The sequence below is a fragment of the Patiria miniata genome, unplaced genomic scaffold (assembly GCF_015706575.1).
Source record: "Patiria miniata isolate m_02_andy unplaced genomic scaffold, ASM1570657v1 HiC_scaffold_3, whole genome shotgun sequence".
Classification (NCBI taxonomy): domain Eukaryota; kingdom Metazoa; phylum Echinodermata; class Asteroidea; order Valvatida; family Asterinidae; genus Patiria; species Patiria miniata.
The window spans coordinates 38,911,493-39,033,364 of NW_024037069.1; the positions used below are offsets into that span (position 1 = coordinate 38,911,493).

Sequence of the window (121,872 nt, forward strand, 5' to 3'; positions counted from 1 at the left end):
CTAACGTTTATGGATTGTGTTTTGCAGAATTCCAGATCCAGATTCGTCCGATTTTATTTGTGTGTGGCTCGGCACGCGCGGCGTGACTGTATTTTTGTGCGAGGGCCAGCAGGAGGCGGTGATCAGATCATGTTCACATACATTTAACTGTATGTATAGTCTGGCCGCGTCCACTCGCATCACACGCACGGGACATGACTGAAAATAGAAATTACGTGTAGCCATAAAATATACGGAAGCCAATTTAAGACAACGGGATGTAATCAAATCTTTTATTCACTTCGTATGCCGCTCATTGACGTTGCAAGGGGGACAAAAGGGGGCGCGCTTGCCCCCAACCCCCGGAAAAGCCAAGAAAAAAAGTAGGGAAAAAAGAGAAAAAGGAAGAAAAAGAGGCTTAAAGTTATATTAAAAATGGGGGGGGGGGGCGTTGTCCCTGCCCACCCTCGAAAAATTATAATCGAGAATATGCTGGAAAAGTACAGGGGTTTCGGGGGGATATGTGCTTTGCCCCCCCCCCCCCTAGAAAAAAAAATCCTGGCGACACCCGTGATGCCGCTTTTTCATGTCCCAAGGGTGACTGCAATAAACATATAAACATAAGGTCGCTACTGCTCCTTTCGGCGGATCACATCAATGCCATTTTTCTATGATATATTTAAAGGATATGTTCAATGAATACTTCTTAAACTTAGGAACACACTTTGTGCAACTTTCTATTCCTCTTAATGTATAAAAAAAACTATCATAGACATGCTGTTTTTGGTTGATTTTATTGAAAAGTGCTCTTCTTTGAACATTTAAAATGTTCCATTCTTTTCCGGACAACTGAGGGCGCTGTTGCTGTGGTGTCATTTCAGGAAGAGCTGTTCGTATCAGTTTAGGGGGGTTTTGGTTCAAATTGTGCCGCGAACCCAAAATTTGCTCAAATCATTTTTGACAAAGGGTTGCTCATTGGCTTACACGACACAGACCCTTTAAATATATCATAGAAAAAATGTATTTATACAACAACGAATCACCAAAGAAAATTCCAAAATTCTTGCAACTTTTGGTGCCGAATAATAGCCAGTAGCGCCAGCTTTGGATGTCGGGGGGGGGGGGGGCAACTGCACATCCGCGCCGAAATGTAGACATATTTTTTTTCCCGAACACTTGGCCTCCGTACCCACCTTCCAAATGGGGGCGCTCTTCACAACTGACCATTATGTATACTGCAAATTATTTTCACGGCGCCCCAGGCTTGTAATGCATGTTTTTTGAGCATTTGTGTTTTTCGGGATTGATGTCACAATAACAACTCAACCATTTATTGAAATCAAATATGATGTGAAAAAATTTCCGCTGGCGGGGGGAGAGTGCCCCCCCCCCCTCCCCGGAGAGGCCACTGACAACTCGGGCTCGCATTCGATGATGTTATCATTTTGGTGAGACTGGATGACATTCCGTTCCGTCTGATTGTATCAGTTGAGCTTTAAAAAAAACACTTTGCAGGGGCGGATCAAGGAATTTTCGTGGGGGGGGGGGGGTTCATCAGCAAATAAATCTGGAAATGTACACAGGTTTTTTTCTCCGGACACTTGGCCTCCGTAAAATAAAAAACTGGGGGTGGGGGGGGGGGGGTGGGGCGCTGTTCAAATTCGACGATTATTAACACTAGATTACAGAATGGTGTACCGTATTTTGAACAGGCGGACATTATACCAGACAGTATAACTTTTCGGGGGGTGTCACGGGGGGGGGGGTTCGATTTGTTTTTTAGGAATTTGTTTTTTAGGAATTTTCTCTTTTTTTGACAGAGCTGGGGTGTTGGGTTTTTTTGGACTCCAACCCCCCCCCCCCCCCCCCCCCCCCCCCACGATCCGCGCCTGATATAACCTAACGTCCTGTATCGAAGGATTTTCGTCCGGGGACCTTCAAAATTAGACACATCATTAGAAGTAAAAGGGTGAAGGTATATCCCATAGCCATTAGTGGCCGTAAGGTCAGTGGGATGTTAGAGGTCCACTGTTTCAATGGGCGCGGCATTATGTGTGGCTGTGCCAATCTCCTCTCCTCTCGCCGTCTTACCTCTTCTCTAATGAAAAATGAGGGCGCCCTGTGACATGTTGTTTGAATAAGCGCGTCCCGTAAAACACCTAAAAAGTGCCCGAATTTCCGTCTGTAGCAGCCAAAACGGCTTTGTTTTCCACATTGGACTGTGTATGTTAAAACCTGGAACTCTACTAACCATTCCAGAATGAGTGAATCTCGCTCAAACACCAAGAAACTCAGGGGCCGTATCATAAGTCCAAAGCCTCATAGGTCCGACGCCTCATAACTGTCCGAAATTTCGGACTTGTGAGGCGTCGGACTTATGAGACATAACATTTATTTATTCCGCATCATAGGTCCGACGCCTAGTCCGACGCCTCATAAGTCCGACACTGGAAAAACGAAGCGTACGAGGCGTCGTACCGCTATGAGGCGTCGGACCTATGAGGCGTCGGAGCTATGAGGCGTCGGACTTATGAGGCGTCGGAGCTATGAGGCGTCGGACTTATGTGCCTTTGTTCGGTTGGGGATGCGATTTTGTCGGACTTATGAGGCGTCGGACTTATGAGGCGTCGGACTTACGGAGCGGACCCCGAAACTCCGATCTCGTTCCAAACCCTGTACTACTTTTTGAAGAATCACAATATCCTTTCTAATTCCAAATTTGGTTTTCGTGACAAACACTCTACCACCCACGCTATTCTAGATTTAATCGATAAAATTTCATCCGCTGTTGATAATTGTACCCACACTGTTGGGATTTTTTTGGACCTCTCCAAGGTATTTGACACCATTAACCATGATATTCTCTTTTTTAAACTTAGCTCGTTATGGTGTCCGCAGTGGAGTTGCCTTGGAGTGGTTCAGAAGTTATCTCTCTAATAGAAAATAGTATGTGTCAATAATATTAACAACAATGATTCTCCTTTAAAGCCGTTAATTAGTGCGCCATTATTGTTTATTATTTACATTAATGATTTTACCAATTGCTCCAATGTGTTGTCCTTTATCCTGTATGCTGATGATTCCAACTTGTTTTATACTCATCACAATTTGAACACTCTTATCGCAACTTTCAACTCTGAGTTGGTTCACATTGCGGACTGGATGAAGGCCAACAAATTGTCTATTAACCTTAATAAAACCAATTGTATGCTTTTTAGTATATCACAGAATGTTTTGCTCAGTAATATTATCATGGATAACAATATTATTTCCCGTTTTTTTTGGCACTAAATTTCTTGGCTTAGTCATAGATCAAAATTTATCTTGGAAACAACACATTGACCATTATTTTATGTTCTATTATTGCAAGAAACGTGGGTGTCATTAATCGACTAAAATTCGATCTCCCCCAGTCAGTGCTATTCACTCTCTATTCCACTCTTGTTGAGTGGTCGGGCACAACCCGACCACTCTTTGGATCTGTTACGATTAATCTTTCTTTCTTTGAGTGGTCGGGCACAACCCGACCACTCTTTGGATCTGTTACGATTAATCTTTCTTTCTTTCTTTCTTTCTTTCTTTCTTTTTTTTCCGGACAATACTTCTCCGCGGGTTTTCTCTTAAACGGTATATGGTATGAACTTGTAACTTTCAATATATATCGACCCTCATCCGAAGTGGTGCATATTACTCTGACGTCATGATTACGTCATCGGGTGTCAAATTACAAGTGATTTTATCTGAAAAAGTGACCAATTACTTTCACCTATAACTCTTGAACTAAACAATCAATGATGTTTGTATTCTGTAATCAGATAGACCATTAATCGCTTAACAGTTTTTGTAGTGTACGTGAACTCGCTTGACCTTTACTTCCGGGTCTACCGGAAGGTCAAAGTTAGGTGAATTCAAAATGAAGACGTTAGCCTGACATCAAAACAAAGCAGCATTTCTTCCGAACGGTTCACGGTATGATCACAAAACCTTGTGTGAACTTGTACCATGTTACGAAGATGTTGTACATTTTGTTACGTCATCATGACGTCATGACGTAATCAGGTATCAAATTACAAGCGATTTAAGGGCAAACTTTGACAAAATAGTTTGCGTTATATCTTTTGAACTAAATAGAGTATCGTGTTCGTTTTTTCGTGAGGTTGTAGACTATGCCGTGAGAAACATTTCATGTTCCCGAACGCAAAATCGCTTGACCTTTACTTCCGGTGTTACCGGAAGTGCAATAAAAACTGAATATTACTCAAAAGCGGAAGCATTTCACTACAGACAGATATATATTATGAAAGTGTATAGTGAGGAATGCAAGACGCAAAAAACAGTGTGATGACGTCATCATCCGAAAGGGCGCCCCCTATCGGCACATAAAATATAGTTTCCCTTCTGTAATTGTAAAACTATCTGTCCAAATTTTACCAAATCGCCCCTTGACATTCTCTGATTAATCACAGATAAGGTGGCAAGGTTTCAAATTCATGACGTCACCAGACCGGAAGTTACTTTAAGGAGAATTCGAAAATGATCAAAGTTTAAATTTATTTCTATCATTTGATCCCTGTCATATCTTCGAAGTCCAAATAATGATATCCATTACAATGTTCACCTTTGGATCTCTAATGCTGTGACGTCATCAAACCGGAAGTTAGGTGTTATAAATACGTCGTCAAACCGGAAGTTATGTGATATTAATACAAACAATTATATTTCCCATATTTTCATACGTTATTTAATTTTAAATGACAAATTATCCTCTCCGAACTTTATCAGTATTCACTAACCATTTTTGACTGATGACGTCATCAAACTAGAAATAACTTTTTGTGCACATAGATTGTTTACTGAAGTTTATCACACCGTTAAAGATACCGTTTTGAAACATTGATTGTACTTAAAGGGATTTAATTTCGTGATCCTTTTTTCTACATATATTCCTAACTTAGCTGGGCAGTGTATAATGAGAAGGCTGTCCGCCCGACCACTCTGCGTTTGTAACTCAACAAACGCGAAACTCTAGTTCTTTCTTTCTTTTTTTTCCGTACAGCACGTTTCCGCGGGTTTTCTCCTAAACGGTATATGATATGAACTTGTAACTATTAGCATATATTGACCCTCATTCCGAGTAGTGCATATTACACTGACGTCATGATGACGTCATCGGATGTCAAATTACAAGCGATTTTCGTTGAAAAATGACGATCTTCTTTCATCTATAACTCTTCAACAAAATGATCAATTATGCTCCAACCTTGTAATGAGATAGACCATGAATTGATCAACATTTTTTGTCGTGTACGTAAACTCGCTTGACCTTTACTTCCGGGTCTACCGGAAAGTCAAATTTAGGTGAATTCAAAATGAAGACATTAGCCTGAAATCGAAACAAAGCACAATTTCTTCCGAACGGTTTACCGTTTAGATCATAAAACCTATTGTGAACTTGAATCATGTTACGAAGATGTTATAAGTGTTGTTACGTCATCATGACGTCATCAGGTATCGAATTACAAGCAATTTGATTGCACGATTTGACAAAATAATTTTACCTATATCTCTTGAACTAAATAGAGTATCGTGTTCGTTTTTTCGTGAGGTTGTAGACGGTACCTAGAGCAACATTTCTTAATTCCAGGCACAAAACTGCTCGAGCTTTACTTCCGGTGTTACCGGAAGTGCAATAAAAACTAAATCTTACTCTAAAACGGAAGCATTTTACTACAGACAGATATATAATGGAAGTGTTAAGTGAGGAATGCCAATCACAAAAACGTAATTTTGACGTCATCCCACTAAAAGGCGCCCTCTAGCGGCTCATCGAAAACCGTTTAATCTTTTAAAATGTTACAGCCCTTGATCAAATTTTTATGATAATTGCCCCTATATATCCCCTTATGCAACCACAAATGAATTTGCAAGGTTTCATAATCATGACATCATCAGACCGTAGGGAGAATTCAACAATGATCATTTTATTTTGAATTTAAATCCATCATTTGATCCCTGTCTCATGACTTTGTTCCCCCCCCCCCGAAAAAAAATGACATCTGTTACACTTAATATTGACCTTTTGCTTCCAAATACTGTGACTTCATCAAACTGGAAGTTATCTGTTAGTATTACATGCACTAAATTTCCATATTTCCATGCGTTATTTTACTAAATAATAAACAAGTGTCCTCCCTTCCTTTTTTTGACTGATGACGCCATCAAACCGGAAATAACTTGTACGTGTACCTAACTGTTTACTGAAATGTATCATCTATACTACAATTCAAGGAATCTCTGTCTGTCTGTCCGTCTGTCTGTCTGTCTGTCTGTCCGTCGATTATCTCCAGAACTGGGCACCGTATGAAGTTGAAAATCGGCGGGTGCATTGCTCGGGACAACCGAATGTGCAGTGTCAAGTTTGAAGTGGTTTGGATGAGCGGTTTTCGAAAAAGCAGCATTTTCTGAGGCCTTGCGCGCCAGAATATAGCCTAGAACACCACGCACTGCCGTTCTTTTCAATTGTTTACGTCATGTTTGAGCAAGAGCGCGCGTGCTTAATATGACGCAACAATGGACAAAAGGACGGGCACATCATGGGGTTCTTTTTCAATTGTTTACGTCATGTTCGAGCTAAAGCGCGCGTGCTCAATATGACGCAAGCAGTGCAAAAAGGACGGGCACATTGTAGGGCGATAGCATTGCACACCATGTCTTCGTACGTGACATATACGTGAGTGGCATGCACGGGCACATGCATTTTGTAGTCAACTGAGCAACCATCACTGCACTGTATGTAGGCGGTCGACTGAGCGACTCTAATACAATATGGTATCGCCCTACAACTACGCCCTACAGTTGTTGGGCGATACCATATTGTCCAGTAGGGTTAAATATCAGTGCCGGGGGGTGACGACATTTTGTGCGTTTAACTTGCGAGTGTGCGTTCACACCATTGAATAATGTGCGTTGTTACACGAGCTGCAGTTCTCAACTGCCCCTTCCGAACACGCACATTTTCGACTGGCCCTGCACTAGTCTTACTATAATTCCAGGAATCTCTGTCTGTCTGTCTGTCCGTCGATTATCTCCAGAACCGGGCACCGTATGAATCTGAAAATCGGCGGATATATTTTTCAGGACAACAGAATGTGCAGTGCAAAGTTTGAAGTTCTTTGGACCAGCGGTTCTCGAAAAAGCTGCAAAAAAGCAGTATTTTCTGAGGCAAACGTGGCAATATACAGCTTAGAACATAACACCCGCACGCGCTGAAGTTCTTTTCAATTGTTTACGTCATGTAAAGCTCAAGCGCGCGTGCTCAATATAACGCAACACCACGCGTGCGTATGGCGCCACTGAGTTGTGGACTGTGATGTCACAATTAACACTGCACGCGTGTACGTGCAAAGAGCTAGCTGACCTTCACTGGGGGATATTCCACTATCAACAATGGGTACTTCACTGGGGGTGGGGGCTGGGATACACAATAACACAATTTAAAAAAATGTGCGTTTAACCTGTGAGTGTACGTGTGCGTTGCAACCTGTGAAAACAACACCATTGAATCACGTGCGTTGTTTGCACGAGAAGTTCTCAAAAACGCTGCAAGCAACCAATACCAGCGGCCAAGCAATTTGCGCTTCCCCAACATGAACATTTTAGACGGGCACTGCACTAGTCTTACTACAATTCAAGGAATCTCTGTCTGTCTGTCTGTCCGTCGATTATCTCGAGAACCGGGCACCGTATGAAGTTGAAAATCGGCGGGTGTATTGCTCGGGGCCACAGAATGTGCAGTGCAAAGTTTAAAGTGGTTTGGATGAGCGGTTCTCGAAAAAGCTGCAAAAAAGCAGTATTATAGGAGGCAAACGTGACAGCTTAGAACATAACACCACGCACTGCCGTTCTTTTCAATTGTTTACGTCATGCGCGCGTGCTCAATATGACGCAACCAATGCAAAAGTACGGGCACGCGCACGTGCCCTGTAGGGCGATACATTTTCCAGTATGGGTGAATAGCACTGCATACCATGATTTCATATGTACACGGGCACATTATTTTTGCAGTCGACTGAGCGACCATTGTAGGTGGTCGAACTTCAAACTTGGAACAAACTTTGACGCAAGTGTGCGTTCAACCTGTGAAAACAACACAATTGAACCGCGTGCGTTGTTTGCACGAGCAGTTCTCCAAAACTCTGCAAGTATGCAACCTATACCAGCGGCAAAGCAATTTGCGTTTCCCGAACATGCACATTTTAGACGGGCACTGCACTAGTCTTACTATAATTCCAGGAATCTCTGTCTGTCTGTCTGTCCGTCGATTATCTTCAGAACCGGGCACCGTATGAAGTTGAAAATCGGCGGGTGTATTGCTCGGGGCCACAGAATGTGCAGTGCCAAGTTTGAAGCGGTTCTCGAAAAAGCTGCAAAAAGCAGTATTTTCGGAGGCAAACGTGGCAGCTTAGAACATAACACCACGCACTGCCGTTCTATTCAATTGTTTACGTCATGTTTAAGCTAAAGCGCGCGTGCTCAATATGACGCAAACAATGCAAAAAGGACGGGCACGCACACTGGCATTGTAGGGCGATACATTGTCCAGTATGGGTGAATGGGCACCGTATGAAGTTGAAAATTGGCGGGTATATTTTTCGGGACAACAGAATGTGCAGTGCAAAGTTTGAAGTTGTTTGGACCAGCGGTTCTTGAAAAAGCTGAAAAAGCAGTATTTTCTGAGGCAAACGTGGCAGTATATAGCTTAGAACATAACACCAGCACGCACTGCCGTTCTTTTCAATTGTTTACGTCATGTTTAAGCTAAAGCGCGCGTGCTCAATATGACACAAACAATGCAAAAAGGACGGGCACGCGCACGTGCATTGCAGGGCGATACATTGTCCAGTATGGGTGAATACTAATGGATCAATGGGTGAATAGCACTGCGTACCATGTTTTCGTATGTACACGGGCACATTATTTTTGCCGTCGACTGAGCGACCATTGTGGGTGGTCGAACTTCAAACTTGGCAAAAATGTTGACGCAAGTGTGCGTTCAACCTGTGAAACCAACACCATTGAATCGCGTGCGTTGTTTGCACGAGCAGTTCTCCAAAACTCTGCAATGATGCAACCTATACCAGCGGCAAAGCAATTTGCGTTTCCCGAACATGCACATTTTAGACGGGCACTGCACTAGTACCTTAAAAGATGCAATCTTTTTGTACAAAATAATTGGTACTGGAAATGTTGAAGTTCTCGGTCCATTTTTTCTGACATAAACATATTCATAACTTAATTGGACAATCTCTAATAAAATGGTTGTCTACCCGACCACTCTGCGTTTGTAACAACAAACGCGAACCTCTAGTTTTATCTTATGTTAATTAAGGGATATTGGCTTGGGGTAATGCATCAGCCACGTTCATCAACAGATTGTTGATTTTACAGAAAAAAAGTCCTTAGAATTTTTATTTTGCTGATTTTCGCACTCATTCCGACCCTCTTTTCTTGCAACACAATCTCCAAACCTGCTCTTTCATGTTTCAATTCATTAATAAGGACCTCCCCAGTGCCTTTGATTCTTTTTTTTTTCCAAAAAATCTAGAAGTCCACACCCATCAAACTAGACAAGCCTCTCATTTTAATATCGCGATACTCGCACATATTTTGCCCAAAAATTCAGATACTGTGGCCCTAAATACTGGAACTCCTTAGCTCTTAATCTTAAATATTCCAAAACTGCGTTCGCTTTCAAGAAAAAGCTCAAAATTCCCTTTGTTCTACGTATTCTTAGCCTAGTTATTATCGAATTAAAATTATGTGTCTACCTCCCCTTTGTATTTAATTCCATGTTGAATTTGTTTTTTCCGTCTTTGTGTTCAGTCTCTCTGTGTTTCACATTGTAAACGTTCTTGTAGTTTGTGTTATGTAACTTTATTATGTAACAATAGGGGACCCATACCTCAAAAGCCCTGCTTCTAAATGTGGTCCCCTCCGCTATGTCACCACTTTTCTTTTAAAAGAGAGTCTTTCTTTAGTCTAAAGTATCCTTATATTATTACTGCTCTCGCTCAGTGTATTTATTTACTTATTGTTGTGTCAAAGTGGAAATAAACCAAACTTGAACTTGAACGAATCAGGTAGGCCTACCCATTTTACTGTTGGGTCGTCAGGCAGAGTTTTATAGTTTTTGGTCCGAATGGAATTTGAACCTCAAACCTTCCACTCCTTAGTCCCTGGCTCTAACCGCTCGGGTAAAAGTATTTTTGTCAAAATACCTTCGTAAAAATATTTTAAAGTAAAAACAAAACACTTCAGAAAAAAGAAATGGGTACCGATGGCTTCAGTAGCAGCCAATAGAACATCTTATACTTTCGTCATTGCACAGCTAGGTTCCAACTTGCTAGCCGTCATCGTACTTCTGTTCACCTTAAGTTCGGTTTGATTCTCTGACAGCATGGCCACACCATTCGGAGCCATTGCCAGGTACATTCCTGTAATGGGAAAAATAAACCAATATTAAACTGAATGGTTCTTTCTTGGAGCTAGCCAAGCACGTGCATCTGCTCAGCAAATACGCTGAGCGTAAATTTAATTTGGTTTTGTATGACTACAACTTGTGGTTGAATTTCACATAAATTATAACCCAACAATTGGTTATAAGACAACCCAAGTTTGGGTAGTTCCAGTTTTCACCCTTTCTTTGGTGAAATTAACCCAGGCAATGAAAATACGAATATACCAGATAAAATATTAGTATATATGCATATTACATCCTATTGGGAAAGAATCCAAAGCTTTACCGATTTACGAGTATTTGAAGTGCTATGATGGGCACTTGATTAATCTTAGCTATGTGTCTTTTTGAAACATTTAAGTCGCGGTTACTTTACCTTTTGCCACAGTGCTCTCAAAAGAAAACCCATTTTTGTAATGCTTCTGGTACCATAAGCGGGGGTCCTCTGTGATCTCATCGCCAAGCATGAACTCAGGAAAATCCTTCACAAACATAACAAAATGAAAATAATGTTCTTATTTCACTCTGTCATAACACATTCACAAGCACAGTACAGCCAGTACAGTGCAGTTTGACAGTCATTTTTGGAGCGTTCTCTTATTCATCTCATTTTCATCAAAGAAACTGTTCAGACTTCATTATAATCATGTCTAAGAAAAAAATATCTCAATCAATTTCCAAAGTTTGGATCATGCTTGCATTTTCGACTGTTTAAATAAGACAATTGCCAATGATTTTTTTTTTACTTCGTGGGAACAAGAAAACGTGTACGTTTTTGTTACTTGATGAGAATATTATGCGATTGGAGGTTGCGCAGCCACGACTGGTCAAAACATCGTACATCGGGCGGGGCCAAAATAATCGGTTATTAATGCTTACAAACATAATCACATCGTTGAAAATACAAAATTACCAACAAATGCTACCAAAGACTTTACTGCAGATGAAGGTACATGTATAATGTGCACAGCGGCGGCGGAACGGTTTTCAAACGGGGGGGGGGGGGCATCACCAAAAAGGGGCTCTTTCTGATGAGCGTTATTTTATTTTGCACATCCGTGCTGAAAGGTCGCCACGTTTTCCTTCACCAGACACTTGGCCTCCATCAAATCAAATAGTTGGGGAGCTGGTTCCACCTTACAAAATAGGGGGCGCTCTTCAAAACCGACCATTATGCAAGCTACGCATTATGTGCCAATAATTTTCAGGGCGCATTGTAAGGGTTTTGGGGCTTGATTTTCATATTCCTCGTTCATATCAGAACTCTCCATGCCATTTTAGGAAATGGTTACTGAAAACACATTATCCGACACTTTTAGGGGCAGTTTTGTTTTCATCTGGAGGCGGCACATTTATGTTTGAGGGCCGGGGCACATTAAATTTTATGTCCGCAACTGAAGGGGCACTCTTTCCGCCGCCCCGGCCTGTGTGCATGTTTGAGCAAAATCGGTTGCCAACCACTCTTTAAATGTATGCCCTTTGTGGCAGATCATACCAAATGGCGCTCAATATTTACAAATGAACGAAAGGTCTATTAAGTATATTCTATACCCTATAAACGTTTCACTTACTGTGCTCAACAAAGTGAACTTACCGTAACGGATACAGTGTTGTCTGCGGTACCTGCCAACGTGGTACCCGGCCGCGGCGTTTTATTGACAGGCTGGAGTGACTGTAAAGAGTACGCCAACACATTGCCGTTTTTAGGTTGGCCGCCGAAGTACGAGTACCCACGGAACATGCCTTAAAAACAATAGCAAAGAAATCCCATGAAGTAATATTTATTTGTATTCTGAATAAATTTGAAAGCTTTGAAAGCGGGCAAGTTAAGCCACGATGGCCTTGGTGAAAGGCTAAACTGGACCCAAAAGTGTCACTCATTCAGTGAATTATTCAGTCAGACTTAGAGTACAATTATACTGACAGGCAGTATAAATCAAGATCAGTGTGTATTTTTCCTTCCAGCCTCGCTTTAGTTACGTTGTTTGACGGGAACAAAACCAAGATGGCTGCAACATGATAATGGTCTATTGAACAGACCGTGCATAAAAGTTCGTTTTTAGTGTGTTGATTTGCATAATGGGTCCTGGATCATGTCACTTACTTTTCGGGTTGTAGGTATCAAACACAATGTTGTCTCCTTTAATGCTGAGATACAGCTGTGTCGTCCCGTCGATGTAAATGTCATATGCATTTACCGGAGGTCCTGCCCAGGAGTACGTGAGTAAGTCAAAGTATGGCATCTCTTCGCTGTCGGTTTTATGCGTTTGAATAACCTCGATCTTTGGGATGTCATCTGCGGGAAAAATTCATCCAGCTATATATTCTGGACCAAACTCCAATTATCCAAAATAACGTGGGAACTGCTTAACACCGACGAGCAGTGGTGGGGTGCAAGGGGGTGGGGTGCCAATTGCTCCATATGGCGAAATTTCTACCTTTTATTTGAAATGAAAGTGCCAGCATGCCCCTCATATAGAAATGTGCGCCACGAATAGCGCCACTTATTTTCCGATAGTTCCCAAAATTGTCTGCATTGAACAGCGTCCCTAATACTGTTGCCCAGCCCCCTCCCCACTCCCCACCTCTCGAAAGAAGAATTATGTGACATGCGTTGGTAGAGACATTCATGGTGTCGCTATGGTACATTAAGGGTCACCTAGCTGTAGCAATTCATCAATCAAATCAATACAGTTCCACAATCCCCAAATCCGTAGGCAGGGCCTATACTGCATTTTTTTCTGGGGGGGGGGGGTGCAAAGTAAACGAGAAGGAGCACTATTTTTGTTTGGAATATTCAAGGTGAATGTCACGCTCTTGCACTCATGCACTCACCTTGCCAAATCACCTTGAAGATGACCCAAAGAAACACGGACGGTTCGGCGACAATCTCAGGTTTTCTCTCAACAGCCTGTATAATAACATTACATTTTTGTTAGTTATAGGAACCTTTATATGTTTAGTACTCCTTGTTTTCTCTAGCAGCCAAAACTCATGTCATTTTCATGCTAAGCAGACAACAGCAGAATACTAATCACGAGCAATATACATCACATGGAGTTTTGGCTGGTAACCTGCTTTTATAAGCCAGACTGGGTGTACTTGTGTGTGTGTGCTTATCAGCGCCGTGAAATAATTCTTGGCCCCTGAACGGCCCATTCTAGTATAGCTCACCAGCAGCAGTTGAGGCACTTGATATCCGTGAAATGTGCGCAGAAGGTCCAAGATGAATTCAATGCCAAAACCCTCGATGTTCGTGCCGTTTATCTGAAACAGCCTATCGCCGGTCCTGCCGAATCAGTGAAAGAAAAAAAGAAAGGAAAATCATGCAAATGTTCCAGCGCAGCACCAGCACCTCTGAGAGATTTGGAAGTTTTCGGTGTGAAACTCGCTAGAGCGGATCCAGGTAAGGGGCCAACGGGGGCCATACCCGCCCCCCCCCCTAAAAAATAGAACCCATTTTTTTCCCCGTGACGTCGCATTAAAGGCAGGCACTGCGTATGCCACCATCTTTTCCTCAAACAAAATGTGTTAAAGTGGTCAGAAACTGCCTCAGATCGCACCACGGAGCATCTGGAATCCAAACAGTTTTCGGGGCCATAAGCGGTCCCCAAATCCCACGCCTGTTCTGGATCCGCCCTTATTGGAAACTCGAGAAAAACAATTAAATTTTGAACTTGTAACAGAGAAGCCTGGCGATTCAGTTATTAATTTCTTACCGGAAACCCGCGGAATAAGCCAAGCCGTCTTCGGCGACGTTTTGAAAGACGTACTGGCCATCTTTGTCGTTCAAGTCCGCATGAAAGTCCACCACTGCTCCGTCAACAACTTTAAAGTTGTTAAGAAATACGTGGTCGCTAAATTCCTAGATCGATATTGAAATGATATATAATCTCATAAAACTCACACACATTAATTAAAACAAAAAGGTGGCTTTTTTTTAATCATTACAGTAACTGTATCTAAAAATTGGGAACGATACCTGTAGGACTCTTCTTGCTTTGCGTTGTGAAATATTCGATACGTTGTGGTTTTGTTCCTCCTCCTGTGCATGGACGCCCGCCCCCTAAAAATTGCACCCCAAAGCCAAATGTAAAGTCTAAACTCTCATTATAAATGCACGTGAATGTATACATTATTGTATCTGAGTACTCACGGAAGCATCAGCCTGAGAGGTGCCCTGAGCTGATCTTGGCTCACGTGCAGCCTCATCGGGCGATTGGGTTTTCTCCTGGCTTGTACCTTAATGGACCAATTACCAACTTAATTCACTATTGTCATAGATGGATAAATGGACATATGGATAGACAAACAGGTGGTTGTGTATAATAGGATCACCAAAATATAAGCAATTAGTTTCAGGCTTGATTGTGTTAAAAAGGCTAGTTGGCGGTACCTGTATTCCAACGTAAGACTTGAGGATTTTCATAACCGCCCACCGCCTATCGTTGATTTCCCAGCTGTTCTTTTCAGAACCTCGCAAACTCACCAAAAAAAAAAGCCTTTTGTTGTCATAACTTATACAACTACACTCAACCAAAAAAGAAAGTCTCCCTTAATACTTTTTTGTCTAACTTCAAAAACTACTGGGTACATCTTGCTCAAATTATGATTGATCAGTACAGAAATTTCTTAGCAATAATACTCTCTGTTTGGCCCAAAATAGTGGAAATGTGTACACGATTGTGCAATTTATGGCAAATGGTGCAAAAAGGAATTTCTGTACTGATTAGTCGTTATTTGAGCGAGAGGTGCTCAATACTTTTTGAGTTACACAAAAAAGCATTGGGGGAACTTTCTTTTTTGGTTGAGTGTATCATGATTGCAAACCTAGGCTGATTTTCATTTCTGGATCAGTAAAGCAGATAAGGGACAATTAAAAGGAAAGTTCAAAATCGGAGTTTGACCGACACCCGCGCCAAAGCCTTCTTCGAGTAATACCATGGGCCCCTTGCACGGTACTTGATGTAGAGGAAAATCTGGAACTTTAAATAAAAACTGAGGCTATGCTTTACAGTCGTGTGGTTGCTAAGGCAAAGTGTCTGGTGTTGTTAGGCAAAGCTAATGCGATTACGTACTTAGACGCTATAATAGAGCAGTGACATCCATGCACCACAAAAATGGCCTTTTGAACGTTGTGTTTCTCAGAAACTATGCTCAGTATGACTGAAATGTTAAATTATAACGGAAGACGACATTCTAAACTTCACGTCTGTGAAAAATTTCTCGGTCATCGATGCCGAAACGTCAATACTGGTTACTGGTAAAGCTGACCTTCAAGTCTGGAAGAAATCGTTCGAAAACTTCCCCAAATGCATGTATTAAACTCAATTTCTAGGAATCTCTCCAAGTTGTTATTTCACGAGTAGTTCAACACTTATCATCTAAGAATAGCCCGCATTTCAGCTTAATCTGTTGTTGCAAATTTCGACGAGGATTTTCCGTTGACACAACCGACGTGCATTGTTCAGCAAAGCGCCGTATAGGCGCTATACGGTTGACCGATTCCGGCCAAGCGACATAATAACGTATGGTAGATTAGCATATTCATTAGCGTCACTCGTCGACCAATGGAAGCCGGCATAAAGGGTGATATTTATTAATTAATAACTCGTGAAGGAGGCTTTTCTCCAAATTTTTATTGCACACCATAATGGAAAGAAACCTTATCAACATTCGCGAGGCTTGAAAAGCTTGACAGATATTGCAAACGCCAGTGTTACAACTTTCAAAAATGCACGTAGCCAGGCCTATTTTTTCAATTTCAGCGAAAAGTAATGAACATATCACAACGAATACTTGGATCATTATAAGGGAAATAAATCCTGAATGTTGCATGAAGATACGGTCTTCCAAACTGGAGAAATTAATTTTCAAAGATTTCACCCGCCTGCATGAACATGTCTGTGTACATGTAGTTTCATTCAAAATAAAGTGTTACGTAACCTTTAGAAATCGCCCTTCGTAACCACATGACTGTTTATATTTGGAGGAAACTGCTTTCCAAGTTTAACTTGACACCAAAGTTTATAGAAAGGTGTGAAACCTGAACGTGTATTTTACAGAGGCTACGATTAGTACGAACTGAACGTGAATCTGGCATGGTATGAAATAAAATAGTGATCTTTTCATCATTTAATCATAATGTAGGCTATTTGTATAAAAATGTGAATTTGAAACAGTAAATATTTGGATGTGAAGTAGGACTTTGGGTCAAATTAACTTCCATGCTGACCACAGAAACCAATGCGCATATGCCCCCCCCCCAAAAAAAAATGTCCGTCCGACTATTTTTGTCCTTGATCAAGACAAGGAACTTGGTCACGGTGTCCAAAAATGTTGTTGCGCTCAACTGACAATTTGCAGTGAGTGTGTGACTGAAATTAAATGAAACTTATTGGAGTTGAGACCACTGCTATAGTACATGACTTTTGTATCTGCACAACCAAAACCTTTCAAAATTGACCTCGTGTTTTGAGGGGGTTTTAGGGTTTTGTTTGTAGTTAGGCCTATTTCAAAAACAGTTTTTTATGGGGGAAATGTATGTAACGGCACTGTGTGTTTCTGGTTTTGTTTTGTTAATTTGTTTGAAATTGAATGATTTTTTACGTACCTTGGCGTTTTCTCACAACGTTTTCCATGCTCCTGTTTAAGAATTAGAAAAGGTATTTCTCCTCGCTGAGCGGCTTGTTTCCTGCAAATGGAAAAAAAGGTCGGTCAATTGTTTTCCGTGGCCGTCAAATTCAGGAAATTATACGAGTGGCTTTGCTACTGAAATGTTAGCACGGCAATTTGCTGTTCCGACCCTGATAACTCAACAACATTATTATTTTGTTATTAACATAAAGAAGCTGGCCTTATAGTCTATTCACATTAATGCATTGCAATATTGATCTCGTTAAGAAACATCCAAAAAACAAGTCGTATGTGCCACAAAATGTAGTCATCACGGAGTCGAGGATATTTTAACCAACATACATGTATTACAGCAGGATCCGAGTCTAATAGGTACATGGATTCTTACTTCTTATAGGCTAGTGTCTAAAACCTTCCAAACACCTTCTTGCCTTGTTAACCGTCCACTCACAGGTAAAATCCTCAACTAAACTGTGGATGGATTCCATTTTTAATAAACCTCGACCATGAAATTTCGTCGGCTATCCCTCATTTGATGCTCAGTGGCAATTCCATAAAACTGACATGTTGTAATAAAAGAAAAGCATTGCGATACCTTAAAACAGACTTTGGGTGATTGTGAAGAAAAGAAAAAAAAAACAAATTGGAGTGTCTTCCCTGTTCTTGGAGTCAATGATATGGGGGTACTGGGTGGGAATCGGTGTTAAAGGGACTGCATGCACAGGAAAAATCTCCGTAGTAAGTCTGAGGTAACCCTAATAAGGATAACCCCGTTAAAGAAACCAGTGAATTGTTTTCGTATTGCTACAAACATATATGGTCTATAGCTGTCCCTAGTTTTCGTATTGCTACAAACATAAGGTCTATAGCTGTCCCTAGGCGTACCTCACGATACGTCAGACGATCAGACGATCCTCGTGGAGAAAGGGGGTTTAAACCGCTCGGAAAGTGCCTTTAAATGAGCTTGACGACCAGTTATAAAGATCCAATCATTGCCAAGCTCGGCACGAGGGGATACAAATGTTTACAGACACAAAGATGGCAACAAGTAAAACGACAGAACGAACGAAAATCTTTTTTGCCTGGAATTGAATTATTTATTTTAGTTGAAGGTATTATATGATTATCAGAGCTATAAGTATAACTTCCATTAGATTTTTTTTATTGATTTATTGATTTATTGATTTATTTATTGATTGATTGATTGATTTATTTATTTATTTCATTTTATTTATTTTTTAATTATATTTTTTATTTTTTATTTTTTATTATTATTTTGTTTTAATTTTTTAAAGGAAATTGGGGAAGACTTATCAGCATGGCTAGGAGGATATTTTTTTATAAGGAACATTGGGGAAAACTAACCAGCATGGCTAAGAGGATATTTTTTAAAAGGAAAAATGGGGAAGACTAACCAGCATGGCTAGGAGGATATTATTTAGAAGGAAAATTGGGGAAGACTAACCAGCATGGCTAGGAGGATATTTTTTAGAAGGAAAATTGGGGAAGACTAACCAGCATGGCTAGGAGGATATTTTTTAGAAGGAAAAATGGGGAAGACTAACCAGCATGGCTAGGAGGATATTTTTTAGAAGGAAACATGGGGAAGACTAGCCGGCATGGCTAGGAGGATATTTTTAAAAAAGCAAAGTTGGGAAGACTAACCAGCATGGCTCGGAGGGTACTTTTTAGAAAGAAAATTGGCACAGCTAGTAGCCTAGCATGAATAGTGAACGAAGTTTACGTGAGGCCGTACAAACGCAGCGTGGAAAATTTCAAGGATTGTAAGGAACGGATCATTAAAACATACACCGGAAAGTGAAGTGGTTTATAGGTTAGTATAAGTAGTAAGGAATGCCGCCATGTAAAAGCTCTTACCAGTCTGTTTTGGTAAATTTGACAAGAAACCAGAAATTTGTCTAAAAAGCGAGACTCATCAGGTACAGTTCGCTAGACCTTGGGTAGGTTTCGTCTCGAGACTGTACGACCTACCCCGTAAGAACTTTTACGTGTTGATGTTATATCATAATTTATATTTCAAAGAAACGGGGTATTTAATTGGGTTGTAAGAGTATAATTTTCATTAGAGATCAACTCACCTAAAACGATAAGACGTCCGCGCATTAAAGTCGAGGATATGGTGTTAAGAGGTCACGTTCAAAGGTACAAGTACATGTAGTAAAGGAATTGCGTTTCAACGTCAGAAGAATACGTGTTGTTCTTATGGTAGCTGGGAGCAAAGTGTGACGTGACGCCGGCGCGACGCACGGTTTTTGAAAACGTCTAAGATACGCGCGTATCATACGCGCGCGTAATAATGAATCGTTGTGCGTATCAAAAGCAATGAGTGGCACAATATCAGTGCGGGGTCGACGTAAGTAAAAAAAACGCAGCTCAGAGATTTTTAAGGGAATAAATGTGTGCTCCGGAGGTTTTTATCACTCTGTTTAATACCACTTAGAGTCTGGGTGCTGATAATTACCCGAGCCGGAGGCGAGGGTAATTATCAGCACCCAGACTCTAAGTGGTATTAAACAGAGTGATAAATACCGACGGAGTACATATTTATTCCCATTCATAAATACCTTTTCGGTAAAAAAAAATCATATAATTCGTTCAAAACATCCCGATTTTGTTCAACAAATTCACTTTATGCTTTTTGAAACATCCCTCTTGCAAAATAATGGAGTGTTCAGCTGGCGAGTAAGATGAAAACAACCCTTTTATGGAGATTGACGCGCGCGTATCATGTTCTACGCGATGTCGCGCAGAACGCACCTGGCGCGTTGCGTTTTGAATTTAGAACTATAAAATTCTAACTCCCTGGTAGTGTTGCGCATGCCTACGTGAGGATTGTGAACGTTCAACCAATGAAACGATAAGAGGCACTGGATTTTTAGGAGTCCATATTTTATTGACACTGGAAAAGTGTTTAAGACCAGCTAGCCATGTCTTTATCATCCGTTTAATACCGGCCACATGACGGGCTCTCGACCAATAGGAATGGCTAAACTGTCTGAGGTATTTATGAATATAGGTTAAATACAAATTTTTTTTTTTTTTTAGTTAAGCATCTCGTTCATAAAATTTATTACGCGCGTATCTTAGACGTTTTCAAAAAACCGTGCGTCGCGCCGGCGTCACGTCACACTTTGCTCCCAGCTACCATAAGAACAACACGTATTCTTCTGACGTTGAAACGCAATTCCTTTACTACATGTACTTGTACCTTTGAACGTGACCTCTTAACACCATATCCTCGGCTTTAATGAGCGGACGTCTTATCGTTTTAGGTGAGTTGATCTCTAATGAAAATTATACTCTTACAACCCAATTAAATACCCCCTTCCTTGAAATTTAAATTATGATATAACATCAACACGTAAAAGTTCTTACGGGGTAGGTCGTACAGTCTCGAGACGAAACCTACCCAAGGTCTAGCGAACTGTACCTGATGAGTCTCGCTTTTTAGACAAATTTCTGGTTTCTTGTCAAATTTACCAAAACAGACTGGTAAGAGCTTTTACATGCCGGCATTCCTTACTACTTATACTAATCTATAAACTACTTCACTTTCCGGTGTATGTTTTAATGATCCGTTCCTTACAATCCTTGAAATTTCCACGCTGCGTTTGTACGGCCTAACGTAAACTTCCTTTAGTATTCATGCTAGGCTACTAGCTGTGCCAATTTTCTTTCTAAAAAGTACCCTCCGAGCCATGCTGGTTAGTCTTCCCAACTTTGTTTTTTAACAATATCCTCCTAGCCATACTGGTTAGTTTTCCCCAATTTTCCTTCTAAAAAAATATCCTCCTAGCCATGCTGGTTAGTCTTCCCCAATTTTCCTTCTAAAGAATATCCTCCTAGCCATGCTGGTTAGTCTTCCCCAATTTTCCTTCTAAAAAATATCCTCCTAGCCATGCTGGTTAGTCTTCCCCAATTTTCCTTCTTAAAAATATCCTCCTAGCCATGCTGGTTAGTCTTCCCCATTTTTCCTTCTAAAAAATATCCTCCTAACCATGCTGGTTAGTCTTCCCCATTTTTCCTTCTAAAAAATATCCTCCTAACCATGCTGGTTAGTCTTCCCCAATTTTCCTTCTAAAAAATATCCTCCTAGCCATGCTGGTTAGTCTTCCCCAATTTTCTTTTTAAAAAATATCCTCCTAGCCATGCTGGTTAGTTTTCCCCAATGTTCCTTATAAAAAATATCCTCCTAGCCATGCTGATTAGTCTTCCCCAATTTCCTTTTAAAAAATTTAAAAAAAAATAAAAAAAAATAAAAAAATAAAAAACCTTCTAATGGAAGTTATACTTATAGCTCTGATAATCATATAATACCTTCAACTAAAATAAAGAATTCAATTCCAGGCAAAAAAGATTTTCGTTCGTTCTGTCGTTTTACTTGTTGCCATCTTTGTGTCTGTAAACATTTGTATCCCCTCGTGCCGAGCTTGGCAATGATTGGATCTTTATAACTGGTCGTCAAGCTCATTTAAAGGCACTTTCCGAACGGTTTAAACCCCCTTTCTCCACGAGGATCGTCTGATCGTCAGACGTATCGTGAGGTACGCCTAGGGACAGCTATAGACCTTATGTTTGTAGCAATACGAAAAAAAAAAAAAAAAAAAAATTCTCCGTAGTAAGTCTGAGGTAACCCTAATAAGGATAACCCCGTTAAAGAAACCAGTGAATTGTCCGTATGTCTGTCTGATTTGGCTTTACTGTGATCTTTATGACTCGTGAAGATCACAGTAAAATCAAATCTGTGTTGGTGTATACTGGGGTAATAATGAAGCCACATGCTGCCTGCAAATGAATAATTCATTTGCAAAAGCAGATAAAGGCCAGTTTTACAAAAATTGGAGAAACTCCATCCATCTAATAATATTTTTTCCTGAACACTTCAAATCTTTTTCAAATTGTAATTGCCAAGAGTTCTCAAGATATGATGTAATAGGCACTGCAGGGCAGTCCACATTTGTGCACATGTAATTATGGGTTCATTACGTGTTGTGTTAAAGCAGATTTTCTCAAAAGGTGAAAAATTGAAACAACTGTTTGTGCCAAAAAATCTTTAAATTGCAGTTCAATTTGAGCACACCCCGTTGACTGCACAATATTTATTATATCCTCAATGTTCAGTCACTTTGTTCTTAGTGCACGTATCTCACATATACATGTAACTACCAATGCCACCAAATAAAGTTAGGCCAAATAAAAAAAACAAAAAAAACATGTTTAGCGTCCTGCCTTTCTGAAGAAAAAAAAAGGATGGAGGCCCTTTTTCTTTTCTTTTTTCTCCAAAATGGCCGCCCGACCCATTTTCCAAAACGACCGGCCGGGCTATTTCTCAAGATGGCCGCCAGCTTAATTTTTTGAATGGCCGCCATTTGGACTTCAGGAATGACCAGCTTTACATGGGCTAGATGCAACAGACAAAGAGGCCAAAATTATGTTAGTGTTTAAAATGTATCAATTTTTTCGGGGTTTTTTTTTTTTCAATTAAAAAAAAGAAAAAAGGAGGCGGCCTCCAAAAAGGAAGCGGGCGGGGACGCTAAACATTTTTTTGTTATTATTTGGCCTTAGGCTAACCTCGAAAGTGAATCGTCTCAAATTCCCAATTTTTTTAATTTATTTATTTATTTATTATCCACATCCAACAGTAGAATAAAAACCGCCAATTACACCAAGGCTTGTAGTCCGTGGGACGATTATTAAAAACTGCGTAATTACATAATTCACTAGTCACAAGTGTTCGAAGTCGTCTTTCAGTAACTACCAGGGCGTACATGGTGAAGTTCTGCTACGGAATTGAAAATATCAATGGACAAGTTTGGCGACTCCACGCGTGGTTTGTAAATGCAACTACACAATAACAATGATCAAAAGAGGGCGCCAAAAATGTGTGAAAATCGCTATACCGAACGATCGCTATTACGAACAATTTCTGTGGATCTCACAATGTTCGTTATAGCGACGTTCCACTATATGTAATGAAGGGGAACTTGAGATGTAATTTTTGAGTGGTTTTGTAATAAGACGCTTCAACTTATATCTGATATATATGTAATGCCTTTTTTGTCACTGCTATTGAAAAGGGCGAAAGTCTGTTTAAACAAAAATGAATTAACGGCTTTTCGACAAATATCCCGTCCCCCCAAAAAAAAATCATAGAGAAAGGGGACATGGTACAAACATCGCAGACAAAATAGTGAACAAAGTGCCAAGTTTCATATCATTATACTCGCTACAGAATGCACCATTATTGACAGTGGGGTCAAAACGTCAACAGCAAAATATTCAGATTTTTAAAGATAAACTGTACCCTTTTCAACAAATTCATTTTTTTCCATACCGATATTTTCATTTAGTGGGCCCAATTTTTTCCATACCAATATTTTAGGCCCATATGTTTTATTTTAGTATTCCCCTATTTTAGCGTCTGCAAACCTCTATAAAACGGTTTTTGTTTTGGGTTGCCTAGGCCGGGGTCTCCAAATGTACAAAAGCTAAGCCTGAATTATTGTCGGGCCGTAAAAAAATGAAATTTGTAAAAGTACGTTTAAATTACATGTATGATAACTAAACATGGGCAAATACTTGTTTCCGCTCGATGTCTCATTAAAAATTTAATGAATTATATAGCAAATAACCCTTATTTATTTATTTATTTATTTCATTTTCCGGGATATTACAAACAGTGAATTACAGTTAAACAATTACATGTACAAATAACACTAAGTAGTAAACATAACAGAAAACATAACAGAAAACAACACCCAAAAAGCTTCCGCAGGATTACCCAAAAGAAACAAGTTTCTGTCGAGGGGCTCTCCAAACTAATTGGATAACAGTAATTAATACATTTAGGATAAAAATTCATTAAATAAAATATTTATAAAATTAAGCAGTTATTCAAAATATAATTAATATGTGACCGGCTCCACAAAAAAAGGGTATTAAGTTGCGCTGAGCATTATTGTGTAATGGTCCACTCAATGTTGAGAGGGTGAAAATTTTGTCAAAATGTGATTTTCATTTTTTGTCATGACTGACATCTTTGATACCTACAGTTTCAGGTTTCATTCACAGAAATGTTGATTTTGATGAACAAACTGGAAAAAAACAACCATTTTGTGTGCATTGTTCGAATGTTCTACAACAAAGCCAGCTATTTCAACACCTGTTTTCTCAGTTGTGTAATTTCAACTTAAAGGAAATAATTAATATGCAAATACGTCATATCTCCAGAACGGGAGGGGCTATGGAATCCTATTATATACCAAGTGAAAGCTTAAATTGTGGGCTTTCCAACCATGTATATTACTCAATTTCACTTTTTGCGACATAATACCCTTTTTTGTTGAGCCGGTCACATATAATATGATTTTTCGAGGTGAAACTCGAAAATAAAACGCCAGTAGATCATGAAAGTAAAGTTCAACATAACTTGTCTTCTTTTGAACCAGGATATTGGTAGGAGAAATCCTAACGTGAGATCATTAGTCTCACACCTGCGCTGTCGTAATAGGAGGCTTGACCGAAAATTCCAGAAAGATTTTTCCCCGTCCTATTCAAAGCGAAAGTGGTAAGTTCCCCCATCCTACCCCATACATTAGAGTCACAATGTATAGCTCAAAGTCTGGTATTTCTTCATGGCTGGGTCCGCTTCTAATTCTATACGCCAGAAAAGGGGTTCTTTTGTCGTGCTTATACAATGAGTTCGTCGTCATCCCGCATTCCGTAGCCGCCATGGTACGCTTTTCCTTCCCAGAAACTGCATGTACAATATTATTCAACTAAACAGTAGAACGCGGTTATAACGAACAACATGGGATCCATAAAAAAAAAATGTTCATTATAAGTGGTCGTTCGTTATATTGACTGTGCGTTATAATAGAATTTACTGTTTCGGGGGGGCTTAAAGGAGATGTTCGTTTTAGCCAAAATTAGTGTTCGTAATAGCGTAATAGGTACGTTACTATGAACATCTTCATCCCTTAAAAATTCGTTAAAGATCCATTTTCCCTTGAAATTACAGTTAACTAAATTTCCACGGATTTTTCAACATATTAAGCCAGATTAGGAGTCCGTGAAAACACCCTTAAGGAAGTCATTTGTTTACCCATGGAGATAGACCCAGTGTACCGTTACGTATAACCAATGATAATCCTCAGTGGCCAGGGTCATTAAAAAACCGTGAAAATACCCTTACAGGATTAGTCCTATATAAGCCCCATGTGAACGTCCGTGAAACATCTCTTAAAGATTCTTTTCACAGAGAAATGAACTTTTAATGAGGAAAATTTAATTTAAGGAATGAAGATGTGGTCTTCTTGTTTTTCACGGTTAAAATTATGTGTGGAGTGTTGCCTTGAACAGTTAATTCCGGGAAATTTAACTTGAAATGAGCTTTCATTGTGACTAGTCCGATTTCACACAGATTGATCAAATAGGTGACGTAATGCCGAGGGAAATTTTATGGGGATTTCCCTAGCCAGTTTAAATCCGGCAAAAAAAACAAACAATTTGATCTGAACTTGCCTCCAATCCCTATCTTTTGGCCACAACTACCACAAACCGTCCACCCATGAGCAAAAGAATGCCGTGCACGCTCCAGTCCTACACATGGCCCTGTTCCCATTGGATTGTTTTTGGTTAACGTTAATAACGTATCGCGACTTCATTTCCTACGAATGACAAAATCCGATGGGGACAGACGGTAAACTAACGTCCCTGTCTAGTTTACCGCGACCGTCATGTCAAACTACCAGGCCGAAAGTGGTCGCGCAGTGAAATGCCACACGCATTACCCATAATTATGTTGGGTCGTTAAAGACAACTTTACGTCACGCTCGACTAAAAAGGCTAATATAATTAATATAAAGAAAGTAGATAATCACTAAATAAAAACCGCCATTTTAATTGGTGGAATTCACCTTTATTTGACAATGGGAACAAACACTGTTACTATTTTGAGCCTGTCGTTAATAGCCTACATAAACACACGGCATAGGCGACTTTTTTTCACAGCATATTACTTGAATTTAAAGAATGCATATTACTGCAGATACACTATGTACTTTGTACTTCCGTCTTCATTTATTTAACAATTTTGTCTGGAATCCACTTTTTGAACTACCGCGCCACCAAGCAATGTACAATACAATATACAGTTTCCCACAAGTGAGTGTTGTTTCCAGTTGTCTTTTTTTTTCAGGTTCCCTGAAAACACAACTAAAAACGAAACTTTTTTTCCTAATTCAAGCCATGCAATGCGCTTTATTATAATCAAAAGCAATGCAACGTGATTAATAAACTGGACGCCACAATGCATGCATGTTTGTGTTGACAAAACCAATAATGCATGTAGGACAATTTAATATGGCATTGCACCTATGACTTAGTTGCATAAAAGCCTGCAACAACGCCCTCAGTATATCGGAGAATAGCAAGAATTTTTGTTTAAAAAATGGAAAGTGGTTTGGGTTTTTTTCCCACAAAACTGACTGCACAAAATGCAATGCAAAATGAAACTTATTCATTGTAGGCCGATGATAAACTTAATAAGATGGCACGCCCTTAATTACGGGCCTACAATCTACCGTCTATAAATTTGCCGACTTTTCGCAACTAATAATTATTGCAAAAAAAAACTAGGAACCGATTACAAAAAAAATACATGTTCATGAAATATTTATACATGTATTTAACAATTTATTCACGGTTGACTGCTGTGATGTGGGATATGACGTTTTGAACACCCGAGGGCCGCATGGCACCCAAGGCGAATCTTGGAAAAAAAATTTTATTTTGATGCAAAAATCACGAAAACAAACAGCAGTAAACACAGCAATCATGACACTCGAACGTCAACTCACATGCCTGCCGCGTGCTCGAAACAGCTGATCGTCTGCTAGTTCGCTGCTCCCACTCATGTGTAAAAACATGGTGAAAATAGCGTGGGTACCAACGATACAAACGTTTTACACCGTATACGTACCGTACGCACAAAGTCATAGCACACTCCACAGGTAGCGTGTGCCATGACTTTTTACAAACTCAACACGTGATCGTTCTAAGCCAATGAAAATACAGTATTCAAGACAGGTATAACAATGCAATTTCTACATCTACAATCATTGTTTGAAATATCATTTGGATGAGGCTAGACTACATTTTGTGCGCAAATTCACGGGAAGAAATTGTAGAATACACGATATTTCTGATTATGACTAGATCGAACTATAATAATAAGTGGAGCTCTTAAAACATAACTTTTGGCAAGAGCGTGGTGTTTCTTTTCCCTCACCGATCCTAGACCATAACTTGGCCTCCAAGTTAAAGGTTCATTTTCGTCCAAGTACCACCAAAATGCATTGTTTTAGATTTAAGAATCATATATCCAGTTTGTCGCCGTTAACCATCAGGGTAAACGTAAAGAGACATAGCAATAGGTTATTTTTGGTAAAGAAAATATGTTTGTAAAATAAACAATTAAATAAAAATATTTTAGTAAAAAGAAAACACTTCAGTCAAAAAAAATGGCGCCTGTGGTTTCACTATAGCAGGCAATAAAATATCTTATTTCGTCATTGCAGGTGAGCTAGGTTCCCACTTGCTAGCCGTCGTCATACTTTTGTTCACCTTAAGTTCGGTTTGTTTCGTGGACAGCATGGCCTCACCATTAGGAGCCATTGCCAGATACATTCCTGTAATGGGAAAAATAAACCAATAATTTGATGGGGTTTTTCTTGGAGCAGGTAATCGTAAGCACTGACAATGCGCTTTGCAAAATACAATGTCCGGTGAAAACATGAGGAATGCCAGATGAAATGTTATTACATCTTACTTGGAAATACACTTGAAAGCTTAACACTAACAAATAGGCCAATTTACGACGGGGGTGCTGTGGTCCAATGGTTACGGTATTCGACTCGTGTGCCGTGGTACAATCCTGGCCGTGGGAACATGGTGCTTGTGCTCTTGAACAAGGCACTTTACCACTATTGCTTCGTCCTTCGGATGGGACGTAAAGCCGTAGGTCCTGTGGGTTAATTGTGTAGGCCTAATGCACGTTAAAGAACCCAGTAACACTTGTCGCTAAGAGAAGGGGTTCGCCCCGGTGTTTCTGGCAGTGGCTGCCGCACCTTGTAAAACCCTAGATGGAATATTTCGGAGGACCAAGGACCAAGTACCAAGTACGAGTAGGCCTACAACTGTATTTGAAATCCTCGAATGGGCACCTGCATAACCTTGGGTGTTTATTACGGGCGTACTGAAAACCCCGTTTGCAAGTGACCCGCGAACCATGTTCTCATGTATTACGAACACCCAAGTGCATGTGGAGTGCAGCAGCTGGGCAAAGATTCAAGATGGAAGCGGCCATGTTAAATTGCCGAATGAAAAGAAGGGAAACCAATAATCTTGCGAAAATAATTGAAATCCAGGACAGCTGTAAATTGCCAAAGACAAGCCCACTCTATTATCACTTAAAATTTCAATTTTGTATCATTTAACTCTAAAAGGGCCGGGTTATTTTGACCATCTCTCAGCCGGGGGGGGGGGGGGATTCCGCAAGATATCGGCCATCGAGTGACGAAGATTTTTGAAACTCGGTACATGCATACAGCAACTCTTCATGAACATAGGCTACCCAAGAAATTTCATGACTATAGGTCAAAGGGTTTGAAATTATGGCTAATTAATTATTCATATGTACGACTGGTAATTCTGGGCTATGTACACGACGTATATGGGGAAATTCAGTTGTCACGGCGCGTAGCGCCGTAAAATTTTTCGCTGCGCGACAACCCCTGGTCCGATATTTATATTTTGGGTGTCAAAAGATGCGTAAGGCTCGAGGCTAAAATGTCATAACAGCTCGGGTCGCGAAAAACGTTTTTTTAAGGCTATCGCGGAAAAAGTCGAGGGGGACGGATTCCGCCCCCCCCCCCCGGTCCCTTTTAAGATTAATAGTATGTACTGGTCCTGTATTGAATGATGGCTTTCAGTTTTATGCACAAAACTTAACGCAAGTTGAGTTAGGAGCCTCATGCAGTCCGCCCGGTATCTGTGTTCTTGACGTTCTTCATCTACTCCCAATTAAAGTGGGGAGTGAAAATCCCGTCCGCGAAGACGCGAACACCCTACTTGAGTTGGTTCTCGTGTTAACAGGAGAACGGGTTTCGAATGTGCCCTATGTGCGTCTATTATTGAGACTTCTTTAAAGTCGTCACGTTACCTTTTGCCACAACGCTCTCTAAAGAAAACCCATTCTGGTAATGCTTCTGGTACCAGAAGCGGGGATCCGTTGGTATATCCTTCTTGTTAAGCATGTACTTGGGAAAATCCTACACAAACAAACAAAATAAAATGACAATTATCATTTTGTTTGATACATTTCGTTATATTTTAGACATAGACTGGATTTAAACGATGACCCATTACCATTTTCGTTTCCAATAGTTAATTTACCATTGACGACCAAAATAAGAATGTTCAAAACCTGTTTTCAGTGGATATTACACTTTTCGATAAAACAGTGAACAACCATGGACGAAACAGCGCTTTGTCATTTTTCACACGCGAGCAGCGTAGTTTTTGTGAAGGCTTCGTGAGAACAATAATATTATTACATTGCGCATAATAATTCACGAATGTGATTGGTCGAAGCATCGTAGTTTTTCAATGGGATGGGTATATTATTCGTCCGTTTGACTGTCCCGTGCTCAACAAAACCAACTTACCATAGCTGATACAGTATTGCCAGCGGTACCCACTGGTGTGGTACTCTCTGGCTGTTTCTTGTTGGGCTTGAGGGGCTGTAAGGAGTAGGCCAACACGTTGCCGCTTCGAGGTTGGCCACCGTAGTACGAGTACCCATGGAAGATGCCTTGAAAACAATTGCAAAGAAGTTCCGTGAAGTTGATTTGTATACTTAATTAGTTTGAGCTTCAAGTTGTCAGTCACCATACAATGGCATATTCCCCGGACATTAGGACTTTTAGCTCTCAAACACGAATAGTCTCGCCTATAGTCGAACAGGACCCGAAAGTGTCGGGGATTCAGTCTGTCAGTCGGGGAGTCAGTCGGGGAGTCAGTCAGTCAGTCAGTTGTCCGGGTTTCCAGTGCCCATCTTCAGAAGGGGCACAATTTTAATGTTGCCAGCGGGGTAGGCCTACTTGTGCTTTCGAGGGACAGTTTTCCAACTCGAGAATTATCGCGCCGAGGAGCACTATTGTTTCTGATGGCCGATTTTCCATCTCGAGAGGGGCACAATTTTGTTATTACGAGAGGGGTATTTGTGCTTTCGAGGGATAGTTTTCCATCTCGAGAGGGTGCGCAATCTTGTGAATGTGAGAGGGGTACTTGTGTTTTTGAGGGTCAGTTTGAATTACAAGAGAGGAGACAATTATATTTGTAGCGCTATCATATCGCTTTCTACGTGTGCGTTTGAGGGGTAGTTCAGTTTCTCGAAGGGTCAAATTCAATTTTGTTGACACTTTGTTTTGACACTTTTGTTGACCTTGGAAAATCTGGGAGTGAAACAAAAGTGACCCCCTGCCAACCCACCCCAGGAATAATTTATTGTGGATCTGCCCTTGGTGCCCCCCCCCCTTAAAAATGTTGGTGCTTCCTGGGCAGCAGTGGCGTCACCAGACTTTTCAGTCTGGGGGGGGGGGGCACAGCGGGGGCACCAGCATTTGATGGGGGGGCACTTAGGTGGATACGGATCGCCGTCCTGGGGGAGGGGTCTAAGCCCCCCTCCCCTTTGGAAAATTTTCGCATACGGAGGATGGGCTAGATGCAAAATGGTGCCACATTTGATGCTAAATTCGATCTGAAGATATCTCCAGAAATTGCTATTTTCGAGGTAATGATTTTAACAACGCGCAGAATTTTTTTTTTACCAACCCAAATCTCAGATGGGGGGGCACTCGGGGGGGCACTAGGTTTTCCAGGGGGGGCACGTGCCCCCCTGGCCCCCCCTTGGCGACGCCACTGCTGGGCAGCGCCACCTAAAAAAAAACCTGCCTACGCCACATGCTTCATTGTCGTTGCTGATGTCGTCAACATCATCCATTGTCGCCGATGTCATCAGTCATACCGTAGTCGTCACTACAGTCACCGTCATTGTCGATGTGTTTTGTCGTCATCGTTGTCTGTGGATCAAACCATGGCACCTACTCTGCTTGCTGTAAGTCGTAAACACAACCTTGTCTTTCTGAATGCTGAGATACAACTGTTGCTTCCCGTCGATGTAAATATCATATGCAACGACCGGTGGTCCTCGCCAGGCAAATGACGGGCCAAGGACAATGAATGGCATCTCGTCGGTGTCGTTTTCAAGCGTTTGGATGACCTCGATCTTTGGGATGCCATCTGGGGGGGGGGGGGGAGAACGGAATAGCTATCCAGTTAATCTGGACCAAACTCCGGTTAGTTCGCAGATTCCAAAATAAGGTGGGATTTCTTTGATAGAGTTACATTTTGTTAGTGGACATCGTGAATATTCAAAGTTACAATTCGGGTCTAGTCCATGTTCATTGAAGTACTGATCATTGTCTTGTATATAAAATTCTTGATTTCATTCACATATACATTTTGTGTCTATGATAAATTATTTTGCTTTCTTTACTTGGGTTGATCAGCAAGCCCAACTAAATTTCTAGACTTGTTCTGGTCTAGCCGTGACAAACACCTTTACGAGCAGTGGCGGGATGGGGGGGAGGCAACTTGCGACATTTGCCCTTTATATTTGAAACGAAGGTGCCGGTATGAAAGCACCTCACACAGAAATATGCCGCCACGAACTGAGCACCACGTGTTGTTCGATATATAGTTCCCAACACGCATTGAACAGGGTTCCTAATCGGCTAGACGGTGTCCATCCCCCCTCCCCCTTTAAAGAATAATGGAGTGATATACGCTGGTAGAGAAATTCATGGTGTCGCTGTAAATTAACACTCTGGTAAATAATTGTACTGACATAAAGCCTGTCGTTAATCAATTTTAATACAGTTTGAAAATCACCAAATCCGTATAGGTAGATTATTATCTGGGGGAAAATGTAACTTAAAAGGCGAATGTCACCTTCGTGCCAAACTTACCTTGCCAAACCACCTTGAAGATGACCCAAATAAACAAGGACGGTTCGCCAGCAATCTCAGGTTTTCTCTCAACAGCCTGTATAATACATTAAGGAATAAGAAGCGTGACAACTCGTTTTCGACGCTGACTACCGTGCCAGTTACCGTCATCCCGAGTCCATTTGACGATTTGGTGAAACAATAAATGAGCTATAAGTTGTCTGAATTCAACAAAATGACGCGATAAATTATATTAGTATCTTAATAAGTGGTGTAATATCAGTGGAGCATGGAATATTATGTTGATTTGAAGAACCGTAAACTGAAGTTCTAGAATCAACATCTGGTAAATCATCTTAAACATTTCAATGTGCCACCTTTTGACTTCCCAATGGCAACGAACCTCTTACTTTTGCAAGACAAGGCAAGTCTAGTGAAACTGGTCTCAGACAAGTCTATAATAGTCACAGTGCACATAATTAGGTATAAAAGCATGATGAAGGCTAACAAGTTGTAACCTAGCTAGCTCGCACATGTAACAACGAAATAAGATGGCTGCTACACGTGTAAAGCCATCGGTGCCATATTTTTTTTTCTAAAGGATTTTGTTTTTAATAAACTGTTCTATGTACAAAGAAGACACTGGGACCAGCAAAACATTAGCCAGCCTCGATGGACCCTTCCCAGTGTCGTTCGCACTTAACCAACTAGATCACGACTTTGGGTCAGGTGATGACTGCGACAGCTCAGTCAAACCTAGTCCCAAGCACTACGAGAAACGTCCCCCAACCCAGGATGGGCGGGGCTTATACATGGCCAAATCCTGAACGGCCCATTCTAGCTCACCAGCATCAGTTGAGGCACTTGATATCCGTGAAATGTGCGCAGAAGGTCCAGAATGAATTCAATGCCAAAACCCTCGATGTTCGTGCCGTTTATCTGAAACAGCTTATCGCCGGTCCTGGAAGAACACATCGAACACAAATTATCCAAATAGTGATGCATTTTAAAATGTCCAGATTTTGTCTCGATTTGTTTGGGGTGAAACTTGAAAGCTAGCACCGACAGTAAATTTTAACCTTTGATCAGAAAATCCTGGCGATTCAGTTCTTACCGGAAACCCGCGGAATAAGCTAAGCCGTCTTTGGCGACGTTTTGAAGGACGTACTGGCCATCTATGTCGTTCAAGTCCGCATCAAAGTCCACCAATTTCCCGCCGACAGCTTTAAAGTTGGGGAGAAACATGGGGCCCCCAAATTCCTAAATCGATATTGAAATAATAGAATCTGCAGTTGGGTAGCACGGTCATTTTTATTGGGTAGGGGAATTTTTTGAAAAGGGCTCTTGCACATCCGTGGTGAAATGTAGACAGGTTTTTTTCTCCGGACACTTGGCCTCCATAAGATCAAAAAGCGGGGTGGGGGGGGGGGTACCATCTGGCGATGGGGGCGCTGTTCAAAACCGATGATTATGCACACAAACGGCCAATATAATTATGGTGCTTTCCAGGACGATACATGTGCGAAATTCACTAAAAGGCACCCAAAACGGCAGATGCCACAAAAAAGGGCACCACTTCTTTTTCAAAAAGGGCACTTGCTCCGAAAAAAATGCACTTCTTAAAAAAGGGGCACTCTTTATTGGGGGGGGGGGGGGATAAGCCCGTTGAAAAAAGGGCATTTGAATGGAAAAAGGCAGTCTTTATAAAATATTGGGGGGGGTATTGGGGGGGGGGTAAATACCCCCCCCCCCCCCTCCTCTCCCCCGCTGGCTACGCCTATGATCTGATTAAAACTTAAAAGACATTAATTTAAAAATAAACATAATTACCTAGATACGTGCGGATAAGACTCCGGTATTATTATTATTACTATTAATTAAAGGGAGGAAGCGGGGTTTTTTTTAGGGGGGGGGGGGGGGTCCGCAAAGTTACGAAAAAGCCTTTGTTGTTTGGTTGGTTGTTTAAACATGGGCAGGCAGCTCCTTGCTACATTTTGTATATAACATTCAAAATTTACTTATATGTGGTTTTGTTCCTCCTTCCATTGACGCCCCGCCCCGAAAGTGGTACCGAAGCACAAATTATGCAAAGTCTGTACTCGCATTATGCAAGTGAGTATACTTACGGGAGCGTTAGCCTGGTGGGTTTCTTGAGCTGATCTTTGTTCACATGCAGCCTCATCGGGCGATTGGGTTACCTTCTCCGGGCTTGTTCCTTAATGGGCCAATGACCAATTCATTAATTAATTGACCATTGTCATCGATGGATAAATGGACAGGTGGATAGACGAACAGGTGCATGTTTGGTAGGAAAATAAAAGCAAAGAGTTTCAGGTTCGATTGAGGTAAAAAGGCTAGTTCGGTGCATGTATTTCAACGTAAAGATTTGAGGATTTCCATAACCGCCCACCGCCTATCGAAATCCTCTTTATCTACTGAAGACAGGCTGGGATTACCGAAACGTCGTTTCCAGCTGTTTCTTTCAAAACCTCGCAAACTCACCCCCAAAAAAGAAGCTATTCGTTGTCACATGGTAAACAACTATCCTTATTGCCAACCTACTCGTGCTGATTTTACTTTTTGGATTAGCAAAGCAGATAAGGACAAATGGAAAGTTGGGGACCGAGTCTGCAATCCGAGTGAGGACGGATAAGTCCGGACGAAAGTTGAAGTGTGCTATACGAATAATATCTTCAGTAAAGGAGCTGTCAAAAATGTCTCATAACCCTCATACGTCGGCTTTGCGCGCATACGATTGACTTAGAGGACTTGTGAGGACATTAAAACTTTTCCCTTTATTTTGACCTAAAATATTTCAGTCAAACCCTTCTTCCGGCAATAACATGAGCACTTTGCAAGGTAAGGTTGATATAGAGGCTGAAATGGAAAGCTTTGCCCACTGCTATTTCGCTTTTCATCACGAAAATGATGCAGGAGTCCGGGACACTGTGTTTTTGCTTTTGTTTGTTGATTTGTTTATTTTTGAGTGATGATACGTACCTTTTTGGCGTTTTCTCGCAACGTTTCCCATGTTCATACAAAAGATGTGTTCTCCTCGAGCAGCTAGTTTCCTGCAAATGGGATAAAAGGTCGGTACGTTGTTATCGGTGTCTGTCAAAATCGAGGAAGTACATGTGGCTTTGTGATTGAAATTATAGAGGACTCTCACCGATCCACGTGACCCGACCAATATCCGGTGTCACGGTCTCACTTCTCCGGCGTGCTAGCTTCTCCGGGTTGATTCGGCGGATAATTGAGCACGTTACAGTGCACGTTACATGATCACGATTCATGCTCATGTGTCCGCTGTGCTTACTTTTCCTCGGGCTGTTTTCTGAAGTCTACCAAGCCCAATAACACAGTGAGGGACACCCAAGAATGTGTTATGTAACACTTCCTGTGGGTCAAGTCATTCCATGGTCTTGCAAGCATTCTGATTTGTGTTCCCAGCGTCATGCATGTGTGTGTTCATGGAGGAATAATTAAGAACGAACTCCTTGGTCCGTGTTCCTTGCTCGTTCGTGGTCCATTTTGTCCTTATTTTTGCAACCACGGCTTAAAATAAATGTGCATTTCAATTCAAGTCTTTAATATTGGGAGTTAATAGTGCGCGCCACGAAAATTCTATGCAAACAAATATCTTACGTACACAAGTACAGCCCCGAAAAACTCAGCACACTAATACAGTGACGAAAATGTACACTACTGCGCAATTTTGTGCATGCGTGTTGAAGCGATATTTCCCTTTTGGAGAAGCTAGCACGCCGGAGAAGTGAGACCGTGACACCGGGTAGCGGAAAGTTTGTACCGGAAAGATCGTATAGCGCCGCGCGCAGTAGGTAGTCGGGCAAGCCTTCAAATCTGTGATGGACGGATGGCAAAAACCACGATGAGTCAATAAAAAGTGCTGGGTGGACACGATTATGATAAACGGACCCACGGCACCATAGTGACCATTATGCCATTTGATAACGATTTTGCGTTTATTTTACGTGAAAATATAACGCTACGGTCTGAATCATTGAAGCCCGGTTCATACTTCATGCGAATGCGAATTAAGCGAATTTGACGTCATATAACATTTGCTGCAAAATTCGCCCGAGTTGAAATATATTTAACTTTTACGAATTTGCAGCGCAAATACTTGCCATGAACTGCCATAAATTTGCGTTCACTTTGCGGCTTTCGCGCCGAGTATGAACCGGGCTTAAAAGCCCGATTCAACTGAGTTGAACATATTTCACCTCGGACGAATTTCGCAGCGAACGTTTCATGACGTCAAATTCGCTTCGCATTTGCGTGAAGTATATGAACCGGGCTTGGTAACGGTTTACAACGCACGACGTGGTTGCTAACCAAACGTTCGTGATACTTTGACACGTACCTGCAACTTAATACAATTATATTTTGAAACAAATCAATATGGCCCTGATCCCCTGAAACATTTCAGCTCAGTTGGTACGATACCTTTACGTGAACTGTGTATCATTGAGTCGATTAACATATGAGGTAAACTAAGAGTGAATCCTTGATCTCGTTAGCCAGCATAACAAGGACAAACCAAAGCAAGACATGCTACAAAGTAGTCCGCAAATGGATACACTATCTGAACACACAGTCATACTGTTACCATGCAGCTATAAACACAGACTGACAAAGTGCATTGTAAGTGTAACCTGGACAGTGAATCGTCTCAAATTACCCATGCACCAAAGCTGGGCACGTGCTGCAGAGCTTATAATACAAACTGGTCGACTCACAAAAGGCGTGACGATCAAAACGACCTTACCTGGTGCGTACACGGTACGGTCGGAACAGCAAAACGTGCATGCGTGATGTAAAGTAGGGTAGCTTCACTTGCAGATTCGGCAGCGCAAATTGAAGTTGCAATGGGCACTAGACAAAATGGAGGATCTTCCTCCATGAGTGAACACAGTGCCAAGTTTCATATCATTAGCCACTACGGAATCCACACTCGAAGGTCATCGGCGGTGCTAGTGGGGTCAAAATATCAACGGGAAAGTATTCGTAGTCTAGTCATGGGCGCCGCCCCCCCCCCTGGAAAAGCAAAAAAAAGGAGGGGAAAAAAGAGGAGTGAAGTCATATTATTTGCTATTAATTTAATACACATTTAATGTGCTAGAGAACATACAAGGAATTGGGGGGGGGGGGCATTGCTTTGCCCGCCCCCCTAGAAAAAAATCCTAGCTGGCGACGCCCGTGTTCGTAGTTTTAAGATAAAGTGTACCCTTTTTAACAAATTCGATTTATTATTCAATGGCTGACTCGTGGATTCTTCCAAGAAACTAGACAATAGTTATTATTTAACTATATACCTGTAATTGTTAATGGTCTCCTTAGTTTTCATCGTTAAATTATGTGCAGTGTAACCTTGAACGGTATAGTTCCGGGAGTCAATTTGAAAATGAGCTTTCATTGTGACTGGTCCGATTTCACACAGATTGATCCAAATAGGTGACGTAATGCAAAGGGAAACTTAATGGGGATTTCCCTACCCAGTGTAAGTCCGGCAAAACAACTTAATCTAGACTTGCCTCCAGTCAAGCTTTTGACCTCAACTTAACAAGAAACATCCATCCACATGACATGTAAACCAAAAAAATACGTGCACGTTGGCTAAAGAACAAACAACATTGACTGTTTGTGTAAAGCTTGAACAGATCAAAACTTAATAATACACTTAATAAAATACCACATAAAAACATAATTCCGTAACAAAACTCACCAATGACTTTTTACCAGTGCAAATGCACACAGCTAGCGCAGGGCACCCAAGAATATCAAGGAAAAGAGAAGATCGAAGCACATGAATAATGTACAACTCACTTCTATGCCGCTGGTCTGCTAACTGAGTGGTATGTGGCCTTACATTGGAGAGCTCATATAGGGACTATTGTTCCTGTGGGTTCGTGTTACTGGGAAACAGGAAAACCACTACTATGAAAGGATAGGGGACATCTAATAAAACAGACTAGATTTATTCAGGGGGGGGCTACTCCTATACTAAAAACACTAATGAAAAATGCATTGAAAAAATTAATTCAAGTCTTAGCCAAGTAATTCGGACGCGGCTTCTCTCTAGCCCACGGCTCGATAGTTGCAGACCAGTAAATATAAAGTTGCCATAGATCCCAGTAATAAATACCCCATTTCCAAAATACAGGAATAAATCTCCGTGTTTATCATCTGTCATTTTCTTTCACTTTTTTTTGTTGGGGGGGTTTAAATCCGATGACTTTTTCCCTCCGAGAAATTTCGATCCAGAGATGATAACCCCTAAAAGTAGTCCTGTGCCCATCGCCATTTTGAAAGATGATGCCTGCGCTCCATTGTTTAATAGAACAATTTTAGGGCCCAATGTCGTCCAAATTGCACAGAAATACGAGCTCGCAGTCCTGTTAACGGCTTCCAACCTTCCTTTTTTACAAACCCTCAAGTTCATGGTCCACAAAATGCTCCAATAAAATGCAAATCGTGATTTGGCTGACGCGCGTACAGGCACTGGGCCTATTTTATACTGGCCTGCAACCTGATGCAAGCCACGCCCAATGCTGTTTTGACCAATCACAGCGGTGTCTTTTATCCGACATGCGTGCACGCCATAGAGCTGTGCACGACGCGCGCGCACGGCCCTGCTGGACAGCAGTATCCGGTTCGTTAGTAAAAACGTCATATACACGCGCGCGCACCCCTGGTGACTATTCACGAGTCGGCCATATTGAATGGAAAATGAGGTAACATCTTAATTTTCGGAACTTGCGAAGAGAAATGAAAGCCAGTTAAATCCTAATTAATTCCAGTCTGCTTCAATGAATAATTTTAACTTTGTTAGTTTAAAATTCCCTAATGTTTAAAGCCACTTAAAAAAGACAGTAAAATAAGGCTGCACTGTGCCTGCATAGTCTGGCGCCATCCCATTGAACAGTTAACACTTAATGAAATACGTTCAGGGAACTCGAGAAAAAAATGGCCAACTCGTGAATAAGGCCCATTGGATGCTACCGAGTTGCGTTAGTTTGGCCAGTGGACGTGGTTTAAACTGAAGTGACGTCACATGCACACTAACGAGCCAGCATGCGCACGTGTTGGTTGCCACGTGAGCAGTGGGCGGGGCTTAATGGCTCGGTCGATTGTGCAACCGAGAGCCGCACGAACAAGGAAATATCACCCGCATTATTACCACATAATTTGTACATGAGTCGTTAAAGGCAACTTTAGGTTACCCTTAACTTAAAAGGCTAATGTTTTCCTGGCTATTTTAACAGATTTTCCATTCAAATTCACCCACTGTATCATTTGATTTCGTCCACGAAATATTTCTAACGCTTTTAACAAAAACAATTTAGTCATCTACCATTCAAGTACATGTATCAAGTTTGGTCACCCTCTTTAGTCACCATGTCGAGAATAATCGTCATTACAGATCAAACTCGTCTAGACTGTTGCCGAATGGCAGCATTCAGTGAACGAATTCGTCTGATATAAAACAACTGGACGAATCTGATTTCTGAATAACATGAATTTGTTTGGACTAAATTTGAAAATGTCTGCCAAAAGACGAGATAACATTGCAAGTGCAGTAAATCGATGTTGCCGGATGAATGTGAGTACATGTATAAGAATCGGTGAATTCGAACAAAAATATTTTAAAGTAGCCGGGAAAACCTATATTAGGGAAGCAGTAATCACCCAAAAAGAGTCATTTGTATTGGTGGAATTAACCTTTATTTGACAATGGGACAAACACTGTTATTTTCAGTCCAACACAATCTTGGTCTTGGATGATTCAGAAATTTTTTAAAATAAAACTTGTCGATAGACAATATTTAAATGACAAACAATAAATAATCTGTACTATGAGCCTGCCATTAATACATAAAAAGTTCAAAAACGGGATAAGCGACTTTTTTCACAGCATATTACTTGAAGTATTAAAAATCAACTACTGTGTAGCATTGCTAACGGCGGATTCTTTATAGGCTTATGATCAGTCGTGTTGCCCTTCAAAACTACATAACGATATCTCGTTCTGAATTCGCATTCACGCTCGATGCATACGCGCACAAACGACGCGAGGAGAGTTAATAATAGTCGTGGTTCCAAGCCGTCGTCAGCGGTGCGATGTTTCAGCACGGCACGGGCGATTCATCGCCGCAATGGGAGCCCTTGATCACATGCTAATTGCGTGCGGTTTGCCAACCGAGTCAGGTTCTCGAGTGGGGACATGCAAGGCTGTAGCGTCTAACGTGAACTACCCAACTAAGAACGTCTCGGGCCAAGACTAGAAGAGAGTTTGACTGGCTCCATTGGCATTGTTTGAACTGCTTAAGACGCCAATAGAGGGCGCTAGATGGAGGGGTTAACGATCGCTCAAAACCTTCAAGCATCGGTCAACATTCTCGATCTCACCAGATTCCCGTATTTCAAAATTAATAAACTACGAAATTAATCAAGCTTGATATTTTATCAAGGAATCTCAAGGCCACAAGAAAAGTCTTCTTTGTAAACTGATGTTTTCTTTTACTATGAGACAATGAAATTGAAAAAAAAAATTCTTCACAGAAAAATCTATTTTCCGGACAGTTGTTGATAAGAAACCATTCTACACACCAGTCCACTGAAAATACACTGAATGCAGAGCAGAAACATACGGTGAACACGATTTTGACCCAAATATCTTCTTTGTTTTAGTCGAGAAAGAATGTTTTCCTGTGGTCTACAGACATTTATTGTCACACTTTACACGGTTCTATCTTTCATAAACATCTTTATCCAAAAACTAGTTTCACCCAGACAATGTTTTTAGATACCAACGTTAAATTAAAACCAAACAAAAAATAGTCAATTTCTATCATTTCCAGATATATTTGGTCTTAGCTTTCTAAAAGCAGCTATTACTACCCATACATATGCATGTCGCACTTCCGTCTCCATTTATTTAACAATTTTGAACATGTATAGAATCCACTTTTTAATTTTTTTTTTTGAACTACCGTGCACACCAATCAATGTACAATATATAACTTTTAATAACTATGAATACTGACTTTAGTAACAAGGTAAACATGTAATTTATTTTTTTTAAATAGTCTCCGAGTAAGTGTCGTTTCCCAGTGGTATTTCTTTCAGGGTCAATGTCCTTTGCACCTACTGCCATGGAGACACGATGACTAACTTTAAAAAAAAAAAAAAACAATCGGCCAATTAGCCCCAACCTTATGGAAGTGATGCTGAAAATAGCCAATCGGTGGCTAAATTGAGTCGGTCGTCTGATTAGTATTAAAATATATCACAATGTTAGTAACATACTTGGCTGATCTATCAGTGACAGAGTCATAGTAAATTTAAGACGAGGAAACCCAACAAAAAGGTAACAATATATGACTTGAAGCTTTGCATGGTGGATGAGATAAAAGTAGAAAGATTGCAGGTAAACACCATGTGGAAAGTAATCTCTTCTTGGAAGAAGTGTGGTTCTCCAACCGGTTGCAGAGTTCTACACTCAAACAACCGGTTCTTTTCAGAACCACCCTTCTTCCAAAAAGAGATTACTTTCCACATGGTGTTACCTACAATCTTTATACTTTAACAAGAGAAAACTTATAAAATACTGTTGAATCTATTCCCGAACCGTGTTTAAGGCATCTACAAATTACACTACTTATCTCTTTTGTTGTGTCTTTTATATTCCACGCTATCGTCGTGTGTCACATTGAATGGTACTCCAACAGACAAACAAAAATCTTTTAAAAAAAAATGAACATTTATACACGCAGAAACGACTGTTAAACATCTTTACTTCATGGTGACATACATGTATTATAAACATTTAAAAGTGATCCATAAAGCCTTATAGTAAAATTTCCTTCTCTCTGGCCAGGCATTAAAAATAAACCGGGCCCAAATTCTTGCCTCTCCCCTTTGTAACACAAAAACAGTAACAGACAGATATCAAAGAAACAAAACGCCGGAGGGCAGACCTGTACAAGCACTATTACACACCGTAACAGCCACTTCAATAATGATAAGAGTTAAAACACGTTTGTTATTTTAAATTTTCAAATCGAATTTTCACCTCTAAATATTCACTTTATTTAGAATTCAATGCGCTTTCCTTTGTAGTTTTGCAAAGGCAAAATGAGGCAGCTTGGTTGTACAGGTAGTTTTTATATTCCTAGTAATTGACACAAATTCAGCGGTTAACCTCCATGCCTACTTGTGTTTGACTATGCTCTCTTTGACCACACCTTACACTGGACGAGATGCACTTGTAAAATAACTTCACGAAGGTGAAAACAAAAAGGAGACCATTTGCCATTCAAGGAGCGTTGTGTCTTAAGGACGCCGTATTTTGCGCCTTTGATGGTTGAGGCTTTCGAGGATGTGGGTTCGAATCCCGCTACAGACAAAGTGCCAGCAACTTTTGGCAAAGGACTTCACTGTGTCAACCTTTGTAGGCAAATTGATAATAACAATACAAAACTGTGGTCGTGGATAACAGCCACATTTAACATACAGACACCTGTCCTTTTTACAGCTGTTGCTTAATTAAGCTAATTCTAAACCGTAAGCTTATAGCGACACAACGAACACACAACAGACTGAAATGAATGCAGAGGAGAAACATACGTTATGGAATTGTGATAGCATGTGAAGCATTTTGAGCCTCTCGTAAAACCATTCCTTAAAATGCTGGTACGATGATCTACGATCACAGCGTTAATTCCTAGAGCCTTCAAAAAGTAGCCTCTAAATGAGGCTAAGCAAGTTTGACGAAACTCCAACTCCAATTCAGAAAAACAGACAGATGTACAGAGATGAAAATGTTGTTGCTTGAATCGTTGAGTGTGTCCTGCACTTAAATTCAAAAGTGCAAAAGTATGTTATAGATGCTGATGTAATGTTTGCGTGGATTCTATGCAGGAACTGTGCAGGGGACAGTGTGGCCTTCTCATGAGAAGCAAGATGGGACACACACTAGCTGCTCAATGTTCACAAGCCCAAGTGATTGTTCTGTAGTTGTGGGGACTAGACACTGGTTGTGCAAATGAACATGTACAATAGGTTTTGTAAGGACTAAAAACCATGTGGGGACAATCAGAAGTCCCCACAACTTGATCAAAATTGTCCTAACAATAATGTTTTCATGTAAAAGAATTCACCGAATATTTGGCGCATGCTGTTACAACGGCACTTAAGTGTCCCCTATCTCACAGCAAAGTGCTGCCTTTTCACTGTTGAAAAAAAACCACTTAATTATGACTGAAATCTGATATTTCATTTGATGAAACTTGAGCCCAGTTTCACAAAGCTGTTTAGCAGGAATACTGCTCAGCATAATAACAAGTTCCATAAAAATCAGCCTGGAACTAAATATTTGTTGATAACCTGTTTGTTTTTTGTGTGTGTGCAAAGCACACTTAACCTGCTCAGCTGAGAAGTTGGCCCCTTGGTTTTCTAAAAACACACCAACATATGGTTAAAACTTGGTTTCATGAAAATTACAGGATACACACACTTCCCAGATTGATCGGAAAAAGGAAGTTCAAACAACTGTTACACCGATTCTAACCCGGACCAGATTAGGTGTAGCACACCGGTGCTTAGCATCACCGAGATAAAACAAGTCACAGAGACAAATCACTCAATATACACAAAAATGCATTAAATAAAGCCCTCCGAACAGAAACAAAATAGTTTGATAAATTACGCCCTAAGACCGGCTGTTTGAAGCTCAAGTTCTTCAGCCAAGCCGAAAAGTCATTCTCTAGCGGATATCCGGGAACTACTCACAACAGAACAAAAAATATACCTTTACAAATTACACGAGGCCGGCTGTTTGGGGCAAAACTTTTTTGTTTATACAAGCTTGTTGAGGTGGTTGTCTAGATGGAAAGCTGGGGACTACTCACTTACTCCGCGAGGAGTTAAGGTTGGCTTGGGTCTCATGGGAATGAGGGCGGTAATGACAGAACTACACGACAAGCTGTACAAAGCTGTTGTACTGGGTGATGTTGCGCTTGAGGATGTCGGCGCAGGGACCCATGACACGCTCGAAGCGTTCCCGGTCCAGCTTGGCGCATTTCAGGGAGCCGCGGGCAATGACGGTGGCAGCACGGGGTCGGTTCAGGACAAGGGCAATCTCACCTGGAAACAAGGAAAAAAGGTAACAAATATGGATTGTCTTCTCCATAATTCCCTCTCGAAAATATCCTTGCTGCCATGATGGTTTGTCTCCTCAATAATTCCCTCTAAAAAGTATACTCCTTTCCATGATGGTTTGTCTTCTCCTTAATTCCCTCTCAAAAATATCCTCCCGGCCATGATGGCTTGTCTTCTCCTTAATTCTAAATAATATCCTCGTAGTCAAGATGGTTTGTGTTCTCCAAAATTCCCTCTAAAAAAAATCCTCGTAACCAAGATAGTACGTGTTCTCCATAATTCCCTCTAAAAAAAAATCCTCCTGGCCAAGATGGTTTGCTTTCTCAATAACTCCTCAAAAAATTTCCTCCTGGCCATGATAGTTTTTGTTCTCCTTAATCCCCTCTTCAAAATATCCTCCAAGATGGTTTGTCTTCTCCTTAATTCCCTCTAAAAATATCCTCCTAGCCAAGACGGTTTGTCTTCTCAATCATTCCCTCTGAAAAATATCCTCCTAGTCATGATAGATATTTTTGGAGGGAATTATGGAGAAGACAAACCATCGTGGCTTGGAGGATATTATTCAGAGGGAATTATGGAGAAGACATTGAAGCTACATGCATTATGCACAGTGCAGGCATTTACGACTTGTGGAGGAAGTTTGTCTGGTTTGTGAAAAAAGGTTGCTTAACCCTGACCTTCCCAAATCCATCCACATCCATCCCCCATTTTGGAGGATTTTGGCAGACAAACCATCTGTACCAAGTCCATCAAAATCCACCTATAGTAGTGGTGGTCTTGAGGTGGATTTCAGCGGATTTGGTCCTAAAAGCATCATGTGAAGCAGGGTCAGTGATGAATTTGGAGGACTTGGTCCAGTACTTAGTAAAAGACACTAGGGAGTTAGGGTTAAGGATGGCTTGATTTCTTGATAATCTGACTTGCTGCATTGGTAGAGATTGTTATGGCTGAATAAAACCTGAAGATCTGTTTTAGTGGATTAGATGAAAACAACCCATCTTGGCTAGGAGAATAGTTTATCATGGCAGGGAGGATATTTGGAGAAAAAAAATGTTGCAACCTGACGCCACTTCAGCGGTTGTGTACAAAGTCTATGGAGAGTCAAGATTTTTTTTAAAGTATTTCCAAACAAAATTGGAAATGTTTCTCAGTCCCAGATTCATGTCTTATCATCATTTTTGCAATGACTGATCTTCATTGAGATGATATATGAAGAAAAAAGTGGCGTCAGGTTGGAGCATTTTTTCCGGATATTTTTATTAATTATTATTATTTTGTATATTTTTTTAAAAATTATTATTATTAAATATAGGGAGATGTTTTGACTGGCATCACTGAAGTTGGGAGGGTAAAGGGTCAGGTTTGAGTTTGGAAGAGGGGTGACGCCTCCACCATCATTCATGTTTATTGGCACAATGGTCTTTCATCCCATACTAGGCCGTACTTTGTTTCAACTTACCGAAGTAATCCGAGGGTCCTAGCTTGGCCACTTCAATGAACTCATCCTGCTCATCACGCCTCTGCAGAACCGAAGCTTGTCCCTTGAAAGGAAAACCAATGAAAGTTGTGCCAGTGCCATTTTTGTGAACCAAATTGGGATTAATTAATTAATTAGCATAGCTGCCAACTTTTCAAAATCCCAATTAGTAATCAACCCGCGCGGTCATTTTCAACTGCTCGTTTTATCAAAAGCTTTACCAACATCGAGTACAGGTACATGGTTTACATGTACACATACATGTGCATACCTTTCTTGTTGTGAATAATAATGTACTGTAGGCCAAAAGATAATTTAAAAAAAAAAAAAAGCTGTTGAAGTGAAATAAATAATAACATCAATAACATGTGCGCATATTTTTTTTGAGATGCATGCAATCGATGTGGAGTTTCGAGTTCGTATCATGTTTTTACACACAATGATTTAGGGCCACCGTATGCAATAGAAATATCCCGCCAACATACCTTGCAAACGCATGCTGATCTTATCTTTTCTTATTGTGACAAACTCAAACTCTATTACCAATTATTCCAACCATACTCTTATTAAATTCCATGATTAAAATCTCGCACTGATGGGTCTCATCCTGGCAATAAGCGACTAAATGTGCTCACGATCGTCACTGAAAAGTACTCGCATACAGTACACACAACCACACATCCACGAGATGCACACAAATGACACACCATTGAAAAATATTTTTAGTCTGGTCCTCAAGTACTCCACTGCGCACACTGCATTGATGTCTATCAGGTGCTTGACTGCATTTTTATTAGATTTGTCACCAGTCCATCCGTTATCGCGACATTTCGCCAGACGTTTTCGGTCAAAAACGATACTTTACAAGTATATTTTCTTTCGTTAGGTAGAAAATGGGAAATTCGTAATGTTTTAGTGGCAAATCGTATTTTCGTAATTTAACAAACAATTCGTAATAATTACGAAAAAATCGTACTAGTTGGCAGCTATGAATTAGGATTATTAGCTCTAATTAGGATTATCGCATAGTGAACAAAAGGATTATCTTAACCCCTGACTTTGGATCACAAAAATGGCGCTGGAATCAAAACTACTGAGCTCTTGGTATCATTTCCCTTCGAACAAAACTTCCTAGCCATACATATCAACAGTGTAGGTCTCTGAATAGTGGTAGTTATGAGGGGTGTTTTTTTTTTGGGGGGGGGGGGGTTGGACCACCCTGTATAAGGCATTGTTATTATTCTTACTTGTGATTCCTGTGTGGTTGACTGGATTACTGAACTCTAACAGAGAGACTGGATTATCTTATACTTGTCTCACCTCAACGATGATGAAGAAGTCGTTACCAGGATCCCCTTGGACTACAATCTTCTCCCCATCTTCAAAATTGACGGGCTCCAGAGAATCAGCCACTGTCAGGCGTTCCCATTGGTCAAGACTCTCTGAGATGACCAAAACGATTCAAGAAGGGGTATTAAAGGTTACACCAATGAATTTGTAGGTTTTTCATATTGGAATGAATAAAAAACAAAGAAAGGTACTTTAAGTGGCTACTTAGACGAGAAACTCAAGAGAAGAGAAGTCATTATAGACGAATCCTGGCACGTGATCATTGTACACACCTGTGGCCCCCTTCAATGGAGGAATCCTTGTGCACATTTGTTCTAAGCAACTGCCCCATAATGGATTATCTGAACAATAGCTAGCACAACGCTTTCCCAACTGAAGGGGGCCTTCGTGAACTGATAGCGTGCCCAGATTGGTCGATTTGCACCAGACAAAATAACTGTGCATTGATTACAATCCCGGCGTAAATAGCTCCTTGCTCTACTTGCCACTAAGTTGAGTGTGTTCGGGTAAAAAAGATGTCATTTGATAAAATAAAACCATGAGTCACGCCCTTTTAACCGTCTTCCAGTAACAGAACGGAGTGTTCTCGTGGTTTTGTTTGGCTTTTATCTGTAGTAGACCATCAAAAACTGGGCCACTAAATTGCGTTTGTTTGGGTAAAAAAGATGTCATTTGATAAAATAAAACCACGAGTCAGGCCCTTTTAACCGTCTTCCAGTAACAGAGCGGAGTGTTCTCGTGGTTTTGTTTGGCTTTTTTTCTGTAGTAGACCATCAAAGACTGGGCCCAAAAGAATGTCACCACAGGTATCAAAAGTAAAAGGTATTACGTAAAAGTAATTATGTAATTAATTAAGAGTGACCATCTGCCATATTGCAACTGTAATTCACTACAAAGGGGGCAAATGACAGAATTGACAAAAATGACTCAAATTGACAGCAACAAATTTCAAAAGACATCACACAATGTACCAAACTTATAAGAATAGACTTAAACCTTGAGATTCTCGACACGAAAAGATAGCAATGCGGTATTCAATGTTTAAGTACATGTACAAGTGCTGTTAACCAATATCGGGAAATCTTTCATTACAGATGACTGTTTCCGAACAAAGCCATTTGGGACGTCAGCTGAGAACTTCAAGAATGGCAGCCTCTCGCCTAGAGCAAGAGCTTCTGCACAGGATGTCCGGATTTGAGAGTGATCTTATCAGGCATTACAACATTCTTGTACTCAAAGGAAAAAAAAGGGAAGGCGGAAAATGGCTGGCACACAAGAAAAAGAAATTCACCCAGGAATCAGATTGAATGGATCTAGATTTGAAGCAGAGAACATTCTAAGAAGGTAAACAAATTCTTAAGACCTGATGTTTTCAATTCGTTCGGATTTTGTCAAAATTTCTAATTAAACAAAAAGTTGGTAAAAGTCTCTCTCTTTGTACAGAGTGTTGAGCAATTTTCACTCTCATCCTGCCAATCCCACACATCGGAACCACACCCATCTGAGGGCTTCATCTCAGTGAAATTGACCACTGTTTTCCTAATTGAAAAGCATTGATGATCGTGTTGAGGAATTGTTACTGTGTTGAAGTAGAGTCCATCACAAGTCTTTCAGCCTCAATTTAAGTCACAAGCTATTCCAGTGAACTGTGACAAAAGATTCCTTGTTTTTCTGTTCATCCCCTGTTACTTGTGGCGCGATGTGTATGAGTTTGTTTCTGCATTCAATGGAGTACCGAAGTGTGACGTCATTTAGAACTGAACGAATGGAGTACGCGCGCGTGTTGGTTCACGGGCTGAATCACGCGCTAATGTCTTTCACACACAATTTGTGTGTGTGATGTATTCACTTCGGTACTCCATAGGGGATGTTGAACAATAGAGGACAATAGGGTCCCCAATTCCTGAGAGGTCCCCTATTTGGATTCGTGTACAAAACATATGGGAGGTCTTCCTAAAAAGTACAAACAAAAGAGAGACAATGGGGGTCCCCGATTGCGGGCAAATACACACTTGTGTGTGTGTGTGGGGGGGGGTTCGTTCTATAACTTTGGGGTCCACTTTTGCTTCCTGTCCCATTTTATTTTTACAATTCTGATGCACACCTGAATGCTGTCGTTCTCAAAGAGTGATTATGAATAGTGAACTGCAATACTTATCCAACAATGTAAAGATTGTTTGAAGTCATTCTTAACCCTCCTATGCAAACATACATTCTGCCAAGTTGTCTTTTCAGGCAAAATCAATCAAGTGACTGTTTTCAACAGTTAAGAGCTGCCAGGCTACATAAAGCACGATTGACTGGCTGTGACTGTTAATGGAACTTGATACAGCTATGCTATCACTGTAGGTGATTGATAAGACTGCTGTGCCACTTGTCAGATTGCTTGCTTGAAATATTATCTGACTGTTGGTGACTAGCCTGTGTAAAAGGCATGGCAGGGGAAGCGGATGGAATTTTTGACTGTCTGGGACTGTTTAATCAGCAGGAGGGTTAATGATACTCGAATGGCAAACTTGAAAGTACAAAGGTAACAGGAACAGCAACAATTTTGGACCCAAATTTAAAGAATGACCCTTATGGACTTGTGATTTTCTTATGACCAGATCTTGTGACGGACTTCATGACAACACTAAACTCAGGCATGCAACTGGGAATTTTAGAAAAAAACTAAGAAATTCCAAACCACGCAAGACTTTGTACAGTGTTTTTCAAGTTGTGATGGCATTCATGAGAAGTTAAAAAAAAACAAGGAAATCAGTATAAACTGTGAGCTGGTAAGACTTACCCAGGATGGACACCTTGGACAAGAAGGTCTCGTACAGCTTGCGTTTGCGCAGGGTGCTACCCATGAGGATGCGCCGATAGCTGTCTCTGTCAATACCCCACAGCTTCAGGTCACCCTTAGCCTGGGTGGATGCAAATGTGGAATTGATATTGGATATTGGTAAGTATTGATTAGGGAATCGCTATGATTGATGATCTTGAAGAACTTTTGTCTCGTCTGGCCTCAGTAGATCTCACAAAGACTGTTGGAGAGATTACGCTAGGAACAAAACACCAGGTTCCCTAACTTGCACCATTTATGTACAATAGACCATTATCATGTTCAAATGAAATTAGGTTTTGCCCTTCACCGACGTTTAAACACTGTATACTCAGTGTATTACCTCCCAAGTGAAAGTTGGAAAAATCACTCGGGTGGGACTCAAACCCACGACCTCCTGCTTTCTAGTGCAGATGTCTTACCACTCGACCGCCGAGCTAACGGGATAGGTTGGCCGGTTCGAATCTGATGTTCATACATGTAGCAGCGGGTACCGCATAAACTATTACAAGATGGAATTTTTGCACCAGGGTGATATAAATCAAATTAGGTTTTGCCCTTCACCGACGTTTAAACACTGTATACTCAGTGTGTTACGTGGGTTCGAGTCCCACCCGAGTGATTTTTCCAACTTTCACTCGGGAGGTAACACAATGAGTATACAGTGTTTAAACGTCGGTGAAGGGCAAAACCTTATTTGATTTATATCACCCCAGCGCAAAAATTCCATCTTATAACATTATCATGTTGGGCCATTTGCCTTTTTACCATTCACATCAACGTAACCAAAACAAGGCTGGAAGGTGAAATAGTCTGGGTCCTTTTTGCACAATAAACATTATCCTTCATTAATGTTATTTGGATACAGGGAACATGACTGAAATGGGGGCAGCATGATAAAGGTCTATAAGGTCGTTCTTGTGAAAAGTTTGTGAATGCACCAAAAAATTATCTCTAAAATAGCTGTGATTCCGAGAAGAACTGGAAGTGTTAACGTGATGTTTCTGTCAATATATTATGCTCTGACCAGTTTTAGAAGAAAATTATTTCATACTGTGTACCTTGTTTTTCTTCTTTAGTCCTTTTCTTGTCTGAATGTATTGTAGTGTCAGCCTTGTCATGTTCTGCTCATACAGACAGTAGTCTAAGCTTGAATGTTGTATTCATCTTTGAATAATAACAACTTGAATTTGTGTCCTTGATAGGGAACTAGACCAAGATGGCAGCAGTGTTGGTTATTATTTACCTTGACCGTGGCAGCTCTGGGTGTGCCATAGATGAGGGCCAACTCTCCAAAGCTACCTCCCTCTCCGATGGTTGTCACCAAACCTACGTTATCCACGTAGATCTATTGCAAGAAATACAATAATCATTTCATCATCACTTTTACCTTCAATTAGCCTGTTTGAGACATGGCGGACACAATGGGCTCCCTGCACAAGTACCCCTTCAACGACCGGAAAAAAAAGACAGTTGGGGGAGACCTAGACTGGTTCCCGGTCCATCCACTGTGTATTTTGAATGATCCAAAGTTATTGGGGGCGGGGATTAGTATGGGAGACCGTCACAGTTAAACTTGGACGTATTCATGCCGCCGACGCCGCCTGATGCTCACGCGCGAAGACGCTATAATAATAACAAAGCATTTGTAGGGAGGTGCACAGTATCTGAAAATAATAGTCATTCAAAGGTGCCGGTCAGTGAAAAGTCAGTGTGTGTAAAGGTAGTGGTCGTCATGTGTCAGAGAGCTATGGCTTAGCTTTATGCACATTCAGGATAAATAAGTTGTGCGTACTTTGCGCGAACCAGGACAGTATGCTCACACAGTGTCCCGTCCTAAGGGGCTCTCAAAAGTGGTAAAAACGCTCCCTCTTTTGTTGACACACAGAGCCCATAACTTGGGCGCTACATGTACTTGTTTTCTGGGGGTAATTTGTACATGTACAGTAAAATCTTGATAAGTCAAACCTCAATGGAACAGACTCACAATTTGACTTCAGCAGAATTTTGAGTTAACCAGGGTTGTTACTTGTATATCATGGTTACACTACTGAAGGCAATGGATTCCTTGTTTGACTTAACAGTTGTTTTGAGATTATAAATCAGAGTTTGACTTATCAAGATTTCACTGTATATGGAGTTTCCAATAAAACAAAAATATGAACCAACAGAAAGTTCACCGACTGTGACCTGAACATTAAAACTACACTCCCAGCTTTTCAGTAAAGCTCCCAGCGTGGTCTTATAAGTGCAAGACATTTCAAAAGGAATACATGCAAAAAGTAAATATGACATGCGTGTACGTGTACATGTATCAGTATGCGTCATTCAATTTTTCCCGAGTAAACATAAAATCTATACTACGTGTTTCCTTGAGAACTTAAGTGACAAATATTTTCTTTTCCTGAATCTTCAAAACATGAAGAATAACCCGCTAATTTCTCACATTTCTGTTTGCAACTTAGTAAAGACATGCGTCAGGTTTTTGAACCCGCGAAACTAAAAATAACCAAATTTCCTCAAGCTTATAATGGACACAAGGTGTCGGAAACCAATCAATACTCACATCCACTTCACCGTCATCGATGACGTAGAAGTTGTCTCCGTCGTCCCCTGGTGAGAACAAAATAAGAAAAATAATACAAGCTTTAGGAATGACGTTGCTTGTGTTTATGTTGACAGAGGTGTCATGTTTACACCTTGAGTTGGGGTGGTTCCGAGCCTTGCTGTGTTGAGAGTGGCATTTGGTTCCTGGTTCGAGGTGGGGGGGGGGGGGAAGAGGGGGGGGGAAGGGGCTTGCCATTGATTGCACTCTCAAGGTGAAATGCAGTGTGAGGACTCTTTCCTCATCACAATTCCAAGCCTCACACTTGTTTTTTTTCACACTTTTTTTCACATGCTCCAGGAGACAATCACTGTCCGTACCTATAAGCACATTTTCCATTTGTAAAGATTCCATTTGGCCGAACCAACAGTTTTTCCATGGAATTTGTTGAATTGTTTTATTAACATAAACACCACCAACCTTAATTCATTTAACGATGTACACACTTTGCAGAGTATTTCTCCAAAGCAGAAATCTATTTCATTTCCCCTCATGATTTAAAAATGATTTACAAAATTTAAATGATTTACAACATTTTAATTATTTACAAAATTTAAATGTAACAGAAAATAGACACATTTCTGAACGAATTGTTAGCTTCAAAAGAACTTTAGGAAGTCAAACAAATGTGTTTCCCGATCATAGCTTGTGAACAAATAAAATGAATTTCGAAGCCAAGACTGTTCAGAGAGTTCGTTCCAACTTATGGCTTAAGTAGAAAGATGTACAAGAACATAATTTTTCTCCATCCAAGTATTAAACAGATGTCCTGCAATAAATAGTCAACAAGTAATCTGAACCAAAAAAAAACATTTTTGGTTAAAATACACTGCATGAAGAAAGACGACTTTGCCAAACACAGGTACTCGTACTAAAATTCAAGCATTTTTTTTGAACAACTTTATAACGATTACATCAGGCAGCTGGAATTCAGCTACGAAATGTTTCCAGAGTTCAGGGTATCGACGAAAATCTCCCAAAGCTTAGTTTCCACGAGTCTGCAGGCCACCTTCTTCCTTTGCAGTAATCCGGATCTAAATATAGCCATACATCGACATCTACGCCTTCCCCTCTTTTTCTGAAATCAGTTTTATTGATCCTAAACTACCAGATGGCAAGACCAGATGACTGCATGTCTTTCAATTGAGTTCCATACAGTCATGATCAAGGTCGAGTTATTGCACAAGATCGTTGATGGGGAAGAGAAAGAAAACTGGAGTTCCTACATTAATCAGAAACAGGGACCAATTACATGAAATTGCTTCTAAAGCAATGTTGCTGAGCAGAATTCAACATTAAGCAACAATCAGCAGGGAACCAGTCACATGTGATATCAATCGCATGATATTTTGGCTGGTAACCTGTTATCGCTAAGCCAATATATCCTGTTCTTAGCAGATTTTTGTGCTTAACTGCTCCATGATAATGCAACATACATACATGTACACAAATACATTTACTATGTACAGGTACCAGATGGATCACAAAAAGTAATCCAAATTTAATGGCTTAACATTTTTGCGTTATGAGCTTGAACACCGTCAAGTGTGGCTGCATCCTTAACTGCAGTTTGTCAACTTTTCATTTACACGCCTTATTTGCATTTCGGTAGTCATGACTGACCGCGCGCACCACTGATTTCAAACATAAAAGCCGAATATCTCCTCTTGGTAAATTTAACGGAATTTTGTAAAATAAATTAATAAACAGCTGTGCTGACAACTGACTGCTGAAAAAACAAACAAAAAAAACAACAATTGATTGACCTTAACGACATGTACCCTTGCTCTATGCATGTACATGTACATACATGTAATAAGTACGCTTGTGCATGCAAGAAAATATCCACTTGGTATTACTGGGGTTTAATTTTTGTAGTAATTTTTTTCAAGCAATTAACTATGCTCTTAACTAGTGCTGGGTGAGTATCCTGAGTACTCAAGTACTCGCGAGTATTGTTTGCTACTCATTGTTTTACTCATGGTTTTTCATCTACTCATCTACTTTTTTACAAGTGCTGAATTAGAAAAAAAGAATCCACTTTGCAGTCTCTGTGCCAATCTTGTCTTGTGTCTTAATACGTCCCGCAATAAAAACATCACTAACTCCATCTGTTTCCTTGCGATTCCGCTAGCATTCTCAACAAATAAATTTTCCACTGATGTATAAGGTCAAGACGAAGGCCATGTGTTCATGTTCATTTTTGCAAGTTGTGTTTATTTGCATAAAACGTTTAAAAAGCAAAGGTATGCAGTCATTTTTCTATGCAGTCTTTTTTTTTTTAGCAGAAACCTCTCATTTCAGTTTGGAAATAATTTGGTTTAAAAAAAATCGGCATAAAGAAAGTGTCTTTTAAGTTATCACTCGTAGAGTCAAGTGCACCATCAAAGATATAACATTCTTGATTAGCTCAATTGTTACTACTCAAATAAATGTCACCATCAGACGGTGAAAACGTGAAGATGTGGTCAAAGTCCAAAGTAGTTCCTGTATTAAAGGCTCTCACATTTATTGCACAGCAATAAAAATTTCAAAATAATTGAAAACTCACTGTCCCCTGTCTTCCTCCCTTCAAGGCATATACTTAATCCTGTCCTTTCCTGAATCCTTGCCCTGAAGTTCTTTCCGCAATACAAAGTGCAATTCCACAAAGCATAAACGAATAATTTTTTCACCGCTTCCGAAAACTGTAGGGGTTCATGAACTTTTCATACTGTCCAGAAGATTGGATACATGTTCCTGACGTCCATTTAGCAAATTTCATTTGCCAAACTAATTAATCCTGCCAGCGAGATTTAAATCATGAAATGCACCCCTCTTTTCTCCGAACCTTCGGCCCCGAAGTAACCCGCAGTGAATTGCAATTTTCAGACGGGATCTTTTGCCCTCATCATTTGGGGATTGTCCTGACACTAATGGGCATACTCATCTAATAACAATTCCCAAGCCTTCGCAAGAGCCGTTTCACACCGCCGTGGCTCCAGGCCACACGTTTCTGGGCCCGAGCGCCAGGCTGCATCACTTATCGAGCGGTGTGCAATGGGAGCTGCGGATCGTATTTCCAGCGCGGAGAGAAGGAATGGCAGTGGCAGGGTTTTGTAGTGTAATATCTCAATCAGGCCCGTGGTGTGCAGGGTTTTGGGTAGCGCCGTGCCTGGTGACGGATCAATTATGTTCATGTGCTGCATGCGAAGCATGATGCTTGGATCACTAGTTTGTTTGGAGGAAGCATTTCGTGATAATAACATGATATCGTGCATGTAACTTCAATGGAAACAAAATTATCTACAAAGGGAAAAAGTGTACATGAACATACACGTACATTGCAAAATATGAAATTCACTAATCTACACTATAAGTCATTCCTAAATCCATGTATCAGATATGTAAAGAACATATGTACATTGCATGTATTTTGACACAAGTACATGTACATGATCACAAGTGACCCGAATTGAAATCAGAAGAAATTTACAAGGGTTAGGGAAAATGTTTCTATCGTTTCTATCATTTCATCATTCCATAAGGGTACTTTTGTGACAATAAAATCTAACATTTCAAAATGTGGAATTCACTATTCTTAAATCCAAAAAATATAAAGAGCATGTACATGGACATATTTTGACACAAGTTCATGTTGATGATGTTCACATATGACCCAAATTGAAATCAGAAGAAAATTTTTAAGGGCTAGGGAAATTTTTCTATCATTTCATCATTCAGTTTTCATTCACGTTTGTGGCAATAAAATCTTAACATTTCTGACTTTTTGAACTTAAGACTAAATATTACCTGCAGTATCCTGAGGGAGGGAGACATGCTCATCACAAAAATGTCAAGAAGATTCTGTGTTTTTTTATTGTATATGTTTGTCAAAAACACTTGCGATGGTCAATCTCAGAATAAGATGGATGAGTTTAATGTTACGTATCATCCTTGTAAGCAAATTACACATGCAAGTTGGCAATCAAATGTGCTATGCTCATTTGGTTTGTGCTAACGAAAACTTGCTTGAGGCTCTTTCAAAGCACTGTCCACTTCCTGGTGAAAATTATCCAAATTTGACTTTCCAACTGCATAAATGTGTTGATGCTGGAATGCATTTCTGGTAAAACGCTTGACTTGCTTAAATTATTAACCCTTTTGTGCACAGCGCAGTTGTGGCGACTGCCAAAGAAACGTTATAATCTGTGCATCTAATCCAAATAATCTGTGCACCGAAGGGTTAAAATGTCAAATTATACCAGCAATACAAGCAAAAGGGGTGGAAAAAAAATTATGTTGGCAATGGAAGGACTAATTGGAGCAAAGGTTGAATACATTTGCAAATCTGCTTGTTTGTTTGTGTCTCTATATTCACACGTACATGTACATGTGTACAAGACACAACAAGCACAAGATTTGTTTGTCAACGATGTAACACTTTTTCCTGTTCTTCAACAACCGCCACCGAGGTTATGAAAGATAATCGGAACGAACAACCTTCACATTCAGCAAGCCACCTAGAAAATAATCAAACCCGTCTTCAAAGAAATTGTGACCTGGTTTAATGATCTGTCAGTATGTGATAGAAATAACCTCATATTTTCTATAATACAGTGCTCAGTTGAAATGAAAAAAATACAACACAACTCCATTGAAAAAAGCAATAACAATTGACTTGCAATTACAAGCTGGACACGGAATTCTCAGATCAGGACATTAGTTATACTAAGTGACTCAGTCAATGGCTCGGGGAGTGACTCAGTCAGTCGGGGAGTCAGTCAGTCGGTGACACAGTCAATGACTCGGGGAGTGGCTCAGTCAATGACTCAGTCAGTCACTAAGTCAGTCGCTCAGTGACTCAGTCAGAGACTCAGTCAATGACTCAGTCAGTCGCTCAGTCAACAACTCAGTCAGTGGCTCAGTCAATGGGGGAGTCAGTCAGTCAGTCAGTGACTCAGTCAATGACTCAGTCAGTCACTCAGTCGCTCAGTGACTCAGTCAATGACTCAGTCAGTCGCTCAGTCAGTCGCTCAGTCAGTGACTCGGTCAATGGCTCAGTCAGTGGCTCAGTCAATGCCTCAGTCAATGTCTCAGTCAGTCACTCGGTCAGTCGCTCAGTGACCAGTCGATGACTCAGTCAGTCACTCAGTCGTTCAGTCAGTTACTCAGTCAATGACTCGGGGAGTGGCTCAGTCAGTGGCTCAGTCAGTGGCTCAGTCAATGACTCGGTCAGTGGCTCAGTCAATGCCTCAGTCAGTGGCTCAGTCAATGACTCAGTCAGTGGCTCAGTCAATGCCTCAGTCAGTGGCTCAGTCAATGCCTCAGTCAGTGGCTCAGTCAATGCCTCAGTCAGTGGCTCAGTCAATGCCTCAGTCAATGGCTCAGTCAATGCCTCAGTCAGTCACTTAGTCAGTCGCTCAGTGACTCAGTCAATGACTCAGTCATTCACTCTGCAAGTCGCAAGACAGTAGGCTGGGCCTTGTGGCCAGAAAAAAAACACCAGACTCCAATAAAAGTAAAATAAATTAAACAAATGGGTCATTCTTTAAATTTGGGGTACAAAAGTGTCTCATTCTGGCACCCTGTTACACCCGACCTGTGTGTAATTTGGCATGAAAATATATCATTGAAATTGACCTCAAACTATTTTAAATTGTTAAGCAGGTAATTTGCATTACATAATCACTCTTGGAGGTAGAAGGCATGAAGAAAATGTGTTCTGAATTTACAAAGTCTGATGTTAGATGTAACAGGGACACCAAAAAATTGGACCCCGAATTTATAGAATTACCCAGATACAAAGCTGCAGGAAAGGGTTTAAAGCATCATCCGCTGCATCAAATAATCTCCAGAACTGTCAAAATATCACCAAAAACAGCCGCATCCTGGCATGACAAAGGACCGTACCTTGCTTGATAACGACTTCGTCCTTGCTGTGCTTGACTGGGAACATAGCATCGAAGATATCACTGCCAAAAAAAAGAGAGAAAAGTTGGAATAATCTCGAATCAGAAACACACGCATCACTAGGCAATAAGTGAACATGTCTACTTGCCACTCAAGTGCACACGTACATTGTACATGCACACGGACATGTACAATTCACCCATTGCAACACTGCAAGTTTATATCTTCAAAAATGATCGCTTAAGAATTGTAGATCTGCTAGTGATGGGAGTTTCACCGTAAATCTTTGGCAACATAATGAGAAACAAGACCATTGCACTTATTTTGGTTATTAACATCAAAAGTACCAGGTAAAATGTATGCGTACCCGTACATGCAATGCAATATTTGTTTTTCTTTGTACAGTCCAGTCCAAACACAATAATGAGAAATTTACATAAAAAATAAAATTCACTTTTCATGAAATTCACTTTACACTGCAAGATATTTGCTGTGATATCACGTCTGCGTGGACTGCAAACAACACTTAAGACTTTCTACAATTCTGAGCTACAAAAGAAACACTTCAAATTGTAATTTAAGCAACAAGAGGAACAATTCAAATTGTGGTGATACTAATGATCTGCTGTTTTTCCCCTGTCATTCCATTTTTTTTAAAAAAACCTGCCTTAATGACATGAAAAATATGATGACCGTTATCATGTATTAATATCCATGCTACTAAACTGGCAAAATATATATTACATGGATGTTCACATCATAATAAGGTCATATCAGGAGAAACAAAAAACCTGTCTCATTTCATGCATGATCTTGTTCAGGGGGCTTATCGACAACGAAACCTTAGCCCCCTCCAAGGGATGGGTAATCAAGAACTAGGGTCGGATTCATTTTCAGAGGCATGTACATGTACACGTACATGTGCACGGTCATGCCATGCACAATGGGCTAAAAAAAAAAAAAATCAATTATTTTTTTGTAGTTCTAGATTGGTCATTTATTTTTTGTTATTAATTTTTGGCAAAATACGGAAACAATTCAACAGTTTTCCTTGCAAGATACATTATCCTGGGCAAGCTTTTAAAAAGACATAAAATTAAAAACTAAATTTACGCACATTTACACGACATATAGATGCAGTAAAAAAATATTCCAATGGGACATTCTATAAATTTAAGGTCCAAAGTGTGACATTTCTGTTCCGATTAAATACTGAAAGGTTTGCGGAAACACCATGTGCGAATAATTTCTCAACTAAGAGAATGGTTCTGAAAAGAACCAGAGGTATAAACTCGACGTTCCGGTCAGTATGCTCTGACCGTCTTAACTTGGTACTTTGTAATTTGTCATTCAAGTATCATTAAGATTGACTTCAAATGATTGTTTATTTGTTGGGAAGGATACGGCACCGTTGCTCTTGATCGCCAGCAGGGGGGGGGGGGGGCGGCCCCACCAGGCCCCCCTTGGCGACGGGCCTGGTAAGATATTTTGCTATTCATAATCACTCTTGGCGGATGACTTCAATAAGGAGTGCGTCAGAATTATAAAATCATAGATGGCAAATGTGACAGCGGCAGGAAAAAGGTGGACCATGAGAAAGATCCTGCTAAAATTGAAGCAATGCACCCTCAAATTTTCAGAATTTAAAATTTGGACTGGGAACTGAAATGCAACATTTCAACATGCCTAGTCACACCAGACTCTAAACCTTCATCCTTATTATTTTTTTGGAACAAACCGCTACTTTCCCACCTCCCTAAATCAAAACTAAATCCTACTTTATACAGATGCCAAATCCTACGCCATATTGGTCCCAATATTGTCACCGTATCAAACAGCGTTACCTTCTTTCGTTCTCGTCCAGATGAGAGAACAGCACGTTCTTGGCGATGGACTTTGACAAGGCCGCCATGGTCTTATAATCTTTGGGGATCACCTGCCAATGAAAAGAGAGCCATTGTTATTTGCTGTTCCAGATTTACACATAATTATGTCTTGGTAAATCAGGTATCATTGAAATTGTCCTTTTGCACTTTGGGTTAATAATTCCAGTTTAATACATTTCATTGGAGATGATATCATAATGACCGCGAACTCTTTGTTACATGTACACATGCATTATTAACATTGCAAAGCAGGCTATAATTAGTATGATCCAAAATTTGAACCATTTTCTGAAGTACATGTATTTAAAAAAAAAAAAAAAAAAATTAAATTAGTTTATTTTGTAACTTTTGTATGGTTTGTTTGTTTGTCTTTTATACTTCCTTCGTTTACTTTAGGATACATTTAACAGTATTCTGTTTAATTAACCTGTTTATTTGTTAAATTACCCAATAACAAGCAAACAAAACTCATGTAGGGAAGATTTTATTTCAAAAATAATAAATTAAACCAAAAAAAAATCAAATTTTGGCCAAATGTGGCAATAACAAGTTTCAAGTCAGCAATTTGGCAAAATAATGTATCCAGGTAGGTCGCGTTACCATAAACCATTATTAAACCATGTGTAACTACATGTAAACATAAAACGTGATTTTACTACATTCTCAGTACATGTACACGATCAAAGACCTGCATAATATGTGTAGTGGTTGGCTATCTCTCGTATTTCTTCATGCATGGTGTGGTTTCTGACTAGCTACCCATTGAAGCAGAGATAATTGCAGGATGCTGATAATAAGCTTGGACAGCTTATACTGTCTTCCGTTCAAGGCACTTGGCCAATACACTAAATGCAGCCAGTAAAATTATGGTAGGACATTGGAGATTTTGCGTCCAAACAATAATGGATGTGGTCAATCACATTTTGCACTGTACATTTTTAAGTTGATAGAAAATACATGTAATTTGAGACTTTGCACGCGACAGCTCACAAATCGATAGCGCCACTTCATTTGTCCGGGCAGTCTGTGTGTCTGCTTTTATTGGACCAACATCTCTTTGATACTGAGGCACTGGGGTAGAGATTTGATACAGAGCTTTGTACACGTATTTTATGCATGCAACCAGATACTACAAAACGGAATCCAGTGTCACTTACAGTCAACGATCAATCATCATGCTGAAATGTATGGGTTTTTTTCTTTAAAAATAAATGTTCTTAATCATATTGAACAATGACATGACATTGTGAAAAGTACCAGTACATAGTGTGCATACTGAAATTACTCAATTACAACTGCAGAATGATTGTCAGTCAGCTATTATTTGGTTATAAATATTAAATATATAGTGCACTCCTGTTAATTTTTAATTTTGTATATATGGCAAAAGCAAATTGTTATGAAATAATCTGTGAAAAAGTTTAAAATTGCCTCGCATTTTGCAATGCAAATCAAAGGAAATCGCTCATTGTTTGAAGGTCTGTACAAATTTGTGTACAGTTAGTACGTGTACATAAATGCATTCTGAATATAGCTGGAGCAATTTTTCTTTCCAAAATTTGTTTGCATTCAAAGTAACACATCAATGCAATTCTAAGGTGACCTACATGTACGTACATTTATTCATTCCTTCTCAAGTACTATCTTTATTTGTACACATTGTGGCGATATAAGACACGTGTGAGTCATTATAACCCAGCAGGACCTTTGGACGCTGAAATCATGGTGATATTCAATCACTTTGCTATGGCTGTTCAGCGCTCACTCAATGCCAACAAGAAGTCCACTGAACTTTAAACAGCATCCTCTTGACTCCCGACTCAAAAGAATCCTAACTGGAATCCATTTCAATGCATTATTACGAGTCAAAGTATAAGTGTGTGTGTGTATGAATGCATGTGTTCTACATAACCCCCGAGACAGACACAAAGGGAGAACAACAGATCCTTTCAGTCCTTGGTCGTTGGGTCTTTTGTTCAAAACGGTCCTCTGTAGTAAGTTTGTGTGCTTAGTCTATGGGAGAGTGTTATACATGTATTACAGGGACAAAGGGAAAGACAAAGCACTGTCCTCTGGAGTAAAGTACAACATGACTGTATGCACTGTAACCCAATTTTTTTATGGTGATTTCCTTGAGTGTTTCTCTTCATTTTGCAACAGATAAACCTAACCCCAAAATCAGGCATGAGAATGAATTTCAATGAAAAATAAAAACAGGAAACTTGTGCAAAGACAGGAAACAAATGTGAAATCAGGCAAAAAGCCCCAAAACGGGCTCACAATAAAAACGCAGAAATTTGGGCAACAAAAAAACCCAGGAATTCCTGTTTAAACAGGAAGATTCTCATGCCTGAAAAATGCCTCCGTTTTACAGAGAGGGGAAACCTAGTGTGGACGTGTGCAAGTCCACAAAGCGTTCACGCTTCCTGCATTATGTGGACCTCTCTGGTTCACAGGTCTACAAAGATGTAAGGTTAGAGCATGTTTGTGCACATACTGAAATACCGGGCACCAGAAGTATCCCAGTTTTTTGGGGGTTCTTTTAAATGTAAAGTTGCACAAAGCCCATCTAAAAAAAAAAAGACGGAACTTATGATGTGGGTTATGTGGTATGCGTGTGTTTACACTGAGATTGTTGTGTTGTATGGTATCAAACAGAATCAGGGAAAGATCATTGCGCATTTCAAGGTGGCACTGAACCACATTATTTAAAATATTTGAATGAAGTTCTTTTTTTTTTTAAACAGGAGCGACTACAAGCGCAAGATGGTGAAAGAACAACTTCTGAAGTTGTTCGGAAAGACTCCAGAGTCTAGCAATGGAAAGTGGATTCCGAAAGTTTGCCTTTCTAATTAGCTAATTAGCTAACCCTAACGATCCGCAACCAGCCAAACTCCAACTCATTTTTAATGAGCTTTTAATGTACCGTAATTTTCGGAATATAAGCCGCGTGGAGTATAAGCCGCAGCACGCAAAAATCTGCAAATTAAAATTTGACGTCAGCGTATAAGCCGCACCGGCGGCGTATAAACCGCACCGACCGCAGCGGTTTCAATTTTTGTAAGACCATGGAGGAATAGTAAGACCTCCAAATTAACACCGGGAAATAAACACCGGGAGTTGCTGCCTGCTGGCCCCTCCGGTCCCCGGCCTAAAGTTAGCGCATGGCCTGGCAGCCTGTGCCGGCAAATGACAACATTTTCCCGCAGCACTTGAGAGACTATGCAACCCACCCATGTGTCGTCTGACTGGAGCACTACAAATCTTGTTTTGTGGCAACAGATGCTGATTTGTTTTGTACTAAGATAAGAATAAAAAGGTCCGTTTTTACAACAAAACTTATCAAATTGTTGTGATTACTAACGAGGAGTATCGTCAAAAATTCAAGTTTGGATTGTAACTTTCTTCGAAAACAGTCAACACGTTGCTGACATTTTTATGGACGAATCCATTAAGGGGTGATTTAGCCCCTGTTTTGAGTTTAACAACGTTTCTTGAATACATTTCAAGAAAAAAAATTATATTGCGACGTTGAACAACTGATTATCGAATAAAAATATGATTTGAACTCCATAAAAAGTATTCGTTGTCTTTTTTCTGTTTTTAAACAGCTAAAATATTGGTCATTATTTTTCCCAAGAAAGTACACCCCTTTATTACCACAAATGGTGTGGTCCATGGGGAATGCATGCAGCATGGCATGCAGCACTAGTATCACATACAGCCGGTTGTCGAAGACGGCTTTCACTCACGCATGGTTGGCCGGCCTGCCGTACTTTTTACCGCTCGGTATATTTTTGTGTTTGTTAATGACTTTCTTAATTGATAATTCATTTCAGCCACATACCTAATCTTAAACCAGTACATTAAATACACATTTGAATCTCATTTTTATTCTTCAAGGCTCGGCATATAAGCCGCCCTGTGTATAAGCCGCAGTAAACATTTTCATGGGCAAATTCAACGTATAAGCCGCGGCTTATATTCCGAAAATTACGGTACTATTATGACTTTTTCATGCGATTAATTTTGCAAAGCGCATTGAGATTTTTCTTTTGATGTAATGCTCTATGAATTATTATTATCATTATTATTTTTACAAGGGTTTGGTGGATTCTCAGCTGTTTAATGTTGTGCATAGTTTAATAGCACAGGGTGTTGGAATTTGCAAGGATGAGGAAGGTTCCTAGTAAATCATTCTAGGGAGTTAGGGTTTTAACCAAATTCCTTTTGGGTTGTCCTCAGCTGCTCCAAATACTTTCTTGTTGGCGCAACTGTAGAAAGCCAGCCTACATTGGGTGTATCATTTCCATCATGTGGAGGATTTTCAGAAATCGTATCAAACTGTGGCGGATCGCACATAGGGCGGATCCTGAACACAATCTACATGTAGATTTGGGGGGGGGCCTCTAGATGCTCTGTGGTGCAATCTGAGGCAATTTCTGACCACTTTAACCAATTTTTTTTAGGAAAAGATGGTGGTGCCTTTATTGCCACGTCACTTAAAACAAAAAATTGGGTTTGTTTTTTGGGAGGGGGGGGGACCATGGCTACCATTGCCCCCCCCCCCCCAATCCGCCCTTGTGCGCACAGTTTCAATCGTGATTTACCTTCTTAACATAGGAAGCAGCATACTCCTCAGTCAACGGTTCCGCACTGAAGGCACCGCGACGCTGGCGTCCTTTAGGCTGGACCACCGGGGGAGTGGAGGCAGTGTCCTCGGGTTCCTCAGCCTCCTCGGTCTGGGGTGCGGCACTGGGTGTGGCGGGGGAAGCTTTGGGTTTCTCCTGCTGCTCCTGAGGGGGAGGGGGAATTATAGAGTTTCATTTTAGTATGCTGTAAATATGTGGTTTCTAGAGATACTGACTTGTTTTGCTAGTTAATAAAATCGACATTACGTGGACAATTTACACTCTTTTTTTACAGTATCAGAAAGTTTCATTTTGTAAATATGTGGTTTCTAGAGATACTGACTTGTTTTGCTAGTTAATAAAATCGACATTATGTGGACAATTTACACTCTTTTTTTTACAGTATCAGAAAGTCTGTTTTGGACCTGGGTTCAACCCTTCGATCTCGGGCACCCCTTTAATAATAATCCTAACTCAAGGTGAACTCAACACTAAGGAGCGACAATAGTGTGCAAAGGCATTATGAATAAATAGGAGTGCATACAGTACATGTGGGCAGGCACAGAATGACATACAATTGATACAATTGTGACACATACTGTATTGTGACCCGAGTCTTGTGATACACGCCGTTTACTGAAAAGTACATGTAGCACATATTGTACATGCCTGACTTATCATCAGTGCATTCCACCTTTTTCCAATTTCGTGGCTCTGGCATGAAATTCAGTACTTAGGCTCATTATTCTGCACTCATCTTCTAATCTTTAATCTTTCAACAGAATCTTTAATTAACCCCAACTCCCTAGTCATTTTTTGCTAGGATAAAACCTCAATCCTGCAAAATTCTCCAACTGCCTCTATGTAAAAAATGCAGCTTCAATCGTCCAAAATCATCCGTGATTTCTTGAATGTGGTCCTTGGAGGGGTGACCACTGCCTCAATCCTGCAAAATCCTCCAGAAATCACTGTCAATATGTTGCGGCAGAGCCAGTGACATCCTGGAGCACTGCGGAGGATTTCAAGTATAGTCTAGGCCTAAAATTATGCACAGATGAGCATTTAACACAAGGTCCGGCCTAAGACTTTGATGCAGTTCATTCTCCAAAATTAGCCACACGTTTTTGCCATAGATTCTATCCTGCAAATCCTCCATTTTGCAAAGAGGATTATGGAGGATTTTGGAAAGGTTAGGGTTAATGAAAAGTATAAAGTACATTGTACACGTTGTACCGGTATACAGGGTGAGTAAAAAACAAACGAAACCCAAATGTCGGGACCATTGTTTTAGTGAAGTTCTGCATGTAGCACTTTTAAAATCTAGGATATGAAAGCCCAATTCATAGGCTTTCTTTTAGTAGAGGAATCATTCAAATCACTCATGTACTTTTCAAGTTACGGAGTTTTAAACACAACCCCCGTTTTCAGGTTCTGACCAAGGATCACAAAAAAGTTCAGTGTTCTTTCAGCAAAACGAAAAAAAAATCACATAGGGATGTGCGAGAATTGTTTTCGTTTTGCTGAAAGAAAGTACACCTTTTTTATGATCCATGGACAGAACTTTAAAACGGTGGTTGTGTTTAAAACGCCGTAACTTGAAAAGTACATGAGTGATTTAAATGATTCTTGTACTAAGGCCAAAAAAAAAAAGTCTCCGGTTTCTGGTATGCGCGCGCGTCGCTGTAGCCATGCACGTCGGCAAAATGAAAAAGTTTTTTTTTCAATGAAAGATGATGTCTCAAAACCGCCAAACTCACTGGTTTGACTGGCATCCTGCTGCTGCACAATTTTAATGTGTTTTTAGATGGAGTTACACGTATGGTCGAGAATAAGCTTTATGTGGCCTCTCTGGACTCCCAATCCCATATAGGCACCATTTGCAGTCATCACACGGCATTTGAAGCAAAAAAGTCAGGGAAAAAAAAAAAAGCCGTGTCGCCGCACCACTTTTTGGGCAAGTTCCATACCAGAAACCGGAGACTTTTTTTTTTTTGGCCTAAAAGAAAGCTAATGAATTGGGTTTTTATATCCTAGATTTTGAAAGTGCTACATGCAGAACATCACTAAAACAATGGTCCCGACATTTGGGTTTCAGTTTTTTTTACTCACCCTGTACTGTATGAGACTATGAGTGCAATCCGCCTTTTTCCCAATGTCATGGCTGTGCTAATCATGAAATCCTGTGCTTAGGCTCATTATTCTGCACTTTATCTTCTAATCACAGAATCTTTAATTAAAAGAAATATGCAGACAAGCCGAAGCTTCTTGCTGACCGCAAAGAGCCCAGAATTTTTCTGAAATCGGGCCAAGTATCATACATGTATCAGCCTGTATACCACTATAAATACATACCGGTATATTGTGAAAAATCTTTACACTGTGATCTAAGTCAGCACTCTATCTTTTTGTAATTCAATATTTAACACAGGAAAATGCACTGCCAGTTTATTCAACCAGAACACACACACACACAAAATACATACATATTTCCAATACAACTGTTGAGAAAACTGTACAGTCAATGGGACATCGATGTTTTTCCCCCTTCAGTCTACAGTTACGAGAATATTAGCATGCAGTTAATTGCACGTTTTACTGTAGCAGTGTACGGTGTAGTTGTAATTTAATTTACAGTAATTACTACAAAGCTGACGTGCATAATTAATGCATGGTCACCTCATTAAACAGGAGGCATTAACTCTTTCACTGTCTAGCGAAGTCGTGCAAACACGTAGATACACTGTATACGTTTGTTAGGGAACAGCGTATACACACGAGTACGAGTATGTTCATACAAGACCTTGGCATTGGATGTATTTTCATGTTCATGTAGTATGGCTCTTTATCTATTCTGTGTATTGTTTTTTAAAGGGAATATACAACATTTGCCGTAATTTTCAGAAATTGATGGTTTTGGGGGTTTGTATTTTATAGCAGATATTATTTCACTTTTACGTTCGTAGATGCTAGAAAGCCAAGAAAAAAACAATTTTGTTCCTGTAGTCTGGTTCCCTGACCCCACTTAACATGAAACAGAGTAACTTCAAGACGTTGGGGAATTGTACATGTAAGTTCAGGGAACCAGTCTAGCTGGCTTGCAACCATTCACGGACGTGTAACCGATTGCAAACAAAAAATGTGGACCGTAAATTTGGTAATTGAGGGTAGCAGTCGAAAAAAAAGTCAGCCTGTTTTCCCAACGCTGGTCGGCTGACCAGCATTGGAAATTATACAAAAATACCCCTTGCCTTGAAAATAACAGCATACCACGTGCCATGATTTTACAGGATGTTTTAGACTGCCATTAAAGACAGTCCAGTAAGGTTTTTCAAAATAATTTGGTAGTTTTGTTTTTTGATGTGTGCAAATGTTGCACATTCCCTTTAATTGGACATACATATCCTCATAATTATACGTGAAGATGAAATTAAATTTTTCCATATGTCCCACTGCTTATACGGTTAAGTATTTATAATTACAATGTATGCAATGATTTACAATCAAGCATTTAAATCCACAACTGAAATGCCGCAAATTAAACCATGCTTCATAATTCTTGCAAAGCTAATATAACATTTATCAATTGCTAATTTTCCGGCAACGAAGGTAGGTTAAATTATTTGATCATTTCTCCTAAAAAGGAAAAAATAAAACATTGAATCATATTTAAAGATGGTAGAGGTACTTAAGAGAGATAAGGATGTTAATAATATTGTCACGCATCTTTAAGATTGGTTCAAAGAAAACCTCACAAAGGGTTGAAATGCGTAGAATGAGCGCCGGTCATTGTATTGACTGTGTGACAGCAGAGATTCCCTCGCTGTATTTATTTTACTAAGTGGAAGAGTTTCTACAGCGGCCTTGCTCAATGGAAAGGCCTCCCATCACTGTGTGTGTGTGTGTCTTATGTGATACAGAATGACCAACTGCTTTATTATTACTGTGCTACACTTCAACATAAATTAGCATTTTTCTTGCTGAGGGCTCTTTTTCCTTTATTCGTGAATGGTGTTATATTAGTCGTTCTATAGGCCTAAATGTTGGGTTCAAAGTGTGACATATTCCTGTCCCTGTTACCTTGGTACTTTTAATTTGCCATCAAGTATCATTAAGAATGACATCGAACGACTTTTATTTGTTGGGTACATGTACATGTACATGAAGGTAGTTTGCTCTTAATCATAATCACTCTTGAAGGACGACTGCATTAACCCTTACCCCATGAGCGCTTTTACTAAAAAGTATCCAGAATCCGCCAAAATCCACCTATTGTGTCATGCACAAACATTTTGATGTAGGTGACTGCTCAGTATAGAGTATCCTGAATCCATCAAAATCCTGCAGTACTTACCGCTAGGTTTACAATTCTCAATCCATCAAAATTCCCCAGTTTTCAATATGGAGGTACCCTGAATCCGCCGAAATACTCCAAAACAGGGGTATGGATTTTGATGGATTCAGGGTGGTTAGTGTGAAGGAGTGTATCAGAATTTTAAAATCATAAATGCCAGAAAAATAGTGGACCCCAAATTTATAGAATGACCCATATACACGTATGTGAATTTACATAATTATTAAAATGTTCAGAGAAATATACAACAAATATTTTGCAATTTATACAGTAATTCAAAGTAACGGTAATTACTTTGCCGTCCATCTTGTGCCAGGATACGGTATGGAAATTCAAATGCAGAGGTGCTAGTCACCTGTTTTAACTTGACACCCCTTCCCCCACAGACTTTACCCATTTTTTTAATCATTTTAACCTGTGCAGATTAGGGCAGCAATCAACGAGTGCCAAGTCCCAAGTCCGTCAGTTATTGTGCAATAATTGAATCAAGTCCCAATTCTGACCTTGGGATTCTGTGCAAGTCAGAAAATTTCAACTCAAAATTTTAATTCACGCGAGTTGTACAATACCTTCCGGATTGTTCCCCTCTGCGGATTAACCTACATGTACATGTACATGATGTGAATTGGTGTTTATATGTGGGAGGTGCTGTTACTTTACAAAAACAATAACAATTGGACGTGGTACTGCTTTCGATACTGTCTGAATTGTTAAAGAGGCACATAACAGATTTAATTTGCAGGATTTGCAAGGCAACATGTGCATTCACACATTCAGAATGATTTGCTGAATATGATACTTTTTTTAATTGCAAATTAACATGTCTCAATGTGCAAGATGATGGTACTTCATGTACAAATTTGTACAATGTACCTGCACATTAATTAATATAGTTAAATCACGCAAAATACACAGTATCATACAAACAGTTTCTTTTATCAAGGAACATGTTTTCCCCTTGTTACAATTTTTACCGTAGAAAGCATTTATTTTAATCAGCTACACTTGATAATGTCAAGATGAAGTAATTTATTGCAGCACTGTTTGCCGCTTGAAAAGTGATGCCAGTAGCTTACATGCTCATTAATTCATAAGAGAACATGTTCCATTTGACTCAGATTTCCTGAAATCCAATTTTCAGGGCCAGCCATTATGAAAATGAATTAACCACCGAAACTCTATACTACCGCGTCCCAAAGTGGTTAAATATTCATCACGGGTCCCACGACTGATATGCTTTTACCACGAGTGCGGCACGGGCACAATTACATGCACGGCGCTCACAGCACAAGTAATAATACATGCTGTGCATCTTTACTGATGCACGCTATGCAAACATGTGATCGGTAAATATATGTAGGCCAGTCGTACAATGCAATAATAATCCACACTGTTCTAGTAGGTTGAAAATGTGGCCTCTATACTTAGCGCTGCATGACCGATTCTCAAAAGTGGGCTAATATTAATTATTGAGCGTTATATTCTTGTTGTGTTGAATGTATTAACTGGCTATTGATGGGCAATTCATAAATAAATTACAGCTGAATTTATTGAACATATAGAGAAGGACATTGGGTTTTTTAATGACAATAAATAAATATTTCTGATAAATATTAATGAAAGGGCTATTAAGTATTATTTTCCTTTTCAACAATGTCCAACTTTCATTGACAACAATAAAACAGCTCCATTTACAACTTAGTCTTTTTTAAAATCTATCTCATTTACAAATTGTGCATTAATTGGCAATGCCAGTAACTTTATCGCCATTTCAAAACTGAACATGGCTCAGTCAACTTTTCATCAGATAAACTGTTTTTTGTTTGTCTGTTTGTTCGTTTGTTTTTTCAATGCAGGCACCAGTAACTTGTTTGCTAGTTCATGTTGCTTTCTGGTTTCTATTTGAATATTTTTTTTAAGAAAATGGAATTTAAAAAGGAAAAAAAGAGCCAAAAACACTATCATGTAGCCACTTTTGGTGGGAAAACTGGAATTGTTCCTAATTTTGAAAATAGGAAGGGATGCCAGTAAGCCAGTTCGGTATTCAAGCTGCGCATGTGCACACCAAGATTTGATGATTTTTCTTTCGGGATAAACATTTCATCGTATGCGTGCAAAGCATAGCGGCGTACCAGCAAAATTGAAGAGATCATCGTGTTCTGAAGTAACATTCTGCAAAAAAAAAAAAATGCTTGGACAGCGAAGTGTTTTTAGGTGTCTGGTGTGTCCAAAGTTTTATGCAAAGTTTCCATCTCTGTTCGATTGCACGAAAAATTACAAAAGGCAGATTTGGTTACCGCGTCCCCCATTCATAGCCTTGTGTGCATTTATCTGCCACGTTTATCCCGAAAAAAAAATCGTCGAATCTTGCTGTGCACCAGACTATTTTGGAATACCTAACTGGCTTATTGTGGTGCATTATACCGCCTCCATGTGTTTTAAGAATTTTTCACTACCCAATATTGCCATGGCAAAGATTTTAGAGTGACTTTTTCCTCAGATTTCCTGGATAAAAAAAAAACCAGAAAATGAGGAGTTTGCAAATTAGCCTTGACCCTTCCGATTAAAAATTACATAATACAGAGTGGTAATGACTCATGAGGAACTAACACCAATCCGGCACTCAACTGGTAATTGACAAAAATGAGGAAATTCCAAATTTTGCAAGAGTTTATTGATTTTTAGCTATTCCGAAGAAAGAAATTGCGTGCCTGGCTGATGCAAGAGTACATTCGCACACATACCTCTTCAAATCTTGCCAAATTTGACGCCATCACCTCAAAGTCCACCAAGTTGACCAATCAGACATTGCCAGTCCAATAAAGTACTGACAAGATTCACTCACTTCTGCCTCAAAATACTGACTGAGTGACTGCCAAACACAACGTATTCTTGACAAAAAGCCACTAAAAAAACACCGGATGTTTAGCCACAGCACTGGCCACACGTACTGACACAGGCAACAGCGGATACAAAATGTATGGAAGAGTGACAACTTTCGAGATTTATACTCTGGCTGACTGAACTACGCACAGAGGGATTAAATCAAGATATACACAGAATTATGATTAATTTCACCTGAAGGTATTCCCTGCACAAACAAACGCTGGATTTGACATTTCGACTGGACAGAAATGCTTAGATTAGTCTAACCTGGGGTTCGTATATAAGTACTGCAGCAATGACGCCATTGGTACAATGTAGTATTACCCATGGGTTGGGATGCTTTGAGTGTTCCAGAAGTGGGCTGTGATCACGCCCCCGTTACCGTCAAAGGGGTAGCACTCAAGATCATAACTTCCAAAGAGAACTTTCCACGGAGTTTATTTCTTGAGATCCTCATTAGCATTTTCCCAGAGTAAATAAAACAGCTTCAAGTGCTCTTCAACATGCAAGTCGTCCGACATGGTAAAGGCGCACAATGCATCAAAACCATCGCAGAGTCGCGCATCCGTGACGACAACCGCCTGCAAAAACACTTCAAGATCTGAAAAAACGAGGAGTGGAGTCGCTTTCAAATTTCCCACCAGAATTTCTCCGAAGCGTGGGTCCTCCCAAAGGCCTACTTCTGGTAAGACAACTGGACTTGTCGGTCGCTTCTGTGAGTGTGAGTGGGCGGGACCCCACATGCTACAAATGGACGCGTTACAGAAAGCAACCCAGCACTTCAACCTTTCCATGTCATGCAAAATGGATGGATGTGTTTGTATCCTTAACAAATATTTACCACATATTTGATCCTTCAGTGAATATGAAAAAGGTACTAAGTCATGCCCTTGGTGACATTCGCACATGCCTATAAATGTTTCTCTGTAACAATAACAGGATCAGGAAGGTACCTTTGAAGTTACATTTTTCAGTTACGGAATGATGTCTTTTTAAATACTTTTTATTATTTGGTGCTGAAATAGAGTATTACTCTAATTACCAACACTGTCGAGAGTGCATGACATTATAAAAAAAATAAGCTCACATAATAAGTTAACCTAATCACTTTTTCTATGGAATTCATTTGAAAATGAGGAATACATACTTTATCAAATTGTTTTGGTAATTCATCTGTCATGGTTGTTTATGTAGTTCAGTGGTGCACCCAGAATTTGGCTGGGTGGGGGGTCAGATTTTTTTTTTTTGAATTTTTTTTAGAAGTTTGATTTCTGTTAAAAAAAAGGTGCCCAAAATTTGGCAGCGGAAAAATATTTTTTTGGGGGGGGGTGGGGGGGGGGGGAGGAGGACGGACTATTTTGACATTGGTGGCGCCATTTATACCCCTATTATTATACTACTCGCAAAATAGGCCACAAACATATCACCATCGTCAAATCATAGGACTAAAAAAAAAATTGAAAACCCCCCAAAAATTGACAACCTCTTGGGGGGGGGGGGGCTGATCCCCCCTGCGCCACTGATGTAGTCAAACAGAAACTGACTGTATACAAAACTGCTTGTAAACGTGATGAAACCACCCCTGACCCTAAAAAACAACAAACCTAACACTGAGGTCACCAGTTGTCTAGACAGAATTACCCCCATCTAAAAATAGAAACATACCAGATTATTTTTGGGAACAGAAAAAAAGGAATATTGGTTAATTTATTAGACAGATTAAATTTAATTTAATTCACTGAGCACACAAACTAAGTGGAAGATGTTTACAGCCCACACAATAGAATTTCTTTTACAATTTCTGACTGATCACCATTTCCGGAAAAACACTGGGAAAAAAAGTGAGAGTCCAACATTTGGTATACATCTGACCCATTTTGATAGAACCTAGTACATTTTCAAATGATTTCACTTGAAAAAAAAAGACAGTCATCGACACCTCTTGTCCATGTGTGACAAGTGAAAATATGCTTGGTATGATTGGTATGTCTCACTCACACTACTAACCGGCGGTGATTCACTGGCCTGAGCAGGGCCATCCGATGAGGCTTGGGCCTGAGTGCCAGCGCCGTCCTGAGGTACTGTTTGACGAGATTGAGTCGTGGAAGCTTTCCCACTGGAAGTTTTCTTCCTCCTTCGGAAGAAATTCAACATGTTCGCGAGTTTGTTTTGGAGGGAGTGACAAAAACGAGGCGCCGGGTGCGCCTTGTTTTCACCGCCCGACAAAAAAAAACGTCTTGGAAGATGTACACACAAACACACGCGGAGAAGTGAATCCTACAGGTTGTCGGTCTGTCCGTTAATTCACATAATCAGCTATCGCGAACCACACCATTGTTGCAATACATGTAGAGGAAGCCTTTCATTCAGAGCATAGTTAAATTACATCCAGGAATGCATTATGATTGAAGCCCCGCTATCTACGCCTCGTGACCATCCCATCGCGTATCCATCTGGAGTCAGCGGAGATCGGAATCGCTAGCTACATGTAGTGTACCGGTATGTACTGAACGTGTACACGCGCGCCCGTTGGTTCAACCACCGGTCCGGAAAATGTACATCAGGAATTCATACCAAATGAGCTGGGGCTAGCCGCTATTCGTGCGTGTGTGAGCCTACACACGACATTATACAAGCCGCGGGTTTAAGTTGAAGAAAAAAAAAATTATGCACGCGGTCGTGAGAATCCAGCGCTGCTTATTACTTGTCCAATCTCGCCACATTACAGTGCTCTATGCGATGGCGGTACAACCATCGTACACTGTATTGTACATGTACATGCACATTATGCACGCCTACTACAGCAGAACACCCCACTACTACGATCCACCTGTACCCACGATCCCGATATATTTTATGAATGATAGCCTTTGACCCTCCTAACCCAGACACGTTTAACGAGCCATGGGTATGAACCAGGCTATAACCTTCAGTTGTTTGCCGATCGCGCGCGATCTCTTCTCCACTGATGATCCGTAGGTCGGTCGACGTTGCCTCGCCGACGACCGTTTGTTGATCAAGTTTGTGGGCTGCTGCATGTGTTACGAAATTGGTAATGGTTTCGGAATATTTTTTTCGGATACAACCGAGTTCTTAATTTTCGAGAGGCATACGCAAAACGTTTGAACGCAATATTGGATCTAGTAACAGAACATGTAAAATCTATCCGAATCGTTTCCGATCGACATGCTACAAAATGTATTCGATTTCATTACGAACTTAACAGCCCTGACCAAGAATCGTACCAAATTCACACAAGGCAAGAACCAACATCATGGTCTCTAAATCGAAACACCTTCTCGGCCAGCATCTCCGTTTTGAGAAATTAAACTGCGACATCTTCGAAGGAAAGATACTTTCTTTTAGCAACACCAATCGCTATGCGATGATGGTGGCTTCATATCTTGGTACAATCTTCATGAATGACGCTATGAGCTACAGATAATTGTATGCAGCCTGAAAATCGGCAATGCTTAGCCTGCAATTACAATTTACATCCATAAACGTGGGGGAAAAGCAAAGCTAGAAGGTAAAGCGGAATGAACTTGACCATGACTTCCCAAACACTCAACTGGTAGGTCGTGTCAATAACACTTGTCTACCGTACGACACCGCTTTGAAACGGTTTTGTTCAATGATAGGCGTGTGTTTGTACAGATAGCGCGACGTTGGGAAAAACAAAAATATATGTATCCTAAAGTTTTACTGGCGCAGCGCCCAAAGTGTAAACTTTCCATGCAAGATCCCCACATTTGGAGAGAGATTATTTCCGTAAATTCTCTCTCACGCTAGCGGTGATATATTACTTACACATTAAATGTTCAAGTTTAAATTGAAAGCGCAAAATTGTACTAGTCGTTATCTTAAACTATACCAAGACTGTTCCTATACCAAGGCACCTTTTATACCTGGTGATTGTATTTATTGTAACTTTTGTTGTATATCACTGAACTGCCCCATAACACGTTTCAATCACGACCGCAACACGTTCACTAACATGGGAACTACGATTACCTCTAAACACGAAGCCATTCTTGTCTGATAGGAAGACAGGAGTCCACCTCGAACTTCACCAGACCACAGGATGTGATATCCAAGGAATGAAACTTGAAACGCGCATCAAGGGAACTCTCTTCAAGCAGACTGAAACTCGCGTCTCCAAGACAGGTCCTACCCCGTTCCGTCATAGCCACGCGTGTAGTCAAAGAGTATAACACCCAAAATTAACGGAGCTCGGTTATATCCTTCTGGACATTTTCAGCTTAGGGGTAACAACTAGCAAGTACAGTCTGTCATTTAAGAAAATGACAAGTTACTAAAAGGTGAGAGGACGTGGCTAATCAATGGTTTCCTCGCAGTGAGTCCCGTGAAGAGAAGCATATGATCAAGGAATCCTGCCCGCTATATCCGGCTTGCCAGCATTAAAAATCCGAGCAGTCTTACCGGAGAAAACAAAATAATCCACTTGTTTGCCTGTGAGGGGGTCCACCCTATGAAATATTTATGCAGAGAGCTCACTGAAAAACACTGTAGAGAAATCTGTCGGGTGGGGACAAAAAGTACGGAAATCTCCCAGGAGAATCCAGTTTTCGCAGCGATAGCTCTGAAAAGGGAAATGTGCACCTGCTGCGAAATCAACCATTCTGACATAACTAATTAGTCTCTGTCGGCTGGCTAAAAACTGCATTAAAAAGCATGCAGGGGTCTGACCATGGTTTAACCAACTAGTTGAGGAATACTGATGTCACTGATATGATGTTGGACCACCAAAAACACCCATAACGCGTGCACCTACATACGTGACTGCCCTGTCCGTCCTGGTGTTGAATTTACCATGAGCAGATTGATCGATAAGTTGGGAGGGGGGAGATGCAAACCTACGTACGAACGAACATGCAGGTACACGTTCGTGGCTCCGCCAGGCTAGAAAGTCAAACCTATGTCTCTTTTATTTTTGACGATTTGGTGGAGATTAAGCCTGATAAGCAGTCAATCATTTAAATTTGACAATTGTGTACACTGACGCGGCTTTTGTAGAAATTGGTTGTGACGCTTGAAAAAAATGTAGGCCATAATATTATAATATACGAGGGCCACTGCAGTACTAATAATGCATGACTTTAGTCTTGACTCCTTCCTTGTTTCAGCTTCTTACATTTTTAAGCACTGTCCTTTTTGTGTGACTTTAATTACTGGCATTTTCCAGTTTCTATAAAATCGAAATCTGTGTCTGGGTCGCCGATGAAAACAACGACTGCCTATACATGCAGTGTGGCCCACACAAAAAAAACGGAACAGCATCTTTCAACTACCTTGAGAATCAAACCACCCGTACGAATGGATGGAGAATCTTTTTAGAAGAAATGTGATACCAGATGTCATTACATAACAATAATACCTCTATCCAACGATTTAGTAATTCATCGGGACAAAACGACTCCCAACTTTGTTTCACAAAATAGGTTGTAGTACCAAAACTACTGGACCGAATCGGACGATCTTGGTATCACTTTTCTTTTAACAGAATTCCCCATGCATTGGTATAGGTTGTTTGAGTCTCAGGGTAGCGGAAGTACGCCGTTCGGGTTTTTTTTGGGGGGGGGGGGGGGAGGTGGGGGCACCCTGAATATATAATTATATCCTTTCACATTTTCTCCACACAACAAATGTATAGTGCATACATCCCTACTTAATCCTCAAATGATCACAATCACGGAAAACGCAAAAAATATGATAGAGCTTTACCAATCGGCGTACACAACTCTGCGTTTATAAAGATTCTGTTAAAAAAAAGACAGACTTTTGGAATGTCATGGCGTTCCCGGCTGGAGATGCATCACGATGACTTGGTACTTATCGTATTTTCGGAAACCTCAATTACAAACGACTTTGACATGGCGCCTTGCAGGATCAACGTCACGCGTGCACGTCTCAAAGTCACAACAAACCCAAAACAGCAATTAAGGAGCCTCTAAGATCAAGTGGGAACGGGGTCTAAGCTGCTTAGCAAACTACCATTAACTCCTGACAAGATAGGCCTAACCGTCTGGGATCTTTTCAAGTCCGGAAAAAAAATATCAGATGTGACGAGGATTTGCATGGCGATCTAGTATGATTGAACTTTCACACTTGTCATCTGAATTCTAAACTCGTTCCCAGGGACGTCAAACTCGTCAAACACAATCCTACACAGGAGCTTACTGGGGCGACCTTTCCGACCACATCGACGATGACAAAGACAAAGATATTCACGTATTCAGACTTTAAGGGGCAAGTTTACGACGTGCAGCTCAAAATTCAACCCAGTCAGCAGATCACGATGATGATAAGTTATTGTAAATTTTTAAGCTCATCACGTATCTGTTCTTAACACTTATTAATCCACAGCCCCACTTTGTCTCAACAGAACAGAAAGCAATAACTCCAAAGAAATATGATAAGAAGTACGAGATACATGTACTTGTCGTATATTTAGACACAACTGCTACTTTACTTCGTTTCATAATTGTCGTACTCATTTGCCATTTGCGTTAAACAATAATAACACGCTTATACAAGCCGGGTTGTAGGTAGTATACTGATTAAATCTGTCTATGTGGAAGATAAGCTATTATCCACTGCAAAAATTCGGGTGATTCCAGCAATAGAATGACTGATATTGATTTTATGTTTCCAAAACAGATCGGTTCTATTTTGGTATCCCAGGAAGCTGCCAGATGCAATGCCATCAATAAAGACAGGGGGTACGAAGGAACAAAAAAAACCCGTTAAGGTCAATAGCATTCTCTTGGATGCAACGAGTGACTTGCTTACGTCTTCTCCATCATGATAAACTCCTTGATGAAAATCTGTTCCCGGCCAAACCACCTGCTCTTCCGATAACCGAGGCGAGACAACGCGGTAGGCAAAGACGATGACAAGTCACTCGAAGACAGACGCTCAATCAGAGGTTTCGTAACAAGCGCTTTGTGAGCATGATGCAATGGAAATAGACCCTGGTTCAAAGATGATCGAACTTTCATAATAGTTCCCTCCCTCTTGCAAAATATGGTGTGCAAATTGGTATAAAGTCATGAAACTTGGCACAGATGGTCATTGGTGGATAACGAAGAAAACCTGATATAAGATCACTTCGTCCTTACTCAATAATTGGGATAATTTACCTAGTTGTGACCCACCCCATCAAAATGAGGCACAAGTCGCCAACAATGGAAATCATGAGGAGTAGCCACCCTTTTCACCCAAGTAATATCTGTATGATATCAAACTTAGTGTATATCTAACTGAAGTGCAAATTATGTGCTTCCATACTGCATGTGAAATCCTACAAAGTGAAAACCTGTCCTTAAGACTCCTTTTGTTGGATCAAGTCACAATTATAATAATTTGGCTATAAAAACTGCAAAGACCATCATATCGCTGGCTCTCCGGCAATTTTTCTAGCTTTGGGGATAAGCATAATTAGGCTATTAGGATATGCAAAGGACATCTGAATGCACTGAAATTAACATAAATCGACTCAAGACCTTGGAATACCCCATTTTTGATCCAACAAAATGAGTCTTAAGGGAACAAAAAATCATTTTGGAGAAGTGTTGGATATTTATATTGGATGGCTTTGAGGGGAATACAAGAATATACTGTTATAGCGATAGTGCAATATATTCTTGTAGCCCCCTAAAAAAAAACATCTAATATTATTATTATTATTATTATTTATATCAGGCATACTTGATTCAAAAGAAATAAATTTAATGTCGCTGTCTTGTAAATATCGCTGACTGTCTTCCTCAATACATGACATGTACATATGTACTTTAACGTTAACTTAAACAAAATACCCGCAAGTGACTGAAAGTTTTTCCAGCCTCTCAAAATCCGTCAGTACATGCAGTTTCTTCTCGGGCAGATACACTCACACAATATTTACTAGTGTAGAAATACGTTGAATTCTTTGCTAACCAAAGCACATCTCTCGCCACTCGAAGCCGCCATTTTTGTTGACAAAACAATAACATAAGCGTGTGCAACCGCTACCCTCTGTTCACTTGTTTACAACTGTGAGTTTCTACACTCGATTAAGCGGGAACCAGCAAAATTTGTTAAAATGCCCGGATGAGGACAATTTGAAAAAAAAATATTGTCGTCATCCGGGTACTTTTACTGACATAATATTGCAGTCATTAAGGCACTTTTTACAACAGCATACAATACACTGATATATTTTTACCACTGGCAGCCTGTTATATTATAATACAGAATATCCCACAACTCATGCAACCAGCTGGTAGCCGGCTACTTAGTCGTGATCATGGTCGACTGCTCTAAATAAACCTACCACTCCCACTCCATTTCTGCATAGCTACTCCGAGGTAAAGACTTTGAACCTTACATTTTTGAACACCTCCCATTCACTTTTCGTGGCTAAGGAGTATTTTTCATGCTATCACTAGCCCATGTGTATTCAGTCGCTAAACGCCCTCGATGTCATACCTACATCATTTGTACTAAACCTCATAATGCAACTCTGTGTCCACATCTTTTGGGGGGTTATTTTCCAGGTGGCACTGGTCTTCTGCAATTGCTCCTGCAACTCCATCACTCAAGTCTTACTTTGGTTGTAATTTACGACCTTTATAATTCCAACATCTCTTGTAAAATCATCTCCATGTACTTTATAAAGTTGTACACATAGCTTCTTTTGAGCGCTGGTATTTTCTTTAATTTCAATTCACATGCTCTTCAGTATTTGAAAACATACACTAGTCCGAAAATTTGGGAGTCTCAATACTATGAGAGTCCCAAAACTTAAGATAACATGCAGACAAAAAAATAGACTGGCACATGAAACAACCAGTCCAACACCCTTTTAGTACTGCACCAATCAACTGTGTCAAAAGAAACGTCTGGTACCTAGCTTTATTTCTACACATTGTCTATGGTCATGCCACCAGACTACTGAATGGTCAATCTTTGCAAAAAGTTGAACATGCCTAGTCTTTAGCTTCAAATTGAAATCACTTGGCTTCACTCTCAGGTACAAACTGTTAAAGAAAAGTCTCCTTTCGAAATTGAATTGAGACCTCAAACTTGGCTGGTGAAATATTTGAGGACCTTGTCTTTGCCCCATTAAAATTTTGGAGAATTTTGATCTTGTTTTGCAGGTTTTTCTGCACTCGAGGTCCCAGTCTGAACGTACACTTGACACATAGCATGCTAGAATGATTTATAGCATAAGTGAAATTACACTTATTTACAGATATAGATGCTTACAATAAAACATAGACCCCTTTTGCAGATTGCTGCCAGATCAAATATGTGCAGTGAAGGTATATGTTGCGTTGCATTGTGGGGGCATTTAACAGTTACTTTTAGGACCCCTTTATTTATTGCCATTGCTACTTATGTATTTTTACAGAAGTCGACCATTGTGCATGCGTCAGTTGTCAACCAAATGGTTCTCAGACTTGACTAAAATCCCTCAGAGCCAGTCAGACAGAAAAAAATTAAAATCTGGCCTTCGCCAACTATTTAGACAAGTTCCAAGCATAGGATGCATTTTCAGTTATACATGTATTGGAAAGGGGTCCTAAAACTTTAAGTAAATGTAACTTGGGCCTATGTCATTGTGGGACAGTTTACATGGTTTACGTTGCACAAAATCCCCATTCGTCATGCAAACTATCCCAGGATGCAACGCAGTGTAATGAGTGTATACCTTCACTGCATATTTCAGATCTATCAGTAAACTGGTAAAGGGTCTATGACGAACATCATATCATGCCCTGTACGCTTACCTGCTGGAAAAAAAATGACAAACAATGTTCATTTTAAGTTTTTAACTTCAACACAAACTAACATTTCAGTGAAGTTGCAATTCCCGTGCTATTTTCTAAATTGCTGTTTCACTAGCAATACAAAAGTTTTTCACTTTTGAATGAGACATCAACCATTGTAAACCGAAAAAAAATAGGTCCAAGGCATGTTTAGTTATTGAATTATTAGGCTACTCAAGGCAAGGTATTAGGCTACTTTACAAATTCGAATTATTGGCCGAGTGCCAGACAAATTCCATTTTTGAGGGGTAGGCTGGTTCCCGCCCCACAATCAGTATCCATAATGTATAGACCGGGAGCCAGTCTTTTTATTTGTGCCAAAACAAAAAAATTAAAGAGAGAAGGGTCCAAAAAAGGACTTCTTTTGGTTGGAATAAAACATGCTAGTTGAAAATTGAGAGAGAAACAAAAAATAATATGTTGAAGAGCACGGGGAACACAACTTGTCTTTATTAATAACTGAATTGAAAATGTTGAAAATGCAACCATAAAAAAATTGACAAACATTGATTGACAAACACAACTGTCATGACTGTAGTGTTACTGTAAACATGAAGTGAACATGATGAGGAGAAGACAAGGTTGAAAAATATTCAATTTACCAATTCCAGTTTTGAGAAGTATTCCTTCAGGAAGGTTGAGGGGTTTTCTGGACGGTGGATGCATAACTGTACGATACAGTCTTTCAGCACTTGCTGAATGTTGTGTCTTTGAACATAGGCTTCGCAATCTTTCAAGCTCTGTTCGTCATCCATGTTGGACGCCATTTTGACTCAAAATCCAAAACACTGCACTGCATGCATCGAATGGATACGTCAAGTACGCGTACGTCACGTATTAAAAAGCAGTGTGTAAATCTTTCACTGGTCCCATTTCGAAAAATATGCAAGAGAACGAAACGTCACGTATAGTGGGTACCGGTGCCATTGGAAATTCTCGCATAGTAGACTGATTAACTGTCCTATTTTTATAGTGGCCCCGCAGTGCGCGCATGCAATGCACGAACCTAAGCGCGCATATGGCACGAACATTTCGGACTAGTAGTATACACGGATACAATGTTTTGGATTTTTTTTTACGACTCCGTTGGGACCGTACCCGTACGTCAAGTTCAGACTAGATCACGCATTGAACATTTAGCTTGTTCGTTTGTAAAATGTCGGTGACATCCGCATATATTACTGGAGATTTCGGTCTTCAAACATCATTTTTTAAACCTCGGTATTTTAACAGTTATTTTACAGGTAGGCCTATCTTTTAGTAACAACCCCCGACAAAGGAGCAAACCTTTAACTGTACAAAAAAAAGATACTTCTACCAAATCTTTCGCCTATATTGGTTTTTTTTAAGCCGGGGGCGAAAGTTACCCCCCCCCCCCATGAACAAGGGTAAGAACTGTTATTTGTTGCAGTTTGGATCGAGGAGTACGGTATAGGATATAGTTAAAGATCAAGCCATTTCTAATTGGAAGTCGAAATTGGGGATCGGACCCATCGATGGTATGGGAGATGTATACGGCTCGGAAAAGTTGTTCATCGGGAACACCTTGGCAGTGTGTGCATCTTATCTGATGACATTATATGGTGATATAATAGGAATTTCCCCCAACCGCAAACATATATACCAAGTATGCGCATCTTTTGATCCCATGACTGTGTAAAATGCCCCGACCCAAGGCTCAAACGTTTCCGATGGCTGGCGAGCTAAGTTGGCTTTTGATAGTTTCTCAACTCTCATTATTAAAGTACTTTTTATAAAATAGCCAGTAAACTTGGTCAGCACTTCTGTGTGCAAATGACCTGTGCGTATACCCAAATTGCTTGCAAAGCCTAAGCTAGGGCCAGTATCACAACTTATGTATAATAATGTATTCCTACGTCAATGGGCCAGAATGTTTATTCATGAAACAGAACAATGATATCCAGAGCATTGTTGTATTTTAGTCAACCCGTAACATTAAAGCATTTGTAAAATAAAAAAATTAAAAATAAATTTAAAAAAAGATTGTCATCGAGCTACCACACAGTAGCCCAGTGGATAGCGAGATGAGCTATGGATACAAAGATCCCTGGTTCGAATCCACGTCGTCGCTGCTCATTTTCATCGGCTATTTTTCTTAGGCTCTGAGTTTATCGTTGAGACAATCTTAATTTAAAGGGAAGAGAGAACGACAACCTAAAAGTGTCTTGCAGTGATCCAAAGGAAAAACATAAATTATCGTAAGTGGTACCACTGGAGTTGTGATACTGGCGCTACCGAAGTTTTAGCAAGAGCAACCTCGTTCCCATGCATGCCACGGAAGCCCCTTTAATGGCGAAAGCATTGTTCAGATCATCACAGGGCATTTGCTCTGTACAATTGCACACTCACTTCTCCAGGGGGCCTTGTGAGTATATAATCAGCACGTATGCAGGGTGGTCCAACAAAACCGCAACCTGGCTCCTTGGATAGGAAATTTTGTTAAAAGGAAAATGACACCAAGAACTCCCGATTCAGTTCAGTAGATTTGATTCCAGCGCCATAAGTCAGAGGATATTGGTCTTGGATGAATAACACAAACATGACCAGGATTGAAATCCTAATTGATAATCCTAATTAGAGCCCCTGACTTTGGTTCACAAAAATGGCGCTAGAATCAAAACTACTTCAACACCGAATCGAAAGTTCTTGATATCATTTTCCTTAATTTCAACATTGAATTTCCTATCCATATATATTGTCACCGACACCACGAAGTAACACTCTACCATATTTTTTTCGATTTTCAGTTTTTGGATTTTTAAACATTATTCATCAAGGCCTACCATTGCACGAAGTTTCAAAGCTTCAAGAGCTTTACTTTAATAATTACGCTAAATATCTATGGCAACTTTTGCGCAAAAGTGACAATTTTCGTTTTCACGAAGTAACACTTAAGTTCCATTTACCATTGCAATGCATGGCGCGCACTCTGCTCATAAGTGAGCAAAAACGTTTTCACGAAGTAACACTCTTCTTGTAATAAGTTGTATGAGCGCGCGCGCGCTGACCTGAAGTTGCACTTTCCTCGTGTTGAATACATTGAAGAGTGTTACTTCGTGAAAACGAAAATTTACAGTTTCGCAGCCTTTTCGGTTTCACGAACTAACACTCATCTTTTTTCTCTTATTTCTTGTTTATTTAATACACAATAAAAAGGCGGGTGAAAAACAGCAGATTTAATAAATTCAATTCATTAAGTGTCCACAACGAGAAACCCAACTGAAAATACTCTGTCGTTTTGACGCAAAGTGTTGTTATAGAAGGCGTTCAACTTTAGTAGCCGTTTTCTCTGATTGCTAGTTTTTACTGGTATGTAGATGGGTGTTACTTCGTGGTGTCGGTGACGATATCAATAGTGTGGGTCTCTGAATAGTGGAGGTTGCGGTTGTTTTGTTTTGTTTTGTTTTGTTTTGTTTTGTTTTTTGGGGGTTTTTACCACTCTGTATACCCGGATTCGTAAAGATCATCGATCCTTGTTCTATGATATATCATAATCCGTGTGAATATATGTTAATTGGCGCGGCGGGCATCCACGAATTAATGCCGCGCCGCCATAATTAACAAACATGCAATAGTCGTCTAGTCCGAAATTGATATCCGACAACGACATTAGACTGGTTTCCTGCCCCTCCATTGTCCTTCGGACTTCAACTGTATAAGGACCGCGACAGATAGCTAGTATTTGAAACCTATCATGCCTAAAATGGACACGCTGATGAGCTTAATAGAATCTTGTGAAGGAATTGGGGATGGTATTCTGGGTAACCACAGGGTAACTTATCGTAATTAGGTATAAAGCATCTGGCTGCATCCGTTTTAAACCGCATTTAGTAGCCGATGCGCGCAAATGCTATCCGGAAACTTTCCCATAGAAATGCACACAAGTGATACCGGATGTGATTCCTGTTTCGTTGCAGACCACGGGACAAATTTTGAGCGTCGCATAATATGCAATTTGATCCTTCATGAATTCGGAACGGAGCCTGAGCAAGTTAGTGTCGGGCTGAATTGAAAATTCACAAAACAGATAATTTTTACAGTTTTTCCCTCATTATTACGCTTTTCAACGAAAAAAAGCATTGATGAATGAGAATGATGACTCGGTCTTGAAGGGCCGTTTCAGGTAAATCAGAGCGTGAATTCATCAGCGTATCCCAGCGTCCTGTTTGCAGGGCGGGGGGGGGGGGGGGGGGGGGGTTACGAGCGAAAATGGGAACTAGCTACCGGTCTCCATATATTTTTATGGAGGGCCGGAAACCAGTCCAACGACGACATGAGCTGCAGGCATCTTGCAGGTCACCAACAACTTTCTATACCTTGACAAATAATGACATTTAGCACTCTAAACAATCAAAAGTTGGTCACAAGTCGCTGTTTGTTTTATGAAATATGTTTTGCTTTGAATTAAATACTTTTAAGCATTTTTAAAGCTCTGACGTTATGACAGGAGCTTCTACATGTACACTTGGTGGTACGGTCGGTCGGTCTGTCTGTCTGTCTGTCTGTCTGTCCCCGAAAACATTTTGACAAAAAAAAACATTTCACAAAAAAATTGACCCAAACCATGCCATCGTCAGTAAATAGACTCTTGACGAAAGTTATGCAGGGAAAACGGACTTTGTCTTGATCGATGCGCTTGCGCGTCTATTTTGCATAATTATGTCTGTCCCCGGAAAATTGACCAAAAAACGAGCCCCTTAAGTTATGCCCATAAAATATAACTAACTAATTTTAATTTAAAGAAAAAAAGAAAACAAAAGAAATGAAACACTACACAAAAAACTGCTTGTAAGAACTCGTAAATTTGTTTAAGAAAATTGTGTAACTAGGTCGAAAAAAATTCACGACTTGTCGAAAAAAAAAATCACCAGAAAAATCGCGAAAATATTCACGACCACTTATATGTCCCTCCAGGGCCACCATACGTTGGCGATGGTTGCCGCGTGCGAATTAATTGGCTACGGCTAGCAGTGAACGTAAAATGAAGTGGCTTCAGCCTAGCCACTTTCATAAGTCCATGTATTATTATAAGCCGCAGCCTAAACATTCTAAAGCGGCCGTGTGACGTCACTCTTAGCTGGTACCCAAATATGCTGACAAGTGGATTTGATATCGCAGTAGTACCAGGACACGTGTAAGTAAAACCGTAGTTCGTTGCCGAAACAATGGCAAACGTCGCCTGGACTGGCGTTCAAAATCGTCCTTCGCAGTCACCCCATTGGTAAGAATCCGATCCTGACTGCGTGTTTTTGATAAATCGAATCTTACACTTTCGCTCTGCGTTTTTATTTGTATCCCAGTGGGTTCCTTGATGAGAATATTTCACACGAAGTCTGACCCTATGGTCTGACTACTTCCCTCTGGGCTCTGACTGGAGCTGAGAATGCAAATGCTATGCATGGTGCGCGTGCCGCGCCGATCGACGTCGCTCGCAACTGGGCGTGGTTAATTTCCTCATGGGGGGGGGGGCGACCGGTGTCATATGAAAATCCAACTCCTATGAAAATCCGACTCCTTTTCCCTATTATTGTTAATCCCTTGCACGTGACGGGTCACCCTCCCATACATGCCATATTATGGTCCTAAAAATAGCATATTTATTAGGTCTAATTATCGGACTTTACGCATGCGCAATACTGCCAATGAGGCCATGGATTTGGATATTTACGCTACATGGGGCATGTCGTTGTGAGAACGCTTTCCTGGCATTAAGCCCGGTTGATACTCTGCGCGAAAGCGAACGCGAATTTTGTGACGTCATGGTAAGTTAGTATTCGCGTTGAATCGCATAGCCATGGTACTGGTACTAGCTCTACTGAGTGGAGCGTTGGAACTGGTACCCTCCGTACTAACGTTGGCGCTCCACTGATTAGGCATACTTTGCGACTGGTACGCAGCCAGTAGCAATTTGTACATAGGTACCCACGCTAGGAAAAAAGGTCCCCCCCCCCCAAAAAAAAAACCCGGTTAAGAGAAAACAAATGAGAAAGACAGTTACCCGGATCGATCTACACATTCATGAAATTCCATAAGACCCGTTAAATTGTTCCCAACAAGCGGTAGTTATGAAAGAAAGAGCAAAATAGTCTGAAAACTTACGGAGAGTTTCTTCAGTTCCTTTCACTGGTATTCCATTGAGGGCGTGTGTGTGACGTCACCATCATCAATTGAAGAAAAACAAGTCGTGCTTTATCAATGATACGTGCTCCGATCCACGCCGTACGACAGCCTGGGCTTTGAATACACCCAAGGTGGAGACGGCTGAAACGATCAGTGATCGTTTTTGGTTTTTAAAATGTATAAAAACACGCTGGCAGAGACAGTGAATGTGGCTATCGATTTGAAATGCCCTTTGATAATTGCAATTTCAGAAGAAGAAAAAAACAATAACAATGGGATTTGCATTTGTCAGTATAGTGGCGATGTTTGAGACAAGTTTCATGTTGGTATCTGTCGTCATTTGTTTAGAACGTGTACGTTCTGCACACGGAGTTTGTTTATCAACAGCAGGTGACAGTCGTGTCCCTGCGCTTTGCGTACATGTTTATATGTACGTCCATAGACAATACCTTGGTAGCTCACAGCCACAAAATGATCGCTGTATGATGTGGGTGCTAGACTGGTTGAATTTCACGGATTTGCAACCCAAAAAATAATCTTGAGAATCGTTGAAGCCCCATAACTTCGTCTTTGACATGTGGAGAAGCCAGTAGGTGCTTTCAAAGGTATTTTTGTCAAGTATTTTGAGTGATTTTTGGCAACTTTTGTGGTGTTTGTCGTGGGGCGCTAGTACGACAGACAAAATCCCAAAGGTCAGGAAAGAAGTTCTAGCGCCCCAGTTAGTGGGTCTAGACCATTCAGTAGTCTGGTGGCATGACTATGAGAGAATGTCTAGAAACGGACTAGGTAGGCCTACCAGTTGTTTCTTTTGACACAGTTGCTTGATGTAGTACTAAAGGGGTGTTCGACTGGTTGTTTCATGTGCCAGTCTATTTTTGCATTGCACGTTTTCACGATCTTAAGTTTTGGGATTCAACTACAACGTATTAAACCCTAACTCCCTAGGCCTTTTTGCTAGGATGTAGCCTCAATCCTGCAAAATCCTCCAATTGGCCTCATGGAAAAATAGCATATAGCCTCAATCCTGCAAATTCCTCCGTTATTTCTTGAATATGGTCCATGGAGGGATGACCACTGCCTGAATCCTGCAAAATCCTCCGGCTATGTCTGTCAATAGGCTGAGGCAGAGGCACTGACATCCTGGAGCAGTGCGGAGGATGTCAAGTATAATCAAGGACTAAATTTATGCACAACTGAGCATAAACAACACAAGGTCCGGCCCAAGACCTTGACACAGTGCGTACTCCGAAATCAGCAACGCACTTTTGCCATGTAACCTCAATCCTGCAAATTCCTCCAATTTGCAAAAAGGATTTTGGAGGATTCAGGGCGGTTAGGGTTAAAGAGTCCCACATTTTCAGACTAGTACGTTCCCTACTTCAATGTGTTTGTATATTCCAAGGGTTGCAAGAATTTACTAATGTGACAAACTTTTGATAATTCTGTTTTCAGGGGACAACAGTACAACCAGGGTGTTATGCCTCCGATACCAGGCTCTGCAGGCTCACCCAATGCAAGTTGGGAAATTGCTCGGAAGGCCCTGGAGAAGCTAGGCGATCAGCCGTTACCCGATGCAGCGGGTAGCATCTTAGGCAGCAGCAACAGTGGTAAGTCAAACGAGGCGACCAAATCGGATGCAGGGAAGACGAACAAGAGCCCCAAGAAACAGGCAGGAGACAAGCAACAGAAGAAAGAAGACGCAGGAACAGATCAGCAGAAGCAACAGCTGCAAATGCAACAGATGCAGCAGATGCAACAGATGCAGATGCAGTACGGTACGTTGAAAGTCTTGTGTTATGAGATTAACCCTAACCGCCCTAAATCCTTCAACATCCTCTTTGCCAAAGTGGAGGAATTTGGAGGATAGAGCTTTACGGCAAAAGTGCGTTACTGATTTTGTAGGATGAAATTTGTCAAGGTCTTGGGTCGGACCTTGTGTTGTTTTTGCTCAGCCATGCATAAATGTAGGCATGGATTATGCTTCAAATCCTCTGCACTGCTCCAGGATGTCACTGGCCAGGCCTGAACATATTGACAGTCACTGCCGCAGGATTTTGCAGGATTCAAGCAGTTGGCACCCTTCCACGGACCGTATTCAAGAACAAATGGAGGAATTTGCAAGATTGAGGCTTTATTCTATTTTTCCATGAGGCCAATGGGAGGATTTTGCAGGATTGAGGCTACATCCAAGCAAAACGGCCTGGGGATAAGGGTTAATGAAGATTTGGTCACTGCGAATACATGTGTATCATGAGCTAATGTGAGATATTATCCTGTAATCCCTAGACAGTCCAGCTACATATCCTGAATCTGCCCAAAGCCATTTCTGTTCTGCAAACAAAGAAATGTTTCAAAGTTGTAATTTGTAAATTAGTTTTCTGCACAATGGAGAATTCCGGAGGAATAAGGAAGGTTTTGTAAAAGCACCTGGGAGTTCGGTACTTCAACTGTGTGGATGCGTGCAATGATATGGGTCATTCAGGATAATCGAATGCTCATCGAAAGCGCATGAACTCGCATGAGACAGTCGCACCAGGCTCTTGCATTAATTACGAGCAGAAAAGACATTCGCGTAGCATCACAGTTGCAAGACACTTGACACTTATCCCAAATGATCCTTGACCTGGACTACTTCATCGAGATACCGAACTGGCTTATTGTCACATCAATTTCACAATTTGTTCATACGTGATGCATTTTCAGTTGAGACAAGCTACATTTTATGGTTGAAAAAAAAAAAGATCAATGCAAGGCTTATCGTAATGCTGACAGTTGTTTGTTATTGATACCCACAGCAAACTACTACAGCAATTATCCCGGCATGAACGCATCTCCGTATGGTTACGGGTATGGCATGCCCCCGCCAATGGGCCAGTATGGCATGATGCCAGGCTTTCAGCAGGGACAAGTAAGTTTGTACGGTGATCTTGGTACAAGTCAAAGTATTGGTGTTGAAGATACTGTATTTGCAACGTTCACATGTCCATCAATATTTGTGCTCAAGGTAGAGTTGTAATTGAGTCAGTCACAATTCGCCACAAGTCATCACAACACGATCACAAGTAGTCATCTAATCACTAGTCGACTCACAAGCTATTTTAAATGAACTGTGACAAATGCATTTTTTTGTCTTTGTTCATCTCCTGTTACTTCTGACCTGACATGTGAATTGACTTGTGAATTGACTTGCCATTGACTCGTGATTGGCTCTACTTCAGCTCTGGCTCAAGGCACTACATCAATATCATTCCGGCTTATCAAGCCCATACACATTCCTAAAACCATCTCAGTTTCATGATCAGTGTACAGATAGAGGGCTGAATCATTCACAACCATCCTTGGTTGGTTGGTACTTGGTTGGTTCTTCTCCTAAGGACTTCCACAAGGGAGTATAACTAGGAGGCCAGAAACACCGGGACAAACCCCTTCTCTTAGCGATAAGTGTTACTGGGTTCTTTTACGTGCGTTAGGCCTTATACGACACACGGGACCTCCGGCTTAACGTCCCATCCGAAGGACGAAGCAATAATGGTTAAGTGCCTTGCTTAAGGGCACAAGTGTCCGGGCTCGAACCCACGCCACTGTTGCCTCTGAAACACCAGAGCATGAGTCCGGTGCTCTTAACCGCTAGGCCATGACACTCCTAAACTTCCTCCAAAGTGTCATGGTAGAAGACATACACTATCGTCTGAACTCCAACCCATAATCTGCAGAGTTGCCCACAAGTTTCCAAGTCTGGTATTCCAAATAACTACTGAGCTGTTCAAAATCATAATATATTTTTACTTTTGAGAAAAAAAAACTGTGTTTCATTCCAAATTAATAAGCAATTGCAGTTTCTATTGTAAATAACCACATGTTCTTGACCCATGTTTGTGTTTTCCATAGGATATGTATCAGCAGTACCAGCAAGGAATGCAGGGTAACTTCCCCACCCACCCTCCGCCCCAGGGTCCGCCGTTCCCGCCGGGCGTCCCCCCGCCCAGCCAGCCCCCGCCCCAGAACCCCCCGCTACCCGCCACGCCCGCCGACGGTGTAGGTAAGACCACAGGTGAGGACAAACCAGGTAAAAACGGCAGCAACTCGCAGGGTGGTGCAGGGGCTCCCAGGGGTGGGGGCACCGGTGGGGGGATGGGTCAAGCTGACCGGGGCGGTCCAGACAGGGGTTATGGCTACCCAGGCCCCATGAACAGGGACTCCCAAGTGGGGACTCCCAAGAGAGCTGCTGACGACTGGAACTCGCCACCTCTCAAGCGTAAGTCACAACCTCCTGTTCGAACAAATTGTGGTCGTTGATTCACATCATAAGGACGACATCTCTCTGGATAATTTTTACAATTTTTAGCATTTGGTCCGTTCTGTATATGCTGAGAAGCAAAATCCTTCTTGACCTCTAACCCTGCTCCAAATGTTTCATAATGATCCGGCAGAATCTAACAATATCGAACAACAAAATTTAAAAAAATCATTCATTTCTTCAATTTTTTTGTCTGTTGGATCTTGTTGGAAACAGCAGGATTATGGTTAATACTCACATTGCCCTTTGATTCATACTGTCAAAAAACTTCAAAAGAGTAAATGACCAATTTTCATCTGAAGTCAACTTAAAGTAACATGAAAGAAATGCACCTGAGTATTGAGGCACAGTTAAAATAGTGCCAATGTTCCCTGCAAAAAAAATAATCTTTCATGTTTTTACCGCAGACATCTCTAAATTTGGATGAAGAAACATGATTATTTTTTCCTTCCCTGTGCAGAGCCCTCTGATACAGGAGGTATTAGGTTTAATATGCGTAAGAGACCAGGGTTCCCCACGGTAGGCAACATGGACAGCAGCCCTAACAACACCCAACAGCAGCACCAGCAGCCACAGCAAAGAAATCAGCAGTTTCAAAGGCAGCAGCAACAGCAGCAGTACTGGCAGAAGAACCATCGGCAACAGCAACAGTTCCATCAGCAGCAGAGACAACAGCAACAACATCCGCAGCAGCAACAACAGCAGCAGCGGCAACAGCAGCAACAACGCCAGCAGGGCAGCAGACAGCAAGGTTACCAAGGGCCCCCAATGCAGCCTGGCGCCCAGCCATCTGTCGGGGCCAGTGATAAAAGCAAGGAAGCAGATAAACCAACTGCTCAGGCTCCAAGGTAGCCTTTCAAATATTGTTATTATTAATGTTCCTCTCATCCAGAAGAATCCTGTCTGTGCCAATAAAATCTTACTCTCGTTTCTCGGCCATGCCTAACCCTATATGGGGCCGCATAGCATACTGTCTGTCTGTTTCAACTGGTTCTTTACAAAACCACACTGACTCATGCGAACCACAAACTTACTCTCACTGCTGACTTACCATACAAACCTTCTGATCTTAGGCTTAACCCTGACCTAACCCCTTCCAGATCCTTCAAACTCTTCCAGGAGCTCTTTGAGGATTTTGTGTAATTCAGGATGGTAGATCCCATCCACTGTTACTAAACAGGGAGGTGCATGCTTCTTGAAAGTTCAAAGTACAAGCGTTTGGTTACCATCATAGAGGAGAACTTGGGGGAATTCAGGAAGATTCCTAGTAAAAATGTTGGAGGAGTTTAATTTTCAGGTGGTCACCTACGTATATACTTGCTTCCTCAAGAGCGACATGTGAGAGTCTTTCATAAACTGACAAAGGGAATTTTGTCACTATTTCCATACTTGGATGATACGGTACGTAATTTTAAGATAATAGATTTTGACATGTACTCAACTGGTGTCAGACCAGTGCAAGATGATTTATACCTTGTGTTTCTTGTATTTGTTTACAGTACTCCAGCATCGCACACTGATTGGCCAGACAGCTTAAAGTAAGTTGAGCCTTACCACTGTATTAATTCAGCCAAGTTAGAAACAAAAGTAACTTCCCGAAGACTGAATTCCCACAGTGTATTCCTAATGAGCAAATAGTTAATTTTACTGCTGCTAGTGAATTTGACAGTTGTTCAGTGTGATTAATCAAACATTATGCTCACTGCCATGTGATTTTTGTTGGATTGAATGTTTGCATTCTTATGTGTATTGAGTGTGATGTTGTTTTAGTCGTCCACTCATTAAGGGATGAATGCTACAGTAAACAAGGCCAGTTTACCACCACACTCGACAAGGCAATACCGTGCTTTGTCTCGTGTTGTAATCTGCACACAGATATTTACAATGGCCTTTTTAGGTTTCTTAATAATAAAAATGTTTCCATCACAGAGCCCATTCGAATAACACGATTTTGACTTCTCTCGCAGGGAATACGTACAGAGAGCTTTCAGTTGTTGCGATTCCGAAATTGACAAAGATGCCATTGAAGCCAAATTAAAAGAAGTACTCACAGAATCCTTCACCGACGGATCAGCCTGGACTAAAGATTGGGATAAGCAGCCTCTACCGAAGTAGGTTTCTCACTTTCTGCCTCAACTGTTAACATTCAGTCTCCTAGAAATTTGGTGGTGTTTGACTCTTTCTATTTTCTTTATTTTTTTGCATTTTTTTGCAAATAGTAGTAAATAAAAATCTTTAAAACATATTAGTGCACCAAAGGTAGTGTTGCATTTATATTTACATTTTTTTAAAACTCCCTTGCTGTGCTTATTTCCAATGCTTTATACTTTTTTCCATTGCAGTGAACTATTATCAAGCCCAAAGAAAGCGTCCCGATGGGGCATGTCCGCAAACACCCCAAACCAACCCCCTCCGCCCCAGCGGACTCCGCCACAGAGCATGCAGTCACGCCAGGGCCAAACGCCCAACTTCGACAGCCGGCACACGGCCACGCCGGTCAACTCGCGTACCGGACGTAGAATCTATGGATTCGTGCGGGAACGCTCTCACAGTCGCTCCAGATCGCGATCCTGGAGTCGGTCCAGAAGTAGAAGTAGGAGCAGAAGTAGGTCACCTTACTCCCGGAGGTCAAGCAGAAGACGACGGTACAGCGGGTAAGAGGAATTGAAGAAAAGTCCTTAACCCTAACCTCCCCAACTCCATCAAAATCCATCCCCCCATTTTGGTAGGATTTTTGGGGAACTTGGTCCTGCAGGCCTGGTTTGACTAAATATTGATGGAGTATGATGGACTTGGGCCTGGAAGCCTGAAGCAGTGCTAGGGGAATCGGATTGATTTTGCCTAGCATTCTGTACTGCTGTTGTCATTTAAGCCATGTGTATTTAAGTCCATCAATATCCACCGGAACTGCAGTGGTGGATTCCATTGTGTCATGTATTGGAAGCTAAGCTGAGTAACGAAATAAAGCAGTCGACACTCAGTCAATGGAACTACTTGTAAATCTTTCAGTACTTAATCCAAGACATGCATTCCAGTTATGGTGAGTTTGATTCCCCAATTCTCGAATGTCCCCAATTTTGCGATCGTGTACATATTATATGGGAGGTCTTCCTAAAAAAAGTACAAACAAAAGAGGGACATTAGGGGGTCCCCGATTGCAGGCAAATACACACTTGTGTGGGTTTGTTTTGTTAATACTAATAGCTAATAAATGTTTGCATTCTATGTGTATTGAGTGTGATGTTGCTACAGTGATCCACTCATTAAGGGATGAATGCTACAGTAAACACAGTCAGATTACTACCATACTCAACAAGGCTATGCTATGCTTTATCATTTGGTGTAATCCGCACATAGTCTTTGAAGTTTAATATTTCCTGCCGGATTGGAAAACCAAGAGATACTTAACCCAAACCTTCCCTGGCCCTTCAAAAATCAACATGGAAGTGTAAAGATGTTGGAGAATCGAGAAAAGTGAGATCCCAGCCACTATAACATTACATGGGATGATGCTATTTGAAATTTAACATGCAAATCAGACAACCATTATTTCCTTCACAAATGTGACCCACCCCACAAAAAAGGGTATTATGTTTCAAAAAAAGTTAAATTGACTTATATACATTGTTGGAAAGCCCACAACGTAAGCTTTCATTGTGTATATAATAGACCTCCATACCCCTCCCGGTCTGGAGATATGACATATTTATTACTTCCTTGGAGTTCAAATTACACAACTTAGAAAACAGGCTTTGAAATAGCTGACTCTGTTGTGGATTTGGGAACCGTTGCACTCGAAATGGTAGTTTTTTCCTCTTTATTCATCAAAATCAACATTTCTGTGAATGAAACGTGAAACTTTAAGTATTTAAGATGTCATTCATGACAAAAAATGAAAATCACATTTTGACGCAATTTTCACCCTCTCAACGTTGAGCGGGCCATTACACGATAATGCACAGCGCGACTTAATACCCTTTTTGTGGAGGCACCTAGGTAGTTAAGATTTGTTTAAATTCATTATTAAGTTGAAAAGTCACAGTCAAAAGTTTCAATCCAGAATTTCCCCTGCTATTCCCCATGTAAAGGCAAGTCACCAACAGTCGGACCACATGCAGTGATGCATGGTATTAAAGCACTGTGATTAGTCAAACTCAATAAGTAATTATCAGTAGTAGGTAAATTAACTTCTGGTTTATCAATCGCCTTCAGTCAAATCATAGCTGTATCAAGTTACAAGAATAGCCATGGACCTTATTCACTTATTTGTCGTGTTCCCTGAATGTGTTTCATAAATTGTGAACTGTTGAATGGGATGGTGCCAGACTATTTATTCATTCTAGCCTCACTTTCAGGGTTTTTTTTTTAAATGCTGGCTTAAAACATTAGGGTATGTTTAATCACAAATTCTAAATTATTCATCAGCACAGACTGGTATTCATTTGTAACGTCATTGCTTTCATTTCTCTACACAAGTTCCAAAAATGAACATTTTACCTCACTCTTAATTTAATATGGCCGACTCGTGAATAAGGCCCATAGCGAGTCAAGGTTGCTTTTAAAGTTTTTGTAGGTCTTCCAAACAGTTAAACAACAGTCACTTGATTGATCTTAACTGCTACGAGAGCTTTGATCAATTTGTCAGCTAGTGAATTGGGGTTACAGTTCCTAAGTGTTTGTCTCTCCTCACAGCGACAGCGATTCGGACAGCAGACACAGCAGGGACCGCCGGGACGACTACATCCCCCTCCGCGGAGACTGGAGGGAGATGCAGCTAGAGAAGGCCCAGGAGAAAGGACGAGTGGGCAGGGGCAGGGGCAAAGGTCAGGATAGGGGTCGCGGACGGGGCAAAGGTCGAGGTAGAGGTCGTGGTAATGAGGCTAGCGAGTCCAACAAGGCTGACAAACAGAAGAAGGTTGGCAAAGGAAGAGGAAAGCAGCAGTAAGTTTTTGTGTTTCCCAACAATTGTATTTGTGTTTTAAAAAAAAAAAAGAGGTTTTTTAGTTTGTATATTTTCTTCCTACTGAACGGAATTTACTCTTGTTTCCTAAGTTGGCATGCCGTCTTGGATATCTTGCATCGGCTCTATTCTTTCAAATTTTACTCAGCGTTACTTTAAACCATAGATTCAGCATTATAGTGGGGCAGATAGGGGAAGTATTTGGGGAATTGTGCCTTTGATGATACAAGTATGGAATTTGGCACACAGTCAGAGTATGTCTTAAGAAAGATATGTGGCTATAGGGCCATCGCAGATTTGTCCTTTGGAAAAATATGGGTAAAGTAACAAGCAATTTTCAAAATTTTCATATTGGCTGCCATTGCTTGTTATTCTACCTATATTTTTTCGAAGGACAAATCTGCGATGGCCCTATAGCCAAATATCTTTCTGATGACATACTCTGACTGTGTACCAAATGCCATGCTTGTATCATCAAAGGCACAATCCCATCACCTATCTGCCCTACTATTAGGCTCAAAACTGTCTGATAAGAGTTTAATCAGATTGCATTTTATTGTAACACTGTAACATTGTGATTTAAATTTACTTTTGAAGTTTGTCCAAGCACATTGATTTAAAGACACGTTCAATTTGGAGTTGTACATACAAGTAACTGCTTTAGAGGTTTCAAATGATGTCTGGGGATTTGCTTGTTTTACAATGCAATTACAAAACTTTATACCTGATTTGAAATGCCATTTTTTTTTTTCCAGAAACGTAAAAGTGTTTGAGTATGAAGACCCACAGAAACAAATGAGAATGCAGAAACGAGCAGCACGCTTCCAAGACATGCTTGGAGACTCAGCTTCCAAAAAGAAACAAAGAACTCAGAAACTCACGCTACAGATTGACGGATTCTTGGTGAGTTTGTTTTCATCAACATAAAGGAGTAACCAGAAGGACAGTGTTGTCAAAGTCGATTCTAAATTGACCATTGGCTGGTTATGCTTAACCCTAACCCTAAGGCACTTTGCTAGGATGCAACCTCAATCCTGCAAAATCTTCCAACTGCCTCCTTGTAAAATTTGCATACAACCTCAAACCTCCAAAATCATCCATTATTTCTTGAATTTGGTCATTGGAGGGGTGACCACTGCCTCAATCCTGCAAAATCCTCCAGCAAGCACTATCAATATGTTGAGGCAGAGCCAGTGACATCCTGGAGCAGTGTGGAGGATTTCAAGTATAATCTAGGCCTAAATTTATGCACGGCTGAGCATAAACAACACAAGGTCCAGCCCAAGACTTTGACACAGTGCATCCTTCAAAATCAGCCACACATTTTCGCTATAATAGCCTCAATCCTACAAAATCCTCAATTTTGCAAAGAGGATTTGGGAAGGTTTGGGTTAAAATCATGTCTAGTGAACTGCAAATCCCTTCATTCTAAATTCATTGTCACTGAATCTCATAACTTCTTACACTGCCACCTCTATGATAGTCGGGTATCTTTTAATTCTTGCTTATTGGGATCACATATTGTCCCTGGCATCTCGAATGAAACTTTACAAAAGCATGTGCCCCTAATTTTATACATAAAATTCTGACAGAATATTTCCTTTGTTTGTTTCACTGCAGCAAGGGAATGAGGAGGAGGATTCAGGCTGGTCCCTTGAACCGATCGTTGGTACAAGCCAAGAAATCACCAAGCAGTACTTGCGTCTTACCACGGTAGGAAAAACGGTCACATTTTGCAGTTAACACAATGAAAAAGTGTTTTTAGATTATTTCTGTCACAAAATTCAGGATGAAAGTTTTCTAAACGTAGTGCAAACAGGTAAAAACAGACAGCAGTCTGCTGAAGTGGCAATTATGTATCAGAAATCTGAAACAGTTGTTTTTTTTGGTGAAATCATAACTTCTGGTATTTTATTATTTATCCTTCATTTAAGATTTGATGAAGAATTATCGTCTTTTGGGGCACTTTTAAAAAGAATGGTTTGCACTCTTTAAAGGGAATATACATCATTTGCTTTTGCTGTAATTTTCAGAAATGGATGGAATTGGGGGGTTGGAAATATAAAGCAAATATAGTTGCACTGACTTTTTGGAGGTTTTGGGTTCGAAAATGCTATAAAAACCAAGAAAAACGATCATTTTCCTGTAGTCTGGTTCCCTGACTCCATATAAGAAGAAACAGAGCAGTTTACATACATTGGGGAATTGTAAGGTCAGGAAACCAGTCTAGCTGGCTCGTACCCGTTCATAGGTTTGTAATCGATTGCAAACAAGTGCAATGGTCAATTGGGGCCAGTATTTGAAAAAAAGCCAGTTGTTTCCAACGCTGATCGGCCGATCAGCGTTGGAAATTGATACAAAAATACCACTTTTCTTGAAAATGACAGTATACCAGGTGCCATAATTTTACAGGATGCTTCAGGCTGTCATTTACCAACATCCTATTAAGGTATTTCGCAAAAACTTGGTAGTTTTTTTTTTCGATGTTTGCAAATGTTGTATATTCCCTTTAAAACTTTTGTGCAACTTGTCAAAAATACATTTTGCATGGAAAATGAGAAAGTTTTTGAACACCCCAAAATCTTGATTGCAATTTGGAGTAAACCATTACCCATACAGTAGAATGCCGCTATAACGAACATTGCGGGATCCACAGAAATTGTTTATTATAGCGATCGTTCGATATAGCAATTTTAAGCTGCCGGTGCTCTGGTACTCACTTTTCAATAAATAGCGCCCTTCAGAACTTCACCCTGCACGCCCTGGCAGTTACTGAAAGACTACAGGTGGCTTTCCCCTTCTATTCCTTGGGAATATAATAACTACTTGTCACTCTTCTATTGACATTTTTCAACAACAGTGTTCGTTATGTTTTGTACACAAAAATCGGGAGCCAAGGATGACATTCAGTGTAGCCAAATGTTCGGTATAGTGGTGTTCAGTATAGCGGTGTTCAGTATAGCGACGTACTAGCAGTGAGAAGAAATGTGCCATGTTGGGAGTCTGGCCACACCACAATCCATGATGAACCGTCAATATGTTCTGTACTTGTGCTTATATTCCCCAGGCACCCGAGGCCTCCACAGTCCGTCCTGTCCCGGTCCTCAGAAAATCCCTGGCCATGGTCAAGGAACACTGGAGGACCAAGCGGGACTATGTCGGTGTGTGTGAACAACTCAAGTCCATCCGTCAAGATCTCACAGTAAGTTTGAAACACCAACGCTGACAATTATTTTAAGAGGGCACAGTAACAAGTTTGTTGTGAACCTTTCCGAAAGTTTCTGGTACCTATTTGGTTACTTTTGCAAAGTATTGGGAATGAGTTTCAGCTTGGGATATTTCAGTTTTGAATCCCTCAAAATATTACAAAAAAATTGGTGCAGACTTCCATTGACTTCAAATCTTTTAAAACCTCTTGAAAAAATATAAAGATTGAAGACAGAATCATGTTTATATTTTAGTGATAGAATGCTTTCTGTTGTTGATGTACACATTTACACTAATGTAAATTATTTAAATGGCTTTTACTTCTTAGGTGCAGTGCATAAGAGATAATTTCACTGTTGAGGTGTACGAGACCCACGCAAGAATTGCTCTCGAAAAGGTGAGTTAATCTTACGGAAAGTCAAACAGTCTTCAAACTCTTGGCCATAAGTTACATACAGGTCCAGAATCGTGCTGTTAATAAACCTGGCTTTGTAAAGGATGCTTCAAAGTCTGTCACTGTGCATTAACCCTAAACCCTGCCAGGTGGAACCCTGCATCAGGTGGAAAAGTCAGGTGCACTTTGATGCATTCAGCTGCCAACACCAGTGCATGAACAGCCGCTTCTGAGACAATGAGAGCTAGTCTCATTGAACAATGCCACAGTTGTATCCTGCTGCGTTGGGTGCCCACAGACTTGAGGCACTTTGGCCTTGAGACTTTTGGCATGATGGATCTTGCTGCACTGGGCAGGCTTGTCACTTAGTCGAGTGTTGCATGTTGCTGCGTTTGGCAGGATTTTCAGCCAAACTACCCTTGAGGGTTTGGATTAAACTAGTGGCACATTTTGTAAAATCCAAACAAAAAAAGTGACCCTTTAGCTCCCTGTAAAGTAGTGATGCCTTGGCTGTATGCCCTGAATTTATCCAAATACTGCAAAACCAATAAGCCATTTGCCTGTTAAATTTGAATAAAATCTGGAACGCTGACTTAATACAATGCTTTGCACATTTTAACCTAGCATTCTCCCGATCAAAGAGACTGTTACTATATCACGTGATTCGGGGCAAGCCTTATGCTAGCAACCCCCAGCTCCGGCATGGTCTGGTGTCTTTGTGCCATTCTCACCCATTGTGAACGATGTATTGGTGCTGAGCGTCTCTTACGTAACTATGCAAGAGCTTGCCCCGAATCATGTGATTAGCAACAGTGTCTTTGGTCTGGAGAATTCATAGTTAAAATGTGCCAAGCATTCTGAGCAAGTCATTGTACCAGACGTTTTTCAAATGTAAATCCCAAAGGGTATAGGTTACACGCAAATGGCTTATTGTTCACAGTGGAGGTCTATATGAGGCTGTTTTACCACTCTGTCTTCTGACAGTTGAATTTTGCCACGCCCACAACCCCCAGCCTTTTCGGAGCAACCAAACCAATTTCTTTATAATTTCCACAAGCAGAAGGCAAGACCTAACAATCTTTCCTTTTTTTCCATGAACCTAGGGTGACCGAGAGGAATTCAACCAGTGTCAGACCCAGCTCAAGGCCCTCTATGCTGAGGAGAATATCGAGGCCCAAAACATGAAAGAGTTCACTGCGTATCGCATACTCTACTGCCTGCTCACCAAAAATACACTCAGTATCCTTTTTATTAGTAAATGCGTTTTCTTATTTTATCTCTTTTATTTTTATTTTGTAAAGTTGCCAGATCGAGGCTCTGCATGCCCATGGCGAAGTGTGAAAAGAGCGAATGATTTCGAGTCAAAGAATTTTGAAAAACATTGTATTTCCAGATCAATTGTTGCCCCCTCCTATCTTGGGCTAATACATGTATTGAAATATAATACTACTGTATGCTAACTGAGTATTCGATGTCAACAAATAGTTGGCAACGGCAAATTTTTTTGTAAACTGTATTAAAAAAAAATTGCTTTTTGATAATAGTCTGATGTTGGGCAGTCAGGGATGGGAGGGGCAGGGTGCTGTAATGACAAGGGGTGTAAACCGACGTGTATAAAGGGTTTTGACAAAACTTGACATTTTCAATTCAAATCAAACCAATAATGCAGAAGTTGCTACATATACACATGTAACACCAAAAGCAAAAACACAAGTCTGTTTTTTTTTGTCAATGGCATCAGTGGCCCTGGTATTTTTTGTGTAACAAGATTGTACACGTTGCAACAATCCAAAAATTATATTTGTTCAGTCTTGAATTTTCACATTTCAGTAAATTTAGTTTTCCACAATTTATGTTTACAGTCCTTAACCCCAAACCCACAGGTCTTTCCACTGACTTGGCCAACCTTAAACATGAAATCCGTAAAGACCCCATGGTCAAGCATGCCCTGGCCCTGCGCTCGGCCTGGGACCTGTCCGATTATCATACTTTTTTCAGGCTGTACCGTTGTGCGCCGGGCATGGCCGCCTTCTTGATAGACATGTTTGTGGAACGGGAGAGAAAAAGTGCCTTGGCCACCATTATCAAATCGTATGTATTTACTTCGGTGCAAGTCAATGACCATTTTTTTCATTATTACCAATTCAGTTTGTTCAGAAAAATTCAAAAGTTGCATTTACTTGAAATTCAAAATGGCCCCCTTTTTGTCTCGTCTGGACTTTGTTCAGAAAAGAGACCATGCAACCACTATGTCTGTTCGTATGTATGTATGCTATGGTATTTTGGTTAATGTTTCAAGGAATTGGTCTCATTTCAAAACTTGAAGTCCAATTGGAACCAAACTTAAATCATTGATGCAACATGGGAACCTTCATATGTTAATGATGTCAAAGGTCACAAACAAAGGTCATATGGGGTCAAGTTGTAAAATGGGCTGAAAATGTAAAAGTGGTCTCATTTCAAAAGTCAATTGGAACCAAACTTGGGTCATAGATGCACCTTCACATGATAATGATGTCAAAGGTCACACACCAAGGTCAAAGGTCACTCTTTCAAGATAATCGCAAAAGCAGGCGAGATGCGTGGTTCGAGAACCGCCTTTTTTATCATTTTGTTCTCCCCTTTTCCCACTTTTGTGAGGGAGGTTTTGCACAGTTGAATTTCATTTCATGTTCAAATTTGAATTTTTTTGTAAATTCAGTGTCTGCCACTTTTGTCTTGCTAATTCTTGTGATGGATAGGAAAAGATTGAATCTTTCATTGTCTTTTTTTTCTTTTGTTTCGCATTCTTTTACCAAAAACATTTGTGACAATTTTAAGAAGATATTAAATTCATGTGTAACCTTCATTGAATTAATTTGCATCTTTTTGAACAGCTAATCGAGGTAAGGTTTTACATAAGCACAGTTAACAAAACAAACTTTTTTTTTACCTTGTGTTAAAACTTGAAACTTGGTAAGTATAGAATCTGTCCTACATGTAAATTGCATACAAGATTCAGAACCTTTGACTAATGTTTTAGTATATGCGTACCATTGTGCTAGAATAGAGATGTCTAACACAATGGTATGCACACATTGGACATTATTTTGTTTGGTAAGTACAACATATGCATGCTTCTTCATTGCAGGAAAATCATAAGAGTAAGTATATCAGTCATATTTTATCCTTCTACTTTACATATAATTGTGTTCGTTTTGTTAACGTTTTCTTCCCTTGTGTGGATAAATCTTAGATTCCGGCCCAATCTGGACGTAGCGTTCGTTGAGCGTGAGCTGGGTTTTGAGAGTCCCGAAGCATGCCTTGAGTTCTTGAAAAGCTGCGGGGCAACGCTGACGGCAGATGACGCTAAGTTGGACTGCAAGACGAGCATGGCTATCTTGTCTTCTCTCTAGGGAGGGTGGTGGGTGGTGCCATTTTCCCTTTTTTTCGGGATTCGACCCTGCCTTTTTAGTCCAGTTGTAGTTAAATCTAGTTTTGGTCGGAGTTTCGGATGGACCATCCCTCCACACCACGAGTATCAGATTCGTCCAGCCTTCGAGATCCAGGCGTCTTAAATGTAGTGTTGATTGGCGCTTCAAATGGATCATCCCTTTACACAATGACAATTACAGCCAGCCTCCAAATGATCCTTAATCCACCTAGTTCATCCCAAAGTCTACTCAAGTTGGTCCTCAGCACGTCTACCTTCTATGCGATGTAAGGAAGCTCAGATTCTCAACCGAACACTACACTCCTATGTTCCTGTCCATGCTAGATCCAGGTGTCTGAAATGTAGTTTTGATTGGAGCTCCAAGTGGATCAAACCTTTTACACAATGACAATTACAACCAGCCTCCAAATGATCCTTAATCCACCTCGTTCATCCCAAAGTCTACTCAAGTCTGTCCTCAGCAAGTCTACCCTCTATGTGACATAAGGAAGCCCAGATTCTCAACCTAACACTATACACCTATGTTCCTGTCCAAGCTAGAGCCAGGTGTCTGAAATGTAGTTTTGATTGGAGCTTCGAATGGATCATCCCTTTTACACAATGACAATTACAACCAGCCTCCAAGTGATCCTTAATCCACCCAGTTCATTCCAAAGTCTACTCAAGTCGGTCCTCAGCAAGTCTACCCTCTATGTGACATAAGGAAGCCCAGATTCTCAACCGAACACTATACACCTATGTTCCTGTCTGAGCTATACTGGATATCGAATCAAAGTGCCCCAGATGTCGCCACTTTTGGATGTGGTCGTCTTCAGCTCCACATCTCAGCAGCATATCCCCACTAACTCGATCATGTCGCATCATTTAAGCATCGCGTCCAGGCTTGTATTTTTCCTGGTTTTATGAAAGTGTACCTCGAGTCATATATTTGCGTGTCGCTGATTCAGTGTTCCAAGATAGCCACATAGTTGTCTCGCCGCTACAGTATCATGTGCCAGTGCAACCAGTAATATCTACAGCTACAACCGAACTGTTGTCAGTCTCCAGAAATCTATGGATTTGAAGCTGTAGTTGAAGTTTTGAAGTCACATCCAGAGAAAGGTGAAGTTATCAGGAGTCTTGTAACAACCACCATGCAGATTTTCCTAAGTTGATGTAACCAAAGTTGAAGGTCTTCTAAAATCAAACCGTCTGGTAGTAATCAGAGTTAATCCTAATTGGCAAACATTTTCAAGTCCGAAAAATGAGCCTGATCTCCAAAAAAAAATGACTGTGAACTAAGCAATATTTCAATGTCTTCTGATGTCTGAGTGCTTCTCCGCCAGCTGAAACCTTGATGTTCAACCATTTCTTCCAGCGTTGGATTCACTCTACCCTTCCCCCCCAGCCCACTCACCCACCCTCCAAGCAAATTTTGTGGACTGTTCTTTCCCAAGTCCCTGCAAGTTGGAGTTTAATATTTTGACAACCTTTCTGAGTCTTTTTACAGGATGATCGACATCACAAGAGCTGTTAACTTTTTTACATTTCATTATGATCTGTTTCACAGGTATAAATGGCAAACATTCCAAAGACTTGTTGTTCGGTCATTTTTATCTGTCTTCCAAATCTTCCAATTTTTTTTTTTTTTTTTTTTTTTTTTTTAACTGTTGCCCTTTCTGATACAAACTAATATGCTGTGACATGCTTTCCATTTTGTGTTGTGACCACTGAATTTATATTCATGTATTCATTGCTACAAGGTAAAGATTATATTATATTGAAGAGCATGACTTTCCCATGTTTGTCAAGTTGCAATAACCATTCGGAAGGTGCTGATTTGTATCTTGTAAATGTCTCGTGTGAACTTGTAAGCCTTTTAGGTATTTATGTTTGTTTCTAGGTGATGGAAACGGACACCATTTAGAAAATTCATCAATTTAACAAAAATGTTAACACCTGTTGCTACCTGTTACTCATGTTCATCTTCTCGTTTACTTGAGTGTGCACGGTGTTTGTCAAATGATATCACAGTTGCAGCTCAGTCATTTCATATTGTATATTCACTACATGTATTTGGTTTCAAAGAATGTCTTTAGGCCAAGAAAAAAATATAACATTGAGAGAAAAAGCTAGGGTTGGTGGTAGGGTAACATCGCACAACCGACCAACTGACAAAAAAAATGAAAATATAATGAATCCAAAAAATGCAGGCTGATGTCTGCAAAATGCAGGCATGCAACTTTTCCTCGAATCCGCTGATTTCCTCGTTTTTAATTTCTCATGAATGCCAATATACAAATTGAAAAAAATACTTTACAAAGTCTTGTGTGGTTTGGAATTGCCTTGTTTTTTTCTAAATTCCCAGTTGCATGCCTGAAAAAGTAGGGTTGGGATGACATCAGAATTTTTTTAAATAAAAATAAAAGGTTCTGGACGATTTTCTAGATTGGGCGGGGCAAGTGGAAAAACGGTGGTTGTTTTTTTCTTGGCCATATCAAACTGACAATGTTATGGTAAAATGTTACATGACTTAAGTCTGAGCTTGGAGGTATGGCTTGAAAATACTGTGATTCTCTAACATCCACGGATTTTGTATCAAATTTAGCAGTGAGGATTGCAAGTTAGTATTGGCATTTCAGAGACTCGGTAGACTGCAGGGTGCCACCTTGATAGTTTCTTTTTGTGATGGATTAAGATTTTCTGTAATGCAGGCAGCATGTGTGCTATGGATATGGGTGCCTTTCTTTGTGAACGGTAGTTCTAACATAATTGTAAAATTGGAAATGTTTTAGTTTGATATCAAAAGCCAAAAATTAGCCATCATTAACCAAAAATGTTGTACTTTCTCCGGATATGTGGTAATTACAGTACCAAATTTTACTGTGCACACTCACAGGACGTGGTGAGAAATCAAAAGGTTGGTTCATACTTCATGTGAATTTCAATGCGAAGTGAATTTGTTAAGGTAACGGCGAACATCACAATAAAACTTCAATTGTTGATGTCTTGAAATTCACGGAGCTTTTGCTTTCGCTTGAAGTATGAACTGGACTTAAGGTGAGTTCAAGTTTGGATGTATGCCAAGAGATGAGGAGATTGTGCTTGGAAGCATCAAGAACGGGGTCTCAAGCAGGGATTGATGTCCAGCAGATCTACGTCTTCATCTTCTGTTGGGCTACTGCCAGGAGGAGCTACATTGAGAAAATGTTGCCGCAGATGGAGTCCTACTTTGGGGCCATGGATAGACAACATTTGTCTTTCTGGGTCAGTGTCATTCAGCGTCATCGTCATTCAGTGTCATCATCGTTCAGCGTCATCATCATTCAGCGTCAATGTCATTTGTCGTCATCGGGTACAGCTCCTCATCTCTTGTGCAAATCGTCCTTTAAGTGTTGCCATTTTTTTTATTGTACACATGTTAAAGTGCTCTTGGCGGAATTTTGCCAAGGTTTTTTTCTTGGGGGGGGGGGGACGGGAGTCGAATGACCATACGGATAGGGGTCCATTAAGACCTCTGTATGCTTTCACACTCAAGCAGATTGTCCGTAATGTTAATGACACGTCACTGATGGTTTGATTGATTTTGTTTTCTTGGGTAAAATGTTCTTGTTTTTGTTGTATTATATAAATTTTAAGTTTGTATGGTATAGCTCTTGCCATCCTCGCAATATGACTAATAATATCCGCATATGTGATATCATTTGACACATGTTATTGGTTATTTTCTTATTTAACTTTCTTTTTTTCCCCACTGGCATATGGAATCTTACTTGAAGCCATGCCAACGTTTAGGTTCATGTATGTCCTTACATGTGATTGTGAATGTATTTAAATACCTCCAGTTCTTGTTGCAGATATTTATTAAGCAAGAGAAGCCAAACTTTTTCTGGCCCAAATACATAACAAGTTTTCAATCTTAATACAAAAAAAATATGAATAATCAAACAGTGTGTATAAAAAGGACTTCTTTAATCGTGTATGTGGATACACCAATCCTGCGTATGTTAATAAAACTCGCCATAATATGTCAGTGGTGACTTATTGTCAAATTTTATGGAGTATTTGACGGTCGGAGAAAATGGGCATCAACACTATGGCTTACATTTCCATTATGTACATGTATTCTAGAAACCATAGTTTTGTGCATCAAATGTCATTCCGTTATGTTCCCCGGCACCTTGTCTGCACCAGCTTTCAGAAAATCCATTCGTAAACAAAATAATACTTTTCCTAGTAATTAGGCCTACTGTCTGGTGTTAATGTTAACTTATACTGATAGCTTTCGCGTGTTTCTAAGGTATCAGACGCTTGAGTGTATTATGTACTGTAGTTTGCATACTTAGTTTAGTCAAGTGCACTCTTGTTATAAATTGTAAATATACATTGTATTGTAAAATGAACTGTGTAGAAACCAAAACAAATAAATGTGTACAAAAAGAAAGATGAACAGGTGTTTTTGTTTGGATATAATACCGGTATTTGTTCACGGAAAGATGCTTTGTACAGTATAATCCTTGCCCCGTCCTTTGATGTAAAAGAGTCTGCTACATGTATTCCTTTGTCGATACACTCTTAATATGGAAACAAGAATAGATTTGTTTGGCCTGGTCAACCTAGATTCAAAAGTTTGTCAGCACTTCAGGTGGTTCTGTTCGTTAATGTATACCGTGTACAAATGTACATGTATACAATGTATACTCTGTATACAATGTACCGGTACATAATCCGTGGGACGAGGCCTTTTTTTCGCTCGCCACGCGGTGTGCGGTGTTTTTATTTGAAGCCCACATCGTCAATGGATCATGATTATTCAGCTAGTTCGATGTTTATTCATATAAATAACAGTGACGTCACACCACTGTAATAACTGAGTCATGCATGTACATTAAAGCATTTCAAAGAGAGGCTTTCGTCGAGCTGCCACAGTGGCATAGTGGAATGAACTACAGATCGCAAGATCTGCGGTTCTAACTCAAGTCCGTTTTCATCATTCGTTTTTGCTGGTTGGGATCATGGGATAAGTTTAATTGAAGGGAAAACACTACGAGAATCTATGAGTGTCTTCCATCCACGCAGCTTGATAAATATTTATGTTGGGGTGCGTAGTGTGATTGGTTAAAATACGATGTACGCTGCAAAAAAAATACGCAGGCGGTCTGGTTCGCCGACTTATATAGAACTACACAGACATGTAGATTATGGTGTACCCCATCGAAAAAATGTTCGGCCTTTGTGGATGAACTGAATGAAGGTGTTTTTTCCCCGATAGTGTACGTCATCATCGATTTTTTTTTTTCTGGAAAGTTTTATAAACTTCGGCAAACTAGATCGCCTATCTAAAGAAAACTCGAAGCGTTTTCGGCCTCTTGTCCCACGGACTCCATGCTTATACCATAGAGCACCTTGCTCTATGCTTATACAATGTACATGTACTAACATATCCGACAACAAAATCGGCAATAGGACTGGGATAGTTATGTACAAACATGTTTATTGATGTAGAATGCCTTTTTACAGGCAGCTTCGCAAAGCTCAACTGGACAAACCTATGTACATGTAGTTGACAAACCTTATGACATCACTGTGAAGAACAACCAACCAAGGGTTTACAGTGTTCATATGCATGGGCATTTAAATTTAATTTCCAGAGGCATTGTTCCTGATTTGTCACGTGAGGAGTTTTCTGCCATATTCACCCATTGTGGAGTACTGTGCGTGGCGTCTCTCATCAGGCGCGGATCCCAATTAGGCCTCTTCTTAATCAAAATGACTTGTGAGGTCACAATTAAAGTATTATGCACCCCCAAATGCAATGAGCAGTGTTTTCCATTAATTAATGGTCACGAAAGAATGCGAATGAAGATCACGCGTTCATAGGCTACATTATCGGCACACTTATAAGTATTTGACATTATTTACACTGGAAATGATCCCGTCCTTTGATACAATAATATTGACATCTTGTGTAACTGAAAAAAAGAGTAAGCATAATGTTGACTTGAAGTCTCTTTAGGCTTTCGTTTGAAGCTGCGATTCGGTGAACATAATAGCCTATACATTTTATTGTTAAAGATGATAAAATAAAATAGAGTATTTTATTTATGATTAAGGCGAGTTATTTTAACTGCAAAATAAAAGCTTATAATGCGCGCCCGCAGAATGGTTCACTGAGCCGATAGGTCATGGACTGCATGCACTTGTTGGACCCTCCACAAAAGTTATAAGCCTAGCCCCTAGGGTGTGTGGGGGGAAAACATTTCAAAGTTGGAAGATTCAGGAGTGTTGGGGATAATGGCCAAGTACAATTGTGCAAGGAATGTCAGAACACACTCGACCTTTACCAATTCGTAGATTGGAGGGGGTTGGCATGTGTTATTTTCGTGTGGCTCAATGACCCGTCTACACACGGGGCGAGTCAAAAAAGCGAAACCCATGATGTCGGGACCATTGTTTCAGTGAAGTTCTGCATGTAGCACTTTCAAAATCTATGGTATGAAAGCCCAATTCATAAGCATTCTTTTAGTACAATAATTATAGTCCTGACATGAGTGATTTGAATGATTCTTGTACTAAAATAATGATTAATTGGGCTTTCATACCATAGATTTTGGAAGTGCTACATGCGGAACTTCACTAAAACAATGGTCCCGACATTTGGGTTTCCCTTTTTTTTGCTCACCCTGTATAATAATACATGGATTGGGCGGGTGCATACCGATGTTCCCCGAAATCCTTACCCTGTAACCCTAGCCCTAACCCTAATCTTAAGGATTTCGGGGAACATCGGTATTGGGGAACATCGGGTAGACCCCGATTGGGCACTTGTTTCAGAGGCGTGGAGCATTCAACATTGTAATAATACATGTAGATGACTCGTCTCCGAGCGTGTCGATTTACAAGTTAATTGTTACAAGTCCCACACATAATCCTGAGGTCGAGACTAGCTGCGGTAGGCTTCGCATTGCCTGTATAATTGAAAACATTACTTTATGAGCTACAATTGCGATGACGTTCTCCGGCGTCCGCGCTAGTCATCATAAAGTTCTCGCCACATGAGCTTCTAAGAAACCAGAAACGACGGAAGTATCGCACTGCATAGCCGTCACCAATAGCTGTCCATGTTGACAGGACTTCCCACCGTCAGCCCAGCCGGCTTGCTCTCCAGGATGTCCTTCACCCGGTTGTGCCTCCGCTGTTTCACCTTGAAGGAGCGAACCCAGGCCGGGTCCTTGCTGGGGCGTGGGTGGGCGGGAGGCCCCGTGCCTGGTCCGCTGAGATGAGCCCCGGACTTGAAGGCCTTCTCGGATGGTGAGGGGGATGACTCCTTGAGAGCAAATGTCTCCCTTGGTGCTGCATAAAAGAAAAGAAGGGTATTATTGTACTGTATATTATGCGTCCGTGAGTGTTTGTCTGGATTAGGATGAAATAGAGCATCAGTAGACACCGGAATGATAGCAGGAGCACCGTTGCTCTTATGGAACTTCACAATTTTATTCGAAAATACCTTTTTATCACCAAATTACGGAAACGGAAAATCTCTCTCTCTGTTGAGTCATCCATTGCCTTGAGGCATTGGTGGAGTATTCACAAAGTCCGTTTAGGCCAAACAAATCTCAGGTTTCTGGTAGGCGCGCGTGTCGCCGTAGCCATGCGCGTCGGCAAAATGAACAAGTTTTTTTTTCAATGAAAGATGATGTCTCAAAACCGCAAAACTCACTGGTTGACTGGAATCCTGCTGCTGCACAATTTTAACGTGTTTTTAGATGGGGTATAAGCTTTATGTGGCCTCTCTGGACTCCCATATCTTTGCACTAAGTTTAGTCGGGCACCATTTTGCAGTCATCAGCCGAAAAGAAAATTTCATTTGAAGAAAAAAACGGTAAAAAAAAAAGCCGCGTCGCCGCACCACTTTTTGGCAAGCTCCATACCAGAAACCAGAGACTTTTTTGGCCTTAAATAGTCACTCGATAACTGAAGTTGGATGAGATGGGAGCCCACGACCTAATTGGCCTAAACTGGCGCCCCATGTCAAAACAGCGAGAAGTTAGACAAGGTATAGGCCTATAGCTCAGGACGGTCATATTTAAGGTGCCTGCTTTGGTTCCACTGGAATGTGCATAAAAATAAATTTCAAAGATGACCGTCTATGAATGAAAAGGGTCTAATCACAGCGTGTACCTCTCGTGTTGTAAGGGTTGGCCGGCCTATCCTGTAGCATGTGTTTCTTTGCCATGTTCTCTGTCCGTGCACTGGTTAACCACTCGTCGCTCCCTCGCCCCGAGGATTCAGTCTCTGCGCCGGTCGCTGTCTTGTTGGGTGTCCTGGCGGGGGCCAGCTCCATTGCTGGCGACGACGGAGTCTAATGAATAAAAGAACAACGTGAATAGTTCTACTCAAAACTGGTATTTATTCCAGCAAATTACACTGAACTTTTCAAAAACGTCGTTATTATTATCCATGAACAGAACAGCGGGAAAAGTTGCCTTTTATGCACGGTGTTTTTTTCAAAACTTTTGCTCCGTCTCGAGCTTCGGCTTTATCCCTGTCTTAAAAATAACTTAGAAAAAAAACCTTTGATGTCTAAATCCAATAAAAATATTCCAAACTTTGCTCTCATATTATAAGATTTATTCCTGATAACATCACACTGAGTGCTTATGTCTCGAGCTTGAGCCGGGCCGGGATGAAGCAAAGCTTTCGAAAATTGTGATTCTCTGAACGACCACCATCACTCAAAACAACAGGCCTACAGACTTCGATCTAGGGGTTGTGCCATCCAAAAATTAACCCATAACCTGAACGAAAGAGAAGTGAGACGCCTACGGTGGCCTTTGAAACTTTTTCGTGAAACTTGCCATTTTTTTGTACGACTTTCAGGCACCAAAAGTACAAATCATGTCATCAGTGTTATTGTAGTGCGTTGCAGGTGTCCTTGCTCGAGGCAAATGTACTAGCCTGGACAACAATTCAGAAGAATGGCCCAACAAAACCTCCTTCACGCTTTCTGTTGCTAATAATCCCACTCAGGGCTCCAAGCTGCTGTTGTGACAACAACTATGAAAAGCGTGTTTATACGGTTGAAGAACGGAAGGTGATTATAAACCCACTTACTATTTACTGTGCATTGCCTAACTACGGGGTATTTACGGGTCTGCTTTGATTGCGTTTTTAAAGTCTATTGACCGTAATAAAAAAAATATATAATGCGACCAAAATGGGGTATTATTCTGAACCTTCCGAATTCTCACAAAATCGTATACCTCAGTGTAGGTCATTGAAACTACAATATGCTATACATGTATATTCATTAAATGATGATATTTAAATCATACACCATGATTCATCTGGTAATGTCTCAATTAAAACGAACTACCTGCCGGTAATGCTGAGCCTGCATACTGCCAAATTTACCAACGGCATCCCTACATTTTCTCGTTCAAATAGGACCCATCATTTTTTGACCCTTATTTTATCAAATCTGCTCTTAGATAATAGACCAAAAGCTAGGGAGATGATCCTCTGCTATGTTCGCACGATTCCACCGATTTTGAAACTAGACGGCCTCGTTTTTGACAAAAAATTGTGGGGTCACTTTCTATGCAAATGACTCGCGTAGACATTTTTGAAACCCTAATCAAAATGTCTTCTTGAATTGAATTGAATTGACTTGCGGTTTTGCCTAAGTCAATTGAGCGTGATCGGCTGACTGATAAGGTTTACGCACAAAACCCCCGGCCAGTGAGGAGTTGCATAGAAAGCTGGCCGACCACTTTTTGCGAAAGTGTGCCGGTAATGTAAACTACGGAAGCGTATTTAGGACATGACCGAAACTATTTTTTAGGCCCACTACTTCGCCCGGGCGGATTACTATTTCGCCCGGGCGGATTACTATTTCGCCCGGGCGGATTACTATTTCGCCCGTGCGGACTACTATTTCGCCCGGGCAGACTACTAATTCGCCCGTGCAGATTACTAATTCTCCGCGGCCGGGCAGACTGTTAATTCGCCCGGGCGAATTAGTAATCCGTCCGGGCGAAATAGTAATTCGCCCGGGCGAATTAGTAATCCGCCCGGGCGAAATAGTAATCCGCCCGGGCGAAATAGTAATCCGCCCGGGTGAAATAGTAATTCGCCCGGGCGAATTAGTAATAGAGGGCCGGACATTTTTTTTTTGGTCATGTCCTAAATACACTTCCGTAGTAAACGGACAGGTAGCCTATTATGTCTGGCAGGGGGGTTGATTGAAATTGACTGTTTGTAATATAAGTGTGCAATTACATTGTATGTGAAGGCTTTGCCTTGCTAAATATATATATATTATATTTAATTTTTTTTATATCCTCCAGTATTTTATTGGGTATTTAGTCTTTTGCGTATGTTTTTCTCCTGGGTTTGCTTATAGGCCTACTTGCCCTTTTTGTGCATTTGTTTGTTTGTTTATTTGTTTGTTTGTTTGTTTATATTTTTTCTGGGTGGGGTTTTTATAATTGATTTTTTTTATTTTTCTTGATCTCATGGTAATTATTTATACTGTATAATAATCTCCTTTTTTTGTCTGACCCATCTTACCGAAAATTTAGAATAAATTTTCGTTTTGAAATTGAAGAGTACAATAGGTCACCTCCTGATTTTCTTCGCCAGATTATATATATTTATTTCTATTTTTATTATATATTTTTCGGACAATAATTAAAAATCTATTTAAAAAAGAAAAATTGTCCTGGTCTACACAAAAGTTGTAAAAACTGTCATCAAGAGTAAGATTCGCTCTACGGGGAAATTGCTACATTATCACTTGATTTTCAGCCGCTTCAAACGGAGTTATATTTCGCAAGGTGTTTCAGGCTTTGTCCGTGTCTTTAATTAAATGCCTCATGCAGGCCAACCGTCATGCGCACAGACCTTGACACAGGTGGTGGTTGCCATGGTGAGGACGCCATCATGGAAATAATGATCGCGGCGATAAATCAAAATAACACGATATGAACCGACAGCGGTGACCATAAAAACGCACAATGGAAGTCTGGTGGAGTTGTATTTTCATGGTCTATTTCCTAACACTCTTTTTCTGTGAAGCCTTTGGGTTGTTTTTCACCTCCCGTGGGTCTGCTCAGGCCGCGATTCCAGTGATGCATGCCAAAATCTCTACAATCAATAAGGTCACACTAAATTATTTAATCAGTAACCTTCATTATGATAGGCAGGTCTCCTGAAATTCATTGTTTATGCTGAACAATTTTCTAAGATGTAATTTTCAACCGGAAATGTAATAGCGAACTGTTATAATAGGCCCTACATGAATGTTTATTGGCTATTTTTTTGATATCATCACCTATTGAAAATATAATTGATAGTGGTAATTTGTAAACATGTCATTATTTTGGAGGTAATTTACAGTGTTGTAGTCGAGTACATTTCCATGAGTACGAGTATGAGTACGAGTAATTTGCCATGAGCACGAGTGCGAGTACGAGTACTTTGCCATGAGTACGAGTATGAGTACGAGTACTTTGCCATGAGTACGAGTACATCCATGAGTACGAGTACTTTACCATGAGTACGAGTACTTTACCATGAGTACGAGTACTTTGCCATGAGTACGAGTGCCTTGCCATGAGTACAAGTATGAGCACGAGTACCAAAAACTGTATACTGGACTACCGTATACGAGTACAAGTACGAGTACTTTCTACAAGTAGGAGCAAATTTCAATGGTCACGTGTTCTAAAGGCCTTTTCGCAGTCAAATTATGCATTAAACAAATGCAGAAGCCTCTAAAACAGTAGAAAAAAATGTTCCTTTCCTTAATGTACCTCTTAAATATTTTGTTTTTAACTCTTGCCGGAGAGCATTAATTTTGCAAGAGTACGAGTACTTTGTCACGAGTATACGAGTGCGGATAATATTTTTCTTGCGAGTCCAACTACATTCTCATGAGTAAGAGTACCAAACAAAAAAAAATGAACTCGAGTACGAGAACGAATATTTCAACACTGGTTATTATATGGTAGCCATTTAATTTTTCCGCGAAACATAATTTCTTTATAATTGGCAGGAAATAGGGAAATGTCTCTGAACGAGTTTGTCAATTAGATACAAAAGGGAAAATACCAGAAAACAACAAGTCAATACCAAATGTCATGGAGTGTGGATGGCACATTGATCGATATTTCTTGAATTCACGTTGGTGCTCATCCCCTTACATGCATGATTTATATGCCTAATATACCTGTATAAACACTAATTGACCTTGACGTTTCAAGAAAGTTTGTTTAAATGTCCTCGGTTTCGGCCTTGAGATACACGTAATGACACGATTTGTAAACCTGAATGCCAAAACTGAAAAAAATCAAAAAGTCCGACTGAAACATGAATATCACTTTGAAGCTTATTATCTGTATTTACTGAAATATAGTTTAGTTCTAAACATTGTTTAATAGTTCAGCTATAAAGTTTTAACTGATATATTAATTAATAAGTAAAAATAAAAATCATTTGTCGGAGTACGCATGACACCGTGGTGTTCGAGCCAATTTCTATACTACAGCAAAAAAGTTGAATGAATAATGTCTTTCTTTAAATCAATGGAGTGACTGACACGTTTTATCAGAATTAAAATCCACATTATGATTATAAATATCGATTATGCCACCTGGTATTAAGTTGTCCGAATTCGAATTGTACGTCCGACAGTAGATATTTAATCATTCTTAATTAACAATTAGGAGGAAGATGTTTCAAGGAGAGATGTTTACTCGACAAAATTGTGTAGTACATGCACATGTATTTTGAGTGTTGTGTCAACATGGCAAATCCTGGATAAAAAAAATTAATTAATTAAATCTTAAATTCCAGCAATATTCGTTAAATTAAAGGACGTGTGTGATTCCCTGGCGTAAAGTTATAAAGAAATGTCTTTGTGCTAAATTATGCAAACTGAAAAACCGCTTAAGCTTGAAAGTTGAGTTGAGAAAAATGACTCTTTTGTGTTTTGTGATGATAAAAGATTTTGTGATGGTAAAAACGCAACTGACCTGTTGGGGCGATTTTGTGGACCTGACGCTACCAGCCGAGGTGGAGAACCGCACCCCTGTCGCACCCGTCCTTAACTTGACCGGGGGAAAGAACCCGTCCGGCCCCACGCCCCTCACGTTGAACCGGCCCCTCGGCTGCAGCTCCACGTTCCTACCAAAGTTTACAATCTTGGTCCCCGCCGGTTCCCGGGCCATGGGGCTCCGAGGGGTGCGGGTGCCGAATTCGTTGGTCGTGGTAGCGGCATTGGGTGGCATACGGGAAGTTGTGGGGTGGTGGTGGTGGTGGGAGGGGTAAGTGTACAGCGGCCGGTCCGAGTCCTCCGTGACGGCCGGTACGGCACGGTTGAGGGCTACCTGGAGCGTTTGCCGCGCCACTGCCGGCCGAGTGCCGGTGGGAACATTCACAGTCAAGTTACTCATGATCACACCAACAAATCACATACACATCATTAGTTCAACCATTACATTACATCACTGAAGTATTACGCTCCTACTCCTGCACATGAGACAGATAACAAGCCAGTATCACCAAGTTCCTTGGACTGTTCCTTGGACTATTCCCCTCAAGGTTGGTCCTCCATGATGTCGCGGCGTCTGTTGCTTGGTACCGGGACAGTTCGAGACAGCACCGTCCCGCTATAGAATGATGACGCACTTGTTTGACCGACTTACAACCCCATAAAAGTGTGGCCCTGTCGATATTTGCACATCAATGGGGGCATTGATCCGTCCCCTGTTCTCCCGTCTGCCTACAAATGGGTTTCCTGCTCGCTGCAGTCGGTATGTGTTGAACAGCTCTCGCTTATACAAAAATGCTTTCTGACATCGCCAGCTAAAATCAATAAAGATTACACTTTCTCCCCATGCGTGTGTGGACCATGGAGATACGTAGATACGAAGCGCCCATCATAACACTGCTGGTGGCTAAATTTAGACAAAAGATATCCGTTTCCAAGCGCTGTTTATAGTTTGAAAAGTCGAATTAAATGGTTCAAACATCCGCACAACATCCACATTCCGCATGCAATTCAATTAGTAGTTTAACATCCAAATTAGGCCTAAAGTGGAAAAAAATCGCAGTCAACTTGAATGATCCGAAACTATTCATTATAAAAAGGAAAAACATTCTTGTGAGTCTTACTTCTCAGTCATTTCGTCCACACGAGTTGATAATTCTTTTGTTGAAAGGCGAAGTTATTATATCCACAGGAACAAAAATAACCAGCTTATATCAGCTACAACATTATCGTGTACAGGATGGTTCTTGAGTAATCATGTCGTCCATTGTTGTTAGTGAGTGCCACCATCGTCACATTTCCATGCGCTGTGCCAAGTGTCATGGCGTTCACACGATAACCTTTTGGCCTCAAACACACGATCGTTCTGGGGGAGAGATCTTTGAACCTTTTTACACTACTATGCTATGATGATTTATTGGTCTACAGTCAAACGAAATGAATGCATTAACTTTATGTGTTTGTTAAGAATCGTCGTCGTCGTAACACATTTTCTAAGTAAACTTTGGATTGCCCTACCCAAAGTTTCTTACGCAGAATCGGGGTGTTAATAAATAGAAAAAAAGTGTCTGCATCAGGCTAAACTTTTCATCCATTCAAATTTATCTGATAACTTGGCTCACATTACTTTTTTTTTTACGTTTGTTTATTTATTTCGAGATATATTTTCCACCCACAAGATAAACTGTATAATATGCCCGATGTTAAAAAGCCCTTTTCCAAAACTGCCTGTTTTTTGGGTATATCCCTTTAATTTTAAAAAGCTTTCAATAGATTGGAAACAAGTTTCCTGGATCAATCAAGCTTGAGACATGTATGAAAGTCGAATAAGACTGATTGTTCCGAAGCTAAGGCATCGGGCATTTCTCTAATTGGGAATATGGGTTTAATCAGACGGAAAATGCGGGAGTGAGCTAGCTCGAGTCACTGATCCAGAGCTTTCGCCCCCTCGGTTCTCGGTAAAGGGAAGATACAACATTTGCAAACGTCAAAAAAAACCCGAAATGATCAAATAATCATGAAATACCTTACGAGATTGTTAGGGAATGACAGTCTAAAGCGTCCTATAAAATCGTGGCTCCTGGTGTGCTGACATTTTCAATAAAAACTGTATTTTTCCAACGCAGGTCGGCCGACCAGCGTTAGAAAACACTGGTTTATTTTCAAAACTGCTCCTAATTTTTCATGTTTAGTTATTCCACATTTTCTTTGCAATTGATTACACACCTGTGAAGGGGTACACGCCTGCCAGACTGATTCTCTGACCATACAATTCCCCAAACTCTATACAAATTGCTCCATTTCATCTTAAGTGGGGTCGGGGAACCAGACTACAAGAACCTGATTGGTTTTCTTGGTTTTAACAGCATCTTCAAGCCGAAAACGTGAAACAAGTCATTTTAACAATATTTGCTATAACATAATACCGGTAATCCTCCAAATCCATTTATGTCTGAAAATTGAAGCAAAAGAAAATGTTCTACATTCCCTTTAAGACAGAAACAACCTTTCCAATCTTTGAACCTCATTTCCGATGATCACACAGTAAACCTATGCTGAGCAAGATCTGACTGATTATTTGGAAGGCTGTTTCTGACCTCGTTCTCTGTAAAATGTAAGCAATTGCCCCGGTTTATGGATTATTTCAGTCGTGCACATCATCAACGGGCTTTTCCAGACGTAGACCAAAACAGACTGCCATAGGCCTCAAGTCACCTGAGTGCTGACTACGCGCACCGTGCAAGCCTAAAACTATACTCACAACTCTACAAAGTGTTTGAGACACATCAAATTAAAGCTTATTTCGTCATCTTTCATTTCCCGTTCAATTTCTTGGGGGTTACGAATAACTTGTGTGGGAGAAATTCCATCTAAAGATGATCACCCCTAAAAGCAAGCCCATCGCCATTTTAAAAATGGATGCTACGCAAAATAGAGCCACTTTAGGGCATTGATCAAACTTCCACAGCAATACGAGCACGCAGTCCTCTGCACGGCTTCCACTCTTCTTTTTTTTACAAACCCTCAAGTTCACGGCCCTCAAAATGCTCTAATACCTCAGAATTCAATGGAAATCGTGATTTTGGCCTGCGTAGGCAATTTTAGGCCTATTTACAATTTAATACAGGTCTGCACCCTTTAATATGGTTGGTATCTTTCCCTTCTTGCTATACTCCATCCAGAAAGGTGCATTAAAGTCAGGGGACATGTCTTGCGGCTTTGAACAGTGGCGTGTCTGGGGTACGGGGATTGCAACGGCAGGATGGATATATTCAAAGCAAACTCGGGACGCTAATAGAAACAAAATCGGAACGGTGAAAATATGTTAAACGGGACGAAAATTATATTTTGAACGAGCAAATAACACCCAGGCTACGCGCCTGTACTCAATGTCTCTCACTGCTTTAGATGCTCATCTACATCCTTTAAAGCTTGATCTACAGGCATCATAGCATTGTGATGTGCTCATCGATCAAGAGGACTTTCTAGTTCCCCCATTGCGTCACTATAATTGTACGCTTTCCACGATTTGCAGCTTCCTCTCACCCATAAAGTATACGAAATTGTCATCCGAGGGCTGCAACTAGTGCGGTGAAGCCTTCAAGTTTCTTCCCTTGAAGAACTCGGGTGCATCCGGTAGGGAGGGGGTCGGCTGAGGGGACCGAGGCTCCGTTCCTACTTTAGCTGAGTTAGTGCCCCCGGCCCCCCAATCACCATTTCCTTTGGCGCCTTCGAAGTCTCCTTTCGGTGACGCGATCCCGCCACACGGTGTCTGATTGTGTCCAGTCCTGTCTGCATTGTTACAGCGCCCCCATGCGGGTGTACTCCCCTAACCCAAACCCCGTCCCACCCCAATCCCGACCGCTTTTCGAAATCTCAGGCGGTCCGTAACCATGACGAATGTCTGGCTGAGTTTGTACTTAATTAGAGATCATTCATCCTCAACATTTTGGTGACGAGTGTCAGTGGGCTCCCCCGTCTTATTTTTGTATATATCTTCGCCTCGCGGTGCCACTCCCTGCCAGAATTCGGCTTTTCTCTTACAGTTTGTCTCACAAAGAATTTTGAGAAAACAAATTTAAAGCTAGATTTTTTTTTTATAAAAGGATCAGTCAAATTTTCGTCATTTTTTGCGACGGGGTGGGGATGGGAGGGGGGTTGTCTATTTGACATATAGATGTTCTGTTTTCAAGCATTGAGTTGGGTCCTATAGTTAGCTCTATGGTTCAAGTTTATGGGGACATATCCTATGTTTCACTT

The 121,872-nt window shown here is 40.6% G+C and overlaps 5 protein-coding genes across 13 annotated transcripts in view; 1 reads left to right on the forward strand and 4 right to left on the reverse strand.

Annotated features, from left to right (window-relative positions):
- LOC119737399 (synaptogyrin-3-like) overlaps positions 1 to 387 on the reverse strand; it is an 8,670-nt gene extending 8,283 nt beyond the window's left edge. The window contains exon 1 of the mRNA XM_038211724.1: positions 1 to 387. This exon is cut by the window's left edge and continues 146 nt beyond it. The gene's annotated coding sequence lies outside the window, so the exon portion shown is untranslated.
- Positions 388 to 2,547: 2,160 nt separating this feature from the next.
- Positions 2,548 to 38,108, reverse strand: LOC119737400. 5 transcript variants are annotated; one of them, XM_038211729.1, is made up of 11 exons: positions 19,231 to 19,453; positions 17,109 to 17,189; positions 14,652 to 14,737; positions 14,215 to 14,360; positions 13,670 to 13,784; positions 13,331 to 13,406; positions 12,600 to 12,791; positions 12,090 to 12,238; positions 10,872 to 10,977; positions 10,314 to 10,472; positions 2,548 to 2,912 (listed from the first exon to the last, which is right to left on the reverse strand). In XM_038211729.1, exons 2-10 carry the CDS (start codon positions 17,134 to 17,136, stop codon positions 10,345 to 10,347), a joined length of 1,026 nt encoding a protein of 341 aa, XP_038067657.1. In that variant the 5' UTR covers positions 17,137 to 17,189; positions 19,231 to 19,453; the 3' UTR covers positions 2,548 to 2,912; positions 10,314 to 10,344. The 5 variants fall into 5 exon arrangements, with proteins under 5 accessions (XP_038067657.1, XP_038067654.1, XP_038067653.1 ...); XM_038211725.1 differs by lacking the exons at positions 2,548 to 2,912; positions 10,314 to 10,472; positions 10,872 to 10,977; ... (6 more) ...; positions 17,109 to 17,189; positions 19,231 to 19,453 and adding exons at positions 26,047 to 27,843; positions 29,376 to 29,484; positions 29,881 to 30,026; ... (6 more) ...; positions 37,013 to 37,256; positions 37,970 to 38,108; XM_038211726.1 differs by lacking the exons at positions 2,548 to 2,912; positions 10,872 to 10,977; positions 12,090 to 12,238; ... (5 more) ...; positions 17,109 to 17,189; positions 19,231 to 19,453 and adding exons at positions 29,376 to 29,484; positions 29,881 to 30,026; positions 31,322 to 31,516; ... (4 more) ...; positions 35,224 to 35,294; positions 37,013 to 37,282 and having other exon boundaries at positions 9,600 to 10,472.
- A 1,842-nt stretch (positions 38,109 to 39,950) lies between these two features.
- On the reverse strand, positions 39,951 to 82,964 carry LOC119737401 (cAMP-dependent protein kinase regulatory subunit-like). 4 transcript variants are annotated; one of them, XM_038211730.1, is made up of 10 exons: positions 82,750 to 82,964; positions 65,054 to 65,239; positions 60,402 to 60,493; positions 58,558 to 58,619; positions 52,627 to 52,673; positions 51,307 to 51,408; positions 50,022 to 50,142; positions 47,204 to 47,325; positions 45,866 to 45,947; positions 39,951 to 44,391 (listed from the first exon to the last, which is right to left on the reverse strand). In XM_038211730.1, exons 1-10 carry the CDS (start codon positions 82,912 to 82,914, stop codon positions 44,219 to 44,221), a joined length of 1,152 nt encoding a protein of 383 aa, XP_038067658.1. In that variant the 5' UTR covers positions 82,915 to 82,964; the 3' UTR covers positions 39,951 to 44,218. The 4 variants fall into 4 exon arrangements, with proteins under 4 accessions (XP_038067658.1, XP_038067661.1, XP_038067660.1 ...); XM_038211733.1 differs by lacking the exon at positions 82,750 to 82,964 and adding an exon at positions 76,326 to 76,358; XM_038211732.1 differs by lacking the exon at positions 82,750 to 82,964 and adding an exon at positions 74,319 to 75,120.
- Positions 82,965 to 87,275: 4,311 nt separating this feature from the next.
- LOC119737031 (leukocyte receptor cluster member 8 homolog) lies at positions 87,276 to 106,648 on the forward strand. 2 transcript variants are annotated; one of them, XM_038211096.1, is made up of 16 exons: positions 87,276 to 87,389; positions 89,741 to 90,063; positions 91,084 to 91,196; positions 92,177 to 92,543; positions 93,046 to 93,433; positions 94,085 to 94,123; positions 94,553 to 94,696; positions 94,928 to 95,239; positions 97,278 to 97,526; positions 98,301 to 98,448; positions 99,166 to 99,258; positions 100,613 to 100,747; positions 101,081 to 101,149; positions 102,250 to 102,385; positions 103,030 to 103,237; positions 104,382 to 106,648. In XM_038211096.1, the coding sequence occupies exons 1-16, from the start codon at positions 87,334 to 87,336 to the stop codon at positions 104,539 to 104,541; spliced, it is 2,940 nt and encodes a 979-aa protein (XP_038067024.1). In that variant the 5' UTR covers positions 87,276 to 87,333; the 3' UTR covers positions 104,542 to 106,648. The 2 variants fall into 2 exon arrangements, with proteins under 2 accessions (XP_038067024.1, XP_038067023.1); XM_038211095.1 differs by lacking the exon at positions 104,382 to 106,648 and having other exon boundaries at positions 103,030 to 103,544.
- A 4,519-nt stretch (positions 106,649 to 111,167) lies between these two features.
- On the reverse strand, positions 111,168 to 118,680 carry LOC119738155. Its single transcript, XM_038212901.1, has 3 exons — positions 117,596 to 118,680; positions 112,740 to 112,920; positions 111,168 to 111,911 (listed from the first exon to the last, which is right to left on the reverse strand). The coding sequence occupies exons 1-3, from the start codon at positions 118,013 to 118,015 to the stop codon at positions 111,664 to 111,666; spliced, it is 849 nt and encodes a 282-aa protein (XP_038068829.1). The 5' UTR covers positions 118,016 to 118,680; the 3' UTR covers positions 111,168 to 111,663.
- Positions 118,681 to 121,872: the final 3,192 nt, after the last annotated feature.

What these genes read in the sequence shown, in the direction of transcription:
- LOC119737031 (XM_038211095.1), top strand. Translation starts at nt 87,334, where the DNA reads ATGGCAAACGTCGCCTGGACTGGCGTTCAAAATCGTCCTTCGCAGTCA. An exon ending in CCAACTGCTCAGGCTCCAAG is followed by an intron (nt 93,434 to 94,084) that starts GTAGCCTTTCAA and finishes ATTTGTTTACAG; the next exon opens with TACTCCAGCATCGCACACTG. An exon ending in GATTGGCCAGACAGCTTAAA is followed by an intron (nt 94,124 to 94,552) that starts GTAAGTTGAGCC and finishes CTTCTCTCGCAG; the next exon opens with GGAATACGTACAGAGAGCTT.
- LOC119737400 (XM_038211726.1), bottom strand. Translation starts at nt 37,053, where the DNA reads ATGCACGTTTTGCTGTTCCGACCGTACCGTGTACGCACCAG. An exon ending in GCTTATTCCGCGGGTTTCCG is followed by an intron (nt 33,185 to 33,337) that starts GTAAGAACTGAA and finishes GTGTTCTTCCAG; the next exon opens with GACCGGCGATAAGCTGTTTC. An exon ending in GCAATACTGTATCAGCTATG is followed by an intron (nt 29,485 to 29,880) that starts GTAAGTTGGTTT and finishes TTGTTTGTGTAG; the next exon opens with GATTTTCCCAAGTACATGCT.
- LOC119737401 (XM_038211730.1), bottom strand. Translation starts at nt 82,914, where the DNA reads ATGGCGTCCAACATGGATGACGAACAGAGCTTGAAAGATTGCGAAGCC. An exon ending in TCGATGACGGTGAAGTGGAT is followed by an intron (nt 51,409 to 52,626) that starts GTGAGTATTGAT and finishes TTCTTGCAATAG; the next exon opens with ATCTACGTGGATAACGTAGG. An exon ending in AGGACCCTCGGATTACTTCG is followed by an intron (nt 44,392 to 45,865) that starts GTAAGTTGAAAC and finishes CCTTGTTTCCAG; the next exon opens with GTGAGATTGCCCTTGTCCTG.
- LOC119738155 (XM_038212901.1), bottom strand. Translation starts at nt 118,015, where the DNA reads ATGAGTAACTTGACTGTGAATGTTCCCACCGGCACTCGGCCGGCAGTG. An exon ending in CCACAAAATCGCCCCAACAG is followed by an intron (nt 112,921 to 117,595) that starts GTCAGTTGCGTT and finishes TTTATTCATTAG; the next exon opens with ACTCCGTCGTCGCCAGCAAT. An exon ending in CAACCCTTACAACACGAGAG is followed by an intron (nt 111,912 to 112,739) that starts GTACACGCTGTG and finishes TCTTTTATGCAG; the next exon opens with CACCAAGGGAGACATTTGCT.